The following is a 144,179-nucleotide window of genomic DNA, read 5'->3' as shown; positions in this document are numbered from 1 at the left end:
AGGTAAAGGAAGAAGTTGGCAACGCTACATCAAGTGAGTGAATGATGGTCGTCAATACCTGCCACCTGTGATAATGGAGACAGTGGTAAAGCGATAGTTGTGATATTGTTAACATTAAGGGTGGTACAGTATGTTACCGATGCAACAGTAAAGCATAAGAACCAGATATCAAAGCCCCCCTTCTCCCTCCACAATCCCCACCTACCCCTCCCCCCACAACCCACACCAGCTCTTCCCCCTCCGGCCACCTCATCGTTGTCAGTCCTCAGTGTTGTGGGCGAAAATTAACCCTTCCGCTCCCATGATTTTACTTTGATTTTTTTTTTTCGAGCTAGCTCCGGGCGATTTAATTCAGCAAACAAAAACCTTACGCAGTTTGCCTTTCAGCCCAAGGATGTTTTTATCATTCTTGCTGCTACCAGATGATTATATTCAGATTAGGAGAACATCCTGGTAGTGAAGGGATTAATGAAAACTGAATATAATCCTTTTGTTCCAGTATTCTTTCTTGAGCTGAACAAAATCGTTTGGAGGTAGCAATCGTAAAATAAAGAATACGTCATCGGATTGAAGGGGTTAACCTTTTCACTGCCCATAATCGTTGGTAGTTAATTTATTCTCCCTAACTTCAGATGGTTTTTTAATAGAGAAAGACTCCTGCACAGTTGAAATTAGTATCAAGGAACAGGCAAAACGTAAAGCAGAAAATCAGGAAGCCAGATATTTGATTAACCAAAGAGAAAGAGTCACATCTCCATTCGCTGTTCACTCAGTTGTTGTAAAAAAAATTAACGCAACAAAAACTCTTAATTACAGTATGGGAACACAATAATCAACACTCACACATCTGGTTCACGTTCCTACCCACCAGAAATTTTACATGGAGGGATTTAACCACTTCTTTACGATGACGAAATTCGTACTTTCTTGCTACCCCTGGTCAGTTTATTATTTAATTATTTATGTAGCCTAAGGAGACTTCTCGTAGTAAAAGAATTAGAAACAATCCCCTCCTCCAGTATGGTAACCTGCAGATGATTTTATTCATCTTAGGGAAGTCTTTTCGTAGTGAAGAGGTTGGAGGAGACACACAAGCACCACAGTGTAAAAGTATTGAAGTATTTGTACGAGCGGTAACATAATGTTCGGTTAGATAATTCGCTCACCTCCCCATTCCGGCGCACGCCCATGTTTACATCGGGATCCGCAAATCAGAATCGACCCATGAATGAAGGCCGATATGGAGCGGTGGCCGGATTTACGGGTAATGGAGCCTTTCCCTGGGAGGATGTCAGTTGTGTTTTATTCTTCGCTGTTGCTGGGCGATGTTATTTAGCTTCAAGCAGAGCTGTTGTTGTAAAGGGGTAAAGGAAGATCATTTCTAAACTCTCCAGGTCAGAAAGTCTCTCCTGAGCTGAATACAAACGTCAAGTATGGCATGAATGAAAGAGAGAAGACGTCATTGCGGTCAAGAATTATCCATGACGTCTTCTACATCATATTTTGGCTTACTCGTCACGATTTATCCAACTTGAGTAAAACTTTGTAGTGAAAGAGTTAAGGAAGGTTGTACTAAACCCCTCCGACAAGAAATAGACTCCTGTAAGCTGAATGAATCGTCTGGAGATAGTAAGATTGCAATGAAGACATCCGTCCTGTAGCTGAATGGGTTGATGGGTTTACAAATTCTTCTCTGGAAACGCAGGATACGGTAACTCCATTAACAAACTTCATATTTTTGTGTCAAAATACCGTTGAATTTCATTTTTCAGTATACGTCAGTGGGAAGTATCTTTTTGGTCGACATATAGACATTTTAAGTCAGTTGTGTGGTAGGAAGGAACTCTCAATTTCACTTATTCGATGTAGCGCAACCTTCGTGTACGTTAACAACGAGTGACAACTTACACGATATCCAGCACTCCAGGAAGCCATTTACCACAACTGTGAATGATAGCTCTGTAACCAGGTAGTGTATTCCTGGTGCCTGGTGGTCTAGTCGATTAAGGTACTCCAATCGGATTAGTGCCTTAAAGGTTCAAGTGATAGGGATGGCAGGAGTTTAATGTTTATGCAGTGCCACTCAGGGAAAGTGATTGGTCTCCTCGCCTTCAGTGCTGGTCTCAGTACCCTAGCCCTGGGCCCCCACGCGCCTGATGGTGCCATACTTGATTAGTTGATTGGTTGATGGGCTAATGTCATCAGCGGACCATATTTCTCACCAGTATACATCAACAGCAGATACCTTCGCTCGTTAATCATCAACGAAGCATATTTTCCCGCCAGTACACACCACCGGAAGATATTTTACGTCCATCCTGCATCAGCGGAAAATGTTTTTACGTCAGGGTACATTAAGTGACAATTTTTTTTTTATCCACCATCTGTCAAATATTTTTTTTCTTTGTCAGCTATCATTACGTACCTTCTTTTACTTCTTTTTTCTTACTTTTTTAACATCAACGTCCGTTTCCTCCGATGGTGAAGGCGTGTGCGTCACTGTGGTTGTGTGGTTGATGAGGCGGAGTTCCGTGCGTGTGTGTGTGTGTGCGTGTGTGTGTGTGTGTGTGTGTGTGTGTGTGTGTGTGTGTGTGTGTGTGTGTGTGTGTGTGTGTCTGAGTGAAAACTTACATACGAGTATGGGAGTAAGATTATTTGTGTATGTGCCTGCGTGTGAGCGTATGTATGTGTATGTATGCATTTGCGTCCTGTATGTATGTAGGTAGGCTACTGTATGTATGAAGGGTGAGGTGAGGGGTGGTGTGGGAAGTGTAAAGTTCAAAGTTCAGTACATCATTTACACTTGTTAGACTTCCTGATCATGACGCGAAACCAGCATTTTGTAACCCCTACCATACAAAGCCATTTTCAATACTTTCGTGCAGTTTATTGTTTAGGAGAGACTTTTAAAACTGGAGGTTGGACCAACTATAGAGGTAGAGGTCTGTGAGGTAAGAGTGAATGAAGAAAGTGAAGTGTGATGAGAAGTTTGAGGAGGGATAGGGTGTCAGACAAGCGTGAGGTGTGAGTCAGGGATGATGAGAATGGCATGGGTGAGGGGTGAGACAAGGGTGACACTGGGATGGAGAGTGAGACTGAATAGTGGATAAGACAGGGGTGATGGGTGAGACGGGTGTGGCAAAGGTGGTGGGTGAGGAAGGAGGGAAACAGGGTGACGGGTGAGAGGTGAGGCATGGATGGTGAGTCAGGGGTGGTGTGGTTGGGCACTTGTGATGGGTGAGGCAGAGGTGAGGCAGGCGTGGACCGGACTAGCCTCACCTGCCTCACGCCTGGACAACTTCCGGAACGCACTTCCTCTTGTTCCTGCCCCACCCTTCCTTGTGCTCACCGCCACAATCACCACACCCACTCATCGGTCGGTCATGCAGTTACCTGCCCACGACATTCGCTAGGTACACACTCAGCAATCACTGCAGTCAACACAGCCACACATTCACCAGTCACTCCATTCATAAGATTCATCACAGTCAGTCACCAGTCACTTCAGGCACCACCTTCACCTCAGACCATATGTCAGTCAGTCCAAGAAAATCGTTTAGAAGTGCAATAATATGTAAATTATCCAACACTGCATATTATACCATAACAGCATGAGATCTATAGCAGAAATGAACCTTCACCTCGGATGGAGACTGACAGCTAATATTAACGTTTCCCAGTACTAGCGGGTTACGAACTGGAATGTAGTGTCTGTAGTGACGGCAGTGCATGTTAAAGTGTTATAGTAGTTATGTTTGTGTGTGTGTGGGTTACCGCCCATATTGCTAGTTATCGTTATGATCCGACAGCATATAAAATGACAGTACCAGCCCCCAGTAGACTACGTTCATACAATAAAGAAATATCCAGCCTACATAAAAAAAATAATTACATCACTCTTGACATGACGAAACAAGATAAATAAGAAGCACACGATCAGGAATAACCAACTTAATAAAGACAGTCACTCCAGCTCACACATATAAAGCATTAAAAAAAAAAAAACACATACAGTACACAGACAGACAGACAGACGCACATACGCACATGCAATCACAATCAGAAGAAGCCAAACAATTATTATGCCTCTCACTCACAGCTGCAGGGGGGAGAGGGTATTGGAGTCACGCAGGGGATATCAGATGTAGCTCTGTCCTGATTCACACACACACACACACACACACACACACACACACACACACACACACACACACACACACACACACACACACACACACACACACACACACACACACACACACACACACACACACACACACACACACACACACACACACACTGAAAATCAAATTAAGCAGTCATTAGGCCTCTTTTTCATCACTACGGGTTTAAAAAATAAGGAAAAACACACATGTAAAAAAAAAAAATGTTCCTTCCACACACAGAAAAAAGACTAACAAGAATAAACAGTGACGATTAGTATTATTCTCTCTTTCTTTGCTCCGGTAGAAAAAAAAAAACATAAACTAACACACACATGAAGTCCACATGATTATCCATAATGAAAAACAAACACAAACAATTATTATCCCTCTTTCGTTTCCTTGGAAGTAAACACACACACACACACACACACACACACACACACACACACACACACACACACACACACACACACACACACACACACACTCAGCTCTGTGTAGAGAGGGGGTGTGCTGGGGTCACGAAGGAAGGGTGTGTCAAACAGCAATGCTCTGATTCACCTCAACACCCAGACTTGTAGTTGTGACCACCCCAGCACGCTACCACACACACACACACACACACACACACACACACACACACACACACACACACACACACACACACACACACACACACACACACACACACACACACATTCTCTCTCTCTCTCTCTCTCTCTCTCATGCACGCACATGGATTAACACACACATGCACGAACAGGGAGATACACGGAAGACGAAAACGTTCTCCGGAAGCAACAATATTTTGCGTGGTAGTTTACGGGTTTTCAGTTTTCTTTATTGGATAAAACACACACACACACACACACACACACACACACACACACACACACACACACACACACACACACACACACACACACACATCACCGTTGTCATCTATCCATTACGTCCACACTTCGTCCCTCACACACAGAACGTCACACACTGAGACAAACACGCACACATGTGCACGCAGTCCTTCAGTTACACTCGCAAACGCATAACCCATTTTACACATATTCAGCCATTCACCTATCCCATAAAATCACTCAACCAAACTACGTCCCTTGTGTGTGTGTGTGTGTGTGTGTGTGTGTGTGTGTGCAGCTAAGATACACACAAGCAAGTCCATGTCGTCACATTACATGGACCAAACAATAGGCTGAGACGGGACAGAGGGAGGCAATGGCGGTGTTATGGTTCATCCCTCACACCGGACAATACCTGCCTGAGCTGCACATTCACCACCGCCGACACAGAAATTAATCCACCACGACCTACGTAAACACAGCTGACACGGAAATTGTTCTCCCCTAAGGTATTCCCTGCGTGCGGAGAGTAAAATTTTCATACAGTTTAGATTAAAAAGACACAGAAATTAGCATAGCACGAATGATCTCATGATAAGCTGATCTTTTTTTTTTTTTTTTTTTCATTGCATAGGGGGGGAGGAGCTGCAACAATTATTTCGCGAATTAAACGAGGAGAGTTTGAATGTTATCCCTGCATTCATGAAGTAGACTGATGTAATATTTTGGTGTTAAATTCGGCCCCTTCCATCAGAAGTAAATGTTAGGGTATAGTGAGTTGAGGTGATAAAGTAGAATAATATGCTGAGAAATACACTTACTTGGGAGAGGTAGTGTTGACAGTTTTAGTTTACGATAAGAAAATCAAGTGCAAGACAGGAATGGCATGTTAGAATAAGTTGCCTGTGTGACTAAAAACAACTGTATATAATCAGTTTGATCTTCCTCCTCTGACTTACGGACATAAGAAAGAAAAAGAGCCCCTTGTTTGTAAAGTTAGGCGTGCTGAGAGGGGATAGGAATTGATCATGTTAAGTATCATGTGGAGAGATAAGTAGAGTCTCGTGGGGACAGGAACAGACAGTATTAGGATATAACTTCAGCAGGTGATATCTTTCGTATTGACGTGCATGACTAAGGTATCAGATAACATACGGATACCTAAGATAGCAAATAATGTCTGTGTCACATATATCATACAAATTAGAGGTTGCTTGTACCATCAGTAAATAAGTCATTGCGGTTGTATACATAACTTTTAATTTATTATCATTACCATCATGATCATCATCATCATTATTATTATTATTATTATTATTATTGAGGTCAGCAATGTTGATATTGAGGTTTACGATCGCAAGCCACGTGAAAGAAAAGACCATTATCACGGCACCTCCCCACTCCCTCCCCACTAAACCCTGTCCCCCAACCCCGCGAACAAAGACATTCCGGGAAGCAGGCCGCAGGTACCAGCGTCAAAGCAAATCATTAACTCCCCGCCTTCCCCTGCCGTCACTTGGGTACGAATTTTGCAAGGATCCTAACCCATATTTTGCAAGGTTGTTAACCCGGGTGCAGGATGAATAGTGTCCCCAGCTGTGTATTGTTTTCAGAAATGTTTTTGCTTTTCGTATATGTCACTTTAGTATGCTTCCAGGATAAAAAAAATATTTCATAGAGTTTATTGTTATTAGAAATAGCTTTGTTTTTCGCATGTTTCACGTTAACGCTCATTCTAGTTTGGCTGTAAAATGTACAGTAGCTAGAAGACTTAAAAATCACAAATAAACAGTCTCGTACACACTCTAAGCTCAAGAATGTTTGTAAATACAGCTCCTGCCCTCCCACGTCCTGCACGCCATCAGATCACGCAGCGCCAAGGGAAATCTGGCACTAGTCACTGCTTGGTGCTGCAGTGAACAAGTGCAAGTTTCCGGCACTGGGAGTAAAAAGTGGATGTATAGAACAACTTGGAGGGATATCATGCCTGGAGATAAATGCGTCGAAGCATACTACAAGTTTCGGTACAAAGTGTTCATTATTTTTTCGCCATTCTCTTCCTTTCTTGAGAACCGTTGAGTCTGGAAATGAATACAGCAGGCCTTTTTTTTTTTTTTTTTTTTTTGTTAAATAACGGAACAGAGGAAGGAAAAACAAGTGAATAAAAAAAAACTAATCCATACGCCAGATTATTGGTGTCCTCTGTTCATAAAATATCTGTAACAGTTAGACTTGAACAGCTGTAGGTTGAAGTTTTGAGGGAAACAGCTCTGGGGAAGCGAGTTCCAGAGAGATGCAGTTCGGGGAATGAAAGAATTCTGATAGGCAGAAGTTCTGCAATATGGTAATGTGACAGTCCAGTCGTGAGCGCTACCAGATGCCCGTGTAGCACGAGGGAAGGCATGGAGAGGTGGCACAATGGATCTCAGCATTTGCTATAAAAATATCTGTAAAATATGCAAGGGAGGCAATATTCCTTACTTACTTTGCTACAAGCAAATCTTACGTATGTTGATGAAAATGTCCGTGAGTCAGTTATAGCAATGATGTAGCTGATACCGTGACTTGATCTACTGTACACTCTGGCTGAATGACAAAATCGGTGCCTTCAGATGACCCTGTTACAAATATTCCGTAATGTTTTTTGGGGAAATAACCCCAGTGAGTAGACCATCATAACATTACACTGTGATAAAAACGCACAAAACTCTATCAGTAGGCTGGAAGGACCCATAAGCTTCCGCAGATCTAGCTCACAGAACAATAAATAAAGATAATTATGCGATAGCTTTGTGCAGCACACCAATTCTGCAGCTCTCATAACCCTTCCGTTTTTTCTCATCGTAGTCATCTCTTTCTCTCTCTCTCTCTCTCTCTCTCTCTCTCTCTCTCTCTCTCTCTCTCTCTCTCTCCTTTATATCATTGTGTGTGTGTGTGTGTGTGTGTGTGTGTGTGTGTGTGTGTGTGTGTGTGTGTGTGTACTATTGCAGGTACGGTATTGATGGGATGATAAACTATGGCATCATGACACACGACTCAAATCTATTATAAGACCTCCGTGTATAAGTGGTCACATATGTTCCGCTTCAAGGCTGCTCGTCTATCAAGTATCGACTCGGTTTTACATCAGGGTGTGTGGCCAAGTTAACATCAAACTATCCTACATCACCTGCTACGGGGACGCCTGTGTTGCATCAGTTAGCACGCCCAACTAGCAGCGGCCAGAACTCTTGATCGATTCTTGGACCGGTCAGTCTCTAAGAAAAGTTTGTTTTTCCCGTGTCCCTGTTCACCCAACACTGGATTTAAGGGGCCTGAAAGAAACATGGACAATTGAGCGTCGTACTGTAGGGAAGGATTGAGACTTAGAAAAAATTGATAGTCAGCATAAATGACCTTCATGTAGTCGCCTGGTATTATTTCCAACCATTCTTCTTCACCCGCTGTGCATACTTGTATAATGGCCTGTTTATCGACGTTCATGTCAGATACAACCCATCTTTAAAGGATCATTAGCTTTCGTATTCGCCAACATTGATTTTATCATCATTTATCACAGTGACCCCTGCCAGCATTTTTATTGACCTGTAGACTAATTTCCCAAGCTGCACCCCTGCTATGTCGATGTTTATCCGGCTGAGCCTCTCCTGTCATCATTTTTCTTCTCTGCCACGTTCCCATGATTTTCTCGTTTACTGACACAAACATAAATCATGGGGAAAATAATATTGTAGTCAAGTGGTTATAAAAATAGTCTACTGCTTAAAAAGACTCAAGTTTGATCCCAGGCTTAGGGAAGCGAGCATTCTGATTATATGAATTTCTTAAAAACAAATCCATTTTCAACAAGATCCCCGCTAATACCTCCACACCAGTCCTGAATGAGACAAAACTAGCGTATAGTCAACATGGACGGTTGGTATTGGCGCCGGAGTGGTGATATGCGAAGGAGTACGTCACGTAGGAGGATACTGGGCCTTAGGTAACGGTCTGTCAACTTTGTGCCCAGATTTGGACACTTAACAAAAAAAATAAAAAAAAAAACTATTCCTCACACAAACTCCCTCTCCACCTTCATCCTCTTCTTCCCCTAGTTCTTCCTTCTGCCCACTTTTACCGCTTCACTACAATGATGTCCATTCTGACTGTCCTTCATTAACTCTCACTACAGGAGGGGTTCCTTAAGCTGATTAAAATTGCTTGAAATGCAAAAAAAAAAAAAAAAAAAAAAAAAAAATCCCCGCACGGAAGGGGGGAATCATTAACGCTCTTCATCATATAACCGTAATCAGTTGACTTGTCATTTTCCAACACAGTGTTAACCCTCGCATGGTCGAATTAGCTCTAGCATGCCTCTCTAACGCCAGACGATTTTATTCAGATGAGGATATGTCACAGGAGTCTAAGTGTTAATGAATTGTACATGAATTACATTAGGATTGTAAGGACAATATGATTGTTTTCCACTCCATATGAAGAACATTTTTCTCCTCAAAACACTCCTCTACTAATTTACTGGGTACTTTCTTTCTTTGTTTTTCTTTCCTTTTTTCCTGCCTTACGGAACCACGGTCTAATTATATTACTTAATAGAATCCAAAACACCAGTGTGCCTAAAAAGGTCATCAAATGAAAGCTACATTTAACCTCTCCAGCTAGGAAGTCTCTCCTAAATTGAATAAAATAATCCATATGTAGCCATTCTACAATTAATTAAACGTCATCATAGGGAATGGGTTAATGATAGAGTTTTCCACCAAACATCTATGGAAGACGATGATAATGGTTTCGATGCGGCTTGGTGGAAAGTCGACGCCGCGAGTTTCATGCAAAATCACAATGAATTACTTGATAATTCAGCGGAATAAATACGTATTGAAAAAAATCATTACATTATGTGTATGACGACAAAATCACGAAGTTATTACTGATGCGAAGAAAAATAACGAAATAATGACGTATGGAAACAAACCACGAAATAATTACTTATGTGAAAAAAATGTGACAATTATGTATATTAAAGAAAAGTCATTAGGTGATTACATATATGTACAAAAATGCGAAATAATGAGGAATATAAAAATCGCGTAAAGAGATCATGAAATAATTACGTGTATCAGGAAGTCACTAAATAATAGTGCATACAATGAAAACGCAGAAAATAATTACGAAGCCTAGACACAGAAAAGTCATAGGATTATCGCGAAAGAATTATAAATCGGAATAAAAGCTTCACAGAAAAATCATGAAATCATTATGTATAACGAAGAGAATTGAACTTACCAGGGAGTACAGATGAGGCATTAAGTCGGAGAACGATGCCCAGTACCGCCTTCCTTGATCAGCTTGAGGGAATTATCTTGCTTTGACCTTGTCACTCACTGAACTCGCGTCAGAGAGCAGAGTCAACATGGAGAGTCAGTGTGGAATGGCAGCGAGGAGAGTCAGGATGGAGTTTCAGAATTCAGAGTTAGCATGGGAAGTCATCACGAAGAAACAGGAAGAGGGATGATTCTGGTGAGTCTGCAGTGAGTGCCCGAATAGAAAGTCAGCATGGAGGGTCAATGTGGTGACAGTCTTAGAAAGTCAGCACAAAGATTAGGAGTCCGGTGTCAACGAAAATGGTCAGGAATAGTATCATGAAAATTATCAGTCAGGTGTTACGAAAGTTATCAGCCAGGTGTCACGAAAATTGTCACCGTCAGGTGTCACGAAAATTATCAGAGTCAGGTGTCATGAAAGCTATCCGTCAGGTATTATGCAAATTATCAGTCAGGTGTCGCAAAAGTTGTCAGAGTCAGGTTTCACGAAAATTATCAACCAGATATCACGAGTATTGATCAGTTTTTCTTATGAGTAGTAAAATTGGGGGTCAGATGGGTCGGCAGGTGGGAGACAGTAGCACAGATGGGATTTCCATAACGAACTTGGTTGGAAAGGCAGGGCGTCAAATGAGTTGATTAGAAAGGTGAGTCTCCAGGAGAGAGGTCGATTGTAAAGGTAGGTCTCCAGATGATTGGTTGACTGCAAAGATGAGTTGACAGGTAAGCGATTAACTGAGCAGGTGGCCGCCAGGTTAGACATAGATTGGAAAGGTGGGTCGCCAGAAAGAGAAGTTTACTGCAAGTGAGAGATCAGGTTGACTGGTTGACTGGAAGGGTGTGTCCCCAGGTGAGTTGTTGGTTGGAAAGGTGGGATGTCTGGCAAGATGTTGATTGCAAAGCTGGGTCATCAGATGGCCATTGGTTTGCAGATATATATTGCCAAGGAAAGATGTTAATGGCAAACATGGGTCGCCAAATGATAGGTTGATTGCACAGGTGAGTTTAATTAAAAAGTCTGTTTTAAGAAAATATGTCTACAACAAAGGTGGGTCGGCAGATAAAAGGCTAATTTCACAGGTAGGTTAGTCAAAGTAGAGGCTGATTGCAAAGGTGTGACATCAGAGAGAGAAGTTAAAGTTAAAAACGGATTGCAGTGTAATAATGTGACTGGCCAGGTAAACGGTTAATTGCAAAGGTAGGGTCGTGAGCGGTGATGGCTGAGGTAAAGGTGCGGGTAGTGGGTGCGTGAGTGAGAGGCGGGGTGGTGTTGCTGCCTGGCCTGACCTGAGCCACGCCACAACTGGGCCAGGCAGGCAGTGAGGCAGGCAGGCAGGCTCACTACTGCCCCGCGCCGCTTCACGTGAGGGTGCGTGCAGGAAATGGAGGTGAGGGAGCGTGGATAGCAGTACATTCACGCACCTGCTGTCCAACCCTCACAGTTTCTTTACACACACACACACACACACACACACACACACACACACACACACACACACACACACACACACACACACACACACACACTCACTCACGGGTTACAGTCAGTTACTATTACACACACACACACACACACACACGGCTTACGGTCTGTCACTATTCCTTTTTTCTCCCTCCGTCCATCCCTTTCTCAGTTTCCGCACACACACACACACACACACACACACACACACACACACACACACACACACACACACACACACACTTTCTTTTACTGTCGATATCCCCCCATAAAATGATCACCCATACATACATGCACAGACATATACATACAGTACGAACATATATACAATGATACATACATGCATATATAAACATTCCTCTCTCTCTCTCTCTCTCTCGTGCAGGCAGGGAGGAAAGGGGAGGGGACAGGTGACACAAGAGAGATGAGGCTCAGGACGTGAGACATAAATCAAGATTGTGAGAAAGGGGTAAATCCAGTTAGGTTAAGATGGGTGTGTTAAATGGGTCACGAGAGAGAGAGAGAGAGAGAGAGAGAGAGAGAGAGAGAGCTACGGTTGCAACGGAAGCCCTCCCTGTGATTACGGTTCTGGCCAATGGTTCACTGTCCACCCTCCCCTCCCCCCGTCCTCTCTCTCTCTCTCTCTCTCTCTCTCTCTCTCTCTCTCTGTTTCTTTTTTATTTCTTTTCCCCTCACACTTTTCAGTATTTCTTCGTCCTCCTTTTTTCGCTCATATTCTTCATTCTGTTCCTCTTCCTTTCCCATTTTCTCTCCCTCATTTCTCTATTTCTTCCTTCTCCCTCCTCCACTTTTTTCTTTCTCCCTTTCCCCTTCTCTCACCTATAAGTCCTCTGTATATTTTCTCTCCCTTTTCATTTTGTCTTCATTTTCCCTTGGTCTCAACTTTTCTCCCTTTTATTATGTCTCACTTTCCTTTTTTTTCTTCCGTTTTATTGTCTTCGTTTTCTCTTTAATCTCTCCCTTTCCAATTTTCACTCCCTCTTTCTCCTCTTCCTTTCTAATTTTCTCTCACTCTTTCTTCTCTCCCTTTCTCTTTCTCCCATCTTTCTTTCCGTTTCTTCCTTTTTTCACCTATTCCCTCCTCTTGCTCTTGTTTCTCCTTTTCCACATTTTTGTCTTCCATTTTCCTTTCTCTCCATCTCCTTCTTTTTCTTTCCTTTTCCCTTTCATTTTATCTTTGTTTCTCTTTTCCTTTTCGTTTCTCGAATTCTTGAAACATTTTAAAAACCCCAGCGTAGCGATAGAAAAAAAGTTAATTAATGCATAAATTAAGTGGAGTGTTGAGAGCCAGCGATAATTGAAGGCTTCGATATGCAACAGAGGGCTGGGTGTGAAGGCTGAAAGAGAATTGAAGTATAGATGTGAGATTTTGTTATGGTACAAGGTGAACATATTGCACCTCAACATTGCCTTGTATGCTAATTATATCGTTTACTGTCGACATACACTACCTCACTAGCATACAAGAGGATATTGATGTTTAATGTGATGAATAAATTGGCAATGAAAAGGTATTCCAAAATTTCAAGCCACATGAACCACAAGACTCCGCGCAGTGAAGAGGTTAAGAAGTCACCTTAATCCCTTCATGACTAGAGGTCTTCCCAGTGCTGAGTAAATCGCCAGGTGATTGCAAGAATAAAGTCAATCATGAGGTAGTCATTTAAACCTATTCTCTCGAGGCGCTTCCCTTAAACTGTGTCAGGAAGTAAAAAATCACGGCATATAAAAGCCGCTGCAATGATGGAGTTAATGCGGCTGTTTCTAACCCCCCTATTAAATAATTAATAAATAAATAATCTGGTAACAAGAATAAATATAGTGCAATAGAGATAATATTCTACTCAGTGTCGATATCTGGCCGTTTGCAGTCATTAGAAATAGTCTTCCACACCGAGTCTTGTGAACCTGTGAAGCCGCCAGACTCAGTCTTGTATTCTAGTGGCACAATAAGCTTCGTAGTACCCCCTCCTTAGCGCTTTGTTATGATTATTTCACCCTCATATTCCCTTATGCGCTACTTGTTGCGAAACCTACATAACCACTTAAAACAGTGCAACGACTCCAGGAGATTTTTGCTAACCTCTTAATTTCGAAGGTTTGTTCAGAATCAGTCATAAGTATCGCTCGGTATCAAGAATGAAATTAGAAGCCATCATAATAAAAGAATTAATATCGGTGTGGGCATCAGGATGTTCGAAATCACAGATGACTTCATTCTTTACTTTCGAATCCTCTGAACCCTTGATCTTGCTGGGCCCCCTCACTCGGCCACCAGACGTGAGGGTGGGGTGACGCGGTGACAGACAGGAGGCGTGAGGTAAGTTAATCCTTCACTGCGGTCACTTTTCGCAATATGTTGTGTAGTAATTTGTGGTACATTTTCACTACAGACAGATTAGTTGAAGTTTGTTATAAAGTACTAAAGGCATATGGTCTCAAAGTGCCGGTTGTTTTGCACGGTAACAACCAAGGAATGTTGAGTCGCATTCCTTGGTAACAGCCAACCTTAGATTACTCCCTTTATCCTACTGAAAGGATTAATCCATTCACTACAATTACGTCTTTGTTTTTATTCTGGCTACGACCCGATGAATTTTTCAGCTCAGGATAATTCTGTATTACTGAAGGGTTTATTTAAGGCTATACAGAGTTGAGGGGCTGGTAGTGAAATTTTTACCAGTTACCCTTTTATTACTTCAGACCTGCCAACTTGACTCCTGCCCTTCCTGCCAGCGCCCTGCCCTTCCTGCCACCCTCCTGCCCTTCCTCCTCCCTCCTGCCCTTCCTCCTCCCTCCTGCCTTTCCTGCTTTCCTTCTGCCCCTCTTGCATTCCATTTGCCCTTCTTGCCTCCCTCTTGCCCTTCCTTCCTCTATCTTGTCCTTCTTGCCTCCCTCTTGCCCTTCCTGCCTCTATCTTGTCCTTCTTGCCTCTCTCTTGCCCTTACTGTCATCCTCCTGTCTTCCTATCTTCTTCCTGCCTTCCTCCTGTCATTTCTTTCTTCCTCCTGCCCTTCCTGTATCCCTCTTGCCCTTCCTGCCTGCCTCCTGCAATAATAATGATAATAAAAAAAAAGGTATTGGAATGAGATGTGGAACTGTGGAGTGGATAAAGAGAAATACACTGAGATACAGTGGACAGGTACAAAGAATGCACATAGATCGGGTACCAAAGAAAGTGTGTGAAGGTAATACAGAGGTTGTTGGTAGAGGCACACCTTACGTGCTGTGGAAGAAGAGAGTGGAACAGCACATTGAAGAGTGGGAGAAGAAGATTGTTTGAGAGAGTGAGAAAGGTGTGTGAGGGTAAGGTAGCCTAGAGGCACTTCTGTCTTGACCCTACCCTGCATTGGAGATTCAGAGATGATGGTGAATATAAACCTGAACCATCTCTGGGATGTAGATCCGTATGTGCCACAACCATTTCCAGCGATTAAACTCACTAGATCACGAAGTGTCTAAAAATTATATACAATAGAGGCAACAGGACCAACACATTACATCGGTACACAGTTTGAAGCAACCCCCTCTTGATCTCCTTTTGGCCAGCAGAGATCATAAAAAGAAGTGTTGAAGTGTGTTTTCTTGATAAATATTAATATTGTTCTTTCTGGTATGGACAGAGTACACCAATAGCATAAGTAGGTAATGATCTTTGTACTGAAATGAACTGTTTGTTAGGGCCTGTTTCAGTAGTTATAGTAGTAGTTGTAGACCCAGGTTCATCTGAACTTTGCACCCAGTGAACTGCAGGCTGAAACAGCCCTTCAATTTGGGAAATAGGTAGGGAGTTGAGGGATATCTGTATTACCAGGCGGTGGAGTTGATAGGTTATAAAGTGCCACCCCAAGAAGTCATCCTTCTAAACCGTTAAATGCAGTGTGTCCAGGCATCTCAAAATGAATGGACCTTGAAATTGACTTTTTTTTTTTTTTAAGCTTCTAGCCCATGGTTCCTTCTTCCTTACATTAAAAAAATCCTCATCAATCTATCACAGAACAGCCCCTCATACCTATTCTGTCTTCCACTTTCCCTGTAATCTTTTATTCCTTTCTGGGGTCCTTTTTTATGTTCTTTTCATTATGTATTTCAATCAGGGGCACATGTTGGTCTACCCCTAATCTCTTCAGTACATCTTTCTTGTATGAGCAGCAGAGTGGTTAGCAGTGTTGGTAGGAAGGTGCCAGCCTGTTGGCATGAGAGAGAGAGAGGAGAGAGAGAGGAGAGAGAGAGAGAGAGAGAGAGAAACAAAAGGCAAAATGAGTACCTAGAGAAGTTCAATGTGGTTACCCAGATGATACAGTGTCATTGTATCCTAGGATGGTTTATGACAAGCTTGTCACAGGCTGAAAGGCGTAACTTACAAAGAGGAACATTGCAGCATAAAGATATCTTTGTTTCTACTTTCTCAGTCTATCAGTCAAGCTATCTATTTATTCATATGTCAGTGTACCTATTCATCTACCAAACCATTTATTGATCCATTATTGCCCCCAGCTTTACAAACAGACAGGTAGCTGTACCTGGTGGCCAAATGTAGGGCTTGGAAGGGAGGGGAAAACTAGGGCAAAAGGAAATACGGTATGTAGCTGTCAAGTAAAATGTTATGAGAGGAAGAAATCTATCTATCTATCTATCTGTAGCCCGATGCCCTAATCCCGCAAAGTGTGGCCGCAGACAAAACGCCTCCAATTCGCTCTGTCACCCACCATTTGACTACCCTCCCCCCTAACTCACTCCCCCCACGCTTATATACCTCTCAACTCCATCCCTCCAACTCAACCTCGGTCTTCCCCTCCCTCTCCCTCCCTGCACCTCACCTACATACACCCTCTTAGACAGCTTTCCATTCTCCATTCTCTCCACATGTCCAAACCACCTCAGTGTATTCCTCCTAAACTTCTCAACCACATCCACATCCACATCCACCTCACAACGTTCTATCACTTCTTCATTCGTCAACCTGTCCCTCCATGTCACTTTACATGCTCCTCTCAAGTAACTCATTTCCACTGGTCTCACTCTTGACTTGTTCCCCTCTTGCAAGGTCCATGCCTCGCTTCCTTACATCAGGGTAGGGATCACAATACTATCATGCAGTGACTTCTTAACTTCCATACTCACCTCCCTATTTCTCATCACTGCTTTCAGTGAACTAACAACCTTCCTTCCCTGCTGTACCTTTTCATGCACTTCATCCCCCAAAGTTCTATCCTTACTCATCACACTACCCAAGTACTTGAAAGCAGTCATATTCTCCATATCCTCAGCATCCAACCTCACTGTGCATTCTGTGACTTCATTCCTCTCAGACACCATAACATTACTCTTGTTTACATTAACTTTCAGATTCCTCTTCCTACACACTGTCCCAAATTCATTCACCAAACCTTGCAACTCCCATTTATCTTCACTCAATAATACTGCATCATCAGCAAACAACAACACCGGAATCTTCCAAATCTCACCCTCATTCATTAGAGCCACCCCCACATCCACTGCCCTACCTTCAGATAATAAAAATGAGAAAGCCTACAACAACAGAAAATCAACAAATGGTCAGGGAAAATTCAATATAAGATGATGCAGGAATGCTGGCCATTGCAAAGGAAACTTAACAGTGCAGTTTTAATTTTTTAATTCTCCAGAAAATGAAGAGAGAAGGAAAAACAAATTAGATATAAGAAAATAAATTCCACACACTCTATGCACAAGGCTACAAGTGTCCTCCATTTCTCAAAAATCTGTAACAGTTGAACTTGAACTGCTGTGGGTTGAAGTTTGGAGTGAAACTAATATAGGGAGGAGAGTTCCAAAGAGAAAATGAATGAGGGATTTAGCTGGAACAGGGAGGGGCTTAGCAATGTTGAACCAGTGCAAGGCCCACCAGCGCAGATATAGGGAGAAGGCTTGATTGCACCCACAATTAAAAATCGTGTTTACATTTTCCTGCCTTTATATGTTGAAACAGCGGACAAACCATTTAGAAATGTTTTTTAATTACTTTCCATTTATCTGTATGCTTGCTATATCATTGGTATCTCAGAAAGCCTGGGGGTTTATGCTGCTTGAGTTATAAATTATCATTCAGAACTGTTTGCATTAGGAAGAAAATCTGAACAACAGCAATGCTCATTGTGAAATCATCAGTCACCTGTGTAAAGATACTTTTTTGATTGGATGTACTTAAAGTGTTAAAGCTGTTAGATCAGAAACTTAATATTATGGAAAGTGTCCTTTAGAACATGGTAAAGGAGAATGTGAGTGTATAGGAATATTCGTTGCCCAACAGCTGCATGAGAAACAAATTAAAAAGTTGTTGTTGTTGTTGATCAGCTCCACTTGTCTGGCAGAGCAAACCCATCAGCTGCAGGCAAGCAGCTGCTCCTGCAAGGTAGTCCTGTGCAATGAATTGATGCTCCCTTGCAGCTGACAGTGACTTGTCACAGTGAGGAGTGTTATAGAGGTTTGGGTCCTGGATGAATGCCAGATTTGCGTCAGTTCACCCAGTTAACGGGCACCATAGCAGGCTTCACATCACTGCATTATCTGGTTACATGGTTACCACTCAGCACTGTAAATGGTTTCCTGTTACAGGAAACTGGTTACCACTCAGCACTGTAAATGGTTTCCTGTTACAGGACACTGGTTACCACTCAGCACTGTAAATGATTTCCTGTTACAGGAAATCATTAAGCTTTTAATCAGTGTAGAGCCACCTGAACAGGAAAAGTAATAAAAAGTAACAGAATGGAAAGGGAGATGTATTAAGAGAGGACACATAGTGATAGAATGAGAAAGGGGAAGGAATAAGTAGGCAGGCTGCATCAAGTGGGTGGGTGATGGTTGTGGATTTGGAGAAGGCATTTGATAGAGTTCCTTGGATGATTGTAAAAATGGGCTGTGAGAAAGCTGTCTTAATGAATGGATTGCCAAGTTGATGATGAAATTTTATGAATGGGCACTTACTGTATATCTGTCAGAGTGAATGGAGTGTAAGGAATTATCAGTAAGATTATGCAGGAATTCACATGAATCAGGAATACTGGGGGACCTCTTGCCACATTATAAAGTTATATATTGAGAAAAAAAAGGGGGATGTGGGGCTACAAAGATCTAACAAACATGTGAGAAAAGGATAGACAAAATTAAGTTTCTTCCCCACCCTCTACAACATCCACCAAGGGAGGGAAGGGGAAGGCAGGAAGAAAGGTTGGGAAATGTTTTTAAAAAAGAGCAAACATTAGAATTTTTATTGGAAAGTGAGAAGCTATGTATTATAGTCTCACTAATTTACACCCCTTTCCCCCCCTCCAGAAAAAAAGGGGGCACACACAGTTGCAGAATGTAAGGTGTCTCACCCTTTTGGTGTGATTTTTTTTTTTTTTTTTTTTTTTTTTTTTTTAAGCCAAGATGATCTTGAGGCCATAGTAGTAGGAGTTTACAGGAAGTCATGCAGCACCAGCAGATATCCTTTGACTTTGTCTGTTTATCTGTCGATTTATCTATCTGTCTAACTGTTACCAAACACGTTAATCCCTCAAGGGGTGGCCACAGACAAATCGCCTCCACATGGCTTTGCCTTTAGGCTGACCTACTTCCAACTGACAACTCCTCCTCTAATATCTCTCTCCACTCCATCCCACCATCTTATCCTTAATTCCCCTTTGTACCTCTCTCATAAACCCTCCTGGTCAATCTCATTCTCCATCCTTTCCGTATGGCCAAACCATCTCAAACCATTTCTTTTAGCACTCAGCCACATCCACATCAATACCACAGTGTTTCATTGCTTCCTCCTTTGTCATTCTGTTTTTCAGTGTAACTCCACATACTCCACAAATAACCTTTTTTTTTTTTTTTTTCTTCACTGCTCTCACCCTTGACTTGTGTTCTTCCACCAGGATGAGACCAGCATGTTACCCCTAAGAAGGAGTCTGGTACTACCCAAGCTTGAGTAAAATTTCCATAGTGAGAGGGGGGGATCCTGCTACATCAAAAGATCCAAAATAAATTACCAAAGCATCAGGACTCTCGGAACCAACAGCTTCATTATGACAGGGCTCAAGCTACTCAGCACCCTGCCCAGATATCTCAGAAACATATTAACCTGCACTGTAGCAGCCTTCAAAATTAGATGCCATCCTGAAGAAAATCAAAGATGCCACCACTTCCTGCATATTATACCTATCCTCACTACAACAGGCAAGAATACACATGCAAGAATAGGCTATGGTGGATGTAGTGGCACTGTGTGTAACTGAGGCTGAGTGGTACAGATCTCATCAGGTGTCACAAGGTAAGACCAAGCTTCGGTTCCATATGTTAGACTGGGGAATCATAGTACTGTCATGCAACAATTTTTTTTTTTTTTTTCACCCTTCCCAAGCTCACTTCCCTATTCCTTTTGACCTACTGCCTCAAATCTTCCATTAGCTTTGCATAAACACAATGTCACTCATCAATGAAACTCCATGTAGGGTAATTTCCCTGGGTGTGTTGTGTGGCAAATCAACTGTGCTGCAACATACTGTCACAGATAAAGAAACAGACTGTCAGAATTATAAAATGAAAGCACCAAACTTATATTTATGCAGAGGTAACCAGCACCTGTAAAAATCAAACTGTTAGTGGTGTTACAAGGCTGAAAAACCAGTCAATACCAGGCATGACTCATTTGAAATAATCATTTGTGATTGAAAGTGTTAAGAAAATTTTTTTGAGATGGTTTGACCACGTGGAAACGATGGAGAATGAGAGACTGGCTAGAAAACTGTATTAGGATCAGACTGGCTAGGAGTGTATGAGTCATGCGGAGGGGGTGAGAAGAATGGGGAGGCAAAGGATGAGATGTCAGTATTGAGTGGAGAGAGATTTGAGAGTGTAAGAGGTTGAGTTAGAGAAAGGCCAGCCAAATAGCATAGGACAGGGCAATATGGAGATTTGTTTGTGGTCACCCCTTGTGGGCTACATGTTTGTTGTAATAGATAGGTAGAGACAGACATCAGATATGCTAAATTTAAGGACCACTGTAACCATCCAGAGTTCCACTAATGAACCTTGCTTTTTTGTTGCAAATTTTCAGAGATAGATAATGGAAAAAATGAAATCAATGTATAAACACTCCAGCAATAGTTGGCTAAATAATACTCAGCAAGGAGATATCAAATAGATAGTTTTGCACTTACGAAGGTAAAAATATTGAAATGATAATTTTTCTCAGTATTTGCATGTTCATTATATCATATATAATTTGGAAATTTTTATTTTATGTTTTGCAAGTTGATGAATGTTGTAGTAGAAGTTTGGGCATAAAAATATGCATGTGATGAGGATTGGTAGATTGAGAGGGTTTGGGCATGTTGAGAGGATGGAGGATGACAGTTGGATGCAGAAAGTGAGAGCTGTGAAAGTATGGGTTAGGGTTGCAAAAGGCAAACAAAAAAGACATGGGATGAGGTCATAGAGTGTGACTTCGAGAATAAGGATCTGAATAGGGAGGCTGCCAGAGGAACTATGTGATACGAAACGATCTTGCTGCACGTGCACATACCAGTAATATTTTTGTTCTGTGATTAAAACAAGTAATTGAGTGCAGTGTTTTTTACTTAATAATTTTTTAAAAATGCCTTAAGTGCATTAAGGAGGTAATACTGCCAGGAATCCCCCCCCTCCCCCCCATTTTTTTGTTCAGGTTCTGGTCTTTAATGTGGTTGTCTGATTTCTTTCTTTGTATTGAAAGGCAGATTAATTCAGTTTATGATGAAAGTTTTTTTGTTCCTTTAATATGTAAACTGTATTAAGTGTATATTGTTTGTGGATTTTCTTCTCACCTCAGGTTCATCCAACTTGTAAACCTGGTAGACTGTAGACTGGATTTTTTTATTATTATTATTATTATTATTATTATTATTTTTTTTTTTTACATATTTTGCATTTGGTCTATCTATCTATCTATTGCCAGACGCCTCAATCCCGTTTGGGGTGGCCACAAACAAATCGCCTCCAAGTCGCCCTGTCCCCCGCCATTTCACTGCCCTGCTCCCAACTCACACCCCCCTCTCTCATATACCTCTCCACCCCATCCCTCCATCTCATCCTCGGCCTCCCCCTCCCTCTTCCCCCCTCCCCCTCACTCACATACACTCTCTTCGTCAGTCTTTCACCCTCCATCCTCTCCACATGGCCAAACCACCTCAGTGTGTTCCTCATAACGCTTCCTATCACATCCACATCCACACCACAACGCTCCTTTATATCCTCATTCGTCAGCCTGTCTCTCCACGTGACTCCACAGGCTCCGCTTAAATAACTCATTTCCACTGCTCTCACTCTTGACTTGTGTCCTTCCAACAATGTCCAAGCTTCACTTCCGTATGTTAGAGTTGGTATCACAATACTGTCATGTAGTAACTTTTTCACTTCCATGCTCACTTCCCTGTTCCTTATCACTGCTTTCAAGGAACCAGCAACCTTTCTTCCCTGCTGTACCCTTTCAAGCACTTCACCCTCCAAACCTCCATCCTTACTCATCACACTACCCAAATACTTAAACGTACTCACATTTTCCAATTCCTCACCATCCAACCTCGCTGTACATTCACTAACTTCACCTCTCTCAAAGACCATCACTTTACTCTTCCCTACATTCACCTTTAGGTTCCGTTTCTTACACACACTCTCAAACTCATCCACCAAGCCTTGCAACTCCCCTTCGTCTTCACTCAACAACACAGTATCATCTGCAAACAACAGTACAGGGAGTTTCCAAACGCTATCCTCTCTCACCATGGCCACTCCAACATCCACTACCCTACCTTGTACCTCTTTTATTACCCCATCCATGTACAGATTGAACAACCATGGAGACATGACACATCCCTGTTTCAAACCAACTTTCAAAGAGAAAAATTCACTTAGTTCACCATCCACACGCACTGCAGCCTTCGCACCATCGTACATACTCTTCACAGCATTCAACAACTTCCCATCTACTCCATATATTCTTAACACTTTCCACAATCCTTGTCTATCCACCCTGTCATATGCTTTCTCCAAATCCATGAAAGCCGCATACAACTTCTTTCCCTTCTCTAGAAACTTTTCCACTAAAGATCTAAGAATGAATATCTGATCTACACATCCTCTTCCCTTCCTAAAGCCTCCCTGTTCTTCTCCAACTAATTTCTCTGTTCTTTCTCTAACTCTGTCTATAAGTTTCCTACCAAACACTTTTCCTATTATACTAAGAAGACAAATGCCCCTATGATTACCACACACTTCTTTTTCCCCTTTTCCTTTGTACAAGGGAATAATTATACCTGACTTCCAATCCTCCGGGACTCTACCTTCCTCCCAGGCCAATCTGCACATCTTCCACATCCATTCTACTACTATCCCTCCCCCAAGCTTCAGCATTTCACCACACACTCCATCAATTCCTGGGGCTTTCCCCGATTTAACTTTCTTCATTGCTTCCACAACTTCTATTCTACTGATTTCTTCCTGTCTTCTCACCTCCCTCCTTCTCCCAGCCATTCCCCAGCCACTTATACTCGCATTACTTCCATCCTCTACGTTCAACAATTCCTTAAAGTGTTCTCTCCATCTGCTCACTTTTTCTCCCTTCTCCACTAGTAATCTACCATTTTTATCTTTCACTCCCCTGCTAACTTCACTTCCACCCTGTCTTACTCTTTTCACTTCTCTCCAGAACATTTTCTTACAGTCCCTCCACTTTACACTCAAATTCCTTCCAAATTCCTCATCCACTCTCTTCTTACTCTCTCTTACTAATCTTTTCACCTCTCTCTTCCTTTCCACATATAACTCTCTCTTCCGCCTCTCAACTTCTTCCACGCCTCTATTTCTCATCCATTCATTGTATGCTTTCTTCTTTTGTGCCACAGCCTGTTTCACCTCTTCAGTCCACCACGCTGTTCCTTGCACCCCCCCTCCGTCTTCTCTTCCTTCCACACACCACATCACATGCTGCACATATTTCTTTTGTAAATATCTTACACATACCTTCCACGTCTCCCATCTGCTCCAATTCATATCTGCCCAATCGTTCCTCCACTTCTCTCTTATACTCTGCCTTTTTCTCATCCTCTTGTAACCTTTCCACTCTCCTTGCAACTACTCCTTCCTCTCGTCTTTCCCTTCTTCTATTCCTCCATCTTACTTGCATCCTAATTCTGGCCACCACCAAGTAGTGGTCAGAAAGTCCACTCCCCCAACCTCTATACACTCTTGCATCCTTTACACATCTTCGCATCCTTTCATCCACACACACATAATCAATCATTGCCTTCCTTTCATTCAGTTCACCACCCACCCTTCTCATCACTCGCCATGTATACCTGTGGATCATTTTATGCCTGAAGAGGGTATTGGCTATCACCAACCCCCTCCCAGCACAAATGTCCACTAATGCACTCCCATTCTCATCTATCTCAGCAGGCACACCCCACTCACCAACTATTCCATCCACCTTCACATTACCAACTTTACCATTCATATCACCAGTCAAAAACACTCTCTCATTCCTTCCAAACTTTTCCATGCACGCTTCCACATTTGTCCAGAACTCTTCTCTCACTCTTCTAGCACGATCTTGCGTTGGCGCATACACACACACAATCGCCCACATTTGTATTCCAACTTTCAACTTTACCCACACAATCCTTGACCCAACTGATCCATACTGTCTTATGCTCTTCTTCTATCTCTTACTCACAACTATACACACTCCTTCCTTCGCCCTCTCATTCTCAACTACTCCTGCACAAATACCCCATCCATACTCCCATTCTCTCACACTTTCACCTCTCCATTTTGTTTCAGTTATTCCACATACATCCACTTTCGCATCCTGAAGCACCTGGACAATCTCTCTCTCTTTCACCTCATCATTCGCTCCTCTTACATTCCATGTACTCATTACCAAGTCCTTTGTCCGGTCCTGGGTCGTCATCGTTTGGTCAGTCCTTGTCCGAGGCTTCTTGTTTGTTTTTTTAGTTAGTTGTTTTCCGGGGAGGGGCACTAACACATTTGGTACTGCCATGTAATGTGTCTAAATGTGACAATTTTTGTTTTTTGTTCTGGTCCCAAACCCATTTGGACAGGAAACCACGAATTACCTTTCTCCTACAGTCTCCCATCCTCCTTTTTTGGAATAAGGAGTTGAGGGATAGAGAGTGAGAGACCAAGGATGAGATGGAGGAGCAGAGAGGTATATGAGATTGGGGGATGTGAATTAGGAAGAGGGCAGTGAAATGGCATGGGGCATAGTGGCATGGAGGTGATTTATTTGTGGCCACTTGAAGTGTCTGGCTATAGACAGACAGATAGATCATGTAGATTTAGTCAAACCAGGGACCAGTATCATATTTTAATGTATATTTGATTTTGGCAAGTAGATAAAGATGATAGGAGTAGATAAAAGTTGATGAGTAGATGAAGATGTTTGGATGAGTTTTGTATAGGAGAGTACATGATGAGGCTTGACAGCACTTGTTCAGCTTGAAAGGTGTTGGATGAACCATCTGATGGGTTTTATGAAGTGCATATGTGTGTGGATAGCTCTGCCTGTGTGGTGGTATTAGGATTTCAGGGACTTGAATGGTGTGGGGGGGTGTAGTCCATTCGGCATGCCATTGAGACAATAGTTCTCGTTGTTGTTTTTTTTATTATTATTATTATTGACTGAACCTTGCCTCACCAAACAAAGGTGGGGAAAAGGTGCAGGATTTTTTTACCTTTTTTAGCTATGATAACTCAGTCAAATGACCACCCCTTACGGGATTATGGCGTCTGGCAATAGATAGATAGATACAACTAGGTTACTTTGCATAAAGGACCTGTAGTATGAGACCTTCTGATGATGTCGTGCAGTTTATGCTTGCCACCACCAGACTGTTTTGTTCACATTAGTAAAGAGTCATCATGGTGAAGGAATTAAATCTATCTACAGCCCTGTTTCCCACTATCTGACTTTCAAAACTGTAATCTCTCCATATTCAGTGCTGAGTTGTAACTAAAGATTCACACAAGAATAATGACAGTCATGAAGTTACGTAAATAATGCAGAGCCATAGGATTGTCTTCTTCTGCCGTTTGAAGGTGCCCTTTTCATGCCATTCATCTTCCTCCTTTTGGGGGATAGGGAGGTACAGGAAGAATGCTTCTGTATGTGAATATTGGGAGACATGCTCTCCTCATTCGTGTCCTTTGTTCATATCGTTTATTGCTTGTTCATATCATTTACAAATGCCACACCTCTCATGTACCTTAAAAATTATGTAAATAATATGCAAGAGAACACTGTAATGTAATACACAAAGTAAGTTGCCTAGGAAGAGGTGCTGAGAGGCCTTGTAAGCCCAAAAATAATATGGCCCAAGGCTTTTTTCATACAAATTTTTATCTTTTTTATATATTGGTATGGTGTGAGTTGGAGTAAGGGCAGCACGATGGCACTGGGCAGGGCAACATTGAGACCATTTCTTGATATCCTCCTTATCCTGCAGGATCAAGACTGTTAGAGTTTAGACAGATGATGAGGATTATTATTATTTATTATTATTATTATTACTATTGTTATATTATTATAGATAGATAGAAGCCTATTACAGTTTCCTCTCCCCCTGTGAAGTAGATTTGCCACTTTTCCCCAAGCTGTAGTAGTTGTCATGGGCCAAGGCTCATCTAAAATGGGAACTCAGTAGACTGCAGACATGAAGTTAGTCACCTGTTGCAGTCCACCATCTTTCTCTCTGGGAATAAAGAAGTACTTGTGGGATTATAACCAGGGAACTGAACCAGGCAAATGACAAACTGGATCGGTTCATCTTAGGTCTTATGTGCAAGTAGTTACAGCCCCAGGCTCATCAGAACATTAACCCAGTGGACTGCAGGCAGAACTGCCCTTCTGTAGTCCACCATTCTCCTGTTGGGGGATAGAGATGGGATTGGGAAACATTAATATAATCAGGCAGCCCCACCCCCAACTCCCCATCCTATTAGTGCCACCCCAGCACCAGTACTTTAGGGGTTAATTATTAAGATCTGTATTGAACTCCTCCACAGACAGAGTGTTAACTTATCAGCAGACTTGAGAATGTCTCCTAAAAGCTTGCCATATTTTCAAGGTCCATCTGTGCTGCTGTCCAGCTGTTCCTGCTACTGGTGCTTCTGTGCTGGGGGTGCCATTCTGCTGCTGCTGCTGCCGTGCTGGGGGTGCCATACTGCTGCTGCTGCCGTGCTGGGAGTGCCGCTGCTGCTTCTGTGTTAGGGATCCCACTGCATCTGCTGTGCTAGGGTGCCACTGCTGCAGCTGTGCTGAGAGTACCACTGCTGCTGCCATACTGGGGGTGCTGCTGTTGCTGTGCTGGGGGTGCCACTGCTGCAGCCATACTGGGGGTGCCACTGCTCCTGCCATGCTGGGGATGCTGCAGCTGGCTCGGTTTTTTCTCAAATTACACAGTGGCCTTTAACCTCTAGGGAAATGCCTCTGACAGCCATGAAGAGGTTCCTCAAGGCCATCTGTCTTCATCTACACCTCTGTTACTAGTACTACTACAGCTACAACTACAACTACAATCACCCTTCTGAAGCGTGAGTTAGAAATTTTTTAGTTCGTCCACCTTGACTTGGCGGAGATATTTGTAATTTGTGGCCTAATTCCCAAAGCCCAGAAGCAGAGTAAGACAAGGATAGCAATACTGTAGCTCTGCATCCTTTCCAAATCACTTTTGTGCCAAGTTGAGATGGACAGAGTATAACAGCTGCTCCCCTACTTATGAAATTTTAGTAGAGAATTCCTCACCCCATCCTTAGGTGGGAAAAGGAGTTGGAACTGATGATGATAATGTTAATGCCTAATAATGATAGCTAATGATAATGCCTAATGATGATGATAATTTTAACAGAGAATTCCTCACCCCATCCTTAGATGGGAAAAGCAGTTGGAACCGATGATGATAATGTTAATACCTAATAATGATAACTAATGATAATGCCTAATGATGATGATAATTAGGATTGTTGGCAGTGCTAGGCTCAATAATTAGAACTTTTCTCCACTGGAATATACAATGCCAGTTAACTTTGTCAAGATACTCATTATATTTGCTAATTGACAACAGCAATGATAGCAATGATGATGATAGGATAGGATGTTGCAGTGCCAGGAATCAGTCCCTGGCACTATGAGGCTGTGCACAAGACCTAATGAAATATCAAGCTGGTAAGTCTTTAATTTCAACAACAATAGTTCATAGCTCAGAAGTTCATAAGTGGGACAGCAACTGTCTTTATTCCAGCTAACACCTGATGGTGTTTATTCATCTGAGAGTGATGCTTGGGAGTCCAAGGATAATAATGATCTTTATTTTTAACTTACTTATTTACTTACGTTAGTCTGTGCTCAATTATCATAGTTCTTGCACCTGAACTTGGCCCAGGTATTGTCCCTTCATAAGTTTTTTTTCATATATCTCAGTGGTAGAATAACACAATTCTACAGGTGTATATTCATCCCATTGCACTTCTTCATGACTAGCATTCTACTTGATAAACTGTTGCTAAGATGCTTATTGTATGCCAGGTTAGAGTAACAAGAGTACGGTAAGTAAATTCCCCAGGTATCCAGGTATACCAGTAGCAGATAGTTTTGAAAACTTGCCATTGCTCTTCTTCATGATTAGCATGTCTCCTTGCTAAGCTATTGCCTCAGCTCAGCATTTTTTCAAATTGATAGATAGATAGACAAGTACACTGATAGATAAGCATTACACAGATACACATAGATAGTAGAGAGATTGCAGTAAGTGTTAGCTAGATAGATATACTGCAAGAATTTTGTGATAGATAGGTTTCCCATGTTATTTTTGATGCCTTTGACTGCTAGTACAGTATTTCTCTCAGTTGAACAATGTCTGGTGTTAGTTCAAAGTGGCTTGTCTTCTTTGTGGCTGTGGTGATATCCTAACGTGATTTCTTAGCAAGCCTCCTGAGCCACCTAAAAGACACCCCAGTGAATTATGCTTATGTTTAGTGACTGATTATTATTATGTTATTTGTATTGTAATTGATGCACAATGGACATATTATTATAACCTGTGGTTTGGCCAGTTGTTTCAGTACTCGTGTATATTGTTGCTATGGTTTCCATTTCAATTACCCACCCCAATCGACCCTACAGTGTCGGCATTGCTCATTGTTTATGAACCTCGGCCCTGTCAATTCCCCCGTGTGGAAGTTAGAATGCTATGTACTGGAACGCATATACAAAAATAAGCGCCAAATCGGTCTGAGAAGATTAAAGTTTTGCGCTGCCAGAAAATTAATTGAAAAGTCTGCCTTGTAAAAATAAACCTTAAAAATTTCATGCTGCATTAGTTGCTATTTTACTGTTGTGTAGCATGGCCCCAGGTACCTTTGCTATTAGTGGGGTTTTGAGGAATTGAGGATGACAGGGTGGTTGGGTAAATCACTTTTACTGCACACACAACCCACCATTGTGTGCCATGATATATATCGGTTCTGACATCGGTAATAGGGGCTTCTGGAGTTCAAAGAGAAGGGGTTCTCATTGCATATGTTGGAAGGATAAGTGGCACACAGGTGGATGATTATATAAGTAAACATGCACGCAGCCCTTGCTTGCAATAACCATGTTGTGGCCGTACAGTAAGGGGGCGGAATGCTCTATGAGGGGGTTGTAATCACGGTTGTTTTGTTTTTTATTTTTTATGGCCCAGGCAATGCTTCAGGGATTGGGCATACGCTCTTAAGTGGATATTGCAAGCCAGACGTTGCACACTTTGGTCACACCTATGAGATGCTGGACCACATATTCACAGCCACCCATTCATTCACCAATTTTTTGTTTCTCATTTTTGCAAGAGACCTGGGACTAGCTACTGACTGATGTACAGTAATACCTCATGGGAGTGCCGTAACTCCTTACACCACCATGTTACTGTTTAGTTGTATGTTACCACCAAGTTTAGTAACTTATATCCTGGGTAGCAAGAAGCCACTTGGCTTGTCACTCATCATAGTCATTTACCAGATTCGAGTAAAGTGACTAAGATTATAGACAACTGGCCAGCCATATGCAGTCATAGGCTACGAAATGTTCAGCAAGACTCCTGTCCTGAGCATGAGCAAAAGTATGTAGACACTTCTCTGCCGGCTGTAGGAATGGAAGGTGTTGTTTGAAATATTTTATGTGGTAAGGACTGCATTCTTTCATAGCCCACCATTCTCCTTTAGGGGCATTGTAAAGGAACTGAAGGCTGTTAGTATAACGTGACAACTTCAATATCTGACCATTACCATATGAAGGTGTCTGTTCTAAGTGTCAATAAAACAAGCAAGAGAAGGAATGTTACTCTCTAGTCATTTGAGGAAGACTGATAAATATGACAGACAAGTCAGTGCTGGCAGAGTATTGTTAGCATACTTTTGCATGTGCCTGTACATCACAAACAGATGCAGTAAGTCCTGGTTATATGCCAAAGATGCTAAAAAATACAGGGTGGTTCGTATATAACATGTCTGATCCCATGTGTTTTGTTCTTGCTATTTGACCCATACTTTACCCCATATTTAGGTGGGAAGAAGAGGTTAGGTTGATGATGATGATTGCAATGATGATGTTAATAATAATGAATGATGATTATTATATATTGATGATGATTGATATGTTGAAGGCTCAGTCAGCATTTTCATCTTTACCCTGCATCATTTTCTATTTCCCATAACCCTTTTTTACTGTATATTGATTGCTTGTTTGCATCCATTGTTTGCATTTTTTATATCAAGTAATTAAGTATCTCCTCTTGCATTTGCTTCGGTATTTGCGTAAAGTTCACTTATTTCAGTAAGCAGAAATTTTTACCCTCCTCAGACTGTTATCTATCAATTGCCAGACATCTCAATCCCATAAGGGAGAGCCACAAACAAATTAACTTCATGTTGCACTGTAGTCTGCCATTTGACTGCCCTCTCTCCAATGCACACCCCCTCCCTCGTATCTCTCCACTCCATTCTCCCATTTCAGCCATGGTCTCCCCTCCTCCCCTCCTCTTCTACGTCATACGCATACCTCCTTCTAGTTAGTCTCTCATTCTCCATCCTCTACATGGCCAAACTATCTCAAACCATTTCTCCTAACAGCACCACAATGCATCTTTACTTTCTCATTTGTATATCTGTCTGTCCATAAAACTCCACACACTACAGACTTCATTTCCACTGCTCTCGCTCTTGACTTGTGTCTTTCGAACAGGACCCAAGCCTCACTTCCATGCTCACTTCCCAACTCCTTACCACCTGCTTTCAATGATCCAGCATCCTTTCTACCCTGCTGTACCCATTCAAGCACTTCCTTCCATCCTTACTCATGATACTAAAGTACTTGGATGCACTCTTATTCTTTATTTCCTCACCATCCAGCCTCATTTTTTATTGTGACATCATTTGCCTGAAAGATCATAACTTGACTCATATATACATTCTCTTTTACATTCCATTTCCTACATACACCCCTAGACTCATTCACCAAGCCTTGCAGTTGACATTCCTCACAATACAGTATTTCCACACCTTACCCTCTCTCATAAGACACTCCAATATATTCACAGCCCTGCCTAGTACTGTATCCCTCTGTTAGCTCCGTCCATATACATATTGAACTACCACAGAGACATGACACGCAGAAACATGACACAAGGAGACGTGTCACACAGACATGACACACAGACATGACACACAGGAGCATGACACAATATATGACACAGAGGCATGACACAAACATGACACAAGGAGACATGAGATTTTTGTCCTTATGCAGATTCATTTCCCATACCTCACTGGCAGAATAAGATAGCACTGTGGCCCAACATCCTTTCCATAGCACTTCTTTGTGACTAGCATTATATTAGTCTTGTTTCAACTAGCATTTACAAAGGAAGGATGGTAATTTAATCCCCAGTTAAACAGAGCATAATTGAATAAAGCTGTCAAAATACCTGCACTCCCATATCCGCAGACTGAGCCAACAACACACCAGATATATATGGACAGTCCTGTATTTTGGTTTACTAAATTGTGGGCTGCTGTTGCTGTGGTCCTGTATTCTTCTGTAGTAGTGCTGTAACCAAACCACTTCTTTGAACCAGTATAGCGTCAATTTCAGCATTTTTGCATGTACAGTATTTGGTCCCTGACTAAGTAAAACAGTGTCAGTTGTTTGTAGCTTGTCTGTGTGTGCTGATCATCTACCTCCTTGAATTAGATGTGGCTAAATGAGCTGGGAAATTTTGCTAAGGATATGTGTATGTTATTTTTGAAAGTAGACTGCTGAAAGATGCACACACACGTCTGAAAAAAAATTATTAGAGGATAATCTTTGTTGTAAAGATAAGTTTGGAGCTTAATAGCCAAATGCTTATATTGCATTTGTTCTGTGATTAAATTCCAATTTTTAGTTTCTCCAGCATTGACTGTGATTCTTGGTACTGTAGTTAAAAAGAATCTGGGACCACCACAACAACAGGTATTATCAGCCCAAAAGATCGTAAATAAATATGGCATATAAAAGGACTTTGCAAAAAGCCATAGTGCTGTTTTACCCAACAATAAAAATACATGTTTTCCATGTATTATCCCTCCTGAAGTATTGATGTTGGTAATTATATTTGTATGCCAATTTTTATGCCCGTTTTCTTGTTATTTTTGCATTAATATTATTACCATAGCATAATGATGTAGTGCAGTCTGCCACAGGAAAAAATATGCTAAAAAAAATATGTTCTCGTCCTTCTTTGGTTGATTATAATTAGCAACAGGTCAGCTATGAAATTGTCATCCTCAGTCTGTATTTCCCCCTGCCTATGACCAGTCTTTTAAATGCAATGTGTGCAAGAGTTTAAAATATAAGAGATCTTGAATTTTGCTCTTTTTTGTGTATTATTTCTTGCAGCCTTCAGTTTTTCCTTCTCTGCATTAAAAACAAAAATGTATTGCTCTAAATAGCACTGAGAATTTAAAACTAACAGGCATCCTTAGTTAACAGCCATTTATGTCAAAGATTAATGATTAGCTTGACTTGAGTACCTTTATTTATATCCAAGTTTAACGATCATTCTGAGTTGATTCCCTTCATTAAACATCCCCAGTTGATTCCCTTCATTTAGGTCAAATTAATGAGTTGAGATTTTTCCCTGCATGTATATGAACATTTGTCGTTAATACAGTTTATGGTTTTTTCTTAATATTTTATTTTTCCTGTGGCTGACTGTATGGTTACATATTGATGTGGGTGTGTTATTTTGGTGCTTGTTTATTTCTGTTGATTTATTCTACATTCAGTTTGCATTCACCTGACAGAGATTCATAACCTCTTGCTTGGATTGTGGCCAAGTGTAGTCAGACTGGAGAGTTAATTTGAATAGTAACCAAGGAGACTCATTGCTGTTTCATCACTAAGGCTTATCAAATTATTCATAACTTCTTATCTTGGACTATGGCCAATTGTAGTCCACTGGAGAGCTAATTTGAATAGTAACCAAGGACGCTCATCCCTACTTCATCACTAAGGGTTATCAAATTTTATGTAACCACAGAGTTTCATAACCTCTTAGTTTGGATTATGGGCAAGTCAGACTGGAGAGTTAATTTGAATTGTAACCAAGGAGACTCATCCCTACCTCATCACCAAGATGTGTTGAATTTTATACACCAGTGATTTAGTTGTGAAGTTATAAAAGTTGCATTGTTTTGTCAGATGGAAGTAAAACTGACCATAGTTATGTATGTGTTGAACTGTAATATGTTATCTTTATATCTCTATTCCTATTTGTATTAATGTAGGATAATGTGTCTATATAATGTCATCTTCAGTTGCTTGAAATTTTGTAAGTACAGTATATGGATTAGGGCGTCGAGCAATAGATAGATAGATAGATAGGTAGATATGGAAAGATCATAAGGTGCCCAATGGACTGAACTATTTTGATCTACAGTAGTGCACCAACTTTCGCTACAGCAGGATTCGCGGAATCCACTTTCGCGGCATGCACCAAATATTCCCTAACTTCCACTTTCGCTTGAAAAAAATCGATTTTCACGCACAAATTTTGGGTTTGGGACAGGGTTGCCAAGGTCGCGGTTTTCCCGCCAAATTGGGCTCGTTTGGAAGCTCTTCCGCGGGCAGATTTTACCGGTCGCGGGTTGCTGTTTTTTGGGCTGGTTTGAAAACTGTCGCGGTTTTTTGGGCTAGTATGGAGTTAAACCACATCACGACAATATACTGAGAGAGAGAGAGAGAGAGAGTATTTAAACATATGGCGGAGAGAGACCCCCTAATACTCCCACAGGGACCAGTGGATGCAGCCAGTGCGGAGACTCCGGAGAGAGTTTTGTTTTATCCCAGTTATCGTTGCCAGCAAGCACTGCTGCAGTAGAGAGGATTTTCTTTCAGTATAATTTAGTGAAAAGTAAATGAAGAAACAGACAGCAACATGAAACAGTTGAAAACACTCTTCATGTTAGAGCAATATGCGGACATAAAATGTGTTGTAATGATTTCACATACAAAATTATGTTAGCAAATTTCACATATGACGTACACAGCAACGAAACACAGTGATGATGATAATATAGATTTTTGAATAATATAAGTGTGATGGAAAGTTGACTCAGAGGGAGAGAAAATACCTTCACTTGCATGTTGTATTACCTAGTGTAATGATAAGTATATTTCAACAGAATCATTGTTGTTTTATGGGCAATAGTGTTTTTATGGCAAATAGGGAAAGTTTAAGTGAATCAAGTGATCATTTCAGGCATTAATAGGGACCTATATATGAATTATTAATATAAAACTAATTTCGCATAATAAGAGGATTTTTAAAATAATTATTGGTGTTGGGCTACTTTTGGGCTGGTTTTCAGTTGGGTTTCCGCGGGCAGAGCAGGGTGCGACTTGGCAACCCTGGTTTGGGACAATATTTTGAACTTTGAATTTCCTGCACCGCCCGCCCGCAACCCACTGCCATCTTGAACGACGTCATGTCAACACTCTGTCCACCCATTCCCGCCATTGTGTACGAGCGTGCTAGCTCCATTGTGTTGGATTCTCACGGTTCAATGGCCTCTACTATACCTGGTAGTGTGGGGAAAGGGCCTGGTGGTGTGGGGGGAGAGCCTGGTGGTGTGGGGGGAGGGCCGGGAGGCAGTGGTGGTGATAAAAAGTGGCCGGGACATTCAAAGTCGGGAGGAAAGGCCAAGGCTAAAAGAGAGTATCGTGTTGGAGTGAAGAAACGGCAGTATAATAATGAAATGAAAAGGAAGATAGTTGAGCACATGGACAAGGGCGCAAAAAACAGTGAAATCTGCAGAGAGAGAGAGTGGTAGCGAGGCAGCAAGAGGTGGCGCCAATACGTCTGGCGTGGCTAAATAAGCCCGCCACGCGCCTCGGATACAGTACTTACCCCCAACATCCATTAAACACCTCAACCTGGTCTCTGTGGTATGTTTCTCCTCATATAATGTGTACTGTATAGTTTTTATTGTTTGTATCTCACAATGCAATGTACAGTAGTGATTTGATGTACTGTATTGCAAGTGAAAATGAAAATCTGATGTTACTTTAGGATAACCGGGAACCAATTAGCCTTTTTGCCATAAAGACAATGCCCCAACTTTCGCTAATTCCACTTTCGCGCATTATTTTTGGACCCAATTAGGCGCGAAAATTGGTGCCCCACTGTACTGTTTTATATCACACAGTCATTTGCCATATATTCCTAAGCATGTACAAGCACTAATTTGCCTGTCAGGTCCCTATCGTCTATTAACCCAGGGCATTTCAGAAATCAGTATTATGTGTTGAGCAGGTTATTTTGTGCAGTTGCAATATTTAGGCAGACTATGTTGTATAAAGTGGTATGCTCTCTAACATCACAGCTAATTGCTTAAACATTTTAGAATTGCTGTCATTATGCTTATTCTTTGGCTGTGTTGTTGATAAGTCTCCTACTCTGTTGCTTTTTCTTTGTCCGTGGATTTTTTAAGGTGTTTGTGATGATGTTGGTGTCTGTTGGATTGGGTTGTGGTGGTTTATAATTCTCTCTCTCTCTCTCTCTCTCTCTCGAGTGAAATATGTAAATGACAGTGGTTTGATATCACTGTTGGAGTGAGCAAAGATGTGTGTGTGTGTGTGTGTGTGTGTGTGTATTTACCTATTTGTATTTACCTATTTGTAGTATACAGGAATTGAGCAATGCTCGTGTTGTCCTGTCTCCATATCCACATTTATCAAGTCTACCTTTACACACATGAATGTTTTTCTCACGCACCACCTCTTTGTCTAAGTCGTTCCAAATATTTAAGAATATACCTAATTGTGATATACACGGAATGTACTATGCTCGTGGGTTTCCGTCGCTGTTTCTCAATAAGTCGAATTTAACTTTAAACTCGTTTATGTTTTTAGACTGGACGATCTCTTTGTCCAGGCTATTCCATAAGTCTATACTTCTGTAAGGAAAGCTATATTTCTTGATATCCTTCAAACAGCTTGACTTTTTCAATTTCATTCCATGTCCTCTTGTTGCTCTCTTATCCCATACAAACAGATCTTCTTTGTCAATTTTATCTACTTCCACCATGGTCCTGAACACCGCAATCATGTCTCCCCTCTTTCTCCTTTCCTCTAACGAAGGCAAATCCAGTTTTTCCAGCCTCTCTCTGTATGACAGGTCTGTCAGACTGGGGACCATCTTGGTTGCTGTTCTTTGTATTCTCTCAATCTTGTTTATATCTTTCTTTTTGTGTGGGGACCACACTACCGCTGCATATTCTAACCTGGGGCGGATCATGGCCACTATCAATTTTTTCATCATTTCCTCATCCATATAATGAAATGCTACTCTTATGTTAGTCAAGAGCTTATAAGTCTCTCCAACTATCTTGTTAATGTGCTTTTCTGGTGACAAACTATCTTGGACCAGCACTCCCAAATCTTTCTCTTCTCTCTCCTTTTTGTGATTAATTCATTACCCAAAAAATAATTCAGTGATGGTCTCCTGGTACTTTTACCCATTTCCAATATTTTACATTTCTTTACATTAAATTTCATTTCCCACGTCCGGCTCCAATTGTGTATCCTATCCAATTCCTTCTGCAGTATTTTACAATCCTCCTCAACCTCTATCTTCCTCAAGATCTTTACATCATCAGCAAACAGACTCGCATAACTGTTCACTCCATCTACCATATCATTTACATAAATCAGGAACATTACTGGCGCCAACACTGAGCCTTGAGGGACTCCACTTGTTACTTCCCTCCATCCAGACATCTTTTCCTTTATTACTGTCCTCATTTGTCTGTCTCTCAAAAAGTCTCTCATCCATTCCAGAAGTTTCCCCTTTAGTCCTCCTATATATTCTAGTTTCCACATTAGTCTCTTATGAGGTACCTTGTCAAAGGCCTTCTCTAAGTCTAAGTACACACAATCCACCCAACCATCTCTCTCCTGTACCGCATCAATCGCTCTTGAGTAAAAGCTCAACAAGTTTGAAACACATGACCTTCCACTTCTGAATCCAAACCTGACCATTCAGCCAAAATATTCATCTCTTCCAGATATTTTATCCATCTGTCTTTCAGGATTCTCTCACACAATTTTGCGACCATGCTGGTTAGAGACACTGGTCTATAATTCAGGGGTTCTTCCCTGTTTCCTCCCTTGTAAATTGGTACCACATTTGCCCTCTTCCATTCTTTTTGGCACTTTCCCTCTTCCAGTGAGCATACAATTAAGCTGTGAATTTTATCCGCCAGTTGTTCTCTCTGCATTCCTTCAGTACCCAATTAGAAATTCCATCAGGTCCTGGGGCTTTCCTTACATCTTGAGTTTCCAGTAATTTATACACTTCCTGCACCTCCACTTTTATATCTTTCATCACCGGAACATTTCTAATCACTCCCTCCCCTTCCACAAGCTCCTTTTCTTTAGTGAAAACTGACTGAAACGTTTGTTCATTATTTCCGCGTGCATTGCCGCATCATTAAAGACCTCTCCATCTACTTTCAGCTTGGTGATTCCTTCCTTTTGTTTCAGTTTGCCATTAACAAATCTATAAAACAGTTTCGGTTCATCCTTGCATTTGTCAATTATACCTTTTTCAAAATTCCTTTCTTCTTCCCTACGTATTCTTGTGTATTCGTTTCTTGTTCTTTTATATTCTTCCTTTGTTCTGTCGTTACCTCTCTTTCTCCAATTGTTCCACGCCTTATCTCTCTCTTTTTGGCTATCATACACCTTCTATTAAACCACTCCTTTTCCTGTTTTCTTTCCCTCTTACTCTTGGTACAAATTTTTCCACTCCCCAAATTATAGAGGTCTAGAAAGATATCCCACTTCCTCTGTATCTCTCTTGTTTCTCTGAATTTTCTCCAATCCGCATTTTCAAAAAGTTTCTCAATCCTGTAAAATTTGCTTTGCCAAAGTTGTATCTTCCCTGTCTATGAAGCTCGTCTCTTGGCTCGACGTTTCCTATTAACATCTGGAACTCAATGACCACGTGATCACTTTTTCCCAAAGGACAGAGATATTCCAATGATTCTATTACATCAGGTTCTTTGGTGAACAGTAAATCTAACCTTGCTGGTGTGTCCTCACCTCGAAACCGTGTCTCTTCTTTGACCCACTGCGTCATCACATTATTCATTATTATATTTAATAACATAGTACCCCACGAATCCTCGCTCGCCTCCGAGTACCATTCCTCCCAGTTCACCTCTTTACAATTAAAGTCACCCACCAAAATTATATTATTGCTTTTCTCAATTATTTTTTGCAAGTAGCTAGCCATATCTGACAACATCTCATGGTATTCGTCATCCTTCCATGCTCTCGTCTTTGGGGAACATACACTACCGCCATATCTCTCTTAACATTCTCTCCAGTTTCTAATTTCATATATATCACTTCAGCCCTGCCTTCTCCCATTTCCACAGTATCTACATTTATGTTGTTCTTCACTGCTATCATCACTCCTCCTCCCTTTTTTCTTTTCTGTCTTTTCTCCACAGTTTGTATTTACCATCTCCCAAATGAACATCAATATCTTCTCTTAATTTGGTCTCTACAAAGCACATGACATCAGGTTCATGTTCTCTCAAGATATCATTAATTTCGATCCTTGTCGATATGAAACCATCAACATTAGTATATATCTCCTTCAAATTATTTTTGACCTTATTAATACCCTCCTCTCTCCTACTCTCTGTCCGCACCACTTCCTCAACTTCTGATCTTTCACAACCATCCCCCCCTAGTTTCCTTGACTTCTATTTCCTTAAATACCATTTCCTTACTTTCATTTCCAATACTCTCCAAAAAAAGTATTACGTTCTTCCTCTGTCCTCTTATCATTTTTTCCTTTACTTCTTCCTTTAATGATTTTAAAGCTTCTCTTTCTTCTTCATTCAGATCTTTTCTTATTATAATATTTTCCATCCCCCGCCTCTTTGCTTAATTTCCAGGTCACTTTAAGTATCTCATTTATTACACTTTCTGATGTAAACTTGACTCTCATTGGTCTTGTTTCCCCTTTCTTATAAGGCCCTATCCTCCTTACTTCCTCAATTTCTTTTACCCACTTGTTTCCTTCGGGGTCAATCTTGCCTAATATTCCTCTCACCATGTTCGTGTCTCTCTCGAGTCTTGCGAACCTAACCTTTTCTTCCTCTTCCCTGTTTCCAAATACTATCACACATCTGTTCCTTTCTACAGTTTCTCTCACTATTTTCTCTTTTTTATTCAGTATTTTCACTACATTTTCTTCCATTTTTTTCTTGTTCATTTCCCTTTCTTCCTGGATGATCTCTCTTAAGCTGACCACTTCTTTCTGTTCTTCCTCTACGTGTGCCCACTTTGCCTTGTGTTCTTCTAGTACATTACTCACCTTCTCCGTTTTATTAGTACTCTCTTCAAGTTTCCTCCTCAGTTCAACATTTTCCCGCTTCAAATTCTTAATCTCTTCATTGGCTGTTTCGTTGGACTGGATTAGACTCTGTATGGTGGTTTCCGTATTTCCTGACACATCCTTTATCACTAGATTCTCTACTTTTTTTTCCGAGTTCACTAATCCTCATAATTAATGTTTTCACTAGGTCCATGACATTAGTATTAGCATCAAATCCTTGAAATTCCATTCCCTCATTGTTTACATTTTCGGCCATCTTTAACGTACCGATCAAGTACCTAAACAGCTGTTACCAATAAGCCACAAACATTCATGTATACTATTGCCAACAAATCTTTACATTTTTGGTAGTCTACCAACTTTCATTATTTTAAATTTAAAGAAAGACCCTAGGAGACAGGACAGACAAAATTCCTGAAACTACTCAAGGTCAGGAGCGATGCCTTGGACGTCCTCTCTCTCCGGCTGTTCGTGTGTGTGTGTGTGTGGATTCTGGGATTTGAATGGTGAGTAAATGAGTGTATGAGCCATTTCAGTGGGTTTGCAGTCGGCTAGTTTCTCCTGCTTTGGGGTTTCCCCATTGCATTATGTACCCTATGCATTTCATCCATATATATAAAAAAAAAAAAGAAAATAAATGATGACTGCTTGAAAAAGAAAAAAAAATGGTTACAATGATGATTAAAGAATAATTGGTTACGATGATGATGATGATGATTAGTCCACTTCGCTGGGCATGATACTTATAGTTCCCTCCTTAATGCTTGTTCATTCCTTGTTTCTGGTTCCTACCTCAGACATTTCTGTCTGGAAATAAAATTGAGAGAGAGAAAAACTGGGAGAGAAACCTTGCCCTAGTGCTAAAAATCATTACAGGCCTCCAGGCCTCCCATCACCTGTACTGACAGTGTTTCCCCCCACTTTCCCCTCAAACATAAATATCAGTTCTTATATTTCATTCTTTGTTAGTAAATGATAAGCCTATTATATCAAGATTATGCAGTTTTGAAGAATATTTGCTGTGTATTAGTAAATCTTGGCTTGTAATCCCACTTGACTGACTACAGAAATCCTGTCAGTCCCAAAGATATATGTTGAAGGATTGTCTGTTGTGTTAGTGTGGTGAGTGTGTTGTGGTGTGGGAAGAGGCTTTACCCTGCAGTACATGTGGTGAGTGTTTTGTGGTAGTGTGGTGTGATATTGTGTGTGTGCATGTGTGTGGTGAGTGTGTTGTGGTGTGGGAGGAGGCATAACACTGTGGTAAGTGTGAGTGTGTTGTGGTGTGGGAGGAGGCATTACACTGTGGGCATAGTGTATTGTCTGTGAGTTGTATATTGTGTTGGCACTGAAGTAGAGAAAGATGATGATTGTGTTGAAGTCGGGTTATACTCATTTCACTCTAACTTGGCACAAATTTTCATGTTTTTGCAGCTTGTTTTAACATTTCTCACTGGCAGAAAAAACATTACAGACCTACATTCTTTCCATAACTTTACATCATGATAGGCATCATATTTTAATGCTTGTTTACTGTATTCTTACAACTCAGCATTCATGAGAGAGCAAAAGCTATTTTTAAGCTAAGTTAGAGTAAAGAGAGAGAGTATAGGTGTAATTGTGTTTCTCTGGGTATGGTTGTATCTGAAGTGTGGGTGTCTAGTGATGGTTTTTGAAGGCTTCTGTTATGTGGCTGTAGTGGCCATGTATATCTAGGTACTAGGTATGTACTCTCTGAAATAGTAGAAATAAAGTAAATTTAAGAAAGTGGATGACGGCCACAGCCACTGGCGGATTGCACTTAAGCTACCAGTATTGCAGATGGTCGGAGCTGGTGACCTGTACTGTGAAATTCCATATGCATTTCACGGCACAGTTCCGTTGGAATGGGGGCCGTTTTAAGGGGGTAGGAAAAAAATATGTATCCTTGTGAAATTTAGTGTAGTGTAGGTTTTGAATACATTTGTTCCATAGCATTTCTTCAAAACCAGCATCACATTTTGGTGCTTATATACTGTATTCTTACAGCTCAGCATCCTTGTTTCGTTTCGTTTTTAAAGGCTCCAACATGCTTGCATGTGTCGGCCTTGGTCACCTAATGGCGGCTCTCCACGCTGCACGATCCATTGCAGCCTCCCTGTTCAGTCCCTTAACCCTAAGGTCACACTTAATGACCTCGTCCCATGTCTTTCTCGGTCTACCCCTCAAAACCCCACCCCCAATATTAACACTTCTCACCTTCCTCACCCAATTATCATCCTCCATCCTCTCCACATGTCCAAACCACCTCAATATACCTCTCCTCATCACAACACCAATACACTCCAGTCCCATCCTACCTCTCAACTCTTCCATTGTAAACCCAGCCCCTCCAGGCCTTGGACGCAGGGACGCACTGCACATCCACCTAATCATTGTCATTTCTGTACGTCTGAGCCGGCGAATGTCTTCCTCCTTCACTGCCCAGGTCTCACTGCCATACAGCATTACACTCCTAACACATGCTGCATACAAAGACCCCTTAGCACGTAGAGAGAGCCCTCTCAATGTCAGGAGAGGCAAGAGCTCCCTGAACTTCTTCCAACCACTTCTCACCCTAGCCACAGAGCTAGCTCCAGCCCCACCTCCAGCACACAACATGTCTCCCAAATAACAAAACTCTTCCACACACTCAAGAGATTCACCAGCAAGTTCAATCCTTTCACGTCTAACGATCTCCACCTGCTCACCCCGGCACGCCGTACACATAAAATCAGCATTATCTCGCAGTCTACCTCTGATACCACTACATCTCTTATGCACCCATTTATCACACACACCGCACAAGATGGAATTACTTCCCACGCCCTTGTGGCAAACTGCACATGGCCACTCTCCCTCGTCTTTGACAGTACCGCCACCAACCCTAGATATCATCACTTTTGTTTTATCTGCATTGACCCTTAAACCCTTTTGCCTCATACCATCTCTCCACTTCCTAAACCTTTCCTCCACCTCCCTTTCATTCTCTGCAATCAACACCAAATCATCAGCATACAACAACTCCCACGGGAGTCCGTTTCTAAAGTCACGTGAAAGGGCTTCAAGTACCATGATAAACAACATGGGACTCAAGACTGACCCCTGATGCACACCAACATTCACGGAAAACTCATCACTCAAATCTCCATTCACTCTCACCTGGGTGTGAGCACCCACATACATGGCCATAACCACCCTAACCAGCCACTCTTCCAAGCCAAGCTTCCTCATTGCCCACTTCACCACCTCTCTAGGGACTCTGTCAAAGGCCTTTTCCAAATCAACAAAAACAAAATAAAGATCCCTTCTCCTACCAATATATTTTTCCTCAAGCTGTCGAACAATGAATATGGCATCAGTGGTCCCCCTACTGGCATAAACCCAAACTGCATCTCATCAATATTCACTCTTTGTCTAATCATACCTTCTAAAACTCTCTCCATTACCTTCATTATCTGATCTAAAAGCTTTATACCTCTATAATTTCCTCTTTCCTGGGCATCACCCTTCCCTTTATACACATTTACAATTACACTCTTCAGCCAATCATCTGGGACAACACACTCATAAATAATCCTATTTATCAGGTCAGTGACTAAACTCACCCCTATATCGCCTGAGGCCTTCAACATTTCCATGAGAGAGCAAAATACATATATAGACCAAGTTAAAGAGAGGGAGAGAGAGAATAGGTGTATTCATGTCTGTTTGGCTGGAAATTTTTGGATGACTGTAGTGGCCTTGTGTGTATAGGTAGTAGCTATGTACAGTCTTGAAAAAAAAAAAAAAAAGAGGAGGAGGAGGTTGATGGCCACAGCCATCAGCGGACTGCGAATAGTGCAGGTGGTCGGAGCTGATGACCTGTATTGTGAAATTCCGTGTATTTTCATAGCACAGTTCTTTCTGAATGGGGGCCGTTGTATGGGGGAGAAAAAAAAAAATTATCAAATATTCCTTTGTGAAATTTAGTGTTGGGTGTAGGATGAGAACAGATGTTTTTGAAGCACCAATGTACATTTTGAATGGGTGTAGGTGCTGGGTATTGAGTGTATACAGCAGGTAAAACAAGTATCTGTGCAGGAGAGGGTCAGTGTTCCCAGAATTCTGAATGTAACAAGTGATATGTCAGGAGGGTTGATATATATGATCTCACCCACCTCTGTTTAGTGTTTCCTCCTAAGAAATGCTTTATGAATACTGTCTCTCAGTATAGGGAGACAGTTCTTACCACAGCTAATATTTTGATTATATAGTTTATCTATAGCCAGATAGCATCATCCCACAAGGGATGGTCGTTTGTTTTTGAGTTGGTTATTTTACAAGGAGGAGCACTTACCCTCCGCCAACCCACTTGTCGACATGTTGGGAACACATATGGGATGGTTATGTGGTTACCACCCAGTGTTGTAAATTGTTTCCTGGCCTACAAGAAACCAATAGGCTTGTCACTCACTGTACAGCCTTCTGAAAAGGAAAGAAGAGTAATAAGCGACAGTGGATTTACATAGCCCTGGATTTATTACATACAAATTGCCTTGTCAGTGAATGCCACAGAACCGTAAGACCACAAGTTTGTTATTCAGGAACCTGTTTCACGAAACATCCCACTGCAGGTTAAGAGGTCTGGCAATGCTAGCTTGTGGCAGTATCACATTTCACAGTACTTACACTTATTTAAGGTGCTGTATCACTACAAAAAGAAATTGTCCACACACACACACACACACACACACACACACACACACACACACACACACACACACACACACACACACGGCATCATCGGAGGTGGACGTCTGTACCGGCGCTCCATACCAGCTCAACACGGGCAGAGGCATTACCTAAATAAGTATCTTTGAATGAGTCAAGCTCTGTACCAGGTTAGACTAAATGATTTTTCATTATTAAAAGGAAAAGAAATAATAAATAAGACTGGTTCAACAACAAAGAACCATGATGCGTTGAGTCAGCTGTGTTTGAGCAAGACGGGGAAAGCGTGCATGCTTTGTAAGTACTGTACACACTCTGTTCATTTAGTATTACAAAATGGATACATACTTCAGTAAAACAAATTTGGAAAAGAAAAGGGATAAAAGTATAAAGCAAAATGATGATTTCTACCAAGAACTGGTTGAAGTGGAGACTCACAATAGACTGGTTGAACGTGTACACAAACTAGAAATGGCTTTCAAAAATGAAATTGATGAAATAAAGAAGCAAATGCACTTGCAAAAGGAAGAGATAGAAAAACTGGGAAGGGAGGCCAATAAGAAAGACGCAACCATCAGTGAACTAACAGTGGAACTGAATACCATTAGGAAGAAAGTGAGTGAAATGGGAAGTACAGTAGTTAATCACGAGAGTGTTATGGAAGAGTTAAAAAATGACACAGAGACAATTAGACAAGCAAGCAGTCTTATGGACCAGAGCAGTGATATTGAGGAGAAGATAACACAGGTGAATGAAGCTGTGCAAAGCTACAAAAATGATGTAGAAATCACGTATGCTGAAATGGTGAAAGTAAAGAAAGACTTAGAAACAAGGGTGGAGGAAAAAAACATTAAAAAGGAAGTGAAAAGAATAATCCAAAACAATCCAAAGTTAGTCAGAGATTCAGTAGAAATAAATAAATCAATAGTAATCACTGGTATAGAAGAGGAAGAAATTAAAAACAAAATCACTAGAGACAAAAAGGAGATGGCAAATGTAATGAGCTTACTGAAAGAAGTATCAGAGGAAATCTGTAGTAAAGACATAGAGGAACACAAAAGGTTAGGGAAATATGAGAAAAGCAAGACAAGACCTCTAAAGGTGACTTTCCAGTGTAAACACTGTGGAAGAGATACTAAAAAATGCAAAGAATCTTATGGAAAAAGAGGAGTTCAAAAATGTATGGATAAAAAGATGTCTAACACAAGAGGAACTGGAATTACTGAAAGAGAAAAGGGAGGAAGCAAAAACAAAAAATGAGGGAAGATCAGAAGAGGACAAGAAGAAATTTTTTTTACAAAGTAATAGGATTGCAGGTACGAAAGTGGTACACAAACGGGATGGAAGAAAAAGGAGGAAGTTAGTAGAACCATGTCATGACAAGTATATAAACAAGATGATAAAGTTGATGTACTCAAATGTGGATGGAATGGTATCTAAATTACTAGAGATGAATGATCATGTCAGAGAAAATGAACCACAAATAATATGCCTAACTGAGACAAAATTAACACCAAGGATATCCAATGACATACTAAACTTAGAGGAATACAATATATGGAGAAGAGACAAATTTAAAAAAAGGAGGAGGAATTATAATATTAACTAAGAAAAATCTAAAAGTCAAGGAAATAAACCTAGATATACCATCACAAGTAGAACTGATTGCAGTAGAGATCGACACATCTGAAGGTAAAGTAATTGTAGCCAATTTGTATATGCCACCCAGATCAAACACATGGGAAAGAGACGAATATGAGGACCTGGCAGAGAGTACAATTCAGAGTATAAGATCCTTGCTACATAAAATGGAAGAGAAATCAGAAAGAATTATACTAACTGGGGATTTCAATACAAATATAAATTGGAATACTCTAGATATAAATAGCCAAGAAAGCTGTTGGGACCAAAAGCTCCTGGATCTCGTACAAGAGTTTTTCTTAACGCAACATGTGAGGGAAACCACTAGAAAAAGAGGACTTGATGTACCTTCAGTGCTAGATGTAATATTTACTAGGCAAGAAAATGACATTGACAGTTTAATATATCACCCTTCACTCGGCAAAAGCGATCATGCAGTACTAAATTATAACTTCAGGATAGCATATGACATAGTAAACAGTAATGACAGTTACAAAAAGAGACTAAACTATAAAAAGGGAAATTATCAAGACCTAAAGAAGTATTTCTTAGAAGTTGATTGGGAAAATGAGCTTAGAGGACAAGATTTAAATGCTGTATATAAAAAATTTTGTGAATTTTGTGAAATAGGAGTCCAGAAGTACATCCCACAGCACAAAGAAGCAGATAAGAAAATACAGAAATGGTTCAATACAGAATGTAAAAAATCAAAAGAAAGAAGAGATTTGTTGTGGAATAGATACAGAAGACACAATAGTGAAAGGGCGTATAATAATTACAAACAGGCAAGAAACGACTATGCTAGAATAAGGAGGGAAGCCCAAAAACAGTTTGAGGAGGATATAATAAATAAAAGTAGTGATCAACCAAAGCTGTTTTACAGCTATATCAGAAGCAAAACCAAAGTAAAAGATATAATACAATCCATCACGGACGAGGGAATCACTTATACACAAGAGAAAGATATTTGTGAAGTACTAAATAAGAATTTCCAATTAGTTTTTACAGAAGAAAAAAATTTTGAGAGGGAATATGTGGAACACGCATGTCCGCACATACTACCAGATATACAAATAGCAGAAAAAGTAATACAAGAGGAGTTAAGTAGAGCAGAAAAAGTAATACAAGAGGAGTTAAGTAGATTAGACAGAGGAAAAGCAAGTGTTCCTGATGAAATTTCATATTGGGTGTTACGAGAATGTGCAAAGGAGTTAAATAAACCATTATTTTTAATTTTCAAGAAATCCTTGAGTCAAGGGAAACTACCTGATATTTGGAAAAAAGCAAATATAGTCCCCTTATTCAAGAAAGGAAATAGACAAAATCCTCTCAACTACCGACAAGTATCACTGACCAGTGTTGTAAGTAAGGTATTAGAAAAACTTATAAGAAAAGCTTGGGTAAATCATCTAGAAGAACACAGTATGATAACAGAAAGACAGTTTGGTTTCAGAAAAGGAAAATCATGTGTTACTAATCTGTTGAGCTACTAAGACAGAGTAACAAACACAATACAGGAAAGGGAAGGATGGGTGGACAGTATCTATTTAGATTTCAAGAAAGCTTTTGACACAGTACCACACCAAAGACTTTTATGGAAGCTGTACCATCAAGGAGGAATTCGAGGCAAACTGTTTTGTTGGATGCAAGACTTTCTCATAAAAAGAGAAATGAGGACAGTACTAAGAGGAAACTACTCATCATGGAAAGAAGTGACTAGTGGAGTACCATAGGGTTCGGTGCTGGCACCAATCATGTTTCTAGTGTACATAAATGATATAAACAGTAACACTGGAAATGAGAGCTATCTGAATATGTTTGCAGATGATGCAAAAATACAAAGGAGAATTACTAGCACAGACTCTTGTAGGGAGCTACAAGAAGAAGTAAATAAACTTCATGAATGGACTAGTACATGGCAAATGGAATTCAATGTGGACAAGTGTCATGTAATCAAGTTTGGTAAAAGTGGAAAAAGACCTGATTGGGAGTATAAGTTAGGAAATAAAACCCTATACACATCAGAAAGAGAGAAAGACCTAGGTGTGATTATCAATAACAGACTATCTCCGGCTGACCACATCAGCGAGAAGGTACGGAACATGTATACACTGCTTGCAAATATGAGAATAGCATTCACATACATAAATGAAGACATGCTAAGAAGGATAATAACATCATTCATTAGACCAACCCTGGAATATGCATCAGTAGTCTGGAGTCCTCATCTCAAAAAGCATATAGACAAGATTGAAAAAGTTCAAAGGGCCGCTACAAGATGGATACCAAGCTTAAGGGACCTAAGCTACGAAGAAAGACTAAATAAACTGAATCTACCAACACTACAGGAGAGAAGGGAAAGAGGTGACATGATAATGCTATAGAAGTGCATATCAGGAAAGGAGAAAATAGACATAAATGATTACTTATATGGAGAAGCATCAGCAAGAGGACACTGCAAAAAACTGCATAAGAAGAGAGGTGATAAAGACGTAAGGAAATTCAGTTTCCCAAACAGAGCAATTGATCAATGGAATGCACTACCGAATGAAATAGTGTGTGCCAAAACAATTCACAAATTTAAGGATATGTATGACAAATATGGTCTAAGACACGGGACAATACGAGCTTGACTCATTCCTGTAAAGATACAGTTAGGTAAGAACAATTAGGTAAGAACACACACACACACACACACACACACACACACACACACACACACTTACTTACTTACTTACTTACTTACTTTAGAGACAGTGGTTACTATTTATTGGAAGATATAAGCCACTACTGAAATGGAACGTCATGCTTTCACAAGTTTATCGTAAAATATATAATTGTGAATAATATCATAAAGCTGTTTACAATATTACAAGCGTGATACCCCAGAAATAATCACCATAAATCTCTGGTCTTAAATGCAATGGTGTCCGGGCAACCCCAAATTAAAGGATCTTGAATTTGGCAATTTTTTTTATTATTATTATTTTATTCTTGGAGGGACAATCATGTGGGCTTCTGTTCCTTCTTCTTTGCATTAAGGAAAAAATTCCTTCTTAGGTAGTATGCACAGATACTTGTTTTAGCTACTCTACAGTATGAAAAAATATGCATTTCACAACACAGCCCCCTTAGGATGGAGGTTGTTTATGTAGGGGAAAAAATTGTGTGAGGTTTTATGTTAGGCAGAGGAAGAAGATGGAAGTGTAGTGCTGGGTAGAGGAGGAAGAGGGAAGTGTAGTGTTATGTATAGGAAAATGAGGGAAGTTTAGTGCTGGGTAGATGAGGAAGAGGGAAGTGTAGTGCAGGGTAGAGGAGGAAGTGGGAAGTGTAGTGTTTGGTAGAAGAGGAAGAGGGAGGTGCGCTGAGTAGAGAATGAAGAGGAAAATACAGTGTTAGTTAGAAAAGGAAGAGGGATGTTGTTGAGGCAGTGCATGTAGTGGTGAAGGTTTTGAATGGTTGTAGTGCCTAGATAGTGAGTATGTACAGCATAAATTATTAGCAGAAAAAAGAGGAGGAAAAATAAAACAAAAATGGTTTTACATTTTATTTGGATGGAGGTCACTTTTTAAATAATTTATGACAGTGGTCAGGTGAGAACCCTGTTACAACTTCCACGGTGGTCTGAATGGCCATAATGCATTTATTTTCCTCTGAGAAAGTGGAATCAGATTGGAGGGTCAGTTTAACAAGTAACCAAGGAGATGTATCCCTGTATCATAACTAAGGTTCACTAAGTTTCATGCAAGTAGTGGGGTTGGTCCACTTCTGTCAGACAAAAAAACAAACTAACTTATTGTGAAGAGGTACGTAGTGAGGCCGAGGGGAGGAGGCAGCTTCTTAGTCAGTGCGGAGGTCTTATTAGGGTGTGGTGATTGTTTATGATGCTTACACGTTCATGTTTTTCTGGATTGAGAGTCCCTTGGTTGTCCTGTGTCTGTGTAAATGAGGGATCTTTGGCATAGAGAACACCAGCTGTTATTGCAGTGGCACTGATCTGGAATGGGGAAAGTCATGAAGTAGATAGTTATGCAGTAGTGAAAATTGGTCCAGATAGTTAGACCTGTGAGGTAGGGTCAGGATTTCAGAAGCTTAAATGGTCATTGAGTAAGCATCTGGCCCTTTTCACTGGACATGGACTGGTTATATCAGTGCCACCACATGAAAGTGTCTCCCCAGCACCACATTTGTATGGTGGTTGGGTGCGGAAGGTGAGAAGTGTGAATGTCGGGGGCAGGGTTGCGAGAGGCAGACCAAAAAAGATGATGGAAGGTCATAGAGTGTGATGTCAGGGATAAGGAACAGAATAGGGAGGTTGCCAGAGATCGAGCAGCATGGAGAGCCACCCATTAGGTGACGAAGGTTGACATATGCATGCTGGAGCCTTCATAAATGGTACAATACAAAAATACCGAGCTGAAGTGGCCTATCGTGTTTTCTGAATTTCAGGGTTACCCTATCACTTCAGTATAGATATATATGCATAGAATTGAAATATATTTAAAACTAATTCATCTGAGATCCAATGGCACGTTTTCCACACTATTACAAACTGAATTTGTAAAAATTGTGAGTTTTGTTTGTGTATAATGCCAGCAGAAAGCAATTCCTCATTTAATAATTGATATATATTCCAGTAAATTGTTGATAAATGAACATTGCTTAAAGTCAGGGTTAGGTCCCAGCAAGAGGGACTTTTTCTAGAGTATTTAAGGATCATATGCAAGACATGAGCTTTGTATCAAGATATTTATTAATGCTAAATTTTAATTAGTAATACATTTAAATTAATTAACATTGATCTTTCACAGCACAATTTTGAGAGTATTTAAGAAGTATATTATGTGAAAAGTGTTTGTATTTTTACTGATAGATGTAATAGAGAAACTGTGCTTAGTGAAAGTATCTTAAATGAGGAATTATTGATATGGGTTTCACAGTTAGTTTTTATTATTGTTTGACTAACAAGCAATTTTTGAAGAATAAATTAATGATACCCCTTGTTGGCATTCTGTTACAAATGAAAACCAATATAAGTGTTATTCTCTGTATGTTATTATATGTATTGTATTAGGCTCCCTCCCTCTTCTTCTCCTCCTCTTCCTTGGTCTTCTCTTTTTTCCTCCTCTTCCCCTCATCTTTGTTCCTCCTTCCCTCATCTTCCTTCCTCCTCTCCTCATCTTCCTTCCTTCTCCTCTCCTCTTCCTTCCTTCACCACTCCTCTTCCTCCCTTTTCTTCCTTTCTCCTCGTCTCCTTTTCCTCCTCCTTTCTCTTCTTCCTTCCTTCTCCTCCACACCTTACCTCCCATCTAACCTCTCTACCACCACCACCACAACCATGCAACCCACCCTACCACAGCCACCACCACAACCATGCAACCCACCCTACCACAGCCACCACCACCACTGTGCAACTCATCTTACCACCACCACCACCACCCTGCTCTGCTACCTTACAACCATGTCCTTTTTCCTTACTTTCTCTTCTCAGTCTTCTTCCCCGCCCTGCCCTGCCCCTCAGTGCATCCTTGCCTTGCACCCTTGCCCTGCCTTGCCCTGCATCCTTTCCCTACCCTGTTTTGCCATCCCTTCCCTCCTGCACTGTTACCATGCCATCATTGTTATGCCTTCCCCACCACCCTTGTAATACATGGCTGTGCCCTCCCCTGCACCCTTGCAATACCTAGCCATATTCTCCCCTGCACCCTTGCAATGACTAGCCATATTCTCCCCTGCACCCTTGCAATACCTAGCAATTTTCTCCCCTGCACCCTTTCAATACCTAGCTATACCCTCCCCTGCACCCTTGCAATACCTAGCTATATTCTCCCCTGCACCCTTGCAATATATGGCCATACCCTCCCTTGCAATACCTAGCAATGCCCTTCCTTGCACCCATGCAATACAGCCATACTCTCCCCTGCACCCTTGCAATACAGCATACTCTCCCTTGCACTCATGCAATAGAGCCATACCCTCCCTTGCACCGTTGCAATACAGCCATACCCTCCCTTGCACCCTTGCAATACAGCCATACACTCCATTGCACTCTTGCAATACAGCCATGCCCTCCCTTGCAATACAACCATACCCTCCATTGGACCCTTGCAATACCTAGCCATGCCCTCTCTTGCACCCTTGCAATACAGCCATACCCTCCCATGCACTGTTGCAGTGCACAGCAATTCCTTCCCTTTCACCCTTGCAATATGCAACCATACCCTTCCCTGCACCCTTGCTATGTCCTGCCATCCTTTTCCTGTCCCATCGTCCCTGTCCTGTCCTGCCAACCCTGTCATGCCATCTCTTACTTTCCCTGCACCCATGCAATCCACAACTATGCCCTCCCCTGCACCCTTGCAATACCCAGTCATACTTTCCCTTGCACCCTTACTGTGCCCTGCCATGCCTTCTTACCCTTTGTCCTGCCTTGCTGTTTTGGTGTTCTTGCCTTGCTGTGACCTACCCTGTCATCTCTGCTATGTTCTGTTGTTCTTGCCTTGCTATCTTTACTATGTTCTACTGTTCTTGCCTTGCCGTGTCCTACTCTGCCATCTCTACTAATGTTCTGTTGTTCTTGCTTAGCTGTGTCCTACTTTGTCATCTGCTGTTCTTACCTTGCTGTCCTACCCTGTCATCTCTGCTATTCTGGCCTTGCCATCTCTTTGTTCTGCTGTTCTTGCTTTGCTGTCCTACCCTGTCATTTTTCAGCTGTTCTGCTGTTCTTGCCTTGCTGTCATACCCTGTCATTTCAGCTATGTTCTGCTGTTCTTATCTTGCCATATCCTACTGTGTCATCTCTGCCATGTTCTACTGTTCTTGTCTTGCTCTATCCTGGCCTGCCATCTCTACTTGCTGTGTCCTGTCCTGCCATCTCTATGTTATGTCATTCTTGCCTTGTTGTGCCCTGTCATCCCTTTGCTATACTCACCTTTATCTGTTTTGCTCTTGTCTGCTGTTCTTCTCTTACCTCACTTGCCTTGGCCATTATGTAATATGTAGCTTTTTTTATATATTTCATTAATTTGCTTTGTGTACAAAATGTGTATTTTGAAAAAATATCAGTGTAATACCAAGACATGAATAGTATGAAGTGATGTCTCCTTCATACTATTCGTGTCTTGGTATTATACTTTGATATTTTTTCAAAGTCCACATTTATATATATATGTAAAAAAAATATATCAAAGGAATATATATAATAAAGACATAGTAATAATACATTGGTTTTATTTCCACTAGATGTACACAAGAGTGGTGGAGGAGTAGCAAAAAAAAAAAAAAAAAAAAAAACCTATCTCGATAAATCGGCCAAGAAAATACGGACTGGTAACCGAAAAGTTAAGGTTACCAGTCCATATTTTCTTGGCCGATTTATCGAGATAGGTTCTGTGCCCTACCCCAAGATGCTTCCAAGAGCGTGCCCTTCAAATCCCTTTGTAGATGCCATGTCTTGTATTGCTCTGACCAGCTAATGCCAGCCAGAGCTATACAAGAACACTTGGCTTACAACAAAGTGATCAAAAGGGCTGCTTAACATGCATTGCTAAACACTGTGTGCACCACGCAACGTGTGTTTGCTCATGCATGTTAAACATCAACACATAAGCAATGCAACATGGCATATACCAAAGACATGAGCCAATTAACTCCTTCAGTATGAAGACATTTTATTCCTGCTGAAGCCACACGATTTTATTCAGCTTAGGAGGGTGACATACTGGAGGGGTAGGGCAGAGTAGGTAAGGGAGGGCACGGCTGGGTATAGCAAGGGGGTGGTACGTAAAATCCTTTCTTAGCTGATTAAAATAGTATGGGAGCAGCAAGAATAAACCTGAATAAAATCATCTGGGATGTAGCAACAATAAACTGAGAAAAGTCATCTGACATGCCACAGTTTCAGCATCCATTACTGGCCAATGTATGTGTATCAGTCAAAATAGCAAGGCAAAGGAGAGAGTAGGGCCAATTAACCCCTTCAGTATGAGGACATTTTATTCCTACTGACACCACACGATTTTATTCAGCTTAAAGGGGTGACATACTGAAGGGGTAGGGCTGGGTATAGCAAAGATGCAGGGGAGGAGGGCAGGACAATGTAGGGATGGTATGAGAAATACTTCCTAAGTGGAATAAAATGTCTGGCACCAGCAAGAATAAACCTTAATAAATTCATGTGACAGAAAACACATCACCGTACTGAAAGAGTTCAAAGATACTAACATGCACTGGTTATGATGCATGAGTATCCATTAATACAATCACATTCCACTCAGCATGACAATTTTATACTCTTCACTAACTTAGCCCAATTATTCATTCTTTTCCAGGTGTCAACTCAGGCACAAAACCAATACTACAGCTCAATTATTTTCATAGTATGTCTGACTAGTATCATGTTTTAAGATTCTATTACAACTCTAAGTTCTGGCTGGAAAAGTTAAAGTTTTTGCCCAAGTTAAAGTTCACAGTATAATCATATGGAAAACAAATAAATCTTTAAAAATACATAACTCATGGCCATATTGCTATAACCGAAATTGTGAAGGTGTGGACACTATCTATCTCTGCCTATAACCACATTCATTAATCCTGAAAGGGTACAAATTGCCTCTGTTCCCTGCCATTTTGCCGCCCTCCCCCCAACCCCCCTCTCTCGTATACCTCTCCACTACATCCCTCCATCTTATTGTCGGTCTCCTCCCTCCACCTCAATCACATACACACTCCCAGTTAGTCTTCTACTTTCCATCCCCCCAGCTTACACCCCCTCTCATATACCTCTCCACTACATCCATCAATCATCCTCAGCCACCCCCTGCCTCCCCCCCCACCTCACTCACATACACTTCTAATTAGTCTGTCCCTCTCCATCCCCCCCAACTTATACCCTCCTCATGTACTTCATCTCACTCACATACTCTCTCCTAATTACTTTGTCACTCTCCATCTCCCCCAACTTACACCCTCCTCATATACTTCTCCACTCCATCCCTCCATTTCACACAAACACACACTCTCCTAATTAGTTTGTCCCTCTCCATCCCCCCCACCTTACATCATCCTCTCCTATACCTCCACTACATCCCCCCATGCCATACACTTTAGTTAATTTTCTAACTCTCCATCACTCCATCCCTCCATATCATCCCCGGTCTCCCAATTCTAATTTTTGGGATGAAAGAAAAGTACCTATTTCTGACTAGACTAAGATGTGGAAAGCACGCATATCTACCAATAACAGATCTTCCTCAAAAAACCACCTTCCCTTCAGTTATATATGGTCACAAATATATTTTACAAGTTATGAAGTAACATTTCTCGCCTTTAAGACTTTGTTCCACTGAAACTTTGCAAAAATGAAAAAATGTTAGCTTAATAACCTAAGAACAGTCTCCAACAGTTTACATCACATTAATTTTGATATAAAAAACAGACACGTGCATCTTCACCAAGACGGACTGAAGATTAAATGAATCACTCATGGTCTGATGCCTGCAGGCAACTAATAAAGTATATATAAAATCAGTATGCTGTTCCAGGTCTAATCAGCCATTTCATACCCATTCAACGGGTCTTTAAGTCAAACATGTTAGATGAAGACTATAGCAGCTAATTTTTAGGCAATGTTCCCAAACCAATTTAAATAAATACAGTATATATTTTCCAATACAAGGAAGAAGATTTTCTCCTCCACCAAAAAGTAAAATGCCATGAGCCAAATTCAAGGTAAGTTAATTTCAAGCTGGACATAAAGGTCATGCGCACTAGAAAATGAAGAGGACGGCAGTTCCAGAGTTGACTCTTTGCATACAGGAAGGACTGGAAGTAACTGTCAACTCTTGCACTGGAGTTGGACAGAAAAGGGACGAGATTGCTGACAGACGGGTGCTATGCACCCACTTACATGGTGGAAGGATGCAAACAGTTTGGAGGAGCAATGACCATTGACGTAACAAGAAATGATAAAGATGCAACAGTTGTAGTCAGAGAATAAAAACTGGCACATTGCATCACTATGTGCCACCAATCAAAATGTCGTTAAGTTTCATTTTTCATTTTTTTTTTTTTAGCTGCAGTTTTCATGTTAAGTGTTTAGTATTTTGATTTAGTCACAAAAATACTTCACTCATTGACAAAACTGACAAGATTTTAATCACAATTATACTTCCACCAAAATATCAAATTCTATGACTGTCACAATCAAGGACTTTTTTTCAGATTACAAAAGTCTCAAAGGCGAAAAGTGTATTCCACTAAATAAAATCTATAAACATTTATGTAAAAGTCATTTATTGAAATAAAGACAATATTTTGTGGTCATCACATACATATAAATATATAAGAAATGGATGTGGCAGCATGAAAGCCACAATATATTTAAATCTACACGAGTGAAAAAATGCTGAAAAATCAAATGGTCTCACTGACTGACTGGCAAAGAGATGCTCCAACATCCATAAATACTGACAGTGCATATACAGAAGTCCTCGTTTAATCACAGGTATGGCCAAAATTAAGTGTTCCCCCCTTGCTACTGGTAATGGAAAATTTTGTACCCTGACTAAGCTTTATATGAACAACTTTTTAACTGTAAGCTTTATATGAACTTTTCAACTGACAACTGGGAAAAAGAAAAAAATGGAGAGAGAGGGGGAGGAGAGAGGTTGCATTGTTTGATGATCCATAGTTATGAAGTATGAATTAGTCTCCTTGGTTACTCTGTTTACTTTCCTATCACTTACAAAAGCTTCAACATGCTTGCATGAGTTGACCTTGGTCACCTGATGGCAACTCTCCATGCTACTTGCTCTCTCGCAGTCTCCCCATCCAGTCCCTTATCCCTGAGGTCTCACTCTAGGGTTTCATCCCTTCCCCCCCCCCCCTCACACAACTCTTCCCTAAACAATCACACCTCTCACCCTCCATCCTCTCCACATGGCCAAACCATCTCAATCTACCCCTCCTCATCACATTAATACATTCAAGTCCCATCCTTCTTAACTCCAACTGCAGTCCTAACACCCCTCCCATGGCCTGTCATTCAAGGATGCACTACACACAAATCTAATCTTTGTCATTTCTGTATGTCTGAGCCCTTTACTACCCCGGTCTCACCACCACCCAGCATTACACTCCTAACACATGCCACATATAAAGATCCCTCAGCACTGAGGGAGAGCCCTCTCAATGTCAGGAGGCAACAGCTTTCTGAACTTCCTCCAACCACTCCTTACCCTAGTCACAGAGCTAACACCAGTCCCACCTCCAGCACAAAATGTCCCCCCCCCAAAAAAAAAAAAAAAAAAAAAAAAAAAAAAAACTCACCAGCAAGATCAATCATGCCTGAATCTCCATATGCTCTCCCACACACAATGCACATACCAAATCAACATTTTTCAGTCTACCTCTAATACCATTACATCTCATGCATCTTCTTACCAAACACTGAACAAGATGCTGTTACTTCCCACACCCTTGTGGCAAATCACACATGGCCACACTCCCTCTGCTTTGACAGTACCACCATGAGCCCTACATACCATCACCACTGGTTACTAGTCATATCAACTCTCCAGTATGACCACACTGCCATCAACTGAGTCAAAAGGGAATAGGGATCTGTTAGGTTCAGAAATATGCTATAACAATTAACTTTAACAGACAATGGAGAAGGTTACCTTCATGAGGTGGCACAGTCTCCTTAGTTAGGGTTATTAATCATATCAATGTGGTATAGCAATAAACATTACAGGTACAGGAGAATGCTTTCATGAGTCTCCTTGGTTACTAGTCCTGCAGGTGGTAGGTAATTGTAATCATCATCTCACGTGATACACAGTGCAACCTCTGGACTTTTGAAAAATTTGAACTACAGATAAAAGCATTTCTCTGGCTATCCTCGTCTTAATTCTCATAGTTTAGATACGCTTCTGACACACGCATTGTGGTCTGGCCTAACTAGCTGGCTTCAGGCAACCAATTTTTGCAGTGTTTTTGTAACACTACCATATATCTCATCTCTTAACTCATGGCAGTAATTATCAGTACAATACTTGCTACAAACCACTAATTTTTTGTTGTTGCAAAAATCTTTCCTTATCTTGTATATGTCCCCTTGTTCTACAACACTTTGCATTTGTATTCATATTTAACATCAATCAGTAAGTTGTAAGGGACAGTAATTAGGCATTCATTTATTTACATTAAAACTACAGTACTGTACATGAATATTTACATCTTCCAGCAACCATCATCCACTCCTTGATGTAGCACTGCCTACTAATGCCTTCATTATTTTTGTTTCTGCCCTCCTCTTTTCCTAGTTCTCACATCTTCCCTATTACTTTTTATTACTCTTCTTTCCTTTCCAGGTGGCTTTACACTGAGTAACAAGCCTAATGGTTTCCTGTAAACCAGGAAATCATCCACAATGCTGGGTGGTAACCATATAGCCAACCCATAAGTGATGCTACACTTCTTCACATATTGTGCACTGATCACACAGTCTGTTGTGTATTTTATAATAATGTACAATTATAGCAAGTCTGCATTGCTATAATCTTGCAGAAATATTGCAATCTCAGTGATGCAATACATGTGTGTATATTTGTGTGAAACAAGTGCAATAAGATAGGGGTTTATATCTACTCAAATTTACACTGCACAGTGGTTTAACAGTGACAAATAATCTAAAAATTATTTTAAGACACTGCTACCTACCAACAATCATGCTTATTTTAACAGTGAATAAAATTAGTTATCTAACAAGTGGTGTTCCATGGTCTTGTGTGGTTAAGGAATATTTATCAAAATTTCACTAGGTAAAACAATGTTATTACCCTGCTTTGTAATGGCATACTGTCAGGTTTAACGCCACCAATATCTTTAAAAACACCTGCAAAGAGTTATTTACTCTTGTTTCAGTTAGTAAAGAACTGTGTTGTTTCCATCATCACAATGAGTTCACAACAAGTGCATGCGTTCGTGCGTGCACACACACACACACACACACACACACACACTCTAAATATTTGTGGCTGCACAAATTGGTAAAGCTAGGACACCTTTCTGAAGCCACACCTGTGGTGATATTTAAGTAAGATGAATTGAATCAATGAATAGAGGGCTTCTTAACCACAAAAAGGAAAAGAAATTTTTACAATGGGTGACCAGATGCTTTGTAGTGAGGTCATCAGTACCAGATATGTGTAGCCAGCAATTTTAGATGCTTGAGTCTCTGGTCATTTGTGAGCTAATTTTGGGAAATAATGATAAACAATAAATTATATCAATCGAACTTTTGATGTTTCCAAACTTTCAAGGTTGCACTGTGGTACTTCCTACTTCAAATCACCATTCTGTTTGTCCTCTCCCTACTTCTCCCTTTCACTTTTTATTTCTCATCTTTCCATTTACAGTGGTTCTACACTAGCTGCCAAGTCCAATGGTCTCCTGCAGCCCAGGAAACCATTTACAACACTGGGTGGTAACCATATAGCCAGGTAATGAAGTGATGTGGAGCCTGCTATGGTGCCCATGCTAACTGGTTGGAGATGCAAATGCAGCATCTATCCAAGAACAAAACCTCGATACTATTCCCCACACCTTGCTGCTGCATGGCACTGTTAACCACAAGTGAACATTGGTTCACTGCGTGGGGTAGCCCTGCAAGGGGCTGTTGCTTGCCTGTGGTTGATGGGCCTGCTTGGCCAGACAGACTGGGGTTGATCAACAACTAGTCCTTCAATTCAATCCCATTAAACAAAACATCCCTCAGTTCCCTCCCTATTCTCCCTAAGGATAATGGTGGACTGCAGGAGTCTCCCTAGTTACTAGCCATATACTGTACATCCTTATCCTCCCAAAGGATAACGGACTGCAAGTGAAGGACAAAATCAGCCTGCAGTCTACCATGTTCATGCTCAAATATGCCTGGGGATAAATTAATTCTGCACTTGACTAGCATACAAATGAGCCTGGCAACAAAATGCGTACACTGGGGGGGGGGGGGAACTCTGTATATACAAGTACTGTATTGTTCTTTCACTAACTTTACACAAATGCTCTGATTCGCACAAACGAGGACTTTCTGTACACACAACAGTTCTTTCACTTTAATTTGGCCAAGATTTATCCTTTAGTACCTTACTTCACTTCTGTTTATATATATATATATATATATATATATATAAACAGCAATGCTTCTACATGCTCTCCATAGTAATTCATGACTAGCATCACTAACTTTAATATAGGTAAACACTTAAAATTCAAAGATCACAATTTAATGCCAAAGTTAATCTCTTCCCACAGCACTTCATGACTAACATGGTATTTTTAGGCCAAGTTAAAGCAAAAGGAGAGATGCAGTTTTAACACATTACCAATCTTCTTGAAACATGGAATTTTCCTTGACAGCTAGGTTGATCTTGCTGTCTTGATACCATCTTCATTAGTCAACCCACCTGGAAATACAGAAAAAACATTAATTGCTTTGTTTCCATCTGATAGAGATAAACCACTCCTACAACTGCAATACTAAGCTGTGGCTGCAGTAACACCAGACACCTAAACACTAGACCAGACACCCAAACCCAATGGACCACCAGGCACCTACACATAGGAACCTGATCTAAATAATAACACAATATTCAAACACCTGCCAATTGGATTATCTCAACATCAGGAGTTTAAATTCCAAACCTAAAAAAGGCCTAATATTCCAATGCACATCTTGCTGAACTGCCTGAACCCATCTGACCACCAGGCACATGCAGTAAATAAAACAGCAGCAAACACAACCACTTAAATTCCAACCATCAGCCAATGACAGACTATGGCAATGATGGGAAAATTACAGGTGGGCATCATACCTATAGATTAGGCTTGTCAAAAATTTTTAGGAAGGCAAAACCTGTAGACATTGCTAATACAACTATAGATAATCCACCACACTCCCCATGTGCTTTGTCTACCTCCACCACACTGGCACTCTCCACCACAAAGGAACAATAGATTACTGCATGAGATGGTCCTGAAGCGGCAATTGCTTGCCTATAGTTGATAGGTCTGCTCAGCCAGACAGTGGGGTTACTCTGCTACAACTACACTATCATGCCTAATATTAGAGTCAATTTATCAATGATACAGTTGTAATATTAACAGTAAGGCTACAATGCCATTCACAAAGTGCTATGGTATACATGTAGACAGTATGTAAGTGCACTGCAGGCAAGGCTCAATGATATCCTAAATAAAGCAAGCCACTCGTGTTTCATATAGCTAGTGCATTATGCATACAATAATGATTGGGACATGTCAAGCAAGCTATATATAAGGCATCCTTCAGACATGTTGATATGACGTACAATCATATGGGTTTTTGCAACAGCGATTTGGTATATCACATTCATGCAGTGTGCAACAATACTTTCTTGAATAACTACACAGCCATACAATAACTATTCTTCCATTAAGTTGGCCTTAATTAGGTTTAAAAAGGTAAAGATCCTGCACATGTTAAGGTGAGAAAACACTGGATTACTTACAATGTTCAACCTTGAAAAAAATTACGGTTACCAGAAAATTTCTGTGAGTGATTATCAAGTTATTCAACAGACTGAACTTGGCCAACCCACATTACCTTGACAATCATGGCTGTAAAAGCAGTGCTAATTAAGGGGCAGGAATGGCTCGTTTGTTACTAGTCAATTCAAATCTCCCAATCTGACTACATTTGGCCATCAACTGAGCTGAATGAGGGTAAGGATATGTTAGGTCAGACTACTTACCTCAACAGACTTCTTCACTTGGTGTCCATCAATCCCCTTCCATCACTGCTCTCCAACCACTTGTGCCACTCACTTCCACCACTCCACAGCCTCGCTCCCAAAACCCGTCATCCACACTGACCATCTTGTTTCAGATCAGAGACTTCATTCCCATCCACATCGCCCGGGGCCAACACTAAACATACCATATAAAATAAACACGACTATAAGTCAAAACAGCAGAAATAAATTTACAGCAACACAAATATACCGTAAAAATTATGGTAAATTTGCACTTTCGGACAACACCTCTTTGGAAGACTAAATTATATCCGCAGATCTTCACTGTTTCACCTAACCTAACCTAACATACAACTTTCTATAGCATCGTGTGGGGTGAGTTGAAACTGACATGGAGTGAGTTTAAACAGTCTACATTTCTACAAAGAAACACAGAAACAGCATTAGAATTAACTGAATCATAACTGAAAAGCCCAACTAATATACTACAGTCATACCCCACTATATGATACCCCGCCTTAGTGATGTGAAGAAATTAACACCCTTTCCCTCCTATCGATGGCCAGTCCCCTCCCCCCCCTTTTTTTTTAACGATTTTGATATTTTACACTTAAAGCTGTGTGTTTAGGTCAATTTATAAACTGCGTTTAGACTAAGTAATGCGTTTTATTCGCAGGTGGGGGTTAACATTCATTTTTGGGTGCAGTTTACTTTGATTTTTTTACCAGACCTGGCTTTGATCAGATTTCATTTTTGAGTTACGGTGCATCCTGAACTGCTGGTGTGCTAAAAACTTGTCTGTGGAATCATTTGGGTCAGTTTTGGACTTGGTTGGGGGGGAGGATCCCAAGACTCCCAAACACATCTCTATACTGTACTTTCTACTATGTGTTATAATGTCTCCGTTTACTGATATCCCGGCTCAATAATGGGTTCTCCCAACTGCATCTTGTTATAATGAGGCCGGCCCGTACATGATCTATTTGGAGACTTTTTACTTGTAGTTTAATACTTGAGGAACAAAGTAAACTCAAAACGGTGTAAAAATTGCCTGGCTAAAAAATGATGTCCATAAAACAACTATATACCTTTTTCAAAGATAGCTCTCACAGGAAAACTACTGCACAGAAATACAGTAGCTGTGGTTTTGGCTGAAGGTTGATACAGGGTTAATGTACACTTATCATTATTTTGTTGGAACATTTACTTGTCTTCTAAATAGCCTTTATGCATTTTAATTTTGTGTCAACTCCCACACAAAATAGCTGGAGTGAGACGACATACAGATTATGTTAATAGAGTTCTAATTTGGTTTCTGTTCTGTCATTATGATGTTTGATATGACAAAGCACACTACATAGGGCATAGGGAGAATGTTGACAAATCTACAGTAACAATGACGTTTCTGGAAAGGAAGGACAATCACCTGTATGACTGGCACAATGAGACGCGACAGAACACTGACGACAGCCACCCAAAAATTCTCTACTGTGGGCCCATAAAGCCTGTCAACATAGTCCCACTCTTCATTTATGGTGCAGTTAAAGCCTAGTAAAAAAAAAAAAAAAAAAATTAGGGGCCATCATAATGCAGAGGTTGGGTGGTGTACAGACCTGTTGTGTATATACACTTTTTTTTTTTTTTTTTTCAGAACAGAGGAAGGAAAAAATATCCATACACCAGTTTGTAGGTGTCCCCCATTCATAAAAATTCTGTAACAGTTGGACTTAAACTGCTGTACGTTGAAGTTTGACAGGAAACTATTCTGGGGAAGCTAAGTGTTCATAAAAAATAAATGTAGTAGCTATAAGAACGCTGACACCAAATTATTAGTCTAACTTGCTTTAGTATGACAAAAATGCCTCCACAATGCTTTGTCTTAACTCACCCAACATGCTGCATCAACACCCCACAAAGGTATTGTTAACATGAAAATTTTTTAACTTCCAGTTATTCTTCTTCCCACAGACTATTTTGGTGGTAAGAAGGTCTCCATATAGGCCATACATGAGGGTAGTTTCAAGTTGCTTAGTATCCCATTTATTCAACAATACTGATCTTTGTACAAGTGTCAACTCTTACCTCACCCAATGTCAACATCAGTAATAAAGAAATAGGAAGTGCCCGAAAGCACATTAATTACCACAGTTCTTTCATCTTTTAACTGTCCAGATTTGTCTTTTCCAGCCCATTTCAGTTTTGTGGCAAAATTTTACGAACTTTAGTTGGGAGATTGGAATGAGTCTCCTTGCCTACTTTAATGCTTTTACTCAAACCTGGTCTAAAATTGCCATATCTTGAATGCTAAAATGTAATACTAGATTAATCCTAGAGTATGAGGCTGGTCATGAAGTGTTACGAGTCATTGTCTCAGCCAATGAGAATGTGAAATTTACAAAAATGAAAACCTAGGCCATTACTGAATGTCTCCTTGATTACTAGTCAAAACTGCCCTCACAATCTGTATGCTTGGCCATATGCTAACTGAAAAAGTTAAGGACCTAAACTGAATTGAGGCATACCGGTACTTTACAACTTTCTCCTTGGTTACTAGACCTTTCCAATCTAGCTACACCTGGCTATCAAAACTGAAAAGGGGCTAGAGATCTGTATCTGATGAAACTCGCTGTACTAAATTATTTTTAAAATTTACCAGTGAAAATTAAAATACCCAACCCCTACAGAAAAGCCATAATTATGAAGGTATCAAACAAAGTAAACTACACAGTTTGTCATACCAAATTAGTATCCACTTAAATGTACCCTCCAAAGTGATGGCTGTGGTTATGCTAGTAGTGGTTGCTGTACCTTGAAACCCAAAGGGGAGGCCATAACTTCGCCTGTCTCATTCTGCTCGCCATCCTCCTCCTCCCTACCACATCTCACACCCCTGAAAATGAAAATCACATCACAATAAAATGTCCATAAAAAACACCAGAAAATATCCATAAACAAACTGAATACCAAAATTCCACACACAAAACGTGGCAAGTGGGGTTGGTGGAGGATTAGTGCCCCTCCCTGTAAAACAATTAACTCTAAGCCCTTGGTCACCCCGTTTGGGATACATGGCGTCTGGCAATGAATGAATGAATGAAAACCGGAGTTCCACACTGACGCCAATCTTAACACACCAACCCCAAACTCAACACGCTGCTCATTTATCCTCTTATTTTCATTTATTGCGATATCATATTATCTGTGTAAGCTTTAAAAATACTCAGGAGTGTTTACAATACAAACCAAAATTAGTATCATCATAAAAACAATGGGAAGATGAAAAAAAAAAAAAAATTACCGAAACTGTAGACACTTTTTTTTTTTTTTTTTTTTTTTTTTTTTTCCCCCGGCCTATCAACCATTGGGGCCGAAGCCCCTGGTTATTAAGGCCATTTATATATATATGTATATACATTTAAACATATATACATATATATACAAACATATATATATACATACATACACACACACACACACACACACACACACACACACACACACACACACACACACACACACGCTTCTATGCATACATACAGACACACTTTCATGCAAACGTACATATATATATATAATAATTTTAATCTTATTTAATTTTTTTTTTTTTGTATTTTTATTTTTTTGATTTTTTCTTGGTTTTATATTTTTTATACCTTATATTATAAAGTAAAACTAATCTAAAGACCCTAAAACTAATCACCTAACAGACAAATCGCTAACCTATACTAAATCCTACAGAGACAAATAGCTAGACCTACACTAATGGTAAAAATACCTCGACTAACAGAACACCATCGACTGCAGATATGTAATGCCTTTCTACATTACATACCTGCACTCATCACCTGGTAACTGTCAGTCGAGGCACAACCTAATATAGGGGACATCAATATATGAAAGGGAACCAGACGAGTCAGGAACATTTCCATATACGTCAGCTGTCGTCCCTAATTAGAATAACTTAAGCAAGATAATATAATGTATTTACATAATTTGTACAGAGAGTGAAGAACCTCGCCCAGCAGACTACCATCGACTGCAAGTGCCCAATACCTTCCTATATTGCACACTTGCACTCATCAGCTGGTGACTGTCAGGCGAGGAACTTGGCTTAATGTAGGGGACATCAATATTAGAAATAGATCGGTGGGAGGAGGAACTATTTAAAATATGTCAACTGTCAACCCTAATTAATATTACAATATATACATATTTACTCTTCATAAAAACCATAACCACACAGTAAAAAAGTCACATCACTCTGATCAGTCCGGTCTCTCTCAAGAAAGCCATCAATTTATCAGTCATAACAATGTCCCCATCACCCAGGATGGTGGAAAGGGTGAAGGGGACGTCTACTGCGCCGCAGTAATTTATAAGTGAAGCACGTTCACGAATAAATCGCCGACAGCGCAGGATGATATGACTGATAGATAACACCGCATTACAGATGTTACAGTGCGGTGGGAAGCGTCTTTCCATATATGGTTTTATGTGGGTTAAAATGGTGGCATTAAGCCGCAACCGTGCCAACACTTTTTCTTCTAGGCGACTGGGACGGTTGGCAGTGTCCCAGTCGCCCAGGTACGGCTTACAAGTTGGAATATTTAGTCTGGTCCACTGACCTTGCCACAGAAGATTTATTGATTTCTTTCCGAGAGAGAGACTCGACCGTAGATCACGAGGAACGTCCCAAGTCTCCTCGAGTTCCACAGCCGACTTTGCAAGTAAGTCAGCCTGCTCATTGCCGTAGATACGACAATGACCAGGCACCCAGATCAGCGTGAATGACTTGTTGCATGAATGCAACTTATTAACGATGCGGCCCTGGATCTCGTGAGAGTCCGTAGTACAAGATCCAATTGCCTGAAGGGCTGATTTTGAATCTGAAAAAATGACAAATGAGTCATGCCTAGAATTGAGAGCATAGTCTATGGCTTTGTCAATAGCAAAGAGTTCTGAAGTAAACACAGATGTATGAGTCGGCAACCGATACCTGAGGGCACATTCAGTCGACCACACACTTGCACCCACACATTCACTCGACTTGGAGCCATCGGTGTACAATTGATGGGACCCCAAGTGACGAACAATGATGTTACGAAACAATTGGTGGACCTCCGCCTCCGGCGCCTTGGCCTTTGGTGCTGGGAGCCATGTAACATCGACTATAAAGCCGGGTGGCTCCCAAGGCGCTATATTTTTAAGCACCAACTTGTCACAGTCACTGGGGTCCACATCAAGCTCCTGAGTCAGTAAGTGGAGGCGAGCGGCAAGTGGCCGACGCACCCCCCGCAGAAGGTGGTGGTATTTACGCAGAGGGGTACAGGCCACATTGCCGATATTACTTTTTCTTAATGTCCTTACACCATAGGACAAGGACAGGTGGTCACGGCGAATACGGAGGGGAGGCACATTCGCCTCCACTTCCATACGAGCTACACGGGTACACCGGACAGCTCCAAGACACATTCGCAAACATTTATTCTGCAACACATCCAATCCTTTCAGAGTGGCATCGGATGCCGAGCCATACACCTGTGCGCCATAGTCTAGCTTCGATCGAATAAGGGACTTATACACCATTAATAAAGATTTTCTGTCGGCACCCCAGGTAGTACCCGCTAGGTACTTGAGGACATTTAACGGTTTATCACAACGAGCAAGCAAAGTATTAACGTGAAGTTTAAAATTCATTCTACGATCAAAATGTATTCCTAAAAATTTTACAGAATTTTGAAAAGGTACCGCCTGATTATCCAAAGTTAAGCACAAATTAGGTACGTTACGATTAGTGAAAACTATAGCGGCACACTTACGTACGGAAAACTTAAATCCCCACTGCAAGGCCCATTGGTGGACGGAGTCAAGGGCTGCTTGAATCCGCCCAGCCGAAAATTGTGCATTACGGGAAGAGTGCCATATTGCACAATCGTCAGCGTAGAGTGAGTATTTAAGATTCCTCGGGATGGGAGCTGATGACAGAATATCATTGATCATAATACTAAATAAAGTAGGACTAAGCACACTTCCCTGTGGCACCCCGTTTTCCTGGATAAATATATCCGATGTTACGTTACGGGGCAATTTGACAGAGAAAGTTCTGTCCCTTAAGAAATTTGAAATAAAAACAGGCAAATTTCCTCTTAAACCATAAGCATAGAGCTTCATTAGTACACCGTTTCGCCAAGTCATGTCATAGGCTTTATGGATGTCCAGGAACACCCCTATCATGAATTCTTTATTGGCAAATGCCTCTGCAATACAATGCTCCAAATTCATTAAATGATCTAGTGAACTTCTGTATTTACGGAAGCCACATTGTTGATCATTTAACAAATTCTTCGACTCTAAAACAAAAAGAAGCCTATTGTTAACCATTCGTTCCATGACCTTACATAGACAAGAAGTCAACACAATAGGACGAAATGAAGTGGGATTCATAAGACGACCAGCCTCTTTGGGTATCGGTATGACGTGCGCAAAGTGCCATGAGTTTGGGAACGTTCGAGACGCCCAAATCTCATTGTACAATGCTAACATCTTAATCAGGTTGTCCTGATTAAGATGCTGGATCATACCGTACGTGATGGTGTCTGGTCCAGGGCTGGTGTCTTTACAGGATTTAAGGGCAAGGAGCAGTTCATCTAGCGTAAACTCTTGGTTGTACGGGGAGTTTACGTCTTCTGTGGCAAAGTCTAATATCTGTAGCTCAGCCGTGCGTTTATGATGTTGGAAACGCGGGTCATAATTGGCTGAGCTACTTACATGAGAAAAACTCCTGGCGAGGATGTTAGCAACGTCCACGGGCTCGTCATAGATGTTATTATTCACCTGAAGGGTGGTGACTGGGAAATATGGGCCTTTATTATTTAATATTCTTATGGTGGACCAGACTTTACGTAATGGTGTTGTACGAGTCACCGTGGACACAAAGGACCGCCAGGAGTCACGTTTGGCCCTTCTTATTATTCTCCTTGCCTCAGCCCGTGCCTGTTTGTATGCAATAAAATTTTTCTCAGTGGGCTGACTATCAAAAATCCTGTATCTCCTATTGCGTTTTCTTAATGCTTGTCGGCAATCCGGCGTCCACCAATGTGCTCTATGCTTCGCATGAACTGTAGAAGTCTTGGGAATAGCAGCCTCAGCTGCGTGTAATATGGAAGTAGTTATATTTTCGACCTTAACATCTATGGTCTCCCCGGATATATCTAAATTGGCGATCCTTGAGAAGGATCCCCAATCTGCTTTCTTATAGTTAAATTTTGGAGGTGGAGGGTCCGAAATGATGTCGCGTGTATAAGAAAGACAGATGGGTAAATGATCACTTCCCAAGGAGTCGTCGTAAGGGTCCCATGAGAGATCTTGATGTATACCAGGGGAGGCCAAAGATAAGTCAATGGCCGAAAAGTTACCAGTACGATCATCTACACGAGTCGCTCTACCATCGTTCAGAAGACAGAGGCTGGACTGTAGTATTAGGTCGGCTACTTGCTCCCCACGACCATCGATCCTCAAGCTACCCCATTGATAGTGATGGGCGTTAAAATCGCCCAACACTAACTTATTCCCAGGGAGATGTTCAACTAGTGAATTTAAAGCATCACTATCAATGGGGCCATGTGGAGGACAGTACAGAGAGCAAATAGACAGATACGTGTTATTAAATTTTACTCTGCACGCGACAGCTTCCAGAGTAGAATTTAGAATCACTTCCGTTTGTGGGTGTGATTTATGTGTGTATATGGCAACTCCGTGACCTTCATATCTTCTATACGAGTGATAGTGTCTGAACTGTGGAGGATCAGGGTGATCCTCCAGGCGCGTCTCCTGTAAACAAACAACGTCTGGCCTGTGTATAGAAAGCAAGATTGCTATATTGTATAACTTATTCCCAATACCTCTACAATTCCACTGTAATACAGTGAAAGCGACGGTTTAAGATTTTCGTTGGGGGCCAGTGTGCTTTGTCTTTTTTTGTCTCCCGCCGGCAGGCGAGCGACTACCGGGGGACCTATCCCGGTGCTTGTTAATGGAAACCTCCATATTGTCATCTATAACTTGGTTCCCAGCCTCCCCGGAGGAAGAGCTAACCTTTCTCTCCCTCGCTGGAGTAGGAACCGGAAGGACATGAGGACGTGACTGTTTCGTGAGGGTGGTCATGTTACTTTTACTAGACTTGTCAGGCTTCGTTTTAGGCCGTACCGATGAAGAGGCAGCAGCAGCCTGAGAGTAAGTTGATGCCTTAGGGATGTCAGTGAGAGAGTTGGAACGGACAGGAGGTCGAGATGGAGATGTACTGTGAGTGGCAGGAGGGAGAAAGACAGGGTCAGTCTGGGTCTCTACAGAGCACATCACAGGACGGGACATTACCGCCGAAGCATAGGACCTATTCGGCGTGGGAGTTGCATGCAACTCCTTCACCTTTTTCCTAGCTTCGTAATAGGAAATGCCCTCAGTTGCCTTCACTGTGCAGACTTCCTTCTCCTCCTTCCACTTGGGACAATCCCTAGAGGAAGTGGAGTGAGCGCCCTTACAGTGAAAGCAACAGACCGTCTCAGATGTACAATGTTCCGCATCATGACCCTGGCTTGCACACTTGCCACACACTGGCTGGGAAGCCCGACAAGTCTTCGAACCATGCCCATACAACTGGCATTTCAAACAACGGAAAGGGTTAGGGATGTATGGTCGAACGTGAATGATTTCATAACCAACTTTGACTTGACTAGGAAGAGAAATTTTGGCAAATGTCAAGATAATAGTTGCTGTCTTCGTCCTTATGCCTTCCGAATAACGAGTTATGAATTTAGCTTCAATTACATCTTGCTGCGCCAATTCTTGCACGATTTCGTCCTCGCTCATCACCATGAGATCCCTGCAAGTGACAACACCCTTGCAAGAATTCATGGAGACTGGGATTTTGGCTTCGACATCGTAACAGTGGAATTTACGCAGTTTCAGCAAATCTCTCACTTGTGACGAATTAACAGTTTTTACCAGGAGATCTCCGTTAGCAAGTTTTTTCACTTGTTCGACTTCTCCTGCACAGTGGTCAATCACCTTCTTGATAAGGAAGGGATTGAGACTGGACAGGGGAGTCGAACCTAGAGCATGGATAATGACGAACGTGGCATTGTCAACAGGAACGTCAAGTGGGGCACGAGTTTGGCGTCCGTCAGTCTGGGGGTGGTCAGTCCGGTCGTTACATTCGTCAGGACCACCTCCCCCCCTGAAGGGGGGGGAGGCAGCAGGGGCGTCCGTCATAGCAACCACTTCCCCCTCACGGGGGAAGTGGGAAGAAGGAGAAAAACAAGCAAGGGACAAGGTACCTGGGAAAGACAGTCTGGGGGTGGTCAGTCCGGTCGTTACATTCGTCAGGACCACCTCCCCCCCTGAAGGGGGGGGAGGCAGCAGGGGCGTCCGTCATAGCAACCACTTCCCCCTCACGGGGGAAGTGGGAAGAAGGAGAAAAACAAGCAAGGGACAAGGTACCTGGGAAAGACACACCTAATCTGAGATTACCCTCTCAAACCACTCTCGGGAGGACGCGCCCGTGTGTAACTCACACCCCAGAGCGATCAGTGGGGGGTACACTCCAGAGGTGAGTAGGCAAAGGCAATCTCAGGAAACAGATATAGACACTTACTATATCTCTAAAGGGCTGGGAGGAAAATGAGGTCTAGCTAACCTAACTTTATTGAAAAACGCCCTAGTGGCGGACAAAACAAAGCTAAGGCCGGTGAGGCAACCCTGCAGCTAGAGGAGAGCCAGAGAAACACGTCTATACTCTCCACGACCATTCATCAAAGTCCCCTCCTCTGTAGACACGCTACCCCCGTCACTATTCAAGCCAGACTGACCACAGTGCTCATGGCGGCCAGGGCCCAAAAGCCGGCGAATTCCACCATCCACCCCCCCAAAAAGTCTTTCCCTCTCCCTTCCTTCCCCCCACCCCCTCCACAAACTTGCCTGTTTAGTCTGTTTCAACCACCTCCCTCCCTTCACCCCCCTACCTTTCCTCCATCCCCCCCTTTCTCTCTCCTTTCGTTTCCTTCCTTTCTCCTCCTTGTCTTTCCATCTCATGTTATCATTCTTCCCTCAATCTTTTCCTCCTTCCTATAAATTACACTTCCTCCATCGCCCCCATTTCCCCCTCCCTCCCCCTCTATCCCCTTTCCCGCCTTCCTCCATCCCCCTCTTCCTCCATCCCCTTTCCCGCCTTCCTCCATCCCCCTCTTCCTCCATCCCCCCCCTTCCTCCTTCCTCCCTCCCTTTGAAGAGTGATTACTGCCTGTGCACCATCGCCCTTTTGGGACAATATGCATATACATGCATGTGTAATTATGTAAAACAATAAGTACGTATACATGTGTAGGTTTATTTCAATAAAGCAATCTGAATCTAAATCCTCCCTCTCCATTCCCCCTTCTCTCCTCCTTCCCCTCCACCCCCTTCTTTCTCCCCCCTCTCGTTCTTCCAACCACCAACTCCCACCATTTACCATCACCACTACCAAGTACCACCATTACCATCCCTACCAACGACTACCACCTTTACCACCACCAAACACCACCATTACCGCCACCACCACTAACTACCATTACCACCACCACCACCACCACCAAATACCACCATTACTACTACCACCACCACCAACTACCACCATTACCACCATCATCATCACCAACTACCACCATTACCATCACCACCACCACCAACTACCACCATCACCACCACCAACAACTACCACCATCACCAACCCATTAACTACCACCGTTACTATCATCACCACTACCACCATTACCATCACCACCACTACCACCATTACCATCACCACCACCACCAACTACCATTACCACCACCACCACTGTTATGCTGAGTGTTTTTAGGCCGACTCCTCGTACTAAAAACACTAGCTACTGAGCGGGGCGGAAGGTCCGGTCGCGGGCATTTTAACCACCACCACCACCACCACCAATTACCACCTCCACCAATTACCACCGTTACCATCACCACCACCACCACCAACCACCACCACCACCAAATACTACCATTACCGCTACCAGCACCAACTACCATCATTACCACCACCACTAACTACCACCATTACCATAACCACCACCAATACCATTACCACCACCACTAGCTTACCACCACTGACTACCAACACTACCACCACCACCAACTCCTGAATGGATTTGTATTTTTTTTTTTTTTCGCCAATCGATCTTTGGGTAAAATGCCCGGGTCATTACACTAAAGCACACATTTACCGTTAGATGGATAAACAGATATTCACATGCACATACGCCTGGGTTTATCAGAACTACACGAGTCAGCCATGCGAGAAGACGAGAGAAAACGAAACAAACTAGAGAAAACTTTGGCACGAGGGAGAACTGTAAGAGAGTGAATATCAGCCAGAAACGCGAGAGAGGAAAGAATGGAGAGAACTACTGATGCATCTGCTTGATACTCCTCGCTGAAGGGCATATATTGATCCTGGAAATAATGGTCACTCAGAGCTAACCAACTTATTTTAGTATCTAACAACCCTACTAGATCAGGCAGTACTGTGGAGGCCTATACAAGTATAAACGCAAGGGCATACATTGATCCCAGAAAAAATGATCACTCAGAGCTAACCAACTTATTTTAGTGTTTAACAACCGTAGTAGATCCAACGGTACAGTGGAGGCCTATACAAGTATAAACGCGAGAATTATTGTTGTATTTCAAGGCGAGACAAATTACTAATGTACAAGATGCTATATTTTAGTATCTATGCACTTTTCTTTCCTACTGATCCGTTAGTACACAGCTATGCCGGTTTATATTAATTCTTTCCTAGTCTGTCCATCTTCCTTACTTTCTCTAAGTCACTTTCTCACATTCCTTTTCCATAGCAATCACTCACTTTCAAAGATCACCTTAACCTGATACTTTGGCCTTGCCGCTTTTGCCTGTGAGCTGTTGCTACCTTTCATGCTTTAACCACGCTACTCCATCAGTCTCATGCATTACATGCTTAGATTACTCTTCCTTTTATATCTGTTTATTTCCTTCTTAGTCAGTGGCTCATATGAGTTGGAGGGATTGTCCGGCTGATCCGCCACAAGGTACTTCTTAAGGACCACCTTGAGGTTGCCACACTCATTACAAGAACGCCAGTGCCCATCCCCTTCCCCCTTTACTCTTGCTGCCGGTCTCACCCACAGCTCCCTCTCCTGTGGAGGACGCTGTAGGATTCACCGTTCCAAGCTCCCGCCCTCATGCATCTCTTATAAATCTAGGGAGCTACTTTTGTGGGATTCCCTGCCACTTCCACTTCCTATAGTGATACTGGAGTCACTTACAGTTTCCATGTCACAGGTGTACTCGTAAGTGCAGAGTGGCACTCAGTATACACCTGCCGTTATATTTTACTTAGCTTTAACAGTGCTGTTTTTTCTCTGTATTTGTTACACTCATAGACTCTTTTAACATGTTCCACCTGGTTGTAACATTTATTTGGAATTAACATTTTGAGAAACTTGGAGATATGAATGCGATCTATCATATCTCTGTTTACGCACTTGAGGATGAATTTTAGCCTCTTAAATTTCTCCCCCTCTCCAAACCATGACCAGTATTTCACACTGGCTTGCTGGTAACCTTCCTGCTCCTTTGAGATACTTCACACTTCCCTCAGAGACGATGCAGTAAAGAAGCTTTTACCTTCACTATGGAACAAAAAATGCTGTATTCATAATTTTATATATTAAGACAATAAACACTCTAATATCAGTATGTGCATTATCCGTATCACGTCATTTTCCTTATCATGTAACCGTCTTCTTTTCAACACTACCTCACAAGCACTGGTGAGTGACCAAATATTGGAAAGTATTTATGTATATTCATATTTTATATTCATGTTGTGTGTTAATTTATTGCGCTTTTGTAGGCGAGAATAATTCTGAAGGCAATTGTGCCATTTATGAGGGGGCTGGGGGTTGGGGGTTAGTGCTGCATTATTTATAAATTCCATTTATTCGTATTGGCTTTGGCTTTATTATATGGATATTAGGAAGTTTACTGTACATATTAATTTATAAGGAAACATTCGATATTTCTCTTTAGCAGTAATTTATTGTGAAGTCTTCTTGTAGTCCATAATTCGTGTTCTTACGCATATACAACTATTATTCAAACCACTTTATTGCCATGAACAATGTGCAATATCGTGTCCTGAATTATCTCTTTTATTGATCTGAGACTCTAGAATTCCGGGAATCATTACCTCAGCCCGAGAGTTACTTCAGGGAATTAAAATTCTGCCACAACACAGAAGTAAAAAGTGAAATAAACTGTAGAACACTAGGAACCCCCCCCCCCCTTTTTAATGAAGGCAGAACTGAACCTCATTCACTTTACCCTATAATCACAAGAATCACCAGTTTGCCAAATAAAGCTCTAAATAGTGTTAATACATTATTCTAAATCAAGAACTTTACTTACGTTTAAAAATGGTGAGGATGATTGTATGAAGGAATGGGTTCTTGAATGGTGGGAGGGAGGATCGATGAATGGTAGTACATGAGAGGCTTGGGAATGTTTTTACTGTGACCTTTCCGGATGAACATCAAAAGAAAAGAGATATATATTGTAGATAGACAGATACACATTTTTCTTTTCTTTTGTTCTATTAGGGGTAAAACTCTAAAGTAAGTAAGCTCTATGCATCATTCATCACATGTCTTTCTTCCTCCTTCCATTCCCAATCTTGCCTTTTCCCAAATCCTATGTTTTTTCCTCTCTTTTCTACTATCACTTTTTCCTCCGAAAAGCAGTAAAGACATTTGCTTAGGTTGCCCTCCTCCCCCCAACACCATGTCCTTCCCAAACACGGGATGGCCAGTAAAGGCCAAGTTTCTCTTAATCTGGCAATAATCAATTTGCTAGGGCCGCTTCTTGCAATCACTCAATGCAATGAAAGTTGTCGCGGGCATTTATCTTCAACGGGCTTACCTGGTGTGCCTTTTGTCGTTGTTGTTGTCGTCCTTGTCGTCGTTGTTGTTGTTGCTGTTGTTGTCTGTCTTACTAAAGATATTGCTTCTCTCAATGATTTCCCAGGGGAAGGGATATATATATATATATATATATATATATATATATATATATATATATATATATATATATATATATATATATATATATATGAATGTATTCATGCAAGTAGATCCCGGGTTTTCCACCCAAAATTTTAGGTACGGCCAATTTATTTTTTTCACCTCGATACACGATTCTTTGCACAATAGAAGAGCTTCACTCGCTCCACGTTAAAAACATGGTGGCTTTCTTGAGGCCTATCCCCCTTTTGAGAAGCGATCAATGGTTGTTTCGGCTGAAGTTAAACAGGCCCTTCGTTTATACCTGAAGAACAAGAAATATTGCACATTGACAGATCTTCACCCCGGTCACAGTTTGGGAAGGGTGGAACCACAGAAGGTCGCCCCTCACGCGGGAGTGGGCGGCCCTCGGCCACGTTTTGGGCCCACGGACAGTGGGGGAGGCGATCTCCGGGGGGTAGGGAATGTTTTTTTTTTTTTTTTTTTTTTTCTAAGAACAAAAGTTTCCACAATGGTAAATTTATTCGTGGGGCCACGTTTTAAGCGAAGTGAGACCCCAAAAAATCACCCTCCTTGGAGGAAGGGCGGTCCCCTGTTGTCTTGGTCAATGGCTATATGCACAGTCATGGCATTAGCCTAGGGACACAGAATTTTACATACTGATAGTTGGATCCCCCTAGCCACGTTTGAGGCAAGTGTGATCCCTCGGTCATAGTTTTTACGTAGGCACACAAAATTTTGTACAGCAGTAAATTTTTACCCGGGCTAGAGTTTCAGTACAAGGAGCAGAAAAGGGGATCTAGTTTATTTCAGCTTTTCTGATGACCAGGGCTTCACCAGAAATATAACCAGTGAACAGCACTCCACCTCATCAGTAATCCTCAGCTTGAGTGGTGACCTAAACACGACATGAAAAACAATCCTACATTACCCGATTAATATGACTGTCTGTTCGTTAGGAGATATGCCAGTGGACTGGATGACATAAAGAGTCCATTAATTTGGTTCACGTTATTATATTTGCCACTGTATGAAAGCATAATCAAAACATCTGCGTTTCATAATACTGCCTTCATATTTAATCATTTTCCTCGTAGATGTTTTCCAATCGGCATTATAGCCTGTGCCAAACCTATGCATAACAACCGCATTATTTCTTATTAATATTTTTCATGTCATAGCGGTGTTTGTGTTCCATTACTCGTTTCTCTATTCCACGAAATGTTTCCCCAGTATACATATACTCTATCACATCCTGAACAAGGTACACAGAGAACTCCAGCCTGAGGCACATGCAGCTAATAACTCTTTCTTTTTCAAAAGAATGCACACTGTTACAAAACTTGTTTTCACAACACTGACACCAACCTTGTTAATTAATGGGGAAACATTGCTAGCTAATGACGTATGAGGTAGTATGATCTTGTTTACATATTTCTCTCTCCTCTTTTTTCTTCTGTGGATATTCTCTTTGACTTGGGGTTGACGATAATGTAGGCAAGGCACTTCAGTTCAGTGGAAGCATTAAAATGTTGTTATATTCATCCTCTAAATACTCCTCCGTACATATACTCAGTGCCCAAAGATAAAATTCAGTGACAATGCCATGTTTAGTCCTCTTGTCTTTAACAGAATAAAAAAAATACAGTCCTTTTTACTACCCTGTTTCCAAAATTTTTTAAAACTTATAACCAGTGGTGATAGGCTCAACACACCTTGCCCAACAGCAGTTATTTTATTGCTTTCAAATACTGACTCGTTTCTGCCATTTACGTCAGTGCAAAATTAAAGTCTAAGGTAATGGCGCAATGTTTTCAAGTTACGCCCTCTAATAATCCGTAATCTTGCGTTTGACCTTTCAAGGTCACTCAAGGTCAAAGGTCAAGGTGCCAAATGAAAGCCCATATAAGACTTCCTATATTTTGGTAATAGTAAATGTCTATCTTCAACGAGTTTCGAGTTACAGCCCCCTGAATATCCGTGACCTTTAGTTGAACTTTTCAATGTCACTTACGATCAAAGGTCAAGGAACCAATTAAAAACCCCAGTGGGATTTCCTATATGTTAATAATAGTAAATATCAGTCTTCTGCCAGTTTCGAGTTATAGTCCCCAGAATATCCGTGACCTCGAGTTTGACCTTTCAAGGTCATTCAAGGTCAAAGGTCTTGGTGCCAAATGAATGCCCATATTACGAATTCCAGTATGTTCCTAACAGTAACTATCTCTATCTTCAACCGTTTTCAAATTATAGCCCTCTGAAAATCCGTGACCTTGATTTTGACCTTTCATGGTAACTCGATTACCTCCATAAGTTGAAAGCTTTCTTTTGGAACCAGTGCCCATATACCCTGAAAGTTTCATATAATTTCATTCAGCCATTTTTCCGTAATACTGCTAACAAACAAAGAAACAAAACAATTAAACATACAAACCAATCAACAAACAAAGACACACAGAAAGAAACTCAACCAAAAACAATACCTCGTCGGACTCCGCCCGGGCACGGTAATAAGTCACAAAGGAATAGGCGCTGGACGACCTCCTTAATTGACAAGAGTACCGTCCAATAAGACTGCCTTATATTTCAACAGCTACATGAGCCTCTCCCAACTTCATCCTCTTCACGGATGCAGTCGCTTCCTAACGTCCACTTGCTTTCTCCTGTTCTTTCATTGCTATCACTCCCTAATATTAGATTAGACATCGCCACAGCCTCCCATCGCTGTTCACAGCTTATTACTTGACTTGTTTCATATTGACGTTCTTGCTTTTTACCTCTTCACATCTATTCTTTTTACCCCCTCGCAACTTTTTCAGCTTCTGAACATCATTACTTGGACGGTTCTTAATAGATTTCAAAAAATTCCTCCTGGGACATTCTCTCTCTCTCTCTCTCTCTCTCTCTCTCTCATCTCCCTCGCGTTCCCTCTCTCTTGTTCCCTCTCCCTCTATCCCTCCCCCTCTCGCTTCCTCTCCTTCTCCCCTCTCTATCTCTCCCTTTCTCCCCCTATTCCTCTCCCTCTCGCTCCCTTTCTCTCTCCCCCTCTCTCTTGCTCCCTCTCCCCCCTCCTTCTCTTTCTCTCTCTCTCTCTCTCTCTCTCTCTCTCTCTCTCTCTCTCTCTCTCTCTCTCTCTCTCTCTATCCTTCCCTCCCATCCCCCTCCCTCTCTCTCCCTCTCTCCCATCGCCCTTCTGTCTCCGTCTATCTGTCTGTCTGTCTGTCTTTCCTCCTCCTCCTCTTCCTCTTCCTCCTCCTTCTCCATCTCGTCTTACTCTTCCTTCTTCTCCTCCTCATCTTCTTCTTCTTCTTCTTCAACTTCTTATTCTTCCTTCATTCTTGCATCTTTTTATGTCTCCGTTATCATCCATGTTGTCAACATCTTCCTCATACCAGTGCAAATGGCCAAGAGCTATTCGTTTTCCTATATTCAAGCCCTTCTTTCCCTCTTCTCAAAAAGTCACATTCTTTCGTCATTCATTTACGCAGGCATCTCTCACATCAGTAAAGTAGGCCTACTCTTCTTCATCTATCTTTATTTTACTCTTTTCTTTTTATTTCTTCACTGATGACTCTTTACATTTTTCTTTTTCTTAATGAGTGCTTGATTTGCTTTTGTATTATATTTTTTAATTTTTCTTCTAGGCTCTTTCTTTACCTCTCCGTTCTCTCCTTCAGCACTCGTCCGGCCTGTACCTTCCACTCTTCCCACTTGAAGCCCTTTCCACCTTTACCTGTAACTATATTATTTTCCTTTTCTTCTTTCTCGGCCCCCCCTTTTTTTTTTTCTATTCGTTCTCATCGTACTCGTCTCCCATTTAGCTTCTCCTGTTCTTACTTTTATCCCTCTTTGTTCATTATCACTGCCTGAATTTTCTCCTTTTCTTTCTTTTTTGGCTATTTCTTTTCCATCGTTTTCGTTCATGCTATAATTGCTCCTCTTTTACTTTCTTTTCTTATTTCAGCCCTTCCTTCTTGCCCATCACCATTTCCCTCCTTCCCGATAACTACCCCCACCCCTTCCCTACCCCATTCCCTATGCTGAGGATGGAGGATGAGATGGAGTTTTCTGCGTGAGTTGTCCAGTATCAGTGTTGGAGTGAGATTAGGTGAGTGAAGTCCCGACAAGTGTTATGGAATCGGAAGCAAAGTTGATGACGACCGGAGAGGTATGGAATATTTCATTTCTGGTGTAACGTTTTGCTGCCTGATAATGCTGATCTCTGTTTACTGATTCAGTTTTGCGAATGCCAGTAATTTGCCCTATGAGAGATTTTTATTTATTTTTTCTTAAGGAAATTAATGTTTCACGAAATTTACCTTGGCAGTGTGCTATATATATATATACATGCATCTCTCTCTCTCTCTCTCTCTCTCTGTATATATATATATATATATATATATATATATATATATATATATATATATATATATATATATATATATATATCAGTAACATGTAAATACATGGTAGGAAACATTTTTGCGACATGATTTACATAAAGAGTGCCCTACAAAATAAGGGTCAAACACTCCTTTTCGGTTTATCTTACAGTACCATCCTGTAATATCTCCCCATGGTTATGGTACAGTACTGTTGTCACAATGTTGTTGATTACCTCCGCCAACGAAGCTGGAGGGGGTTATGTATTCACCTGTGCTTGTCTGTCTGTCTGTTTGTCCAGACGATATCTCCAAAAGTTCTCGATATCAATGAAATTTTGTGGAAGGGTGGGCCATGGGCCAAGGAAGAAGTTATTAAATTTTGGTCCGAATCCCGTGTATCTTGCACAATATCTCCAAAAGTTCTCAATGAAGTTCAATGAAATTTTGTGGAAGGGTGGGCCATGGGCCAAGAAGGGGTGGATCCGGATCCGGATCCTATCTCCACGGATCCAAAAGGGATCCGGATTCTTTTCAATGGGAATGGCATAGGTGAAGGTATGCGCTCTCCTAGTGCTTTCTAGTTTATAGCCGTTGCAAGTAACATGCGCAGCATCGCAGGAAACTAGTCTGTTGCTCCATGTGTCATGGGACATCCTTGTTATGTGTTATTCTAATTGTGAATAGAATAGCCACAAAAATGTAATAAGTCATTAATTTCTGGCATAGAGTAATGCCTGCTATATTATTCTAATGTATATTTATACTGTACTGAGAACACGTCCTACTGGACAATTCCTATAATTCACGCTCTAATGAAGCAAAATAATAGATCTTCCTCTTCTGAATTGCCAACTCAACCGACACAAGATTCTAAACTCATCACTCGCCCTTTTTCCATCAAACGATGGGTTCGTACTTATCAAAAATCTTGAGCAATTATCACGATGAGCTAGCCTTCACGGCACTTTACTGTTATCACAAATAGTTTTGTTTTTCCTCTTCCCTAGAGATGGGAATGACAGTATTTTTCCAGACGATGATAGTGGTGATGATAACAATGAGGAGATTTGACCCCAAAACGTTGCGTCCCACTTTGGTGTGAGACTGTGCAGTTTTGCTGTGCTCGTTCCTACCGATTCACTCTAATATTCACTCTATAGTTTGGTTGTGAGGTGTTTGGCACCTACGAGATAAGATAATATTTTTTTCAGGAAATTTTATACACAGTTTAAGAGAGTTTGTAAATATGGCTCGTAGTTAACTTGCCCATAGTGTTCTGCTCTCATGAATCACTACTCTCCCTCCCCTTGACCCTCATCCCCCCTTCCCATCGCTCCCCTCTCTCCCTCCCCCCTCCAGTGGTAATTGCGTGGCGAGGTGACGCGTGGGTGTGTTTATCAAGATGAATGGAGGGATTATCAGCGAGGATTGGGTTACCAGCGTCGGTACACAGGCAGGAGGGGGAGAAGGGCAAAGGAATAGGGAGGGAGGGGTGAAGAGTTAGAGGAACTGGGGAGGGATAATGTATCAGGAGAGGGAGTGAGGAGTAAGGGGAGGGAGACTGAAGGAACGAGGGGAAGGACAGAATCTGAGGAAAAGGAAACAAAGTAAGGAGTGTTATGCCAGTGTTTATACTCGTTATGCTCCGTTTTACTTTTCTCAAGGAGTACTTTTTATAAATGGCGGCACACCAGGCATAGTTCACATGTCCATCCATGTGTACGGGCGTGTGTTAGTGTGTTGGTGCGCCTATGTTTGGCGCCTGTTATCGCGAGGTCAGGTGGAGAGTATGGCAGTGTTTTATTGGATAAGAGGAGAAAGGCTTGAGTCTGATTTTTTTTTTTTTTTTTTTTTTTTTTTTTTTTAACTGTCTTACACTAGGCACCTAAAGCTGTGTCTATTCCCTCTGTTTCTGTCTTCTAGGTCGAGATCTGGTAAAGTCGGTACCGGTATTTATTATTTGTATAAAAAATGGGAGAAACTCGAGATCAGTGATGACGCGAATAACGATAACATCAAAGTGCTCGACGGAGCAACTAACACAGAATACGTATGGTTCCCTCGAAGCTTGAAAATTTTTAGAGAACCCTTACTGTACCACAATCTTAATCATATAAGTTGAAACCTTTAGCGTTGCTCAGAAATCTGCCCTAACCACAAAGAAGAGAAAGTATACACATACCCCTAGTATACGGGGGTAAAGAAATAAGGCAACAACAACAACAACAAAACTCAACTCAGACATTAACAACAAGTAACTTACACCACACAACTGTACTCAAACAGTGGTTCCTGTTTCACTCACAGTCTCCTCTTGACCAAACCTCTTCTCCTTCCACTAACCACCCTATCAAAAACATGGAAGAAGTCATTTGAGATGGGGAGTGAGAGTATCATGAAACAAATGCAACAAAAGTATGCACAGCAATGAGCAAAGCGAAATGGGCTCTGGGACTAAGCGAATGAGAAAAAATACATATAAGGTACTCCGATACCCAATGCCTGTTTGCTCACCGTATAACCTGCAATACCCAGAACAGGAAATTGATTTTATCCTATAATTATCAAGAAAGCTTCAATTAACAAAGCTCAAAGACTTGCCGAAACAGGATGCAAACCATTAAAGCTACCGGCCAGTCTCTCTCCTTGAAGTTCCTGGTAAAGTATCAGAGAAAGTGATGAATCTGAAGCAAAGATGACAGCAGATATGTCTTGGAAATGTGTTCCATTACGGATTCCGAGGTGGCGGAAGGACAGCGTTTGGAATAGCGACTGCCACAAAAATAACTGGAGTCACGAAAGATGAAAAAAAAAAAAATAGCTCCATTGTCATTCAAAGGGACACTCACACACACACACACACACACACACACACACACACACACACACACACACACACACACACACACACACACACACACACACACACATTACTCGTTTATCTATCTATCTATCTATCTATCCATACTGTTAGGATGTGGAGGTCAAAAGGTCTATCTGACTGCGTGAAGATCAAGATAAAGTGCGCAACGGAAACTGCAGAGTCACTGAGGCTTTAACCACACCACGTCGTAAGCTCAAAAGGGGGAATCAGGAAACAGTCTAAACAAATAGCAATGACAAGAAGGGGGAACGAAATAGGCAATTAAAAATACCCAACTTACTTTACTTAACACTAACTTATACAAGGAACAAAATCATACTGGTTCGAACAGGTCAAACTAAAACTTGCAGAAATTATCCAAAAGTCCCAAACACCAATAATAAAGGTAAGCTGGGACACTGAAACTAGCCCATGGGTTGCTAAACCGCTGATGGGCACAACAAGGACTATAAAATTAAAGATACAAACTCTTGACACTTGAGTAGAATGGATGACATCAGCAGGAATAACTAGAGTGACTCAAAATTAGCAATTTCTTAGAAAGTAAATGATTGTCATATCACTAAGTACAGCCTAATATGTAACACTCATAATTACTAACATTAGCTCACGTATGGCAGATATTCACTACAAAATGGTACATGCAAAGTCCCAAAGCAGAGCACATTACCCCCCGGTTTAACGTCAGTCGCTAATCCAACTTGGTGATAGTCAGTCCAGCCTTTAAGTAAACTCACAAAAGCATGGATGAAGTAACAGAAACTCATTAACATAATATATATATATATATATATATATATATATATATATATATATATATATATATATATATATATATATATATATATATATATATATATATAATTACCTCTCTCTCTCTCTCTCTAATGATAATATCTGTTCACGCCATCCCTGCATAGTGTCTACCCTACCTACACTCTGATATAGCTCCCAAGTTGTGTTGCTGGGTAAAGTGACAAGAGGAACAAGCTTTGCTCAAGAGTCTGACCGGTCCGCCAATCGAACTCCATTTTTTTTTCTTGTGAACTGAACATGCCAACCCATGCATCATCGGCTGTCCTAAGAGAAACTAAAGCTGTGGTGTAAGGGGAGAGGCGAGGTATGAAAGTAAGAGATGGGAGTTCACAAGGGAAGCATGAGGTGTGTCAAGGGAGGAACGGGTGAACAGTCGTGCGAGGAAGGGTGAAATGCAGCAAAGGAAAAGGATAAGTGGGGACAGGGAAGAGTCAGAGGGGACAAGGTAGGGGGTGAGAGGAGACAGGGTAAGGGTGAAAGTGGACAGGGTAGGAGGTGAGAAGGGAAATGGTACGGGGTGAGACGAGAAAGGGTAGGGAGTGACAGGGGGCAAGGGAAGATGAGTGACAGGGGGTGGGGAAATGGGGGTGAGACGAGGAGAAAATGGATTAAAATGAGGCGGACTGATGAGCGAAGGAACTGGCTAGGGAAGAGAAGTACGGGCATGGAGGGATAGAAGACTGAAGACAAACAATTCGATGATGTGTTACGTATTCTACTCTTTCTGCCACCGGACGATTTTATTCAGCTTCAGAGAGACTTTTCGAACTGGTGAGATTAGCATTCATCAGCCATTCCACTCTGAGAGATATTTTTTTTTACCTTGATTAAAATGTAGAAGCCAGCAACAGTGGAAAAAAAATGCTCTCGGGCTGAAGAAATTAAGGAACGGAGAAAACAACAAGGCATGAGCGGGAAGAAAATTGAAAGCTAGATGGGTAGGAGAACGGAAAACTAGGAAAGAAATAAAAGTGGACGAAATAACTGAAGAAGAAGAAGAAGAAGAAAAGAAGGAGAGAGAGAGAGAGAGAGAGAGAGAGAGAGAGAGAGAGAGATTGGTTGCGGGAGACTGAAGAAAGAACCCTGAGGAGAAAAGGAGAAGTGAAACACATTGCTTACTGATTTATAAGGAAAGAACAATAGACTGCATTAGATGGGTAAGCGTAAGAAGACCAAGGATCATACTCGTATTCTCGTTGGCTAAGTATGCCCCTCAACACCTTTTTTTTGCTCGGTTAGTTCTGCATATGACTCTTTATTATTCTCTTGAAAACTACATGTAGAAAAGGGATGCATATGATGGAAAATATAGCGTCCGAGGACAGGAAGGGACCTGAGGAACGTTTGTATAACTAGGTAGCGGCGCCATTCATTAACATCGGTGCCAGCACGTGCAGACGCCCCTCTCTAGCGCAGGGATCAACCTTGCTATATATCGTGCATTTAATTTCTTCATCAACTAAGCCAGTTCAGTTCAATCGACCTCTGCTCTTAACCGCGCGAGCTGGTGCTGAAACACACAGGGTATAAGAACACAAAAAATGCACATATAAGGACACATTATCAGCAACATACAGAAACATGACTAAACAGAGGAACGAAGACATACACTCAGACATTCATTAAAGTACTCTTACGCAGGAAGAAGATATTTCCTCATTAACCTTGTCCTCAGGTGTGAAAACAAATCCCGATCATGTTGACTCGTCCTCTCTTTCCCTCTTACTCACTTCCCCGACACACGAACCGAGCACGCACGCAAACACGACCCCAGGCAGGTACGCACATGCAGGTTTAAATTAGTCGCACGCAAATTTACACTTACCGCACGAAGACTTACACCACAACACGCAGATTCATTTCCACCACACGCAGACTTGAACTAACCACACACAACACGCAAAGTTACACTCACTACACGCAAGGTTGTATTCATCCCATGCACATTTACCCTCATCATACGCTGATTTACACTACAGACAAACTAACACCCATCACAGGAAGGTTTACACCCACCACATGTAGGAAATCACTTAAGGAAGCTTGACACCCACCACACGTAAACTTATACCAGACGCAAGTGCATGCCTTCTACACTCATATTTACATCTACCACACGGAGACATTCACCAACTACCCGCAAATTAACACCCGCCACACGTAAATTTACACTTGACAAACAAATATACACACACACCACACGCAATTTATACTCAACACAAGAAGATTTACACAGCACACGAAAATATTCATCCGCCAAGCGCAGATTTACTCCCGTCACTTACAGATTTACACAAGAAGCGATTTTACATCCAGCACAAGCAGATTTACACCCACCATGTGTCTTTTACATTCGGTCCACGCAATTTACACATCACACACAAATTACTTCCACCACATACGCTTTACACCCACCATAAGCAAATTTCCATCCACCAAACAGATTTACACCCATCATACGCAAATTTATTCTGCACACGCAACTTACATCCGCCACACGCAACTTAGACCAGCCACACTCACATTTACACCCGGCACACGCAGTTAACACCCACCAAACGCACAGTCGTCCTGCAAGTACAGTTCACATGTACAGCCGAACAAGACGACGGTAAATCAAGCACCCAAAAACTACACACGCGCGAGCAGGATGATAAACAACTCGGCACATATGCAAACGCACGCAACATAAATCATGCAATCACTGGTCTCGCACGCATACACAATGAATCATCCTCGGGTTCATACAGCGTCAGTGAGGAAAAACAATATGCAATCTAAATTAATTGAATTCTTATATAAATTCACTTACACACTGACAACACGCAAGACGAGAAGGGTGGGGAGGTAGGGTCCAGAAAGTAGAAAAAGAGAGAGAGAGAGAGAGAGAGAGAGAGAGAGAGAGAGAGAGAGAGAATCTACGATTCATAATTACCTATCAGAGTCAGACCGACGACTTTTAAGATAAAAAAAAAAAAAAAGGATGCCAAACCCATGCCATGTGCTCCGTCGTACAAAATTCATCCAACTAGTTTGATCTCTTCAGTTTCCACACCTCGCTTTCTCACACATTCATTACCATATCTATCCACCTTCTTAGTCACATTCTGTCTCTTCGGAATCACTCACAAATATACCGTATTTTCGCAACCTTATTTATGTTAATTTTCTCTATATAACCATACCATCTAAGTACGTTCTGTTCAACTCTGTTGTCCAAGGACTTTTGTATTCCACATCTTTCACAAATATCAGCAGTTTTTATCCTATCCCCTTTCCACAATCCATGTTTCTGAGTAATCGCTCAAACTCTTGACTTTTCGTTTTCATGCCACACAAGTCTCACACCCAAATGTTAAAGTGGACACTAAAACTCCTTCATGCAGTTCTCCTGCCGCCGCTGCACTCTAACCTCTGTTTTGTATCAAGGCCTTCATAGCATCAGTCACCATTCTTCCTTGTGCAACTTTACGATTCCCTTGCACACAAATATACATTTTTTTTTTCTGTCGCTGCACCCAGACATACAAACGATCCCACCGAACAAGTCTCTCTCCATTCACCAAAACATCACACTGGCTTCAACCTTCTCCCTCAAGAAGTATTACCATACTCTTATCTACATTTGCTCTCAAAGCACGACGCTCAGAGACACCAACAAAACGTTGTCAGTCTACAAATTTCTTATTAACTGTTAGCAGGTAGTTCATCATTATCAGCATACAACGGACATGAGATTCACCATCCCTCACCATTCATCACTATCCTCATCGCCTCTCTCCATTACTCGAGTTTTTACACATATAATAATGCACGCATTAAAACGCATCACCACACCAACCGTACGTGGCCTTTCGAAGGCTGGGTCACCAGCCACGAGTCGGTAAACACGTAGGCAGGGAACATATTCATAAAAGATCTTTTATGGCAAATGCTCAGACAAAGTTGCGTCCATGGTGCCACCTCTCCACGCCTTCCCTCGTGCTACACGGGCATCTGGTAGCGCTCATGACTGGAATGTCACTCAGCCATACTGCAGAACTTCTGCCTATCAGAATTCTTTTATTTCCCGTACTGCATCTCTTTGGAACTCGCTTCCCCAGAGTTGTTTCCCTCCAAACTTCAACATCCAGCTGTTCAAGTCTAACTGTTACAGATATTTTATGAACAGAGGACACCAGTAATCTGGTGTATGGATTATTTTTTTTTATTCATTTGTTTTTCCTTCCTCTGTTCTGTTGTAAAAAAAAAAAAAAAAGACTCACTATAAACAAGTTGACACATGTGAATCATCGTGGGAAATAATTTTGTTAAGTGGTATTTTTTCACTCTAACCATCTTGTGATCGGGACAACTCTAGCACTGTATACGAGCTAGCTCTAGACGATTTTATTCGGCAGAGGGTGAGGGTGTAAGGAAGAGTGAGTGTTAAAACTGTCACCATTAACCGTCTCATGGTCGTGAAGACTCGTTTCTATTTCAGCTAATTCAGCTGAGTGTGTTATAGGAGGCTGAGAGGGAGAGTCACTATAATAACTGGGCGTGACATGTTCAGTACCTGGATGAGTAAGGACAGAACTATACATAAGCAATCCCATGCACAACTTCAGCACTCAAAACAGTTTATGCAAATGACTCCACATTACTCAAGTCACAGTGGCTTTTCTATACTTAGATAATCAAGCATCTTCCCGTTTCTGTGTGGAAATTATTAAGGAGAACCGAATCGTAACTAAAGTGTTTTTTGATGTCTCTCGGATGGGCAGACTCCAGCGATGTATTCACCAAACTCGTCCTGATGATTTCGTAAAACCTCTTCCTTACCGACTTATTTTTCACATAGCACAGTACCTTCATGCATAATACTGACGCGGCATATGTCAATATAAATATAAATAACATGCAGGAGATTGTCGAAGTGTAACAGCTAAGCAAAAGAAATCGCTAAGGAAGAAGTGGGACGGAACCTCCTATGCCACTTACAACACGGCTCTCACTTCCTTGCTGTACCCTCTCCACCCGCTAGCTCAACTTTCTCCATGGACAGCAGCACGTACCGAATTCCAGGCTAAAATTTGTTTCACGTTTTTTTACCCCTACACCATGATAGCACATATATATATTTTTTTAATTCTTGCGGTCACCGGACGATTGTAGTCAGATTAAAAAAAAAGGCTCACTAGTCCTGACCTGGTTATTGAAGGCTACAGTTAACACCTCCAGGTTGAGAAGCTTGTCCTAAAGAGATCACAAACGTCTGGAAATAACACGAATACAACATTTATGACAACCTCGGAATGAAAAGCTTAAGCCCAGGTGTGTGTGTGTGTGTGTGTGTGTGTGTGTGTGTGTGTGTGTGTGTGTGTGTGTGTGTGTGTGTGTGTGTGTGTGTGTGTGTGTGTGTGTGTGTGTGTGTGTGTGTGTGTGTGTGTGTGTGTGTGTGTGTGTGTGTGTGTGTGTGTGTGTGTGTGTGTGTGTGTGTGTGTGTGTGCGCTTCAGAATGTACATAAGCCAAGTCAGATGCCACCACAATGTGCTGACCGTGGCACGCCGTAGCAGGTCATGGGAAGAGAATAACAACATTTTTGGCGACTCAGACTGTTTCTTATTATATATTTGCAGGTGTTCTCATTCCGGAAAAATTCCTCCTTTTGTTACCTGTGCTTTCTTATCAACTTCATTTTTCCCATCTTGCCTCTCCTTCTCACCCCAGCACAGACAGAATTATCTCCTTCAGAATGGGTATTAGTTACCCGAGAATTGAACTTACGTTTATGTTACGTTAGTCGGAGTCAGATGAGACATTTTAAGACTTTATTCAACAGACAAACCAAAATTGCAAAGGGAGGATTGTGGAGCTATCACTGAACAACCCCGACCGCTGGAAATAATTTTTTGAAACAATTATTGCTGTGGGAAAAAAAAATAATTAATGTTATTCAGTCTCTGTAAGAGACACAGACTCGTGTAGCGCAACTGGCGTAAAATTACGAGGGTTCTTTTAAAAACCGTGGTTAGTATGTAACAGTCCACAATTATGACTGGCCTGGGTTCAGTTTAAGAATGGTGTACCGTGGTTCTGCACGTACCCAAGTGTGTGACTTAGAAGTGCTCAAGCATATTTAAAATCGTTTCTATGTAACAGCTCATAACTGCTTTTGCAGAAGAGCTGGCGGCATGGAAAGATTCTCTGCTCTCCTTTCCTTGTTTCCCTTTCAGAAAACAGACAACACCTAAGATCATTTTCCATTTGTAACTAAGGTTTGTTTTTGTACAAAGATCAAGAGACATGGGAACCCGCTGTACCCAACTTTCCTTGTCCTCATTGCAAAACCGCTGTTATGCTCATGTCTGGAAATGATCGTAAGTTTGTTCGTGAATCAACCCCTAAAATGAAGTCAGCTGCCAACCTTACCGGGATGGCTGGCGTACCGGGTTGCACTGGTGAGGCAAGGGGTCGCGTCTGTCTCGTGCTAATTATGACATAAATCTGGCCCGGCCCTCCACACAATGCACCACTTTGTTGTCCACATCCCCGACCCTCTCACCTCCTTTATATATCATCATTATCATTCGCTCCGCCCACTCATATCTTCATCATGGTGTGTGTGTGTGTGTGTGTGTGTGTGTGTGTGTGTGTGTGTGTGTGTGTGTGTGTGTGTGTGTGTGTGTGTGTGTGTGTGTGTGTGTGTGTGTGTGTGTGTGTGTGTGCGCGTGCGCTTTAGAGTACTTAAAGCTTTTTTTCTATGAATGTTGGATTACCAATGGATTTCTCAAAGGGCCTGTTCTTATTCTGCAAATCAGCGAAATATCTTTCAATATTCTGTTGTCCAATAGTTTGTCAGGATGCTATGGGCAAATGATTACCCGTTCCAGCCTCGGAGGGGATGATTAAATTTTGGCCCTAATTGGGCCAAGGCCCAGACTGTAGGCCCCCCAAATGTAAAAAAACGGGGACAAGTAAAAATAATTTTTTCGCCAAAACTCCTTTCAAATTCGTCATATCGACATAAAACGAAAACCTAAAGGTGCATCTTTCAAATTTGCATCCTATAATATGCCTCATCACATCACGGGGGTCACCCTCCAGTTAGCCGTAAGGAGGTCAATGTCAGATGAGTCGGGCCAAAAATTTCAAATGGGCATAAAATCGTCAATTTTCACCCGATTTGCTCCAAATTTGATATGTGACATCTTCGACTAAGTATCCTGTTTTTATACGTTAGCATCATAATGACCGCCGGGGATGGATTTGCTGTGCCTTGGAACCGCTTCTTGTTTTATATGTAATGCTCTGTTCAAACATGTATGCTATAGAAAACACTGAGTTATGGATACTTATACAAAAAGCAACAACATGGTTCCCCGCAAAATCGGTCCAGCTAAGATTCAAGCATTCCTTAATCCGATAGCAAAGAGAGATGAAGGCGGCTTGCATTAATCTTGATCCAGGCGTGTTCCCGCGAGGCTGGGGTAATGTCCAAATTGGGGGGTGAGTTGGCAGTGATGGGTGGGGGGACTTCATCTCCACTTCTGAAGACGAGGAGGGGTGAAGGAGGAGGAGGGGGTGAAGAAGGAAGAGTAAGAGGAGGGGAAGAGGCAGAATGAAGGAATGAGGAAGGAAGACAGGGTCAGGGAGGATGAAGGGGCAAGAGGAGGGGGTTAGGGAGGAGAAGGAATAGGAGGTGAAGTAGGGGGATAGGAGGAGGAAGAGGAAGGGGTAGAATTATTATTATTATTATTATCATCATTATTATTATTATTATTATTATTATTATTATTATTATTATTAGTAGTAGTAGTAGTAGTAGTAGTAGTAGTAGTAGTACTATTCTTCTTTTTCTTCTTATAGGGTCCAGGATCAAACAAAAGATAAAGAGATTCGGTTTTAGGAACAGTCAAAGGACAAGGTTACAGGACATAGCCAACCCAAACATTTCTGATGGGATTTGGATCAAAGCTGGCGGAAATGTTAAAGGTTAGGCAAGAGAGGGACGTAATTCAGTTTGAAAGTAACATGTTAAAAGCCAAAGCCACGGGACGCGGATGTTGCAGTATCTGTGTCCCCTTTTTTGTGACATGCATATCTTTATGCCGATGTGTTCTCCACAAGAAACAAAAACTACAAAACAATAGGCAGGCTTTCCTTCCACATGTCTTTGACTTACGGTGCAGGCACTTTGTAGGGAACTTCATTTTCTCCCTAACTGTTACCCTCACACTCACCTCCCTATCATCCTAAGCCTCACGTCCCTGGCATCCTCTCTCTTACCTCCTTGTTATCTTCACCCTCGCTTCTCCGTCACTCTAACCTTCCTGTCACTCTTATTTCATTTTCACCCTCACCTCCCTTCCAGTTTCATCTCCCTGTCACCCTCACCTCCTTATCACCCTCACCTCCCTGTTACTCTCAACACCTCCCTGTCATCCTCACCTTCACTTGTCTGTCACCCTCACCCTCATCTCCCTCTCATTCTCACCTCCCTGTCACCCAAACCCTTACCTCCCTCTTACCCTCCTCATCACCTCCTAGTCACCCTCACCCCCACCTCTCCGCCGCCCTTACCTAATAATCTCCACACATTTGCGTCTTATTTGTGGTCATATTGCCCCTCTCACCCTTTTCTCCCTCGTCTTTCCCTTACCTCCTTCCCTTCCTAGTTCAGCCTTCTCCTCCCTTCCTAGTTCCTTTCCTCCCTCTTAACTCCCCTTCCAATCACTCCCTCCTTGTTTTCCCTCCCCTCTTTCCCTCCAAGCTCCCCTTTCCTCCTTCTATCTCCTGTCTTCCCCTCCTCCTTCCCCTTCTCACTCTCCCTCCTAACTCAGTTCCCTCCTTCCCCTTTAGCTCCCCTCCCGCTCTCCCTCTCCTTTCTCTTTCCTGCTCTTCCTCCCATTCCCTTTCCAGCTCCCTTCTCACCTTCTTAGCTCCCCCTCTCTCTCCCCTACCACTTCAAGCATCCCCTCCCTCTCCTTCCTCTCTCCCTCGCCTATATGCCCCTTCCTCTACGAAACAAGCCCCAAGTCCTAATAGCCGGCGGTGGGTATCAATTACAGCGACTCGGGTACACGCGACAAACAGGCAGGGGAGTTAGTGACTCGTAAGTGTTGGGCGGAGCAGGGCTCTCTGGCCACAGCAGGACAGGGAGGGCAAGGTTGAACTAGGCAGGCCAACATACACTGGGTACAGCAGGACAAGATGGACAGGGCAGGGCATGGTAAGGCAGAGCAGGACAGAACAATAGGGTAAAACAGAATATGCAGTGCAGGACAAAGCAAGGCAGGGAGGGTTAAGTTGGGCAGGGTAGGGCAGGGCAGGCAAGACAGGGTGGGGCAGGGCGAGGCAGGACAAAGAAGGAATAGACAGGGCAGAGCACTCTGGGCTCGGCTGGGCAGAGCAGGGTAAGGCAGGACAGTACAAAGCCTGACATACTGGATAAGGCAGGGTAGGGTAGATTAGGCAAATTAGGACAAAGCAGGGTAGAGAAGGGCAGTACATGGAATGACAGAGCACGCTGTGCAGGGCAAAGCAAGGTAGGACAAGTCAAGACAGCAAATGTTTTGCAGGACAAGGCAGTGCAGGGCATAACACACCTGAGCAGGGCAGGAAAGGGCATCGAAAAGCTGGACACTTTGGGCAAGGCAGGACTCACTGGGCAGGGCAGGACACGTTGGTCAGGACAAGCCAGAACAGGGCAGGGCAGGGGAGACAAGCTCGTGCACAGGGGAAGACCTGTGGAGGAAAAAAACAAGTAAACTGAGAAAGGTAAATCTAAGCAAAGGGAGACAGGAAAGCAGTGAACGAACTGGAAGAGTAGGGCAAAGGGAGGGTAGGGTAAAGAAAAGTAGGGAAAAACAGGAAAGTGAAGAATAGAGAAAGGCAGAGCAAGGAAAGGGATATGAAAGGTAAATGAAAGGAAGTAAAACAAAAAGAATGATAACTGGAAAAAAAGAAAAGGAAACACGACTGGACACGCAGAGTGTGCAACATCCGCGTCCACAATCCGATTATAATTATATGACTTTGCACTGTGACCGTGACCTTCGGCCGCCTGGCAGACGACCTTCCCGTAAAGGCCCATACTAAGCAACCCTGCTAGTAATGGGTTAACTAAACAATAGTTTCCCATATTGTGTTGTGCCACTATCTTTTCCAACAGAAAATAATGGAATGGGATGGAGTGAGGAGGTGTACCTTACTTTTGGCCTTTTTTCTTGATCATGTGTTGCCTGTGTTAATTTACCACCATCTGTTCAATCATCGTCCTGTACTCAGATGCATCAATGGTCCTGCTTTTCTATCTTGCTGCAAGCTCTGTCCTGCCCTTCTTTGTCTTGCCCTGCCTTGTCTTGCCAGAGAGATTCTTGGTAAAGAGAGACTGGCTATTAGTAATATATTACTAAGGTCTCAACCCACCTCTGTCGTGCTTTGGTCTTCTTTGCTCTTCCATTTCCTCTCTGGCCCTCCACTGCTCTCACCTTTCACCTTCACTTCAGGCTTGCCCCGCCCGTGAACCTGTTCCCAGCATGCAACACCAATATTATCGCCCCAGATAATCTTAAACACCCGCCCACCTTCACCCCTTTATTATTTTCCACCATTGGTCCTGTAAATATTAGGCAGTGGGGAGCTACTATCATGAAGGCAGGGTTTTATATATATATATATATATATATATATATATATATATATATATATATATATATATATATATATATATATATATATATATATATATATATATTTATATATATATATATTTATATATATATATATATATATATATATATATATATATATATATATATATATATATATGTGTGTGTGTGTGTGTGTGTGTGTGTGTGTGTGTGTGTACTGTATATACAGTATACATGTATATATAATTACTAACAGTCTTGTCTAGCTTGCATAATATTATATGCATATTGATTATTCACATACACTCTTTTCTAACGAGTTTTTAACTTTATAAAATTTTTGAGTATTTTTTAAACGGGGTCGTCTCACCTCTTAATGTTGTACTCAAATCTCCTGATCAGTTTCTCTCCCTCTCTCTCTCTCTCTGGACCCTTTATGACTGGATGACGAAGTGAATCCGAAAAAAAAAAAAAAAGCTTGTCGCCTCCCTCCCCCCCGCAATGAGCGAGAGTGAAGGGGCCCTGGACAAAACCGTTAAACACGGTCATAATTTTTCGTTTTTCCTTCCTTCCTACTTCCTTTCTTTCTTTCTGTTTTTTTATTTGTATTTTTCTCTTTGTTTTACCTAAGAACAAGAAATTCTACATACAGATATACCTTCACTCGGGCCAGGTTTTAAGCAGGGTGTGACCCCAGGGGACGGTCCTTGGGGGTCCCAATTGAAGCCATAATGCAGGGCCATAGATCTCATTTAGGAACACACATTTTGCACACAGACAGATCTTCACTCGAGCCATGTTTTGGCAGGGTGGGATTACTGAGGGTCGTCCCCTTACAGAGGTCCCACACACACCTTTTATTCACGGACATATTATATATATATATATATATATATATATATATATATATATATATATATATATATAATCACCTAGTGATACGAAATTTGCACAGTTTTACACCTTCACTCGGATTTTTTTTTCCACAATGGGATTCCCCAGCCCACTACTGAGTACAGCGCTATATATTTTTTTTCTTTCCCAGAAACACGAACTTTTGCTCAATGCTAGACCCTCACCTGGACAAGGGTTTAGCCAAAGATGGGATTCCTAGGGGTCACTCTTCCCGTGTAAAGACTCATTTCTTCCCCCTTACAATACTGTAGGGGGTGGGTGCTACTGTCATAGGTCACCTTTGTCTTGCTTATATTCTTGTTGAAAAAAGTTTGTTTTCACCCTTTACCTTGTGTATGGTGACAGACCTAAAACATCAGCCTTCACAGAATGTACTATCCTCGGTCTGCCTCACAGCCCATCACATCACAAGTTGTCATACTCTCTGCACCTCATTTTTCACATATTCCCCCAAAATTTATAGGAAAAATTATGTGTCATTATGTCTTCAGAGTACCATCACTGTTCTCCATACAGGGCCCGTTTTCAGAGTGAACTTCTCTCAGCCTACATCATTATATCCCTCCATCCTGCCCTGCCGTATCCACCCCTATCTAAGCACCCCACCCATATCTCCTTGTCTTATCTTTAATTAACAAGAAGCAGTGCCAAGGCACAGCAAACCCGTCCCCGGCAGTCATTTTAGTGCTGATCCATGGAGGCCGCATATAACTCCTTTCCCTTCTCTAACAATTTTTCCACTGAAGATCTTAGGATGAATATCTGATCTACACAACCTCTTCCCTTCCTAAAACCTCCCTGTTCTTCTCCAACTATTCCCTCTGTTATTTCCCTACATCTGTCAATAAGTATCCTACCATATACTTTTCCTATTACACTAACAAAATCACACTTTATTTATACACCAGCTAACTGAGAACTTGCATCATTCATTCTCACAAAAGAAAGATGTGTGTAAACATATCCATGACGTCAGCCTCTCTTAGATCTCCACCTGAAATCCTATCTCCCTGTAAGTCGAATATCCACAAGTGCCCCTCACCCATTCCTCTGCATTTGGCATATGGGACCTCACAATCCTCCATAACCATATCCTCACAAGCTGATCACAAGTCTCCCTGGGGTCACTCATGCGCACAATCAAAACAAAGAACAAGCCACTACGATTTTGGATTTTCTTAACGCAGTAATGGTCAAAGCAACTGTAACATTTTGTTCCACTTTACGCTAGATAATCTTACTTAACTGAGAGTGGGCATTGGAGTCTGAGAGTGTTATTAGTAGTAATATTAACCATCTAAAGTCTGGGGAATTCCATCATTCTACTGCAACTTACCCCAAACGATTTTAATCTACTGACAGTGGATTATAGCAATCCGAATGTGCTGACCAGCGAAACCAAACCCTAAAAGAGAAAGCTTAACAGTCATGACTACATTACCATCACACATATTCTACATCCACGACACAAGCCTTAGAGAATGAAGATGGCTTATTCCTACTCCAGTTCCTAATCAATCATGCATCAAGCTCATAAGGATCGGCAGCTTACTCACCAATCCCACTCCAACACATTAATTTTGAAGACCTAACAGAAATTAGTGACAGTGCTACCTTTTCTTATCACTGGCGTCGGGAGGTGGCATCAAGAGTGTCAGTACCCTCAAACATCGTAAACATCTTACTAGGGTGACATCACTTTCATTTCGGTAAGGCTACAACAGGAAGATTTTATTAAACTTAGGAAGGAGATCCTGGAACGAAGGGGTTAAATGTCATTTCTAACCGTTTCACTTCGAAAAGATTTTACCGTATGATGCACTGTGGGTACCAAGAACAAACAGCACGTCATTGGACAGAAAGGGATAAACAGAAAATGCAGCATTTTCTAACAGCCTTAACAAATGTCACGTGCTAGTGATCTCCAGCGACCTCAACAACTTCCAACAACCTCAACATCCGCTGAAAACGGCAATTGTAGCCACTAACGTCTGTATGTTTCATTAAATATTTTTATATGAAGACTGAGCAGTAACATCAACCTAACGTGAATAGAATAAATGATCACCAGGAGAAGTAAGGCATATGATCAGCAAAGAAAACATCTAACCTACATTCTCTCAGATTACGATACACAACAGTCTATTTACATATTCAAATCCCTATTTATGTTTGGCGCGAAATTACTAGACAGAAGTAAGAACTGAACAGAATAATGAATTTCTAGCACCAGGTATCAAAGACCATATGGCACTTATTCAAAGCAAAATAAATGACTCTACCCTTTTCACTCTAACTTGGCCTAAAATTACCATCTCTCCATCTTGAATGCTGAGGTGTAGCAATAGATTAACACTAGAATATGATGCTATAGCCAACAAGAAACGCTGTGCGAAGGATGCAGACCCGTACTATTGCCTTATCCCGCCACTGATCTATGTGAAATAAGCTGCCAAAGGACAAAAAAATCTCGGCCAAGTTAAAGAGGAAAGAGTACAGCAATGAAACAGTAATGGGGACGGAAATGTCCAAATGGTGTTGGCGTTGGTGTTGACGATGAAGTGGTGGTGGTGTTAGCGTTGAAGTGGTGGTGGTGTTGGCGTTGAGATGGTGTTGGTGTTGAAGTGGTAGTTGTGCTGGCGTTGTGGTGGTGTTGGCGTTGAAGTGGTGCTGGCGTTGAAGTGGTATTGACGCTGATGTGGTGGCGGCGTTGGCGTTGAAATGGTGGTTGTGTTGGCGTTGAAGTGGTGTTGGCGTTGAAATGGTGTTGGCCTTGAAGTGGAGTTGGCGCTGAAGTGGTGTTGGCGTTGAAGTGGTGTTGGTGCTGAAGTGATGTTGACGTTGAAGTTACTTGGAGATGAAGCAGGTTTGCGATCAGGTTGCTTGACAATGTCGCAGCCTGGCAATAAAATGACTTGGCACTGATGTGGCTTGATTAGTCAGTCAGTCGAACGGCTTGACCCAGAAGGAAGGAAGGGTCGACGTCAATGAGTTTTTAAGCCATTCATGCCATGACACCATGTCTAACCCGATATGAGTAGATGGAAAATAAAGGCCAGAAGAAACAGAAGAGAGGTGGCATAAAAGAGAAGAGGACAGTAAGAAAAGGCAGATAGGAGACAAAAAGGTCTCCTTTGGTTGCCTCTTACGACAAGCAGGGATATTTGGGAAGTATTCTTTCCTCACCTCCCGAAAGGGAAGATATGTAAGAAGTAAACAAACTGATCATATAATTAAAATGAACACCAAATCAGCACAAGGCCTCCTCCACAAATTTTAGTCCGCTCGCCCCGGGAATATTCCCGCGAAAATGTTGCCTTACATCAGAACGTGAGAGAGATCGCTAGTCGAGATTACAATAAAAAGCCTCTTCTTTTACCCACCTCTCTGTTCGACGCACAACTGGTTCCCTAAACACCCCCTCCTGTAACACCATTTAAAAATCAATTTGCACTGCTAACATCGACGACCACCTCTTGTGCTAAAAGTGAGAGAGAAATTTATTATTGGGTGAGAAAATTAGGGGCTTCGAGGCTGGACTATAATGTAGGTGGTTGGAAAAGCGTCCTCGGCGGTGGAAAATATTGACTGTGAGGTTAATGTATGACGTGAGGTGTTGCCAGTCTTGACACCCCGTCCGCCCCCTGGACACGCCCGTGCTTGCCTCACACTTCGCCTGCCTGTCTCTCACACACACATTCTCGCCTGTTTCACACCCTGCCTGTTAAGTTCCCCTCTCCCTCTCCTCCCCCTCCCTCTCTCTCTCTCAAACACACACACACACACACACACACACACACACACACATTGTCTCCTACCATTTTGTCTCCATAACACCCGGCCCGATATTTTGTTCCCTGTGTCGCACTTGATCTGCCTTCAACCCTGCCTATTTTACACCACACTGCTTTGCACATCATTGCCTTTATCACACCTCACATGCCTTACTATAAGTTGTACCCCACGTATTCATGCTCGCATCACTCCTTGTACAGTATGTAGCATGGCCTACTGCACACAATCCTACATATCTCACTTCTTACCTCACGTATTCCTGTCTGCTGTACTTTTGGTCTCCCTGCCTACTTCTTTATCCATTATACATCTTGCCCAACCACACCTCACCAATCCCCGTCCATACAGGGGATATAAGGGACGTGCATGTGACTTTAACAGTGACGTCAGTAGTGTTTATCCACCATACTGGCCGGTATGAAGGCAGGATTTAAGCACGGATGAACGACTAAGTGCGTATTATTTGAGGAGAGGTTACTCTACAGCCATGGTTATTTTCCTTTCTGCACTGCTGTGTAGAAAACGGTATAAACTTTGGTAGGTCGTGTCTCCAACAAAACATGGTTACGTTAGGTTATGGCATGATCTTCGTGCTTTATGTTTTCCAAAAATTTTCCTGTTATTTTAGGCATGCACTACTTTACTGAATGAACATAAATGATTACCGTAGGGTACAGGTATAGCTGATTTTTAACAAAACAGCGAATCGCTTGCATGGCCTTGGCTAGTAGTTTCCTCGTCAAAGCGTGGTTAGATTAAGTTATGGATGGTTCCTCCGCGGGGTTCTTCGTACTGTACGCTTTCAAGACGTTTCTCTGTATAATAGAATGCTTAGTATGCAGCACAGCTAGTACTGAATATTACAATATTCATCGTGACTCACTTTCACGACCTAACCTCGACGAGTCCCTCGGTACAAAGGCCTGTCCCTTACAAAACACTGTTAGGACAGGTTTTAGGTTAGAGTTGGTGCCCATTTTGTATGCTTTCAAGACGCTTACCTGTACTACTTTATGCAACAGAAAGCATATAATAAAGAATGACTGCCGCGAGACACAGTTATCTTTGAGCTTTTACAAAATTAATTATGAATCTCTTGAGTCATGTCACATAAAAATGTTCCTCTGCTGCTGTAGCCTACCATTATCAAATTGCCATTTTCATTTGCAAAACAGACAGCAGTCGCAACCATACAACTCATGCCCTGTAAAATTTGTTGAAATATGTCGTTAAACTGGCTTAAATGAATAATGGAAAAAAGTTTTACGTACATAATTCCTTGACCGGAAAATCTTTGCTTTGAAGGGGAATCTTATGCTAGTGCATGTGAAGAGTGTATAGATGAATAAATTCAAGGACCATCACCATTAAATAACTGCATTTGCTAGTGACTAAGTTTCCTAGAACAGCAAAAATTTTCATTTCTGTCCTTGCTGTTTTGCATACCAGCAAGTTTGTCCGCGGGAAAATATTATTCCAACACGGAATAATCAGTACATATTAAGTTGTTCTAAATCGTCATACATATTTAGGTTTTATTATTATTTGTTTTTCATGTTTCCCTTGAGGTTTTTGTTGTGCCGTCATCCTGATTGGGTAAAATGAGAAGCACTTAAGGTGGCGCTCAAAGATTTCTGCGGTTCACCATGGAGTAGTAAACAAACTCGGTTCACGTGACTGCACGTTCAGTCCCCATCACAGAGTTCCTTGCCACACCTAACATAATCCTTCTCCCTCTCTTCCAACCACACCTGCCATCCATCTCCTCGCGCCAAAGCTCTCCGCCTGGCAAGATCTTGTCTGAATCTTTCCTTACACGTACATTAGGTCTGCCTCCCTTGATTCCCCTCACTTTTTGGATTTTTTTTTCTTCTCTCTCTCTTTCTTTGAAATAACTCATTTATTTTTAGCTAGGAGAAAAAACGAATATCTTTACAAATACAGTGTTGTAGTTCTTCTAACTGGATCTTTTTCTTGGCAGGTTCGTTCCAAATTTATTTAACTTCGTTGGTATTTTTTGCACAGAATACGATTCAAAAGGCCTAGTCTGTCGTACCTTTTGAACCGGGAGCGTTAAAAATGAATGGTGCTCTAGAGCCTGGTATTTTTTGGTAGATGTGTTTCAGAACCTTGGTTCAAGTTAATACTTTTGACATGTAAGAAGATCCTAACAACTGTTCGGTCCTACTTCTTCTCCCGGCCACACAGTATAAAAGTGGTCTTTTTTGTAGGAACTGATTTTCGCAAATTTTGTTGTAGGACTTAAAGTCTGTGCTAGTTCTGGATGGCCCTGGATGCAGACTGTGGATCTGTAGCCAAATCTGGTTCACTGTCCGTCTAAAGTGACCCTAAAAGAGTACCAGTTCAGACGAAGACTACGTACTACAGGTTCAGCGTCAGACCAACATTATCATCTATTTCATTGTAAATACCATGTTTATTACTCGCGTATAACACTAACAAAAATGATACCTGTTATTTGATCATTGATTTGATTATTTATTTTTGTGCGTCCGACTCTGGGCACATGCTTGACGACCCGTTCTTTAAAGACCTGCATTCCTCCTGCGTACCATACACCACTTCGTCACTAATATTCACCGTCCATACTGAATATATGTTAGGGCTGTCTCATACAGGACAGGTTTTATTTTACATGTCGGTAGATCTCAAGGTAGATCAGTAATGTCTGTTTTAGGGAAATTTAAATCTTTAAATCGTTCCCTGTCCCAACTGGGAATTGAACTCGTGTCCATCAGGACAGCATACTACCTCTTTACTGACTCGGCCACCTTCTCTCCAATACATGTAAATCATTACATCATTTCACGCAACTATTATGCACTAGATCCGGAGCATTACACTCACCTTTCAACAGACCATTGCTTAGAGTTTATCGCAACTTTTTCTACCTTATATTGGCGGATGTGATAACACGTCTATGTCCTTAATGGTGGTACCACAGTACATTGCCCTATATAACACCATTATCACAAAACACTAGAACTATAATATACCACTGCCAAAATATACCACAACTCACCATCACTATAATGTATCACAATACACCACCACCACTGCAGTACACCACAGTACACCAATACCATAATACACCACCACAATTTTTCAGTAACACAGTACTCCACAACACATCGTCTCCCTCATACACCACAGATTACCATCACTACAATTCATCAACACCAAAATTCTCCACAATACACCACCTTCACAGTACACCATCACTACAGTACACCACAGTGAACCATCACCACAGTACATCACAATACACCATAACCACAATAGGCTACAATACCCACTACTGCAATACAACCCTTCAACATTACCATTACAATAAAGCGCCATCACAATACACCGTAATATACAACACCACCTGAATGCACCACCAATACAATACATCACTAGCGCATTGTACCACTAATATGATACACCACCACCACCACCACACTTTATCATAGTATACCGCTAACGTAAAACACCACCACTATAAGAGACAACAGTAAAGTACCATCACAATGCACCAATACTTTAATACTCCATGACCATAAAACATCACCACCACAAAACACTGTGACTTTAAAACATCACCAAAACAACACACCACAACTATAATGCACTACAGAATACAACCATCGTAATACATCTCAATAAGGTACACCATCACTACAGTAAGGTACACCTCAAGCAGAAACCACCACAATGCACCACCACCACCACAATACACCACTACTACAATGCACCACTGCCACCATAATACGACTCCAGCACAATACACTATAACCACAGTACACCACACCACACCATTACCACCATACATTGCCACGACACAAAACTGCCACCATAGATGTAAAACAACCAGAGCATACCACCGAGCACCACCACCGAAACACACCACAGTACATCACCATCACAATATAGTACAATTACTCACCACTGAAATACACCACCATAATACACGACCACCATAACAATTTATCATCACAATACACCGCCACCACAATACACCGCAACATACAATAATAACCCACAATAAACCAAGACCACAATACATCACAACTGCTTACTATATGCAACAATAGCTACGTGTTCGTGCCTTGCGCTGGCCATCCAGGTAGGAAACGTACTCCATCTTATAGTTGTGCTCTGGTGGTATAGTACTTGAGTCAAGGTTACGGCCATGTCCTGTAAGTAGCGGTTAGAATCCTCTTGATGTTATTAGAGATTTTCCAGTCATGTATAATGCTACTGGAGGAATGGATCGTTCTCCTCTACATAAATATTGTGTAATATGATAGTCTATCTTTTTGCCTCTACTCAATGAAGCGAGTAATAAGGGATTTACTCTCCATTATTACTATTACTATCAATCCTGCCAAGGAAGATGGTATCATTTTTGGGAACGCCTCGTATACCATTGTGCGAAATTCAGCTGTGTGTGTGTGTGTGTGTGTGTGTGTGTGTGTGTGTGTGTGTGTGTGTGTGTGTGTGTGTGTGTGTGTGTGTGTGCGTGTGTTTTAACTCTTCCTACACAATTTCATGGATTTCAATGAAACATCCCAGGTGAGTTCGTCGGGTTACTGGTAAGGTCTTGCACTATATACAACATTTCATCTATGATATTTAGGAGGAGTCTACCCCCTCCCTCACCAAATTATAACATCTCAGAAGTAGTGAAAGGAGGGCAGATATGGCTATGATGTCTTCTATGGACTCTCATCCGTAATACGATATTTGGGGAGCGTGACCCTCCAGTGATATTTTGAGGGATCAACCCACCTCCCAAACACAAATACGATCAGAATGAGGGGAAAGAGAGCACGTGGATTTCACAGAACTTCTCAGGTTAATTCGTCTGGTTCCTAAGTAATGTCTTCCACTATGTAAAATATTTCACAGTTATTTTTAGGAGGGTCAGGTCCCTCCAAAACTTGTAAGGGATAAAAATAGGTTAAGGAAGGCAGATGGCTCTGATATCTTAGTACATGTTATACAATGGACTTTCTTCCATAATGGGATATTTGAGAAGAGTGGCCCACCGCAATGATTCTTAAGGGGGTCAGACTCCTCCGCAAATAAAAAATTAGAAAGGTTTTAATTAAACTTCCGAAGGGAGTTCATTTGGTTATTTCGAAGGTTACACTATATGAAATTTTCCAACCATGAATTTTAGAGGGGTGAACCCCTCTTCACCTAATTAAAAATTCTCAGAAATAGTGAAGGAAGGGCAGAAATGCTTTTCATGTATCTACATAATTATGTTATACAATGGACTTTCATCTGTAATGTGATATTTGGGGAGCGTGAACCCCAGTGATTCTTTGGGGGTTAGACCCATTCAACCCCCCCCCACACCAAAAAAAAAAAAAAGGATCAGAAACAGGGAAAAATGATCACATGGATTTCAACGAAATTGACACACGGTACATAATGCACGACTGGGTAGGAAGTTTTCATATTTTCTCTGAATGCACAAGATGAAACTGCACAACTAGTCTATTACTATTATTAGAGGACGGTGAATGAATGAATGAATGAATGATGATGATGATTGTTGTTGTTATTTTTATTAACAGATAGATAGACAGATAGACAGACAGACTGAGATATTGTTATTACTAAGAGAGAGAGAGAGAGAGAGAGAGAGAGAGAGGACTGCATGCATGATAGCGGCTACAGTAACTCTTCAATGGGAGATCTTTCAAGACCTAGTGTGAGGACAGTGGAAACTGGAATTTTGAGCATTTTTAGTGAGGTGAGTGAGATTTCAAGGGGTTCCTACACCTTCATGGGTAAGTTTTTAGTTGATCACAAAAAGTACTGAATGAATGTATCACATGCACGAAGAAAATCAACTCTATTTCACAAAGGAGTAAAGATGTTAGCTTCTGCTGAGCGTGACAGTCGCATCGGATCGGGTCGGGCCGGGCCTATCATTTCCAAACTTAACTGAAAGTAAGCATAGCTCGCTCGCTTGTAAGCATCACCTCACCACATTAAAACCACCACCACCACCACCACCACCATCACCATCACCATAATACCATCACCTCGTCACCTTATTGACAACTCCACCCAATCTCCATCACAATAACACCACCACGTCACCATCACCATCACAAAATCACAATTCCACCACAGCGCACAACTCACCCCCTCATCACCCACACCATAACTCCAACACAACAAAAATTCATGTACTGCAGATCGTGACGAGAGAGTAGGAGGAGCACCATCAGGAGAGAGAGAGAGAGAGAGAGAGAGAGAGAGAGAGAGAGAGAGAGCAAACCAAAACCAAAGGGAATTAATTGATGGGGCCAGAGAAAGCAGAAAAACAAACGAAGAGTAGATGACAAAAAGATGGAGATATAAAGCAAATATATGCAAAAGACTAAAGGATAACACTAGAGGAAATATTCACACACACACACACACACACACACACACACACACACACACACACACACACACAAACACACATTTTATTATCCCCACAACACCTCAAAATTCTCAGGTTTTTTCCTCAACTTAAGAAAAAATCTGTGTTGAATAATTAAATAAAACACGAAAGACGGAAATTCCGACCCCACTTGATATCAGGCAGTCTTGGGTAAACACAGAAAGCTCTACCATTTTATAGTCTCCTTATCTCGCCTCTTGATCTTGCCGTGTCTCACATGCTCCCCCGCCCCTCCTCTCTCTCTCTCTCTCTCTCTCTCTCTCTCTCTCTCTCTCTCTCTTCCACAATGACCCGACCTCTCGTACCACATGCATCCAAGTAAGAGAATTAAAAATTTTAAAAAGGGCATGTGCCCGGATAGTCGAAAAATACTTCACAGTAGAAGGGCCGAATTCTAGTACAGCAGCGAGTCACAACAATTTGCGTTCTGTTGCCCCTCAGGACAACCTATACCCTCTTCCATATCCTCTGTCTTCATTATCTTTTGAAAAAGCAAACAGACCATAGTTGCTCGGATGAATATGCTACAGTAGATACGACTGTTAAACAGCTTGGGTAGCTTAACCTGAAGACGCAGTGCATACAATTGAGAAAGACAACTGAATTTTAAAAAGCGAAAACTCAGTGTTAATGTTGAAATTGCATTTTTTTTGCTACTGATTTGCGTACCAGTGGTTGAGTCACAGTAAAGGGACACCAGAAGTCATCTTCTATGCCAAACTGATAACAGTGACCTTTTGATGCTCAGTATCTCGTAACACTTGTTTCACGGTCAGGTGGACAAAAATAGCAGAAGCACCTCTATTACCATTTTGCTGATAGGTTAACAACCCACTTTCATTCAACATGCTGCCATGTTCCTCTCTCCAAATGTATCCTTGCTAAATGCATAGTCTAAAACTTCCAGAAGTTCATCTTGCTTTGCTATCAGGAATGCCCTCCATGAAAAGACTGATAAAATAAGGATTCCTCACGAATTCTGCTTCAAGAAAATGGCAACGAAATTCTGCATTCTGTGATTCCAGAGACCGTTACCTGAGGTTACATTATGACCCCCGTGCGATATAAACCATGGCTACCCAAAGGACCATGGCTGTCAGGTGGGGAACCATCGTCTTTAAGGCAATTGTTATAAAACTGCTGACAAACGTTTCTAGTCACAGGAAGCTAAGCATTTCTTTTTCAATACAGTTGTAAGAATAGGAAACAAATTGTTTTCCATTATGGTAATCTGTATTATTATCTGAAAATGTCTTGGGTAAATAGTTCGGTTCTAATCCCTATCAAAACATGTTCACTCTTGGGTAATACATTTCTGAAGTACAACATTTTAAAAATACAAAGCATGTAGGACACAACCGCAAGACAACATCGTTGTGTGCAACAACAGCCAGGTGCTCCTTCCCAACCTAATATCTCTAACCTGTAAATGTGACAAAGTCACATAAGTTTCATGAATGTAACCTATATTAGCTACTAGCATTTGCTATGCAGTGTTATTCTGTTGGTGGTGTATTCTGAGATCATGTACGACGGTGCTATAATTACAGGTTTGGGACAGAAGGGTGGGAAGTAATGCCTGATCGTAACTGTGCATAAAGCTGATTTGATGTTACCTTCCCCTTCGGGTTAAGATAATTTAGAATACGATATCAATTCATCCTTTTCTATGAAACTTCCTTGACAGCTTGTCTTTGCAGCATGGCGGTCCTTCTCACTTTCTGCCGCTTTCGTTTGCAGGAACCGGTGGGGGCGGGGAAGACTTCTTACTTAGCTATCCTTGTCTTAGAACAGGTATCTAAGACAAGATACAGTCTTAGAATAGATAGCTGGTGGTAGGTGGGCCTGCCCATCATCCACTCACTTGATGTAGTGCTGCCTACTTCTTCCTGCATGTCTATAATTCTTTTCCTGTGTCAGTCCTCCTCTCGTCCTATTTCTCCCGTCCTTCTTGTCACTGTTTATTTTCTCTTCTTTCCACTTCAGGTGGGTCTATACTAGGTGACAGGCCAAACGGTTTCTTGTAACTCAGGAAACCATTTACAATGCTGGGTGGTAAAAGTACAGCATTGCCAAATAACAGGGTGATGGAAAGTCTGCTATGGTGTCCCTGTTAACTGGGTGGAGAGACGTAAATGCAGCATCCACCCAGGAACGAAGCCTCCACAATAATCCCCGCGCCTCGTTGTGGCTAGGCGCTATTAGTCACACCGAAATAATGGTTCACTGCACGGGACGGCCCTGCAGGGGTGGTAGCTTGCTTACGGCTGATGGGTCTGCTCGATCAGACTAGGGGGGTAGCACAACAACAGCATGAATATATAACTTACTTTTAACCTGCCTTATAATAAACAGCCACGAAGGACTAACAGGTCTGTGGTCGTTTGCTTTCCTATGCACACACACACGCACACACACACACACACACACACACACACACACACTACAACACGAGAGAGTAGCTGCAATTACTTAGAAAAACAATTCTCTTACCCGAGCACCGTCGCTCTTCACACACGGAGAATTTCTTATATGTTATGGAAAAAAAAAAAAAAGATTAAAAAAGATAAGATTAATAAAACATTGGTTCTGACACACACACACACACACACACACACACACACACACACACACACACACACAGAGCGGCCATCAGTCAGGGGTGGGGGAGATAAGCGTGGCTGGTATGGAAATGGACGTATCAACAGCAGGGTGGAGTGATGGATTGAGGGGGGGCGTTCGATTCTTTTCTCCACCAATCCTTCACCTTTTTCTACCCCTCTCTCTCTCTCTCTCTCTCTTTGTCTCTCTCTCTCTCCACAGACAAAAAGTAATCATGCTTGTTGTTTAGCCAGTTCTTTACTTCACTGGAGAGTAGTTTTGTCCGCTGCAGAATGTGGTAACGGAGGTGTCTGGGCTGAGGAGGTGGTGGTGTTTTGCAGTTAAGAACTCCTTCACTTGTGATCCAATCCTGCACAGGCGTTCAGTAAAACATAGAATTTCACTGGCGTCCCATACACTCGGGAAAAATAAAAGGCAGTGGGCTACAAGAAGGACAGAATATTCCAGGTACTTGGGTTTCTGTCTACTAACACGGTTCTCCTGCATGCTTGTAGAACCCATTGCCCTAGCCCACTGCTACCTTCAGACATGGTCAGTCCTACTGATTCGATACCATTCACAGAGTTCGGAAGACTGCAGGCAATGCTATGCCTTGCGACATGAGAAGCCCATGGAAAAATTCCTGAAACCAGCAGAACAGTCTAGGATGACCTGTGTGCTTACCTTTTAACAAAGTTGATCCAGGATCCCCTGCCTTCCCTTGAGCCACCGGCAAGCACCACACTTAGAGAGTGCCCAGTTCCAGTTTAAGGTCCGTTAGAATGGAACTCCCGCTTCTCGGACACAACTATCCCCCTTTCCAAAGACTCTTGGCAAACAAGATATCATCCTCTGAGATGCACTCTCAGCTTTGCCGAGCTCTCCAGCATACTTCGTCAGAGGCTTTCACAGGAGTCATTTTGCTCCCTCGCAATTAGTGGACGTCGATTAAAGGTTGAGTGTATGCTCAAGTAGAGGAGAAATTGTTCCACTGACGAAAGTGGGTTCTAAGCATCGATTTAAAGGTACCCGCTTGTCACTGAGCCATTAGCTTGTCTGGAGATGCTATAAAAACACCACACTGTGTCAGTGATACAGTGTTATTTGCTTCGGAACCCTGTTGGACGAAAGCATAGAGTGATAGCTTCGTCCTCCTTTGTCATTATACACTAGACTGGAAATGCTTTTCAATCACTCCTCTGTGTCAGGCAACACAAAACAACACAAAATGATAGCATGTCTTTTGTAACGAGTGATGAGTGCCCCTGCGCAAAGAGAAGCTTCACTTACACCATTCACCATGCTTGGTTGTAGCCTACTTCATACTTTTAAACATACTCCTGTGGGCACAATTAGGAAACTTCTTTGAGAAGACGTGCGACGGTATTTATGTATAGACTGTATACTTGTAGACTGTAGTTTCGAGCCTTAGGATACACGTCTTTGAATAAAGCTGCTGGGCACATGAAGGATTATGGAGACAGGGAGCTGGGGTGCTCCTTATGCCTCATGTTCTGTTGTGGCATAGTAGCTGCGTAAAAGAAGTCGTAGAGGGTTCAATCCGGGTTCAGATTCAAGGAAGGGTGACTGAATTGTGCACCACCGACTAGAATCAGGCGTAGGTGTGACCCACTGTAGTTTCCTAACGAATACTGCCATTATGTCCCGTTGGTGGTGTGACACGGTGCAAATTTCTTTACCCCTGCACAATTGTTGACTCTATACAGGGGTTTTATCCGCCCCTGTGTGGAGTACAACTCTCATGTGTGGGGAGGCTCCCCACATACAGCTCTTCTCAATAGGGTGGAGTCAAAGGCTTTTCGTCTCATTAACTCTCCTCGTCTTACTGACTCCCTTCAACCTCTGTCTCTTCGCCGCACTGTTGCATCTTTATCTCTTTTCTATCGCTACTTTAATGGTCATTGCTCCTCTGAACTGTCTGCTTGCATTCCTCCACTTCTACGACGGGCGCGTAGCACCCGTCTGTCAGCAAACTCTCATCCCTTTTCTGTCCAACTCTCTAATGCAAGAGTTAACCGTTACTCCCAGTCTTTCATTTATGCAACAGGTCAGCTCTGGAACTGTCTCCCTCTATCTGTACGAAGGGTGATCAGAAAGTAATGACAGTTCGTGCTATAACATGAAAACCTTGAATGATGGGAGGTAGGGGAGCAAGGAGAGTGCAGAGTTGCCTGTCCTTACGAGTTTGAACTTGTCGCCGTATGCCTGACTTTTCTTGTTTTATTGTTGTGAGTGAATGCTTCACTCTTGTTTTTGCTCTCTGGTCAGAAACATGGATTACTCGAAAGAAGGCTGCATGTTCTACATTTTTACGAGGTGGAAACTCGGAAAGAAAGCAACAGAGATTCAAGGGGAATTATTACAAGTTTATCCAGACACTACTCCTTCCCTGGAAGCTGTTTCCCGCTGGATTCGTGCTTTCACAGCAGGAAAAACTGAATTGAAAGATGAACAACGCTCTGGACGCCCCCGGACATCCGTGACCGAAGCAACAACTGTCCGTGCACGGTCCATCATTGACGAGGATCCAACTGTAACTCTTAGGTTCTTAGCCTTGGAGCTTGATATCAGTTATGGAGTGCATATGACATCGTGAATGAACAATTACACCTGAGGAAGAAGTGTTGTCGATGGATACCCCATTTGTTGACTGATGAGCAAAAGGCTGAACGGGTGAGGATTTGTCGTGTCTGGCTTGCTGAATTTGAACCAAATGGTCCAAAACGGTTCTCAGATGTTGCTACTGGAGATGAGTGTTGGATTTCAATCTTCACAACCCGTGACAAGCAGTCAAACATGGTGTGGTTGGGCGATGAAGACCCTCGACCTCAGATTTTGAAGGAAGGATTTCGCAGCCGGAAGCGCTTTTTCACCATCTTTTTCAATTCTCAAGGACCAATATGCGTGGATGTGATGCCTGAAAAGTCCACTATCACAGCCCAATACTACACAGACCAGGTCCTTCCACAAGTCTTGGAACACAAGGCCAACACCGCACCAACCCACCGTCGGTCTCGCCTTTTGCTGCACCACGACAATGCTGCACCCCACAAAGCTCGCCTCACTATGCAGTACCTGGAACAACAAGGTATAACTCTGCTCCCCCACCCACCCTACTCCCCTGACCTGGCTCCCTGTGACTTTCGGTTGTTTCCAAAAATTAAATCTGCCATTGCTGGGAAGCAATTTCATCGCATCCAAGACTTGGCACGGACCGTCAATTCAGAACTCCGAAGTATACCGTCTTCAGAGTACCACGCTTGCTTCATGAAGTGGAGAAAGAGAATCGAACGCTGCATAGAGGTTGGAGGGGAGTACTTTGAAGGAATGTGAGTCATAGTTTGATAGTTCTTCATGCTAATAAAAGTTTATGGACTCACTGTCATTTCTTTCTAATCACCCCTCGTATTTCATGCTGCCTATGATCTCCAGTCTTTTAAGCGCAGTGTGTCCAGGCATCTCCAAATGATCGGATCTTGAATTTGGCTCTCTGTTGTGTTTTGTTTTTCTCTTGGAGGGAACTGTTACTGCGGGCTCATGGCCTTTGGTTCCTTCTTCCTCGCATAAAAAAAAATATATATATATATATCAGAAAATAATTTCCGTCACAGTGGGATGAATCACGCTTTGCCAGGACTGTAAATCTGTAACTATAACTACATCAAAGGGCATAAAGTATATTCTGTTTTGCCAGTCAACCTTGATGCATGTGATCTCAACACTTACACACACCGGCTGAGCAGGTGACTAGTTTGTTTGAATTCATCTTAGGGTCGGTTCCGTTTTCTGAGGCTCAGCAGTCCGTGTGAGTTTCCATACGCCCTAACTGATGGAGCTGTGGGTGGATCATTGCACCACTGACACAGACGTCGACTGCAGAAGGAAAAAAGGGGGAGGGGGCATGTGTCCATTACTTCTCATATGGGTGAGGGATGGGAATAATGGACATCATGTCAATTGTTCTCCTCTCAAAGTCAACTTAAATAGATGGAACTGCTGTTAAGTCATACGTCTTTACAATGGTATATCATGTCACAGTTCCTACAAGTCTGATCCACCATGTTGACTTTATTATCTCTTCTTAGCTCTTATCTTAGCCATCAGCGGTGCCACTTTAGCAACTGTCATGTGAAAATCTAAATTCGTCGTAACAAGTTATATCTGTTAATGCCGTTTAGAGAATGCTATATGCATCCCCGTCGCTTTCCATAGAGGACAGACAGGCAAAATTAATATTCTCTTGTCTATCTATCTATTTATTTACTCATCTAATGAAATTTATCTATAATGCTTTTCTGTTAATAGTTTCTCAAGATGTCAGATAGATAAACCACTCCTAAATTCCTTGAGCAGATTAGGATATACGCTGAGGAATTTCGAAATCCTTCAATTGAACTATATATATCTGTAGAGAAGAAATGTTCATAAAAAGTTTTGTAAGATGTAAGCTATAACGGACTGGTAAAGGGTTTGTTAGGGTGTAAGCCTGTTTAAAGTTTAAGACATTCAGCCTTTCAAGGATTTGCAGTCAGACACATTGGAAAAACACTGAAAGCCACATTATACCATTAATTTTCAACAGTCAAGAAATTAAGGTCAGTGTACAGCTTTCCTAGGGTTTAGGATAATAAAAAATAAAATCTGTAATTCTTACTCCATTCTGACCTAATATCATCTTTCCCCATGGATGCTGAGTTGAAAAAATAGATTGACACTAAAATATAACGCCAGTCGCGAAGAGGTGCTATGGATAGGATGGACATGTGCAGTGTTTTTTTTATGCCATTGAGCTACGTGAAATATGCAGGAAAAGGTCGAAAATTTGGATGAAATTAGAGTAAAAATAGTATATTCGTAACCGGTTCAGGATTTTGACTATGTTATCAAGGCACGATTTTAATTAGCCTAGAAAAAATCCTTAAAGGTAAAGGAATTATAACGTATATTTCTGATGTTTTCACTTCTTGTGGCATACATAAGGTTAACACAAACATTCCTCTTAAACCCTTCCTTCTCTCACTATAATCCCAGATAATTCAACGATATGTGTCCAGACACTTCAAACGAAACTAATGTATTAGTAACATTTGTTTTCATTTTGAAAGACATTCATTTTCCACCATCCTTTTTTCCCTCCCCTGCACTGAAAATATGAAAAGGGAAGAATCAAGAGGCAGTCTTTCCATTACAGATCATCCCTATCCAGAGGTATGTGTACACACACACACACACACACACACACACACACACACACACACACACACACACACACACACTGGTATGAGAGAAGAAATTACTTTAGAATGTCAGTAAAGGAAAACGCTGAGACGGGAAAGATGTGTAGGGAGGGCTGTAGTAGAGGTGTATCTTGATGTTTCATTCTGACCAATACAGACTATCGGGAGTTTCACAAAAGCAGATTGGTAGTTGCAGAGTAAGGAAAACTGTAACGTGTATCAGAGAGAGAGAGAGAGAGAGAGAGAGAGAGAGAGAGAGAGAGAGAGAGAGAGAGAGAGAGAGAGAGAGAGAGAGGTGGGGAGGGGTGGGGGTGGAGATATACTACCCACCCAATCCATCTTGCTCCTCCTCCCCATTGGATAGATGCAGATTGCTAGGCGACTCCCACCAAAAAACAAACAGACGAGGAGCAAGTATCGGATTCTGCTGGCGTTCGCGAGGGCTGGATCCGGATTTACTGAAGATTTATGGGAATATTCTGCGTGACGGGTAATATATTAGGCTGAGGGTTTTAATTTATCCGGGGAACTGGGATGTGGGGCTGATCTTTGAGGCAGCAGGCGATATTGGAGAGAAGTGGAATTGACCCCAAGACCCCTGCATGCCTGTCTGCCTCCCTCATCCTTCCCGTCCCCTCTCCTCCCTTCCGCACCTCTCCTGTCTCTCTTCCCACCCCTCTCTGTCTTACCCCTCCCCTTTCCTTTCAGTCTCACCTTTCCTGGATCTTCTTTATCCCCCCTGCCTTATCCTTCCCAGTCTTATCCCTCCCCGTCTTTGCTCCCTGCCTCACCCCTCTCTGTCTCACTTTTCCTGCACATTTATTTAACCTCTCTGCCTTACTCCTCATTCTGTCTCACTCATCCCTTTCTCACCCTATCTGTATCTCTCTTCAACCCACCTGCCTCACTCTTCCCTTCACTCTCCACCTCCCTTTGTATCGCTTCCCCCCTCTCTGCCTCTCCCCTGCCTCCCCTCTACCTACCCCTCCCTGCCTCATCCCTCCCCAGCTTTGTCTCTATACCATTCTTTTCTCATCTCTCCCCTCTCTGGCTCATCCTTCCTGCTTCTCTCCCCAGTCTTTCCTTCCTCACTCCTCCCCTCTCAAAACATCCGCAACACAGCTCGATAACATTGCTTTCGGTGTGAAAAGTCACATACTGAGTGTCGCAAGCGTACATTCACAGCATAGCTAGCACTAAATCCGGTGTGAAACAGCCTTCATGCATACAGACTAAAAGATCTTCACTATTTTGGTGCAAAATTACTCAAAAAGAATTTCATCAAAAATGTCCTACGAAAATCAAGGTAGCTTTACCAACTAATTTGGTATCGCTGCATATATTCAACATATAACAGAAGAAAAAAAATCAAAGAGTTTCTTAGTGCAAGAGCGACTTTTCCAAAAACCATGTTGTGTATCACAGACAAAACTGTTTGTTGCCAAGAATTTGGCAAATTTGTTTCTGATGACAGTTTCCAACAACCAGCAGATCACAGATGCTAGGCAGACCGAGGATAACTATCTGAAAATGATTTATCACCTTTTTTGAATACTAGAATTATATTTGTTTTTCACTCGTTGGTACACATTACGAATATTACCCCTAATGGCTGAGGTGTGAGGAGGTGAGGTGATGTGATGTGAGGTACGGGGAAGGAGGGCAAGATAAGGTGATATGAGATAAGAGAATGGAAGAGGAAGTGATGTAAGGTGTGATGGTTTAAGAATGGAGTGTAAGATGAGGACATCTGAGGTAAGGTATGCTGAGATGATGCCAAGTGAGACAGGTGAGTGAGATTAGGATAGCTGACATAAGGCAACGTGATGTGAGAAGATGTTGCGAGCCTCCAAATGCCTGTCTTTTCCAAAGAAGGTTGAATAAAAGAAGGTCGAAATCAATATCTGTAAAATTCGAAATGGCTGGACACAGTGTCAATAGCATCTGATGTCGTAGGCACAAGGAGAGACAGAGCGAGTAGATGGAGGTTTGCGTCAGTCCTTCAGTATCTGCTCTGGAAGGAGAAAAGGGATTGTAATGCCATGGCTGTTCTACCCTGAGTTGCCTGAGATATTTTTTGATACTCCTGGAGATTATTCTAGGACCAATTTTGAATAAAATGAAATCTAGTCAACATGATCCAATTCTCAACTGTTAAAGAACTACAGTTACTGATGACATCATGGGCGAAGGTAATTTCCCTCCAAAAGATAATAAGTAATTGTAGCTTTGTAACTGCAGTAAATTAGACCCGCGTTAATATAATGTTTGTTTCCCCTCACAATTAATCCAAGAAGAACCTTCTGAAGTAAAAAAAAAAAATATCTCGGTCTCTCTCATATATATATATATATATATATATATGAGAGAGAGAGAGAGAGAGAGAGAGAGAGAGAGAGATAATAAGCTGAAACACTGAGAAGGACTGAGTGACAAACACAGATAACACAAAGAAAGATAGAGATTGAGGGGCAGATTTCGAAATTAGTGGCTGACCTAGAAACACAAAAACGGTGACACTGGCAGGCGTACACAGTGGGGTAGGAGAGGACACAAACACACACACACACACACACACACACACACACACACACACACACACACACACACACACACACACACAGAGAGAGAGAGAGAGAGAGAGAGACTATGAACTAAATGTAACAGATATAGAGAGACAGTAATAGATAGTGTGGGAAAGGGAGGGTGAGAATGAGAGAGAGAGTGAGCGAGTAGGTCGGGTGGCTATAACTTAGAGTAAACATATATATGGGACGCAGGGTGGTTGTGTTGCTGAGCAGGGGGTCCACCGCTCCCCCTCACCCCTTCACACGGGGCAAAAGGGGGGGAGGGGAAGAGGTAGAGGAGGTGGTACAGTATATATATATATATATATATATGACTTTGGTACAGATGGAATATATATATATATATATATATATATATATATATATATATATATATATATATATATATATATATATATATATATATATATATATATATATATATATATATATATATATATATATATATATACAACAGATCGAAAAGTAACAGACAACACACGGGGCAAAAGTGGTAGGGGGGGAAAGGTAGAGGAGGTGGTACAGTATATGTAGAAGAGTGACTTTGGTACAGATGGAATATATATATATATATATATATATATATATATATATATATATATATATATATATATATATATATATATATATATATATATATTTAAAAGTAACAGACAAAAAAATGGAGAAAGAAAATGGGGTCGGGGAGCTGTGAAGAGAGAAAACTCGTATGTAAGGAAGAGAGAGGAAAGTAAAGGCGTACTGGTATATAATAAGATATAGTATGCTAAGAAAATGAAAGAAATGGAAAACTGATTTTGAAAAAAGGGAATAGCATGAAAACAAAAGGATAAAAAAGATGAGGAGATATACAGAGATTAGACTCAGAATAAAAGAATGACAGATACTATGAGATGGAGAAGAAGTGATGGAAAGTAGTGAAGGAAGAGAAGAGATGATAACGAATGGAGAGAAAGAAGATACAAGAGCTGGAGGAAGAGAAGGGGTAAGAAGAAAAGATGAAGAGAGTAAAGAAGCGAAAATGTTACAACAGATGAAGAAAGAGATGTGGTAAGAAAAGATGAAGAGTGGAAAAAGGTGAGAAGATACAGAAAAAAAAAAAAAAGGACAAGAAAGAGAGAATGAGAAGATGTAAGAAGGGATACAGAATTAAAGGTAGGGGAGGGGGAAAGGTAACGGAAGACTTTTATGAGGGTGATTCGAAAGAGACAGAGAGGAAGTAGAAGAGGTAAAGTGTGGTGAAGCAGGAGGTAAAGTCTGGTGAAGTGATGAAAGAGGGTTGACGTCTGGTGAGGTGAGATGAGATGTGATGAAGTGAGGTGAGCTGGTGTTAGATGTGGTGAAGTGAGGTAAGGTGAGGTGTAGTGACCTGATGTTAAATGTGGTGAGGTGAGGTGAGGTGGTATGGTGAGATCAAATGTGAAGTGTGGTGAGATTTGGAGGAATATGGTAAGGTGTTTTGACGTGAGGGTAGGTGTGATGAAGTGAGGTAAAATGTGGTGAAGTGATACGTAAGTTGTGGAGGTAATCCCTTCATTACTAAGACAGCTTCTTTCAGTTACTCTTCGGTGTCATAAAACGATTTACCGAAACCAGGAAAAATCTCTTGTGCTGAAGGGGCTAGTAAAGACTACACATGTTGTTTTTAGATTGATGTGTCATTAACCTGAACAAAAATCGTCTGGTGATATGAAGACAAAAAATGAATTAGCAGAAAGAGTTGTGAGATGAAATATAACGAGAAGAATAAGGGATTGTGAAGTGTTTCTTGGTGGATCTCTAACGGATGGGTGAAGTGTGGTGCAGTGTGGCGCGGTATGGGAGATGAGGTATGGTAAGATGAAATGTGATGAAGCGGGCGATGAAGGGTGGTGAAATGTAGTGGTACGAGAAAATAAGCATGACGAGACGAAGTGTAGTCCGGTGGCACTGTGGGAAAAAGCGTGGTGATATGAAATGTGGTGGCCTCGTGAGATGAAGCGTGGTGGAATGGCAAAATGAAGTGTGGCGGAGTGGAGAAATTATTTTGGTGGAATGGTAAGATGAAGTGTGGTGGCGTGGTGAGATGAAATATGAGACAGCGGAATAAACAGGAATGATGAAGGACGGCTGAGGGTGAGGTAAGAATAAGAGGTTGTGCCTTGTGTTGGGGCAGTATTCCCGTGGGCTAAAGGGTCCCCAGCACCTCATCCTCTCCACTGTACAGCTTAATGCTTCCTGGATTTATTGGCACACTTACGGGAGGTTCCGTGTCCTTACTGAGATTTTTGTTTCCATGAATAACAACGACATGAAAAGTTCAATGTACTCTCCTTTCCTTCCTTTTCTTGCCGTTGATGCAAAAAAATAATAATAAATAAATAAAAATAAAAGCACTGATAATTTTCTTGTAAGTCAGATTCAATTTCAGCAGAAGGAACAGGAAACATGGGATGGCTGCGTAATCTCCTTATCCTTCCTGCAAAACATAACTACGACAGGGAGTTGATCCCAAGTTTTGAATCCCGCAACACGTTGACCACTTTGCTACGACCATTAATTTCTTTTGTTTTTTTTACTATCTCTGGATGATATTGTGAATCTCTTCATTGTGATAACGTATCATAATATGAAGGTCGCCACTAGACGATTTATTTTTTTTTCAGATTAGCAGAGACATCTGGCAGTGAAGGGATTACATTCAAACTCCAATTACCCCTTTTGCTATAAGGAATTTCTGTGATTTGAATAAAATCGTCTGATGATAGCAAAGTAAAAACAAAAACTACGTTACCGGAACGAGGGTATTAAGGTTGGAGTGATGTATCGAAATTCAGAGGTAATGGTGGACGTACTGATACCAATATATTGATGTTTCCGATATCAGTTGTTAGCTGTATGTAGCAACCCTCCCGCCCCCTCCATCCAAACACACACACACACACGACAGCTTGTACTTTACACTGTAGTGAATAGAGCTCACATATAAAACCAGCAGCTGCACAAGGTCAAAGAAAGTGCGGAGTGTATAGATATTTATCCATATCTATCTTTCCACCTATCTTTCCATGTATGTCTTCTCACCCCCTACCCCCATGTCAGTGTGTGGGTATAATCTTTCATGGTGAGAGAGGTTAGTTCAAAGGGGATGGTACAAGCCGGAGGTGCGATGTGACACAGAGGCCGGCTGGGAGGGGAGGAGTCACACACGGAGGCGTGGCAAGTGCAAGAGGACCCCTGCGATGAAACCACGACTGAGCTGCACAAACAAAATTACGATCTCTTCCCCATCGTGACTAAGATTTGTTTTGCAGGAAGAATGGGTAGCCTACTCTCTACTCTCCTTCCTTTGGCCTAATACTCTGCAGTCTTTCTTTTACCAAAATCCAACTTACAGCGATTTTTGTCACAATTTATATTTCGGGAAACACTTCCCCATTCCAGTCCTAAAATCGACTCACGATAAATATCCTCATACAACTAAGGTTTGCAACTGCAGGAAGAACAAGAGATATGTGAAGAAACTACACTATTACTTCCTTGTTCTACACGCAACACCTTATCAAACTCGTCGTTACGCAGGGGATCTGACCGTAATTTTGCCAAGGGATATCCAAGCAGTTACAGCTGTCTCTCATTCGCTGGATGTTTTGACCGTATCTACATACCTTCCATCTGATATTTTATTATTGCTGCCTCCAGACAGTTTTATTCAGTTTAGGAGTACATCACGATGAAGAAGGTAGATACACTCTTCATTAACCCGCTTTTACTACAAGACATACTCCTGACGTTGCATACCTTTGCCTGAAGGTAGCAAGATTAAATGAAAATAATTTCAGCGTAGTGGAGGGGCTAAAACTTAAATTGCGAGGGGAAGACAAATATCTAATTCTGACGAACAAATATGGAACGCCTCTGGTTAATAGGCATGACCAGCCACATTACAGCGTACAATATGGAACGATAGAGAACGGCCAGACACATTCTATGATCACCACACGTTACAGAAACTGTCATAAAAACCTCGGGGTTTGTCTTCCCCACTGGCCCGTGATCTTCCCATTTCCAGGTTAAGCTCTGAACATACGCCAGCCTGCCCGTTGCCCTACCACTGTCTTCCTCCTTTCCTTTCTCTAACCAGTACTCTCGTGAACTTTGGAATCTTTCCATCACTCCTGCCTAAGTGATTAACTTTGCCTATTAAACCCTAACACCCAGGCTACTATTCATCACTTTTATTTAAATAAAATCGTGTGGCATTAGCTGGAGCAGAGCAACTCTCTCAACTGGAGAGGTCAGATATAGCCTTCATTAACCCCCTCATTATCAAGGGGGGTCTCGCAAGGTTAGGAAGAATAAAGTATAAAAGACGACGCTCGAATTAAAGGGGTTAATGCCACACATTCCTTCACCACCCAAACCAAACTATCAACTTCACACCCCCTACCCTACTCTCTTCCTACCACTACCCACATCAAGTCACACTATTCTCCCACCCACCCACACTCTCGCTAAACATCCTCGAGAAAAACTAAAAACCTCATTAACTCAACCGGAGTGCGAAATTTCCCAGATAACAGCAGCGACTATAATAACAGGCTTTGCAGCGACGTGTACGGATCTGGCCCATCCACCACCCCGGCTGTGCTAATGACCCAGCCTGCAATAGTTTAATGAGGGGGTGTCCAAGGCAGTCATCAAGGAGGGAGGGGTGTTAGTTGCTGATAAGGGCAGTCGGGGGAAGGTAGGGTGATAAGCGAAGGAGCTGCGGGAGGGGTGATTGGGTGAAGAGTACTGGTGGGGCTTGTACCTGAGTTGATGTAAAAGGTAAGAGGAGAGGGAGTGGAAGATCAGGAAGAGGGAGAAAGGGAAGGAAAGGGAAAGGAAGAAGGAGAGGGAAAAATGCTAGAAGAGGGAGATGAAGATGAGGGAGAGGGAGAAAGGGAAGGAGAGGGAAAGATGTTTGAAGACGAAGAAGAAAGTGGCACGAGAGGAAGAGTGAGAGGGAAGGGTGCTGGGAGAGGGAGAGGGACAGGTGCTTGGAGACGGAGAGAAAGAAGAAGAGGGAGGGGGAGAGAGAAGAGTGTTAGGAAATGAAAAAGAGAGAGAGAGAGAGAGAGAGAGAGAGAGAGAGAGAGAGAGAGAGAGAGAGAGAGAGAGAGAGAGAGAGAGAGAGAGAGAGAGAGAGAGAGAGAGAGAGAAGAAAGCCTGAATGTCAAGAGAGATGGCGAGGTTATGAGTAGGGTGGACATTATGAAAGGGATAATGAGGACACAGTTGAGTAAGATACAGTTAAATGATGACAAGGACAAGCAAAAATGACAAAAGAAAGTAAAGAGAGTAAAAGTGGAAGACAGGAGAGTGTAAGAAATGCGAAGGGAGGAGGACGGAAGAAAGTCGGAAGGCAAGATGAAAAGGATCAACAAATGGGGTGATACCAGGTGTTACGGTAGATTATTCTCTCTCTCTCTCTCTCTGTCATTGGGTATTTGCATGTAGGGATGGAAAAAGATGGTTGGATGGGATGAAGGGGAAAAGAAAAAAGGAAGGGGAACTTGCTGGACTGAAGAAAAAACTGGGAGAAGAGAGGAAATTGAGAGTGTGTACAAGAAAGAAAGGGAGAGAGGCGTGGATGGGTGAAGAGAAAACTGGGAAAGGAAAGAAGCATTACAGGGAATGAGGGAAAGATAGGCGAGAAGACTGGGAAAGCAAAGAAACGTGGTGGTGGTGGTGGTGGGGGGGGGGGAAGGAGACTGGAAAAGGGGAAGGGATGGAGGGAGAGGAAGCTGGGAAAGAAAAGAAGTGTGGAAAGAACACAAAGCACAAAAGAGTACAAAAGAGAGCAAGGAATAGACCTAATGATTCTGTCGTGGCTCTGTTACAAAAAAGACTACGACAACCATATCTAAGTCTATGAGATAAAGATAAAGATAGCAAAGTAAACAGGAGACTGATAAAGAAAAAGAAAGAAAAGTGGGTGAGGATGAAGTTGGTAGGAGGAAAAGGAGCTGGATAGGAAAGTGCGGGAAAAAGGGAGAGGAGAGAAGACTGGAAAGGGAAAAGAAGCGTGTGAGGGAGCGAGGGAGGGAGGGAAGGAAGGAAAGGAGGCTGGGGAAGAGAAGTCATTAGAGGGAGGGAAAGGCAGCAGAGCACACTGAGAAAGCAAAAGAGAGCGAGAGGCAGGAAGGGAGGGAGAGAAAGAGGAGTCTGGCAAAGGAAAGGATAGTTGTAGGAAGGGAGAGAGGGAGGAAGGGCGAGAAATGAGGCTGGGGTAATGTGGGAAGGAGAGAGGCAGGAAGGAATGGAGGGAAGAAGATGGTGAGCATGAGGAAGGAGAGATGAGCAGAAAATGATTAGTGTAAGAATATTGATTATTACCTACACTGTATATTTTTCACGGGGTAAATTAAGATAAAGTGTGAACTGGTGATTACGGGGGTGAGGCTGCCAGGGCGAGAGGCAGCAGGGAGAAGGAAGAGGCGGGAAGAACTAAAATCTAGAAGAAAATTCGGTAGGCGAGTAGGTGGAAGAAAAAGCCGGAAGATAATGAAAAACGAAGGCTGAAAATGACGAGAAGGGATGTAAAGAGAGGGTCGGTAAAAATCTAAGATATGTAAAAATAAAACCGAGATAACAATGGGAAGGAAGAGTCACCATCTTTGTTTCTAATGTCATGTGAAAATTGTGATGAGCTAAAGCGTGTGCAGTCTTTCTACGTGGCTGCTGAATGCACTCTGTTGTATGGCATGCAAACCAATCACATGTAATGGTCACAACAGTTTCATAAATAACCGTCAGAATCTCAGAACTTACATACACTTTCACTTTATTGTACTGTAACAGTATAGCCGTAAACCCTCCCCCCCTCCCCTACTCTCTCTCTCTCTCTCTCTCTCTCTCTCTCTCACACACACACACACACACACACACACACACACACACACATCCATACATACACATAAACCTTCACGTGCGCAGCAAATCAGTGCAACCTCGTGCTTGTCCGCGCGGGTGTAAAAACCATCAAGGGAGACTTCTAATGAGAACTTACCGTACACTGATTCCGTGAAAATGTAAGTAATGGTATGTTAGTACATCATTCTCGCTGGCATAAAGGACTTCACAGCACTTCGTCCTTGGTGATTCACTGTACTGTACGTATTACACCTTAACATTCCCTATTATATTATTTGTATAGCTATGCAGGCATGTTTATCAGTATCACATAAAGATAGTTACACTCCCATGGCCTGGACGACTAAAACATTCTGTTCATGCACAGACCAGGCAGCTGTACTCTACCTACCTGGCAGCAAAGTCGTTGGTACCCATGAATATTATGGCGTTAGACAAAATCGCTGAAGTAGAGGCATTAAGAAATGTGCTAAACCAGTGAAAATATTGTCCGGTGTGAGAGCAGCGCCTGGACCGGAGTGGGTGTCCCATCCCTCTCCATTTAATCCTACTTCATCTCTCATTCCCTTCCCTCTTCTCCGTCCCTCCCATCTCATCTTCTTTTCTCTCTCTTCCTTTCCTGTCCTCTCATCTACCCCCACCCCTTGTTTCTCCTTGCCTCACTTCTATCTTCCATCCTCTCTCCTCTCCTCCCCACCCTTCCGCCTTCCAGTATCTCTCCTTTCTTCCTCTCCTCTCCACCCTCTCGCCTCCCATCCCTTTCCTTGACCTTCATGTTCCCCCCTCCTTTCTTCTTTCCTTTCCCCTCTCCTCTTCCTTTGCCTTCCCCTCCTCGTCATCGCCTCTCCTTCTCTCCCTTCACCACCTCTACTCTCCCCCTTTAATATTCTCTTCTCTTTTTCCTACATCCTCTCTCTTCCCTTCCCTTCCTTCTTCATTCTCTCCGTTACACTCTCCATCCACTCCCCCACCTTCTCACCTCTCCTCCCTCTCTTCCTATCCCTTCCTATTCCCTTCTCCTCCCCAACCACTCTCTCTCTCTCTCTCTCCGTCACCCTCCATCCTCTTTCATACCTAGCTCTCTCCTTCCCCTCCCCTCCTCCCTTCCCCACCTTCCCCCCAATACTGACCATCACACAAGGACGCCCACTGCCGCTTCTGCCTCTTCCCCTTCTCTCTCCTATTCTATATTTATCTATTTTCCCATTGCGTTTACAGAGGCACGACGTGAAATAAACAAAGGCTGGAGTAATTAGCGACGCATCGTGTGAGTGGGGACTTATGATAATCTTATGCGGAGAGATGCTAAAGTGGATAGGGTTTTTGCAGATATGCTAGTGAAGATTAATTGACGTTGCTGCATGTCTGTCGTCTCACTACAAATGCAAATGGGATAAGAGGTGAAAAATACACTAGATGACAAATGCAAAAGAAGGCAAATAAATACACTAATTCAAGAACAGATAAGCATGATAAATCATCATCATCATCATCCAGCCTCCTTCCCACCTCCAGATGGGGTCAGTTAAGGTACAGAGGCAAAGAAAAGGAAGAATACGATATTGCGAATATCAATCGACAGCATTCCCAGAGAAGAGGGCGACACACGCATTCATTTCACTATTAAAGCTCCAGGAATCTTATTCCACCTGACAGGTATACCCATCCCCTCATAACTTGCCATTTACCTAACAAAGACAGTTCGACGAATGTCGGATCAAAAAATGCTGCCAAACGCTTTTCATACTCTCCTCCGCACAAAATGCACCCCGCCAATTTGATCCCCTTGTCATTTCCTTAATCTCGTCAGGTTCAATACCTCTATTTCACACACTCATTTGTCATAATTAGCCACCTTCTGCTAGCCCTACGCTGTGTTCTTCCACCTTTGATCTCGCTCAGATATATCCTTTTTCGCCACTCTTTGCACCCACATTCTCCACATGACACATTCTCGTCGACTCTGGAGTTTCCAGACTTCCTTACTTCGCCTATTTCACGAATCACATTATTGTTTATCGTCTCTAATCTCCGCACTTCACACACATTTAACAACCCCATTCCCATTGCTCTTACTCCCGACTTTTCGTTTTCATACCACACCAGTCTCAGACCTGTATAGTAAAGGAAGCACTTAAACTTCTTTATGCAAGCCTCTCGCAGCTGCCACACTCAGACCTCTTCTTATCAGGACCTTGGGGAGCAGGGTGTCTCAGTGGTAGAGCGCTTGACTCGAGACCGCGAGGTCAAGAGTTCGCGACCCGCCTGGGTAGCTGCCTTGTTGGGAGAGGCAGCGCTCTCCCGTCACCCTAGCAGGGCTGTATGTTCTATTAAGGTCTAGCTCGGCGGAATAACCCCTTATCAACACCTTTACAGGATCAGCCACTTTCCTTCTCTGAGCTTCTCTACTTTCCACTTGATTTGCATATTCACCTCCCTTTGCTATAACTGCATCTAGGTACTCAAGCTCTCCCATCAATTCAAGTGTATTCACTGGGACATCACACTATGAGTCATCTTTCTCAACAACCATCATTTTACCCTCATCTCGATTTACTTTCAAGGGATGATTTTTTGCAGGTATCTACAAAACTCCGCATAAGTCTACCAGGCTCTTGTCCGCTAGGTGCAAACAGCATTGTATCATCTGCATACATCAGAATTGAAAAACTCCACTACTCACAATTCATTACAAATACAGGAGAAGCTTAATAAAAAGACAAATATACGACAGAAACTGAAGAGAAGACAAATACCAAACACACAAAGGAAGACAAATACAGCAGATGTCAAAGGGGAAAAAAGTAACATAAAGGAAACCAAACGATAAGGAAACAAATACTAAGAAAGTCAAAGTAGAAAAACAAATACAAAGACAAACGAGAAAATTAAATAAAATGGAAGACTAATGCAAAAACATATACACGAAAATATAATTACAAAGAAAACAAAGGCAAAAAAAAAAAAAAAAAAAAACGAATAACAATTGCACAAAATGACAAATGTAGTGTAAAAAAAAAAAAAATGAGAAGGCAAACAAGGAAGACAAATGGAAGACAAGACCAACATAAAAGAAAACACTCGATAAGAAAAAAACATAATGTTTTGTGTGCGTCTGGCGCTTTTGCGTAGTCTCCAAACGTGAGGGTTGCATTTTTAATATGCTTGTGTACAGACTTCAATGTCATTGAATTTAACGTTTATGCTTGTAATTGTTTGTTTTATGCTTGGTGTAGGCATGGCGCTTATAAGTTATCCCCCTCAAATATGGCGTTCTTATTTCACACCTACACTCGCGGAGCCACAGCGAGTAGAGTTGTGTGTGTGTGTGTGTGTGTGTGTGTGTGTGTGTGTGTGTGTGTGTGTGTGTGTGTGTGTGTGTGTGTGTTAAGTGTAGTTGTGTGCGTGAGTCTGTGTCCAGTATTTCCTGTGTACGTGCCTGGCTTTTGTACCGGTACACATATTAAGCTGTGTTCTATTGTACGATAATAGGCTCACCAGCATCTCTTACCAGTAATCTACTTTGCATAAGTTTACATTCACTTCTTGGATGGCTTTTGTCATGCATGGATGTGTAAGATTCTTTTTACCGGTTGATGGTAATTACCCGCGATACTGGGTGGCATGTACGTCCAGCACCACCGATGTGCCACAAGCTAATAATAGTTTTTGCTTTGTTTTGTCAGGTCGTATATCATCATTTTCCCCCAATTCTTGCCGAAGGGCTGGGGTCTGAGTTAGGACTTTTCCTAGGTCTGCTGCCATCCAAGGTTAACGAGTTCAACTTACCCCTGGGAATAGTGTATAATTATTTAGAAGAGATATGTAGGTGCAACAGTCTCAGTCTGCGCTATGTAAGTATGACTGAGCGTTGTCCAGAGCCAGCCTCCTGGCTGTTGGTCTCGCACCACATCTCTCAGGAACGATGATAACCATTCACCTCCCACCTGTATTATGTCTAAACTTTTATAGTGTGAGTGACGTGTATCAAGATTTTGTTCTTGCAAATTCTAGCGCATGTTATTCAGTTTACTACACATTAAGGTTATTAGAAAACCCAGGAAAAGCTTTCATTAACTTTTTTTTTTTTTTTTTTTTTTTTTTAGTTTACAGCTTTCTCTAAGATTCAGATAGTCATTAAGTGGCTGCAAGTATAAACTAAAAATGGCTTAATTATAGTGACAGAGTTAATATCCTTTTCTACCTCTTGTTTTTTTTTTTTTTTTTAGTCTTCTAACAATGACTAAAGTTTCATAAATAAACTAGAAGGGCACTCAGTGGAGTGCATCTCTCCTTCAAGGGCAACGTAATTTCCAAACCACTCTCCATAATGAGTTAAGTTTTCTCATCACTGATTAGGGTTTAGCAAAAAGTGTTTTCTTGATCCTGAATCTGTAATACGAGCCAGACCGGTCCCAAATATTAATCGCTTGTTCCCTGGGATACAGGCTACTTACTCACCAAATTGGGTCCAAATCTCTCTTTTAGTGTTTGAGTAATCTTGCTAACAAACAAGCAAAAATAAACAAACAGACAAACAGGGGTGAAAACATACTCTCCTCGTCGGAGACGGGAAAAAAAATTGTATTAAGCTTTTTACTAAGGGGCGTGTTATTCTTAGTCAGTTACACTCATCCTAACGGAGAATTCCAAGTGAAGAGATAAGATATAGTTTTCATTAGCCTGTTCATAAGAAGCGGGGTCAATCAATTTGAATAAATATCTGATGCTAGCTGGAACAGAATGAAAAAGTCGTGCTTGAGATCAAGGGGCAATGTGTTTACCCTTATGATGCACTACTAAGCTTACTTCTGCTGCCTCAAGACACATCTTACGAAAGAGTTTAGATAAAGGCCTTTTTTATTCCTTCACTGCCGGACGCCTTCCCTGAATTGGATAACACCGTCTATAGGTATCATGATTATAAAGTAAAAAGTCGTCCTATGGCTAACGAGAAGTGCCAGTACAAAACCAGCTAGTTATGGGCTCGTACTCGGGTCAGTGCAGGAGATTTTCCAGCATATTTTTTTAAAACATCAGATGAAAAGGAGAAGGTGAAAATAAAACAGCTTACTTACACCAGATTACAGGTGTCGTCCATTCATAAATAATCTGGTACAGTTGGATTTTAACTGCTGTAAGTTGAAGTTAAGGGGGAAAGTATTCTGGGGATGCGAGTTCCTGAGAGAAGCAATTCGTGGAATAAAGTAATTCTGATAGGCAGAAGATCTGCAATATGGCAGTGTGACAATCAAGTCATGAGAGCTACCAGATGGCCGTTGTAGCACGGGGGAAGGCGTGGAGAGGTGGTACAATTAATACAACTTCGTCTGAGCATTTGCCATATAAGTATCTAAAATAATGCAAGGAAGGCAACACTCCGTCTTACTTGTAAGGGGTGGTAGTTTATTTGTAATTGCAGGGTTATTAAATATTCTTATAGCCTGATTCTTAATTGTCTAGTTTTTTTTTTTTTTTTTCAACCTCTCTACATCCATTCCACAAGGGTGAGCAATATTCGTGATGACAGGCACATGGCTTATGAACACTATGTAGTTAACTGCTCGTCAATGAAAAAGTTACGGATTTTGTACAATAATCCAAGAGTCTTTGAGGTGGTTTTAGCATGTGATCTAACGTGTGAAGTCCAAATGAGGATACTGTTAAGAGAAACACCGAGAATTTCAATACTTTTAGAGATAGGAAATATTGGTTGCACTGAAAGTAATAATCAGGGAATATCTGTTCATTAGTAAATTAGATATATTAGTTTTTCCTCGCATTAAATGATACAGTGTTATACTGTGCCCATTCAGTGATCTTAGGTAAGGCTTGATTTATGGAGACTGCTGTACTGAGTTCGGAGTTAGAGATATAAAACTTTGTGAATGGGTGGGTAAGTGTGAAATAACTATGGAGCGTTGAGTAATCTGCATATGAATGAATGGGATTGTGGATGAAAGACAAGAGATCATTAATATGAACTCGCTGAGAGGTCGCCTTCGACGGCCTCCGCTCGATGTCAAGTCACCTCCTATCTTCAGAAATGAGTCATAACTCCGGAACCGGTGGCCCGGTTGGACTGGAAATTGTTGCATTCTTTAAGTTAGAGCATTTTAATGGTACCTTGCTCTAACAAAAATTTGCACTACATACGTCGTTTTTGTTGTTACTTAAAAAAAAAAAAACAATCCCACCAAACATACAGAAATCGGATCATTATAATATACATTACACTATACCATTATATTATACAATTTTAGGAGTATACGGAGGGAGGAAGGAGAGGCGAGAGAGTGATAATACAAGAAACACGTCACTGATCTCTTTTGTCGTGTTGGTAATTTCAACGCCGGACCAAGAACGAATCCATCCACTGCACTACTAGAGCTGAAACAATAGGCCAGAAATGAGTCATAACTCGGGAACCGGTGGCCCGATTGGCATGGGAATTGTTTTATTTTTCAAGTTAGAGCATTTTAACAGTATCTTGCTCTAACAAAAATTTGCGCTAAAGGTGCCATTTTTGTAATGTTACGGTAACAAACCAACAAACCCACAAACCAACAAACATACAGAAGTCGGATCATAATGATATGGATGAGGAACAGGGTTGTAGCCAGGACCGATTCTTGTGGTGCACAACTGCATTAACTGATTGGAAATTGGAATATACATCTACCTTTACTCTCCTCTTTCTGTTGCTGAGGTATGAAGAGATCAGTGGGGCAAAAGATGATAGGCCGTAGCAAGCTGTTTTCTGCATAGGTTATAGTAATTTTCTCTTGAAGGTAGTTATTTACATTGTATGTCAGTATTAATCCCACAGTCTGATAAGGCACTTTTGGCTTTATTATAGTCTCTTCAGGCGGTTTTGTTTAGCTTTAGGAGAAAAATCAGGTTCAGAAAGTGTTAATGGACACTTTCAAATTTCGTCACTACAGACGTTTCTTCAAAACTATTGACATCGTCTGGAGGCAGTAAGATTATACTGCAAAAACTATATCACCATGCCGAAGGGGCTAAACTATACCGTATAAAGGGTACAGGAAGATGTGATATGCAAGGTAAATCGCTAAGAAAGAGGTGCTAGAAAGCTTGCTACGACAAGTTAAAGACGACCCATCGAGTCTCCTACGCCCACGACAGTACTGCTCCTTGGCAGCTTAGGCTTTTTGGCGTAACCCGAACCCATATGTGTGGACTGTAAACCATTTCAGCATTGCAATAACTTTTTAAAATAGCAGTAACCTAACCCTAATACACTAATCTAATCTAACATGGCCTAACTAAATAGTCTACCCTTACCTAATTTAAACCTACCCTGACGGCTTAGCCTAACCTAAACGCAACAATTTGACCTAAATTAGCCTAAACTTAAGTCTAATTTAAACTTACCTAACCTACCTTAAGCCCACCTGTAAGAGAAAGATGCCTAACTTGACTGTAGTACGAAAATTTAGTACTCTGACACATACCGACTGGCGTCTTTCTGTTCCTGATAGAAAGCTGTACTGTATTTGCCTAATGGAAGACCTATCGTGTCTCCCACTACCATATAAAAATGTACAAAGAGGTCCTACTTAGCCCAATAATATTACTTGGAGGTAGCTAGTCTCTACACTTTTTGATTTCTAATGTTTCTTATGCTCAGTAAAATTGTCCAGAGTTGATCAGAAAAAAAGAAAATGCTATACTGTTTCTTACAAAGGAGTACTGTTGTAAACCTTTCACATCGTAAGAGCTTTTTTTCTTTGCTGAGAATAGTCGAGTGGAGTCAGTGGGCATAAAATATTCAAGTTCGACCAGCGCAACGAAAGAGTTAAGCTTAGTGTCCCGGACCAGTCAAGGCGACCCGTGGGAACAACACAGTGCGGCAGGGGGGAAGGAGGAGACAGCTGCAGGAAAAGGAAATGAAGGCTATGAACGAGACACGACAACAACAAAAAAAAAAAGCAACTAGAAAAATCTAGAATTAAGGAAATTTACAACAAAAGATGACGGTAGCACAGGGAATATATATATATATATATATATATATATATATATATATATATATATATATATATATATATATATATATTAGAAACATATAAAAAAAACAATCAAACAAACAGCTACTCACAGACATACGTAAAAACAGATAGGCCAATAATGTGATAGAGTTTCATACAGTAGCCAAGAACAGAGACCAGGATAACAGTAAAGAAACAGGAAAAGTGATACTAAAGTAAAAAAAAGAAAAACTGACTAGGAAAGGGACTAAGGAATAGTGGCGTAAACCAAGACTAGGAAGCAGAATCATACAAACGAACAAACAACGATAATGAAGGAGTATGATGAGAGTAAAGTCAGAGAGAAGTATGGAGAAGGCAGGGAGAGAGAAGGGAAGGCGAGGGAAAGGCGAGGAAAGAAGAAGGAGGGTGAAGAAACGAGGAGGAGGAGAGGAGGGAGGGAGGGAGGGAGAACAAATGAGGGATGGAGAAGGGAAGGACATGAAGGAACATGGGAACAGGAGTGAGAGAAGAGAAGAAAGAATGGATATGGGATGGCAAGGAGGGGGGAGGGAGAGAAGGAAGGGACAAGGAAAGAGGGTAAGGAGAGGGCAAGGAGGGAGCAGAGTAGGGAGATGGGGGGAGGGGGGAGGGGGGGATGCAAGGATGGAGGATATGGGGGTTCGGCAGGTGGTAGGGGAGAGGGAGGGGAGGCAGGCACTGAAGACGATCTGCTGAATTTCCATCTTGAGAAAGCTCGGTGGTCAGCCTTGGTAGGGTCAGGGGTCACGGCCTGCCCTCACCCACCCCATGCCCGTGCCCCTCATGCTGCCCAAACTGCTCCTCACACTGCCCTTCACACTATCCTCAATGTCCCTCACACACACATTGCCTTAACTGCTTCTCAAACTGCCATCACTGCCCCTCACACTACCCTCACTGCCTCTCACACTGCCCTCATTGCCCCTCACACTGCCCTCACTGCCCCTCACACTGTCTTCGGCTCCCCTAACATTACCCTCACTGCCCCTCATTCTGCTCTCACACTGCTTCTCACGCTTCATTTACACTACACTCACTGTCCCTTACACTGCTCCTCGCACTGTCCCTCATGCTTTCCCTCTCACCGTTCTTCCCGCTGCTCTGTCTTCCCCTCACACTGCTCTCATACTGTCCTATACACTTCCCCTAAGCTACAATTCACACTATTTCTCCAACAGACATCACGTTACCCCTTTCACTGTCTTCAGTGCACACTGTCGGTCATACTGCCACTCAGCGTCCCTCAAAGATGCTGTATATTTCATGGTGTACTTTTTATTACATTGCTACATATACTACTCTTCAAACTACTCTATATGGGACTACTCTCACTGCCTTTCACACTGTTTCTTGAATTGCCTTGTCACTCACACTGCCTTCACATTACTGTTCACACTTCTCGCACTCTGACACAGATAAACACATGGCCATTTTTTATTGCCCCTTACATTGTCCTGTCATTCACACTGCCTTTCACACTGTTTATTATACTACTCTCAGTTACTCATACTGCCCTCACATTATTATCATACTGTCTCTTATACTGCCTTCGAAACTCACACTTCCCCCATCACTGTTCATACTGCCCCTCAGTCACTTATATTACCACTCACACTGTCCCGTATAAAGTCCTTTGTCACACACACTGTCCTTCACACCGTTCCTTACACCTTCTCTCACATTACCGCTCACGCGACTTCTCATAGCGTCCTCACACTGTCTATAATTCACACGGTCTGTCTCTCACGTTGTGTGTCCTTCAACGCCCACGATCAACACCCACACTCACCCCCTCCACTCACACCTTCATCTCAACACCTAATAACCACACCCTCACCCTATCACCCACATGATCACTATCACATACTTTGATGGCGATTCAAACCATCACTTGTTTGTTTTATGATAGACAGTAAATACCAGAAGACAATTTGACGCGTTAACTTCAAGCAATATTATGTTATCTGGTAGAGGGCCTAATCAAGTAAACCTAAACTCCTGCTATCCCTTCCTCATGTTCACTACTCTCACGCACATTCTCACTCATCCATTTACTACTGGAGTATTCTTTGGCGTCCACATCTTCCAGTATCATCTCTGTATTATCAGCGATTTTATTTTGGCCATGGAGAGATTTTTTGAACTGTCGGGATTTCATTACCCCTTTTGACTTCATCACTGTAAAGGTGGTCTCTGAAGCTCAATAGTTTGGCAATAGCAAAAATTAACTAGATAAAGATGTCACCGAACTGAAGAGGTTAAAATCCTACCGCCGTTACAGACTTAGTGTACTGTTTTAATCATTAATTTTTTAGTATTTTTGGGCTAGCACCAAACAGGTTTCGTCGGCTACGCAACAGTCCAATACAGAAATGGGTAATATTTCTCAGTCGCTCCGGCTGTAGAGTGAAGAATCAATCAGGGAGTCATACTCAAGTGGCTTTGGAAATTTCTTTGCACTTTTTTTTTTTTTTAAGCCACTATACACATTAATATCTTTTTATATGCAAGTAATGCAAGCTACGTCGGTGTTAAAATAGTGAAAATGAAAGAAGAGCATTAGGGAGCCGAATGCTAATCGCCCGCCAGATTTTTGGCAGCCATCTTGGTGACCTTGACCTTGACCCCGAGTACCCATTTTCGAACTCGTCCAAGATTTTGGCCATACCCCGATACCCTGAAGGTTTCATGTTGATAGTTCAAGCCGTTCATGAGATATAGTGGTGCTAAAGGCGGGCAATAAAAATTAGCTGACTTTTGGCACATATTCTGGTGACCCTGACCTTGACCCCGAGTGCCCATTTTCAAACTCGTCCAAAATTTTGGCCATATCTTGATACCCTGAAGGTTTCATGTTGATAGTTCAAGCCGTTCATGATATAATTGTGCTAAAGGCTGCCGATAAAAACTAGTTGACTTTTGGGAGCCATTTTGATGACCTTGACCTTGACCCAGAGTGCCCATTTCCGAACTCGTCCAAGATTTTGGATATATCAAGGTTTCATGTTGATAAGTCAAGCCGTTCATGAGATATAATGGTAACATAACAGATACACACACACACACACACACACACACACACACACACACACACACACACACACACACACACACACACACACACACATTCAGACACAGACGTGGGCAAAAACATTATTGCTCCACCTTGCTAAAGGCTGGCGATCACAAGTCCCTGCCAAGTATTGCCATGTAATACAAAGTCCCCGGCCGAATGATAACCATACATATGTAGGCCTACTTTGAATGCATTGTGGGTATGATAGCAATACGTCTGCACAGCCATTCAGTGATCTCCTCAGACAACACAGAGCGAACATGAATGTAAGTTTGGTTGTTAAGTATGACAGCACCCGACCTTGTTTGAGCACCATGTATGACCTTGGCCTTGGGAGTAGATGGCTGGTTATTGAATATCAAAATCTGTCCATGCATGTGGTAGTTCCAGAGCGGACACGAAACTGCGGAAGGACTGATGGACGCACTGACGTACTGACGGAACCGCGCAAACCTATAGTCTCCGACCGGTTTGACCGGTAGGGGGCTAATAACACAGCTTACAAGCAAATGTTGTGGTGTAATACTTGTATGAAAAATCAGTCGCTAGGGAACAGGTGCTACGATGCCTCCTATGCCACCTTAAATACGGCCTAGGGTGAGAGGGCGGGGATGAGCCAGTGTGGGAGTGACGGGGGCTGGCCTCACTCACTTCTGTGTTTTTTTTTTTGTCTCTCTTGCCAGCCAGCGCCTGCCCTAGAGTTACACCGCCTACATTTACAGCTGTCTTTCCTTAATTAATTTCGTGTTTATTTTCTCTTTACTCTCTTCCCTGGCCATGTTTTGTATTTGGCTATTCTTGTTTTCATTTCTTGCATTTCCAGCTGTCTTGCTTAATTAACTTCGTCTTCACTTTCTCTCTCCTCTCCTCACTTGGTATGTTTGTGTATTTTGCTATTCATCTTTTCTTTCATTTTCGGCTGATCTTGATATTGCTGTTCACTGATATGGTAAAACTTCTGGTGGAAACCATGTTGTATTTGCTCAGTTTTTCTCTTTCAAACACTTTTCAAATTGTTTCCATTCCTTTATTTCTTCTCAGATTAAATTCAAACTTGGTACGACTGTTTCTTTGGTAAATATCCCCAGAAATCCTTTTCCATTTTTGGACTTGAATTTTTTTAAGTCTCCGTGTAGTACAAGGTCAAACGATAGAAGCACACAAATTCATTGAAATGTGGAGACACTAATTCGTAGATTGTATTAACTTTTGCGGGGAGGGATAAGGACAATTATCTCTGTTAGATATATTTTGGTGGGATTCTAAGTTCTTCAGTGTTCATTAATCAAGCTGGCAATTTACATTCATGCAAACAAATCCAATGAATACAAACGATACTTGTCATAAACCAGCGCAACACAAGAATGTCCGCTTTCAGTTCCTCATTGTACATGGCTAACAATGGATTGCAGGCAGTTTACATAATGCTACTGTACTACATACGTAGGCTTGCATGATCTTGCCATTTACATATGACAGTGTACCGTAGCTGTGTGGAGACCATCCTGCATTTCCTTGGAAATGTTGGCAATCATTACTGTTAAAGCAATGTATGAATGATAACAGGGCATTTCCTTGAATCCTTTTGGTATGATGACGAGGTTCTGAAGTTCACTCTTGCTGCTGCCATATTATTTCAATTAGCTTGTGGCAGCCCTCTCGTAAGAACAGGTTAGTGAACGCTATAGCTAACACTCCCGGTTACAAAATTCTTTCCTATGCTGAGTGAAATCGTCAGGAGAGAGCAAGAATTATAGAAAATTACATCCTTGGGGTGAAAGGGTTAAACACCACAAATTCAAGTATTTATTACCCATCCACCCTACTCGTCTTCCTTTCCTCTTGCACATCAACTTTCACGCTGAGAAGTAGAGGATACTAGGCGGGTGAGTACTTAAACACAAGACAATGTGCATAAAAAAAAAGACTTAAATTATGCCTGACAAAGCATTAGCATAAAGTATTTGGAAATGGAAATCAGAAAAGATAAGAGACAGGGAATGTAGACGCAAACTTGGTGCTATTTAAAAATGAGAAATGCAATGGTGAGGCAGAACAGGGAGACATCGTCATCATCATCGTTATCATCATCATCATCAACGACAAAGGACAATAATGAAGGTCTTGTGGCACTGATGTGCTGATACGTTATTGAAGTGGCAGATGAACAAAGACATGAATACTTTACTGAATTGTTAGATGAATGGATGGATTGATTATAAACTTGTTAGTAAATCAGAAACCAGGAGTCCTTCAGGGCAAAATCCCACCAAAAGAATAGTAAACGCTGCTTGCCCTTATATATTCTGAAGGCTAAATTTGTACTGCACTGCTTTACTGTTTAATCTTTTACACACATACCTACGAGTATTGCTCTTACAGGTACTTAATGTGATACTGACTCTTCGTGGAGAAGGGTTATGTCCTCCTGAGTTTTATTATCTCTATTGGGAGAGCAACTGCCAGGCATTCCTAAGAGACGAGTTTTATTCAACATCTTGAACGAGTACAAGGTCTTGTAAACAGACTATCTGACATGACATTCTTAATACATATCACTGTTTACCTTCACTACTGAGGTGGAATGAGTTCTCAGTCTGACGCCCATGTATTGTTTGTCTACACAAAAGATCATAAAAAAAAAAAAGGCAACAGAAAGTTGGTAAATAATTTCATTTATAGTCGAACTCGTCTTCATGAACCACTTGTATTCATCACATTACTTGGGCGATCAGCAGATGATCTGTTTAATATCCAGCACTCACTTCTGAAGCCGCAGATGTGGTACAGGATATGACATGCACGTGAACAAGAACTCTCATTAAAAAAAAAAAAAAAAAAAAAGATGGATCATTATGGAGTGCAAGTAGTGTGTCCTACAGATGGTGTAAGAGCCAAGTATTTGAATTGGTCCTGTGACCTTGATATTTGCCCGATTGTTCTCAATATCAATTTACTTAATTCTTGCCTGACCCTCAGTGCTGCCACTAACTTTTGTTCTTATCAGTCAAAAACTGCATGAGTTCGAACATTTGACCTTGTCCTGTGACAATGAACTTTGATGGTTGGTTCTCAAATTCCATCATCCTTGCTCTACTTGAACCACACCTCAAGGTTTAGTCTAAGTCGGGTAAAATATGCCTTAGTTGATCTCGCCATACGGCCTTGACCTTTGACCAATTGTCCTATACTAGAAAGGACACAGAGAGGGCATACCTCTTTCATTGCCAATTAAATCAATGATTAACTATACTGTAACGCCTCACATTGTTAATAAATTCTGCGGTTGTAGTAGGCCCTGTTACAAAATTTCTGAGAGCACTTGCCCCTGCCGACACAAACAAATTTTATCATTTTCTGCATCTGGATCCGAGTCAACCTCAAAATCTAATCAATTCTTTCTTAACCCACTGGCTAACTAACCACCAGATTTCATTGAAATCTGATAACAGATTTTTGAAACACCACGTACACTAACACAAAGACAAGGGTAAATACATAACTTCCTCCAGCCTCTACACCTACCCCTTACGCTATATCACTCCTCATATCGATAACAACACCCTGAGCTCGTAGTACCTATATTTTCACTTCTTCACAGCTGTTTATTTCTATCACATGTCACAGATCGTAACGATCTACCCTACAGTTCCCCACTTCCAGGTCTCATTCATTCATTCACAAGTTCCAGCTTCTACCCATTATCCCATGATCCCTCCCGTTGCACATTCCTCCTGCTCTTCCCACTTCCACCTTTAAACACCCAACTCTCCCACACTTTGTATCCTCCTTCTCACAGGTTTTTCCTCACGATCTGCCTCATCCTGTACTCACCCATCGTCCAATCTAATCGTCATGGGTAACGCTGCACCACCATTACTGGGAAACTAATTGTCTGTCAGGAATATTGATGCTCACCCACCCACCCGGCCCTGTCCACACCCACACCTCCCACCCTACCTCCTCCCACACACATCATCTATACCTCACCACACCTATTCATCGCCCTCTGTTCCCTCCTCACTCACTTCACCAATTCCTGTCCACCAGCATCAAGTTCTGGCCTCACTCAACCAGTCTTATCTAACATCCCAGTCCAAAGATTTGTATTCTCTTCCAATTCTGTTTTCTATTCACACCCAGCTTACCATAGCCTGCCTCCTCCCTCCCTCTCATAACACCCAGTTCTGTGCACACACGCCTATTCCCACCTCCAGATCATCCGTCAACATTTCTGCTCATCAAAAATCTTCGTTTTCCCAATTTACTAAATTGCCAAACATATTTATACTAAAATATAAGGCATAAAATATGCGCAAGGTCCAAAATTATAAAGAATGATAAAAAAATATATATTTTTGGTAGTGTTAGCATACTGATAAAAGAGGTTTCATTTATATATATATATATATATATATATATATATATATATATATATATATATATATATACTAATGCTTTCCGGTAAATTTTTACGGGCCTAACGAATAGCCTGTCCATCTCAACATGTCTGCAAACACCATTATCACTGTTTCCACAACGTCACTGAGACCACAATAACCAATTCTGACCAAAAAGTCGAAAAAATTAGTTTCGCATATTTTCGTGTGTCGCGATCTCCGACATGTTCGCGTCGTCAAGTAGTGCGTAATAAACAAAATTTTTATTTGGTATATTTTGACACTCCCTGGATTTACCCTGACCTAATGCTCTCTCTCTCTCTCTCTCTCTCTCTCTCTCTCTCTCACACACACACACACACACACACACACACACACACACACACACACACTTGGAAAACTTGAGATTTCAGGGGGTTCCTACGCCTTTATGGGTGCGTTTTTAGTTTATAACAAAATTTATTGAATGATTGTATTACATGCAAAAAGAATTTCAATTCTACTTCACAGAGGAGTAAAGTTAATAGCTTCTGCTTAGCGTGAGGGTCGGAGCGGGCCGGACCGGGTAGGGCAGCTCATTTCCAAGCTTAACTGAGAGTAAACATCGCTCGTAAAAATGCATAAACACCACTGTAATGAACGGGTAAAAAAAAAACAGATTAGGTCAGAATTAGGACAGAATTAGGATAGATTAGCATGGATTAGAATAGGCTTGTCCACTGAATGTGGCTTACCCGCATTCTCCCTTAACACCTTCATCCCTATAACGTATATAATTTAATTCTGTTTTTGCTATTGCCAAGTGATTTCATATAGCTCAAGAAGTGATATCAAATAATGAAGGGTTAATTAAAGTCATATCTAAGTCATCCAGTCAGAAAACTTTCTATAAAGTTATTAAAGGCGTCTGGTGACAACGAACAGAATATAGAATACATCATCGGAGCGAAGTGGTCACCCCTTCACTCCGAGGACGTCATCTTTATTTTTACTCGAGCTATCTCCTTATTACTTTATTCAGGTTACGATAAAGTTTTCGAACTGGAGGGGTCAGACACAGCCTTCATTTACCGTTTCACTACAAGGGGGCGCTTCTACGGTGAAGAAATCGTCTGGCAGCGCAAGAATAAGCTACAAAGAAAGGCGTCATATCCCTGAATGGCTTAAAGGCAACATCCCACGACAATGATGTACTTTTTATTTTATTCTTGCCATGTCCGGACGATTTACTTCAACGTCTGACGGGTATTGTAAACCAGACGAGTCAGATATTGCATTCTTTAACCTTCTCATTACATCGAGAAAATGATAAAATCGTCTGGCAGGAGAAAGACTGAACAAAAAAGAAGAAAAAAATAAACTACGTGGACTGAGATTTCTCTTAAATGCATGGGGTAAAGGTTAAGTCCATTCCCTTTTCAAGCAACCATCTCGCTGAGGCAACAAGGAAATTAAGATACAAAATGAATAAACCCTGAATGCTACGCCGACGGATGTTTCTCCCGTGGCTGAAGCAAAAAACCTTTCCTGAAGCAAATATGCCACCTCGCGTTGCTTGCACAGTAATGAAGCATGGGGAGAGGGGGAGGAAGGTCGGACAATGACTAACCTCCCCTCTCTTCCCCCCCACACACAACACATCAGTCCTCCTCGCATCAGCTCACAGGAAGAAAACGGAGAGGGGTGCTGGGAAAGTCAACAGTGATGGGGGGAGATTTAAATGATGGGAAGTTGTTAGCGGCGGGGGGGAGTTTCTAGGAGGTTGTTGGTGTGTCGTAATTGCCGTGCTGGTGATTGTGCTGGTGGTTATAGTGCCCCGGCTGAGAGAGAGAGAGAGAGAGAGAGAGAGAGAGAGAGAGAGAGAGAGAGAGAGAGAGAGAGAGTGGAGAAATTTTGATTGCAAACACGATGGGGTGAGAGTGAGCAAGGCTGTGGCTGGATAGTGCCAAATCAGACGGCGCTGGAATCTCGCTATTTACACACTTCATAAATCATTTGCAGTATGTGGATTTTCGTAGCATATCGCCAAGCTACTGTTATATCTAAATTCGTGCCGCCGGCCATCAAAATTAGGCAATAAACATATGTGGATATTTCAAAATCTGGGAGTAAAATGGCAACCTTATAGAACGGCAGTGAGATAAATGGCTCTTTACCAAACTGGATAGAATCGTCTTGGGATAGGGAGTATAAAATGAAGAGAAACATCGTAGTAAGGGGGTACTGTAAGACTGTGATGACAAGAGTGGTGGCTGGTGGCAGTGTTGACGATGGTGGCTGTAGTGAATGTGGTGAATGTGAGGAACAGTGATAAAGATGGTACTGTCCCGCTGTTGATGATGGATTGTTACCCATGTTTGAAAGTAAACGCTGATGTAGTGACAGTAGCTTTGGTGATGATGGAGATAGTATTATGCGGTCGGTTGGTCGTACGGGAAAATTATAATGAAAGATGTTTTTTTTTTTTTTTTCTTTTTTTCAATATCCGAGTCAGGGCACAAACTAGGATCAGCAGTACGCAACAGATCAAACACCTTTGTATGTCATTGCCTGAGATGCTGATACTACAGTACGGTACTTCTGCTTCATACCACGGCTGACTCACTCATAGCTGGTGTGTCGACGTCAGCAGAGGTGACATGTCGGTGGGTATCGTGGAGAATCACTTTAACTGTTTTAAAAATAATTTCAGTAATTCCTCCTGCCTGAGAATTTTTAAAAACTTAATCTGGCGAATGGCACACGCTGCCATCCAGTTCAAGAGGGACATATCAGGACTGGAGAGATTATCATAATTCATATCTTTGCACTCTATCCTGTTCCAGCCGGGGCTCGATTTCGTGTCTTACGATCAGCAGTCTACTCCTCAAGCAACTCACCACCTTCTGTCCAAATGTCATTCCTGTGGTATTATGTACAGATGGTGATGATCACAGTGCACTGTGATAATAATGGTGACGGAGGTGATGGTGAGGCAAAACTACTGATATATACTTATTTGTTTTGTTGGTGATCATGGATGAGGTGACAGTGATGGTAAATGATGATGATGATGACAATAATGATCGTGAGGGAGACGGATACGTAACAATAACAGGGATGAATGCTGCTGTTGCTGCTACTGCTGCTGCTGACGATGATGATTGCACTAGTGAAGTAATGGTGATGATCGAAGATGATAACTGAGAAGTTGAAGATGATAAAGTTAATGATGGTAGTATAAATTGCAATGGAATTAATTACAATTGGCACAGTAAAAACGATGACGGTATTCATTATGATGATGGTGATGGTATCAGTGATGATGATGGTGATGCTTATGTTTTTGAGGACATTAGAATTAATAATGAAGAATGATGACTAGTGATGATTTTGTCGGTGATGGCAGGCTGCTGGTGAAGAGGGTAATAAGAGTAACAATGACGTCAGTACTGATGATGGTGTTAATGATGACACATGATATTAATGATGTTAATGACGATGGTGATGATGATATTGGTGACCTTCTTCATAATAATGATGATGATGATGATGATAATAACAGTAACGATAATGATGATAATAGTGGTTAATATTGATAATGAAGATGGTTAATTATGATGACCTCAGTTGACGACAATGGCTACACTAAGGATGATTGTGACGTTACTGATAATGATGATGATGGTGACATGGATGAGGCTAGTGTTAACGATGAAGGTGACGTTAATGATGACGATGACGTTAAAAATGATGATGGTAACGTTAAGGATGATGACGTTGTTGATGATGATGATGGCATTAAGCATGATGGTGACATTGAAGGTGATGATGGTGCCGTTAATGATGATGGTGACGTTAAAGGTGATGATGGTGACGTTAATGATGACGGTGACGATAATGGTGACGTTAATGATGATGATGACGTTAATGGTCATGTTGGTGACGTTAAAGGTGACGATGGTGACGTTAATGATGATGACGTTAATGGTCACGATAGCGATGTTATAGGTGATGATCGTGACATAAAGGATGACGGTGACATAACGATGATACTGATGACATTAATGGAAATTATGGTGACGTTAACGACGATGATGGTGACGTTACTGATGATGATGGTGACGTTAATGATGATGATGGTGACGTTAATGACAGTACAACCACTCAGGCCATTTATCAAACCAGCAGAGAAGCCATAAACAGCTACACCGTACAACGTATAAAAACAATGCAATATTCTTGTACAGACCAGCAATAAAGAAGGTAGTTATTATAGGAAGAAAAAAGATAATTACTATGGGAAAAAGTGGCTTGCCTTCAGTTGTCAGCAACGAAAAGAGTTTGATAAATACAACGGATACTAAAAAAAAAAAAAAAAAATACAGAATTTATAACTCTTACAGAGTATTCTGAATTTAAGAACGATATCTTTAATCTCTGCCTCTCTTGTCATGTCATGGTAAGCTCGGGGTCCCTCCACCCTGTTATCGTAATGTAATGGTCGTCTGTGGTCCCACATACTCAGACACAAGGAAAATGCTGCTAAAAGTTACTTGTGCTCTTCATCGCTCATCTTTGAGTAATATTTCCATAATGTCCCGAGTGGATGTCGAATAGAATTCGCCGTCAGTATTCTGGTTGGCTACCAAATCGCCAAGGTTGGTAACACTACAACAATTAATTCTGCTGACAAGGGTGAGCCACACACCTAAGGCTTAGAGGAACTTAGAGGGTAACGTTTAGGAGCATCCTTGGATCTGACAAAGACCTTTTGCGCTGAGGGTACAAAAGGTATTGCTGTTTCAGCTGATAAGCTTTAGTTCCGGTGTTGTCTTCAAGGTCTCCTTAATACCAGGATAAACCATAGCATTACTTGGGATGCCACTAAGGATTTCCACACAGTGAGACAGAAGGCCTCGGTGCGTTGGAGCTGCCTGATGCATGGACGAAGTGTCACCTTCTGTGGAAGTACTCGCTGGAACATGCAGAATGGTAGTGCCTTAGTTAAAGGCTGTATTAAGCAGCAAGATCATCATCATCACAGTGAAACTGAGATCTCTCCTCTCCTCTCCATGAAGTAGTCAGTACTTTATTGCTACCTATGGTATTGCTTTCAGTCACCCAACACTGCGAGAACATGCAATCATATGTTCCTGCTGGAAAACTGATTGCTCTGTCATCCAATGCTGAGAGAAAACTCATTTTACACTAATGTTATGAACTTACTGATCGCAGTCACCCAGTGCTGAGAGCACGAGCCACCCAACTCTCCAACAAACTTCATTGTCATTCCATCCTTGTCACTCACATTCTCAGCCG

This window comes from Coenobita brevimanus, chromosome 89, assembly GCF_032717465.1.
Source record: "Coenobita brevimanus isolate Jiangsu-jjx chromosome 89, ASM3271746v2, whole genome shotgun sequence".
Taxonomy (NCBI): Eukaryota; Metazoa; Arthropoda; class Malacostraca; order Decapoda; family Coenobitidae; genus Coenobita; species Coenobita brevimanus.
The sequence above is the reverse complement of the archived record's forward strand: the minus strand, read 5'-3'. Positions refer to the sequence as shown.